Here is a 144,179-nt window from a genome sequence, read left to right as displayed (position 1 = left end):
GGCATTTAAAATTTAGACTCAATTTATAAGTCATGTAATGTACTTGATTGTCGGAAATTGTACAAGCCCCTCTACATATTTTAAGAAACTGCAATACTTAGTATTTCTGTGTTCTAAATTGATGGTTGGGTAAGCAAATGTTACTCCAGGCACTATGGACATAACATAGTACATAACAGTAATATAGCCCCAAGGCTGGAATTATTAAGGAATGGTTAATATTTCTTGCACTTTTATTTAACTAATTCATTTTTTAATAAAAATTGTCTTAGTATGTCAAATTAACATTTATTTTAAAAACATATGATCATTTATTTCAATAAACTTTAAATAAAAATGAAGTCTAACAAGATGTATCTTCTGATTGTATACCAGTCTAACAAAATAAGCTATATTTATAAATATAAATGAAATAAATGAAAGGCAATTTCTGTTTAAACTATATGTCGATCAGACACTCTGATAGATAAAAGTTTAAATTTGCTTGAATGATAAATAATTAAAAACTATCAGTATTTTACCTAAGTATGAATAATCATTAAATATAACACAAATAACACTATCACTTTACAAGTGAAAGTATGTTAATATAACCTACTTTAAATAGCTTAGCACCTAAACCGATAAATGTACAAATTGCTTAAAAAAATTGCACAAAAATATAATTGAACAATTATAATACATTTATACAAATTGATACACAAATATAATAAAAACAAGAAAAAACAACATGCATACGAAATATAAAACAGCTAAAGAGCACAATCCTTGACCACAATTTAACATGTTTTAATGAATGTTCTAAGATATTTTTACTAGTTTCATCATATGGAGTCTTTGATAATTATGCAATTCATGTGAATCATACAAGCATGTTAATGTATTTTTGATGACTTTTTAGAAAGTAAATTTTCCTTCTATCACAAATGAATGTTCACAATCAAATAAGGCATGTTCATGTTTTATTTCTAATTCTTAAGCTAATATTAATTATTATGATATACATTTTTTTAATAATAATAAATTTCTTGTTAAGATTAATTATTGAAATTTCATAATATTACAAATATTATGTAAATGTAAAATACTTAAAAAGATCTTGAAAATATTGCAAGCATTGTGCTGTATAGAAAAAACAATTATATGTGAAACAAATCAAAACATCCAAATATAATTCAATAGTAGCCATACCCCGTCTTTAATATTATACATTTATTAAGCAAATATTAATATTTTTTAAATTAACTCAAATGAGTGGATCAAATTACCTTTGTGAATGTAAGCTCCATAGTAAAATTTGTCTCACTATATTATATATTATTTAAAACATCATAAATAATAGTAAAATTAAGCAAAGACGATTTAATAGGCCATAAATAAATATTATTGCCGGAAAATGTTTCACAAGACAAATTTGACTGCAGTGAAAAAAATTGACAAGTTGAAGGTTGTTAATGTTAAATGTCAAAAACAGTTTTTGACATAATACACAGACTACATAAGAGAAAACTTTACTTTTAACTTTTTAATTACCTAAATATTATAGAATTATAGTTATTACCTAATCAATCCGAATTATTGAGTAATTTATTTATAAAATTTCTTCTTTATTCTTTTTTCCAAAAAAAATGTATGGTATGTTTTATAAACAACTAAATTTTTAACGACTCTTTACTTATTACCTTTATTGCTTTCATTTAAACAATTTAATAATTTATTATTATAAAGAACGCTATCTGATATTTAAGTTAGTGATACCATAAAACAGTTTGCCAGAAAAAAATAAATGTACCCACTGATTTGTATTCAAAAATGAAATGTTGAAATATGTAGATTAATTTTTTTCTGATTGTTATACAGGCTTAGTGGTCGTTTTGGATAAGTGTCGTGATCAAATTCTTATTAAAATGGAAGTTGATGTAGCGGTAAGAAAACTATTTAATATATTAAAACAACGCATAAGTTAGACTAGAAAATTAAATACAGAAAACTACTACTAGTAGCAAATATTATGTAGATAACTAAAACTGAAATATATTGTAAAGCATTAAAATATACTAATTAATTCTTTTAAAATAGGATAATATAAAAAGACATAACAGTTTTACAAGCCCGAATATAAGAAGAGCACCAATATCAAAGAGGGTAGGAAGGGAACGTTGTCACAGTTATAATGCACAAGATAATAAAAAACCAGGTTCTCGATTACAACCAGCAAAAGTAAGTAAGACTTCTTGGAAATAAACACTGTTTTTAAATTTTCTATTATTTTTAGCAATTACACATTTACACTTTTAAATTTTAAAACGAACGCAATCATAGTTTGTATAAGCTTGACATTTTACTCTTGCGTTCAGAAATAAGGATTTTTTTTAAACATTATTACAAACTAAATGTTTAAATTATATTATTTATATATAAAACTCCTCCATTAATGTATTTATTAATTTGTAACAGTACTTGTCTAATCCATATTGACAGATCTACCTTATCTTTAGTAATTTATAATCAGTAAATGCAGTCGCTGTAGGCATTACCAAATATGGAGTTCGCTCGTTTTCCCAACCGTCCTCCCTTCGAACCTTAGCAGCTCTCAATTTTATTTTCTATAATTCTTTGAGTTATATTCAAATGATTTCATTGCAATATTTAGTGTAAATAATATAATTTCTTCTTATATTTAAATGTGAGTTAAAATTTGTTAATCGTTATTGCTAATGTCAATATAGGTCAGACAAGAACTGGCGTATAGGTTATGTTTTAAGTGAAATTATTCGGATAAATCACAGTGTGTATAGTTCTGTTTGTAAATGCGCGTATTTTCGTTTACAGATGTCGTTTAGAGTGGTTCGTAGTTCAAAATTCCGCCACGTTTATGGGCAAGCCCTGAAAAGGGAACAGTGTTATGATAACATCAGAGTATCCAAGAGTTCGTGGGACTCTACGTTTTGTGCAGTGAACCCCAAATTCCTGGCTATCATCGTTGAATCTGCTGGTGGAGGCGCCTTCATAGTTCTACCTCACAATAAGGTAAGATTCCATAAAGAAACCAATGAATTCAAGTAATCTAAGTGATTTTGGGTACATAATTCCAAAAAAACGTATATTTCAACTAAATATAACATAAATCGTTATACTAAAAGTGAGTTATGAAAGTATTTGATTTAATGTTATCTTCAATTTTTTTTAACTTTTATCATTACCTATTAAACTATTTATTATATCTTTTATAAAAATTTATTGAAATTTTAATTGTAAGATTCTTTGTTCCCACTTCATACAGCTTACACACAAAATTTATTAAAGTCTAATTTTAAAATCTACCAGTAAGACAGAAATAGTTTTAAAGAAAAAATATAGTTAAAATGAATTATACAAAAGTGTGAAGAGATTTTTTATTTCTCTAAGAAGCTATCTTTTTTAAAATAAATAAGATGCTATAACAACAATACAAACAAAATACAATTTAAACAAATATGTTAATCAATTTTCAAACACTTATGTTCAATAAATACATAAATTTTTCCTTAATAGATATATTCTAATATTTAGTTGTAGTAGTATAGAAGAACAGAAATAGATAGGTTTTATTTCAAATAAGTAATGAATATTTTACTGACTTTCAATTAAGGTATATTACTAATAAGTTTCTTAATACCTTTAGATACTTATAAGTTATTATTTTTACGCTTACAACAATCTCTTCGAAACAATTGCTTAAATTAAAACTGCAATTTTAAAATGATGATATTTTTAAGTATGTATTCTCATTATACTTGTAAAATATTTATGGATCATTCTGCCATATATCTTGTTGTGGATTGTGTCCAAAATATCACCGAGATTAATGGGATGTGGACATAATTTTGATCTATATACAAGCATATGACTTAAATCAAAACATGACAAGAAATTACTTATAGCTAAAACAGTTGCTACATGTAAATATAAATTGCTATTATAAGAATTAAAACTTTATCTGTTCAAATGATCCAAGTATTCATGATAACACAATTTTAATTATCCGCTTCGTGTCTGTACATTTCTTAATGAAATACAATTTTTAATCACTTATATTCAGAATAACTTTTATGAAACATTAATTTTATTACAGTAAAAAATAACCTTACAGCTATGTAGGAAGAGAAACAAAATGTAAATATATTACATTTTGTTTCTCTTCTAACTAAAGTTGTAATGTAGATATCTTTGTTTAGGTTTGGTATCACCTTGCAACCAATTTGATAGGAAAATTGATATTTTTTGGGTTGTATAGGCATTACGAATTGCTATACAACGATAATTGAACTGCTTTATATTCTTACATATTTTATTTAAAATAAAATACCCTAGGATTAACTATTTGACATATATTTCAATAAAAACAATATATAAAGTGTAAATGAAACATACAATACATTATATTGTAAATAACCATATTACATAATCTCGAATATTTTAAATATATTTTCTGTTATCTAATCAGTAGCTCAGCTTGATAAATGTATTATGACATATATTTACCAACAAATGTATTGGTATTGTATGTCCAATTAAATGAGGAAATAAATAAATATAATATATCTATTATTGTCTAATAAATTACAATATATTTTATATATTGTTTATACAGTCACTTGTTGTTCAGTATTTTCAGTATTTTTTTTAGTGTTAAAACCACAATTACATACCTATATAATCTAGTACAATAAATAATCTGTACCAATTTAGTGATTCAATATAAACAAAATTTTATAATAATCATCTGTGTTATACTTAGACAAACAGGACATGGTCCAAGTATTCACAATAATTATGTAAATATTATAATCTTATCTGTACTAATTAGTAACGAATAAAATGAGAAAATATTCTACATTATAAATCTTGCTGAATTTGTAACGGTTTTATTTTTATACTGGATTAATTTTGCAGTCTCTGAACTGTATATCATTATATTCATTTCTATGAATCATATTGTTCATTTCTAAATAAAAAAAATTATTAATTAAGAATATATTTCGTCTAAAATTTCTATTCATTGCAATTACATGAGTAGCAATCAACATTCAATATTGATTTTTTGGAACAAAGGTGGTAATAAATTTGTAATTTCTAATACTGGTTTAAATATTATCCATTAGTTTTACTCTTGACACAATTATGTAAAATATTCTCATGTAATGTCTCTGTTCTAAGAAACCATGTTCATCTTAATCCATTTAGCCTTTAAGACGTAACTGAGTAAAATATTTTAAACAGACTTTGTAATAGTAATAAGATTCCATATACCCTATTTTACCAACTATATCCTTCTAATTTACAAACACTCAAAACACTTGGCTGAGTGACTCTTACATGCTGCCTAAATTATTATTATTATGAGTCATGACCCATTATTTAAAAAAAAAACTCACATCGTCGACGTTCGGAAATCAACATCGAAATGTATTTTTTCTATAATATCAGGAAAACGTAATCACGCTTTATCTTACAGGAAGCACCGAAATGCATTATCAACCGAACAATGCGGTACAGTCAACGACTAACATTTATATAATGTAATTTGATAATTATGTCGTTCGATTTTAAAAGTTATAATTAAATATTTAAGGTATACTTTAGCGTGGATCGATTATAACATTTATCATTTGAGCGTTACATTGTGCAACAGATATGGGACAATGGATGTTCAACAATAGGGAAAGATATCGATTCTGGGAATGTTTACTAACTTTTTGTGTGGATTCCTAAGAATGTGTCATAATCGCTCGTAAGTCGTAACTCGTTGTCAACGCGCTAATGTAACGATGATGAAAATTTATATTCTATAGTTTTCTCGTGAGTTGCTATTGTTTCTGTACTTAATTTTTTTTAATGTAATTTACGATGTTGTCTTTGTATTATTAGTTAAGCTTAAAGTGTCTATTAATTGGTCTATTAAGAACTAAATGTCAAATAAAAAAAGGTCTCAATTCTCTTAAAACAATGTTATGATATAATTGTATGACGTTGTTTAATTACGGAAGATTATTAGTGATGACTACACTGTATAAATATTTATAATATGACACACCTAACAAGTCGATATATACAGATAATTACGACAAAAATGGCAGCATTCGATGAAACACATTCATTTAAAATATAAATTGTTATCAAATCAAAACATTTAGACGGTTGACTGTAATGAATCGTCGTCTTCGATATATATATACGTTAAGGGGTTTTATTCACTTAATGTTTTGCTGAAATAAAATACTATATTCGTAGTAAAAAGCACTATGAGATTATTAGCAAAATTATTTTATAGACTTTTTATTAGATATTGTACTTTTGTAATTAATTTCATACCATATTACTTATGAAGAACTTTATTCAGATAATAATTATGTGTTTTACATAAAACGAATATGAAATAGACACACATTAACTTTTTTTTTTAATTTAAAGTGTGTACAATGAAAGGCGAAGGATCTCTGATGTTAAATGACATGACCACCCAAAGACCTTTACTTATTATTTAGAGATCATTCATATTATCAAGACAAAGTAATTACTTTGTCTCAATATGTTATTAAACGCTACATGAATTTCGTCACGTAACTATGATTACAAACACGTATAAACACTAATAGTACGATAGTCTTTTCAAAAGACCGAACACGGTTCATTGTGTATCTAAAAAAAAATTCTATCTATCTATCGTAAAAGTATTTTTTTTTAATGTAAAATATGCAGGAAAGCTGGCAACATTTTCCACCTGATTGTGAGTGGTCACCATTGTTTATATAAATTTGCACTGTACGCGCTATTAACCATCCCTTATATCGTTAGTACGCTATCATCCCTGGAAAATAATATCTCTTGTGCCTTTAGTCAATCCGGATCCGGTCGCTCTAAAAACCGAAATACGGCAATACTAATTATGCTGATTGCCGATTGAATATGTGATGAGGGATTGGTACCTTCTTAGATGGAAATATACAATGAATATTAGGATTATAAACGTATATTTCCTGAATATGTATTTGAAGTGAGTTTCATAAAGAAACAGTTCGAAATAATACGTCTTCACTAACATCCTTAAATGTGTAATCATCGCCACTTATGTGTGTCAAGTCCAAGCTAAACAATAAATAACAATAAAAGCAAATAACGCGTCCCACATACTTAGCACAATTCAGTGTTTATATGCGAGTTAAATAGATCTACAACCTAATTCGCAATCACAGTCAGCTCGGTATAAAAATGTTTCAATAGGAATATGTTAATGTATGTAATGTGGTCAGGCAATCAGTATTGTTTTCAATCAAACACGATTGTTACTGCAAACGTGTGCAAAGATAATATTTAAAAAAACAATATTTATACAAAGGCCCGTTTACAGTTTTAGCGCGTGAATGTATATAAGAATACTAACTGCTACGCGGGGTTTTACCCGTGTTAGATGTTTCAAATTCGCCACCGTGGACCTAACCAACTAACTAGGCTAACAAATACTAAAAGGTCATGTTGAAATATAAAACTCCCTGGAATAAAGTATTGATGTAAATCCATGTCATTTTCAGCCTTTCGTATTATGAGTGGCTTGATTCTTAATTGAAGCTGATTGACTCATATGTATACAAATACATCGATGATATCATATTCTCATCCCGTGGTATCATTTCATACATCATTTTGACAATACAATATTGAACGAAAGTAGTTTGTTAGTTTGTATATAATTGAGAAAATACTAAGCAATAGTACATAGATATAAGTGCTATTGGCTTCTATGATTTAGTTTGAAACGTAAGTGCGCTTAAGAATTTGTTTTTTTTTTTTAACTTATTCTAGTACTCATGTAAGACATTCTGCCACATGGGTATGTCCACATGGGTATAATGACCCACATGGGTAAATGTATAATACGTCATATACTCGGTACTATTATAAATGAGCTGCCCATCCCAAATTTGAACGGGTGAAACAAGAAACCAAATCTGAACCATCCAGAGACTCGCTCAAATCGAATCCCTTATCAAGATCGAGGTCCCGAAAGCTTGTAGTATTTGAGTCATCAGTCCAATAGTCGGATACCGTGCGGGATTGAAATCCCTAGGTCCAATGGTTTAGGAGTTCAGTTACATACACGCTTAGGATTTATATATATACATATATGAAACATTCCTTGCTCATTCGTTGCGCAATGCGCCACTCGTAGCGAGAAGATTTTAGTACGTTGTGCCTGTAATTATGTTGATACCCTGAAAAACAACAATAGCTATACGTGGCAATTATGTTATTTAACCAAACCTATCTAAGCCTGAAACAGAGCTTTATTATATATGTATAAGATACAAGTTGATTCAAAATATTTATTAAATCAGAAAAGATAATGTTCCAAGTTAAAAACAATATAAGGAACAGAATAATTAGACCTTCTTTCGTCTTATATTAAATTAATTTTCAGTTTGACGTAGACATAGCAAAGAGGCGATTGTTTAATTTCCAACGCTGCCCACGTATAATCATCCATGAAATCATTAATTGTATAATAATATTATATTAAACAATATGTAGCTTGGAAGGTAAGTAGAATATTATCGATTATAACAAAACCGACACTATAAATAGTTAGGAGTATCATTTACTTCACACATTGTTTGTCATTTGAGACCGACCTCAACTTAAATGATTATCATTCAAGTTCAAAGGATAATTAAAAAGTAAGAAACACCACAAGATATAATAATTAATTCCAAATTTAAATATATTTTTAAAGCACTATCTTTATGGTCGATATGCGAAGTATATTTAGAAAAGTGCGCAATTTTATTACCACTTTGCTACCGAATAATATTTTTTTACAACACGTTCATAGATTACATGTATGTAATAAGAATTAGGAGATACGCGTTTAATCTAAAACTTGATGCTATATCTTGGAAATTTGATTATTTTCTATAGGTCTGTTTATATTTCGTTTCGTGAATACTTGGTGATTCCGTTAAGGCTTTGACAAATCTATTTCAATACGAATTGAAATAATTTATGTCGTCTATGTCTCTTTCGAAGATCTTTACTCAATGAAATATGAAATTGAATGAAGTCAAACGTTACTCGTGTAGAAATTTTGCGATTATTAAAATAAACATAATTATTTACAAAACGGTTTATACAGTTATTTATACGAATGTGAGGTAATAATTCGGTAGCGGACGGAAATTGAGGGCCCGCCCACGCGCGACAAGAAAAGCGTGCGACGCGCGTGTGCAACAACGATTCTATAACGTGAAAACTGTTTATTCGAGAAGGTGAAAAATGTTCCGTAACTAATCTAAATACTTACCTTACTTGTAAAGTTTTTAGCGGGTTTATTTAAGCATTAATCCCTACCACAGAAATGTTATTATTGATTTGACATTCGAAAGAAAAGAAACGCTTTAAAAGTATTCATACGTGAATTTAGACCCATCTTTTCCAGTGGGCACTTTGGGATTCTCAGATCAAATAAAAATATCTTTATGTTTTCCAAATAAAGATTCTGACTTTTCCGAAACATCCAGACACACACAGGTGTTAATAAAATAGTAACTAGTTGCACAAATCGTTGTTTATTTATTTGAAAATTGAAGAACAATAAAAGTTTCTCACAAAATAGTGTTCTATCAAAGCCATATGCCCAGGGCCTCCAACAATTTATAGACGGCCCTGGGTAGACCCTATAAACTGTAACAAATAGTTTCCCAAAAAATTGCTCCACCATTAACCTGTTCCGTGAGTCACATGCGTCTCATTGTTATTGTTCTTTTTTTATGGATTAGGTTGGCGGACGAGCATATGGGCCACCTGATGGTAAGTGGTCACCATCAGCAATAGACAATGACTCTGTAACTATTCCCTACATCGTCCATTCGCCACCAACCTTAGGAACTAAAATTCTATGTCCCTTGTGCCTGTAGTTACACTGGCTCACTCACCCTTCAAATTGGAACACAACAATACTGCGTACTGTTGTTTAGCTTTAGAATATCTGATGAGTCGGTGGTACCTACCCAGGCCGGCTTGCAAAAAGCCCTACTACCAAGATTATTTGTTCAGCTTTTGTCTCTTTTATGGACAGGGAAGTTCTTAGGTCTTACAAAAAAACTTTCAAATAGTTCGAATGTATGTATCGGTTTAGAAACGAGCACCGCGGACCTAATACGATCAGGCGAAAGGTTATAAATATGGTGATATTTTGATACGTGTCCTTTAAATGTTAATTATTATAGTCAATCAGAAAGTGTATCATGTTCTGACATTTCACGATAATGTTCATGTTCGATGCGTTCCGAGTTTTGTTCGTGATATTTTTGGTACATTTGGGTTATACACAGTAACTAAAAGTTGTAAATGAACTCAATTTGTTATTTCATACACACAACAATAAAAGTATTACTGGCGCGCTATTCACTTGTCACCTGTGATTTATACAGCCTTATTTCTAAACGTTGTTTAGCGAGCCACACAGCGTTATGACGTTCTTGTCTTGTTGGTTAGGTGGCTACACAAAAAAACGTAAATACCTAGATGATGGGTTCAAATCCTAGGACGGCCAGCCAGTTTCTTTATTGACCAAAAAGTTACTGTTTTTGCCGTAAAATTTTCAGTAACAGAACGGAGTCAGGAAGTGTGTTGGACTTGGACCTTGGACGAAGATAAAGCTTTTGGTCCTATGCATTAACTCTATCCGGTCGTGTCGGGTTTGCGACCCTATCGGATCTGACAGAGTCACTTGGAATATTATCCATTAATAATTGATTGATTAATAGGTCCTTTTGATAGTGGATGGGTAATTTTATCTTTCTAATTCTACTAAACGCGTTAGCCTAACCGACCGTTAGCGCTTTTTTTTTTTCAAATTTCACCCTCCAGCTCCGTATAAATAGTAGTAGTTATATACTTGTACCAGAGCATTGGTTTACCAATTACCCCATAAACAGTATTTATATATATGCGATTATGAATAATCTGATGTTATAATATTCTTGACGAGCGCTTCTAATCATAGCCGAATGCTTCATCATAGTGTCATCAAATGATGAAATTAGCATCATGCATTTGTCGTTCTATTTAAGGAACTAATTTATTATACTTCTAAATTTAGACGTGACATAGCTGAATAGGTTTCAAAATTGCTAGAGCAAACTTTATTACTAAATTATTAATTCATTGGCTAATAATGACGATTTAATTCGATCGATTAATATTTAAAAATGTGTGAATGCCGTGAGTCATAGACTATATTAAACTAGTTGACACAACGGTGCGCTATGCAGTAAAGTTTTATTTGGCGAAGCGCCATTACGCCGTGCGTGTGCACATAATACGGATTAAAAGTATCTTCAGACAAGGCGGGTTAAGTTAGACGAGTAATACGATATAATGCTATAATTTGCAAAATAAGCTGTAACAAGTAAAACATTATCTATAATAGTATTATATGTGTGAAAGTAACTGTGTCCATCTGCCGCTCTTTCACGACAAAACCGCTTAATCGAATTTGATGAAATTTAGCGTAAAGCAAACTTGAACTTCAAGAAAGGACATACCACAAGGTTACTTTTTTGCCTAACACATGACAAACAACACCCTAACACGCTGGCGACTAGTAGCATTTAATAATAAGGGTTATTATCAATATATGAAAGCCTAGTGAAAGAATTTATTGGTCTAAATCAACTACAAACACAGCATAAGGTATCTTAGGTGGATCATTGTCACTTGAAATAATATTGCTCTCATACGTAGGAAATGTAAAGTTTTTACTAGTACGTATATTAGATAGGAGGCTGCATCGCACTACCGTTGGGTAAATATAAACCAGACGACAGACAGATTGGCGGCGCAGCGTGGGAACGAGTGTCTGGACGCGTCAGATCAAATGAAACTAATCTTGCTTCTCGGTACTCGACAGTCGGTAGTCTGTGCACACACTAACGCGACATTCTTATCAATTACATCTTTAGTAGTAAAGTTAAGTAAAATTGATTGTTCTCGTTCTAAAGAAAGAGTTACCTATAATCTCATATTTTGGCCTTCTCGTACACCTTAACGGCTAACGACTTATTAGCATTCACGACATAATATATAACTTAAGACAGTATCACTGCAATGGTGTGCACCATCTTACCATCACCAGCACCAAATTAAGATTATACTTATAATATTTTCAATAAACTCATTATTCATAGTAAATAAACTGTCATATAGCAAAATATGTAGTTAAAAAAATATAATTTGCACTCTTTAAACTTCGCCTTCAAAGATACCTTTTAGTCATAAATGATGCATCATCATACATACCTATACAATGAACTATTATGAGCTTCTCTTTTACTTACTTAAAATTTTACCTTTGTTTTCATTGTTTTTAAAGCTATGTTAAAGGTATATGAAACAAATATAAGTATAAATACACACCCAGCTTCTAGGAATCACTGGTAGATTTCTAAATGCCCCACGAGTCGTTGATAAATCTCAAAACAATACTTCTATTGGAAGCTTACTTGAGATAATAGTCATATATAGGAGCTCCATTAAATATTTACAAAAATTGATCCCATATATTTACAATTTTACGTAAGAGTTTATTTATTTTTTAGAAAAAAAAATCGATACTTTAAAACTATTTTAATCACAAGCAAAGTGGCTTATATAAAAATGCAATTGGACAATATAAAACGATTTCACTTGCAGCTTGTTTATTATAACACTTAATTATCAAATCAACAATTTGGCACTGTATAAAGCGATGAGCATCAAACGTAAACATTTAAAAAAGGATTTTCCGTTTTTATCGTTAAAAAAAAACAAACAAAATAAGATTTCTTAAAATCGTTGATAAGAAAGTGACTTTCAAAATCGCACAGCAAATAATTCAGTGAAAGTGGTCATTACCATCGCGTATGTGCCTTCACCACACCCGGGCTCCTGCCAAGAATTGTACCATTTATTTGGGTCATGCGCTGAATGAATCGCATTAAAAAGTTAAACAACAATCGACTGAATGTCAATCGACTATAAATTTTATTAATTGTTCTGAACAATTCAAAAAATGAAAATATTATTTACATGCAATATAATTTTACTCGCATTACTTTAACAATCAAATAAAAAATTCTAAAATAGCTTTTAATAAGATATTCATTAGAATTCATTGAAATACAAAAAAAAAACGGTGTTATTTTCTTTATAAGGCACGAATTGAATACAAAACGATTGATCTAGATTAAACTCATGACTCAAAATTAAAATTTTTGACAAAAAAAAAATTACTTCAAGTGATTTTTTGTTTTTCTTTAGACTGAGTTGACTATTTCTTTTTGTTTAGACTTTTCCAAGTTGACTTATTATTGACGGGATTATGAGGTATCAAAAAAGTAACTAAAGCTCAATTTAAATAGAATAAACTGAAATAGAAGTGCTATTTTCGTTTATATTCAAGTTAAATGTTAAATATTTGATCGTTCCGTTTAGGCAAAAACGAGTAAAATATACTAATATAAGTTCAAAGAAACTGCGCTGTAAAGATGGTTGCTAAAATAGCGCACACAAGTCTGTAAAACAGGTTTAATAGCTAATTGTTTGTCTTCAATAAAAAATTTACGTTTATTTACGTTGTACGTATCGTTCGCAATTATTAATTGCATTCTCAGTGACGTCACTCGCCAATAGAAGGCAGTTCAAAACGTCCAGCCTTATGCATCAAAGAATCGCTATAATTTTTTTTTCTAATTTAGATAAATATTTACGAAGGAAAAAAGTATTCTTCGTAAAATCAATAACAATTTTATACAAGATAACAGTTTTGGCTAGGCACATGAACAAATAGGCGTCATTATAAAACCCTCCCTATATAGTTATCTAATAAATGATGAATGTATTTTTTAATTAAAATGGCTAACTCACAAACCGAAATCCTTTACTCTTTATTATAGCTATACATAATATTTGGTTAAGTAACTGATTTGTGTTGGAGATGTATACAACAGCAGTAAAATACATAAGAATAAACAACATCGATAAGGAAAAATGTACTATGAAATGGCATCGTTATTATTCAAGCAGTTATTCTTTAAACATTATACTATTTCAACTTCCAACAATTTTTTTTTTTCATTTTCATAATATATAAGAAAATTTGAACGCTTGTATTCTTGATATGTTAATGCGACATATTGATCCATCTAACTTAGTTTAGTGATAGGACTTTGTTGAAACCTATTTATGTAGGTACCACACTCTCTCCATATATTCTACCGTCAAACTGTAATATATTTCGGTTTAGAGGTTGATTTACACAGTGTAGCTACAGGCACAAGGTACATAACATTTTAAGTACCAAAATTGGACGCATATTAAATGTGCAAGGGGTGGTTAAGAGTTGTTATGGTCCTTTGTCTATGAGCGGTAGTAAAGGCATGCAAATAGGTTGTCATTGCTCATTTGACATTCTATTTTAAATTAAAAAAAAAGGTGAACTACAGAAAAAAGCGGCGCAATTCTCTGAGCGTAATATCTTTAAGTTTTTATACGTATTTTTTTATTTAAATTCACTTACTCGGGTATAATAATATAATGTTACAAATGGTGCACTGAAAATTCTTAATGTTGGTGAAAAGAAGAGAGCAATGACCTGCTCCTGTGTATAAAAGTTTCACGAACTCATCGCGTCTTGGTTGGCTGATTTTTGGATAATAATACGGTATTGTCGAACATTCTACAAATAAAGTACTATTTTTTTAGAAACAAATTAATTTAATCTCCTTTTTAAAAACATTACTCTTACGTATATTTTACTTATATCTTAAACAATTCTAGATATTTCTTTTTGTTCCGCAGGCGTGAAATTAAGTGTATTTAATTCACTTAGGTCAATGCTACTTGACCAAAAAGTTCTCTTAAAGATAATGAGATAAATGTTTCATTAAAATAAAATAATAATTAAAATATGTGTATCTGTTTACTTCTTTTATCAGTAATAATTGAAAAATACGGTCTTACGTTATAGCCTTAACTACTATTGAAATTAATATTTAATATTTAATTATTACACATTAATAAAAAAAAAAACTAACGGCAAATAGACCAAATATATATATATATCAAGATTAGTAACTAAAAATAAATACTTAATCGTACGAGGGAGGAAACATGACAATACCAAATAAACATCAGCATTTATAAGGGTTCTAAGTATAAGATGTAGTCTTATGGATGTAAAGTAACAAATATAGCAGATAGCGGCCCGTCCCGGCTTCGCACAGGTGGATATATTTTTTTAAATATATTTTTACCTTTCATTTATTTATTTTTTGTTGCTTTTTGCGACATGTTTAATAATCGTCGTTCTATTTCAACTTATTTACACATGTGACAAAGATATATGTTGATATCTTGAATAATAATAATAGCTCTTTTAAATTTTTTAAACGAATTAACGTTTTCGTTGTTACAGGTCGGACGCATCCCCGCCGATCACCCGCTGGTGGGTGGACACAAAGGCCCCGTGCTTGACATCGCGTGGTGTCCCCACAACGATAATGTCATTGCTAGCGGCTCTGAAGACTGTGTTGTTAAGGTATGTTGGTTTAAGGTACTGATTGTTCAAAAAAAAGAATAAGTCACACACGACTCCAATATAATTATGACCTGACTGATTCTGACCGTGTTGACCATTTACAACAGAGATCATCAGAAAAATTAAGTATTAAAAAATATATATATATATATATATCAGCTTGTCTGTCTCTGCCCTAATCCGAAGGGACGGTAATCCTGTAACGTGAAGAGTTCGGGTGAAGTACATAAATAATACTTAAGATGCTTTCCAAGGTGCAGAGAAGAGTGTTAAAGCTACCAGCCCCTAATTTTTACCAGTGCCTATATTCCAGTAATAGTGAGATGGCCCAGTGGTTAAAAGTTAGAACGCGTGCATCTTAACCGATTATTGCGGGTTCAAACCCAAGCAAGCACCACTTTATATACATATGTGCTTAATTTGTGTTATAATTCATCTCGTGCTCGGCGGTGAAGGAAAAACATCGTGAGGAAACGTGCATGTGTCTAATTTCATCGAAATTCTGCCACATGTGCATTCCACCAACCCGCATTGGATCAGCGTGGTGGAATATGTTCCAAGCCTCTCCTTAATGGAAGAGGAGGCCTTATCTCAACAGTGGGAAATTTACAGGCTGTTACTTTACTTTACTCAATATTTAACACTATTAGCGAGATAGGACTTAAGCCAAGAATTATTTCTGAATTTGCAACATTATACGAAATACTTGTAAGATATACTAAGTTGACATTATCGTATTTATAGGGCTGATTAGGATACTGAAGAATCCACTACCGATTATTATTATGGGCGCCCGACTTGGGACTCAGACGTTAGTCACTATTTATTTTGTAGAATTTAGTTTTATTTCATATTTATTAGAATTTGTCAATTGACATTGTATTTTTTGAATACTTTTAAGAATACTTTCATTGAAGTTCCTCTAATCAGTATTAGCGGAACACATTGGATCATCAGTATTCAGAAATATCTATAAAAAATAGAGTTATGCGAGCGTAAGGATGCACCAGGCCTCACTATTATATGGATGTATGAATTATGCGTATTTAGTATTTTAATAATTTTAATCTGTTATTATGAACCGCTCAAATTTTTAACTAAATAAGATTGAACGATTTAACTCTTTCAATTTATTATACTTGATACTTTTTAGTTTAGATATAATTTTTACTGTTACTCATATGTAGTTAATTTCTAATGTGATAAATAAATATCAAAGATTATAATAATAATATTGTCATATATGGTCCATAGGTGTGGCAGATCCCCGATGGTGGGCTCTCCCGCACTCTGACTGAACCAGTGGTGGATCTTGTGTACCATCAGCGGCGCGTTGGCCTCGTTCTGTGGCATCCAACAGCACAGAACGTGCTACTCACAGCGGGTTCTGATAACCAGGTTAGTAAGATAAATAAGTATTTGTTGACAAAAAGAGCTATAATTAAGGATAGCATAAGTAGTAAGCTTGACTTTCCGAAATTAACAGTTTTTCCATTATATTATATTCAAATACATCCGCGTAGATATTGCATTTGTATGACTATGTATATTATATCTGTAAATAGATAGCGATATGGAACGTGGGTACTGGGGAAGTGCTGATAAGCCTGGACTGTCATCCGGACCTCATATACTCCGCCTGCTGGAATTGGACCGGTTCCAAGCTCCTTACCACCTGCCGAGACAAGAAGATCAGGTGATTACAATAATCATATTGAATAGTGCAAAGAATAAAGTTGTGTTTTCAATAAAAATTAATTACAAATTTGCAAGTTACTTTATCTGTCAGTCTGTTGTGATTTTGTGAAAGATATAGGCTTTTTATGCCTAATGCCTAGCGTCCAACTCATAAAACTAGTTATATGTTTTTGAATAATTGAATGATATAAGTAAAATTAATAATATAACTTATTTTTCAGAATAATCGATCCTCGCAAAGGTGAAGTCGAATCGGAAGCGATTGCACACGAGGGCAGTAAGGCGTCCCGCGCGATATTCCTTAAACATGGCCTTGTTTTCACTACCGGGTAAGGGCTTTGCTCAAATTCGTTGTTACTTTTCATTGTAGGTGATCAGTAGTATCAGATTCAGATTGATTTTTTAGTGTCAATTTAAAAAAGTGAAAAAGTAAAGTAACAGCCTGTACATTTCCCACTGCTGAGATAAGGCCTCCTCTTCCATTAACGAGATGGTTTGGAACATATTCCACCACGCTGTTCCAATGCGGTTTGGTGGAATGCACATGTGGCAGAATTTCGATGAAATTAGACACATGCAGGTTTCCTCACGATGTTTTCCTTCACAGCCGAATACGAGATGAATTATAAACACAAATTAAGCACATACATATAGTGGTGCTTATCTGGCTTTGAACCCGCTATCATCGGTTAAGATGCACGCGTTCTAACCACTGGACCATCTCAGCTCATTTAAAAGTCCATACTTAATTTTAAATACTACAGCCCTCATAGCATCGTACTGCAGCTGTGATACATTGATATATGTGAATATTGAATTGGTATTCGGTCGCAGGTTCAGTCGCATGTCGGAGCGCCAGTACTCGCTGCGCACGCCGGACGCGCTCAACGAGCCCATCGTCACCGTCGAGATCGACACCAGCAACGGCGTCATGTTCCCGCTCTACGACCCCGACACCAACCTCATCTACCTCTGCGGGAAGGGCGACTCGGTCATCAGGTACTTCGAGGTCAGTAACGACGAAACACACTCTAATCTGTACTATAATTCACTTTGAGAAATTTATCCGTGGATTTTTAGGGAAATAATAATATACACTTAAAAATATATACTTATATGATAGCTGACTAAGTAGAACAGAGCTATCTCATTCGCAGTCAGACATATTGTTTTTAATAAGCGCGAAGAAGGTATGATATATATAATATTGTTGTTTAATTTTTGAGGATTCCAACTGATGAGGGACTGCAACTGTAATTAAATATATTTTTGTGCACATTTAAGCCAATTACTGGATTTTGATAGGAAAATACGCGCGACTTGCTATCATCGATTTGTTTGTCAGTAGTCAATAATTAAAATAAATCTTAAACATCATTTAAACGTTAACAGTACATTGAAAATTTTGATCATTAAACAGTGGCAGAAAAGTAACTGACTAGCGAAAGTATTCCTATGGAAGATTGATGCAAGCAATTGGTCGACGACTTTATAACACATGTCAATGTGTTATATAACAAACAGATATGATACAGAGCAAACGATTTTGTAAATAAAACTTTCTAGATACTGACCATTTATTAAAATATAAAAATAATTATAATAATATTTGGATGTATTTCTGAGAGTTTTTGTCGTAGGTGACTCCGGAACCACCTTTCGTGCACTACATCAACACTTTCCAGACGCCCGATCCACAGAGAGGTAATGTTGTCTTTATTATTGCTTTTTCTACTGTTTCGTGTAATATATGTCATTAATATATATCAAGTAGTAAATTGAACCATCCAAATAAATAACCAAGTGCTGGAATAATAGTGCAATGATGTCTTGAGTATGAAAGTAGATGGATGTAGAGGAGGGGGGGGGGGTGAAAGATGATATGGCTGGAAAGTTACTGCGTCGACCCCGAGTAAGTTAGTTGGGATAAGGGCCGGAGGATGATGGAATAAATCTGCAATATGGGACTATCCTACGTTTTACGCTCGTCCTTCAATATTATGACGTAAAACGTTACAAAGTATACATTAACCCTTATTAATACACTACGTGTATGACTTTGCCGATTTGATGGAGCAGTGGAATATGTAATTGTTAACACTCACATAATACTCACACACACGGTCAAGTAAGTTATTGGACCTTAGTATGTGAAATAAAAATGTTTTATTTCCAGGAATTGGCATGATGCCGAAGCGAGGCTGCGACGTCGCCACGTGTGAGATCGCAAAGTTCTACCGCCTTAACAACTCCGGCCTGTGCCAGGTATAACTATGGAGTCTTATGAAATCTATATTCATATTTTGAATGAGAAAGTAACTTTGTCTGTCTGTCGCTTTTTAACGACAAAACCGCTGAACCGAATTTGATGATATTTGGTATGAAGCAAACTTGAACTCCAAGAAAGAACAACAACAACAACAGCCTGTAAATTCCCACTGCTGGACTAAAGGCCTCCTCTCCCTTTGAGGAGAAGGTTTGGAACATATTCCACCACGCTGTTCCAATGCGGGTTGGTGGGATACACATGTGGCAGAATTTCTATGAAATTTGTCACATACAGGTTTCCTCACGATGTTTTCCTTCACCGCTGAGCACGAGATGAATTATAAAGACAAATTAAGCACATGAATCAGCGGTGCTTGCCTGGGTTTGAACCCGCAATCATTGGTTAAGATGCACGCGTTCTAACCACTATCCATCTCCCATCTCGACTCATTGAACATTGGCTACTTTTTGCCTAACACATGACAACCAACTCCCTGTTATATTTACTGTTATTTTATATGATATTGAGTGCAATAAAGTTTTTATCTATTTATCTATCTATCAATCTATCCCTGAGCGAAGCCGCGGGATACTAATCTGCTATAAGGCAGACGTTAAAGGTTAATTTAAAAGCATTAATTATAAAGTATAATCTTAGAGTGAACACCAGTTTCCGTTTCCCCCCAATGCGTGTAGGTGATCTCGATGACGGTCCCGCGCAAGTCGGAGCTGTTCCAGGAGGACCTGTATCCCGACACGCTCAGCGACGAGGCGAGCCTCACCGCCGACGAGTGGCTCGCGGGCGAGGACGCGGAGCCCTGCACTATGTCGCTAAAGGTACCCCCCCTCCCCTCCCCCCACTACCCTACCCTCTACCTCTATCAACTCCTAAGAGCTGTCAGTAAAAAGATTGCGTCATTCGTGCTATTAGACTTTCAAAATAAAATTTTACATATTTCTTTGCTTTTAGAAATGTTTAAACCCGAGAAAAATATTTTTCCTTTTTTCTTAAATTCCGATTATCGTTAAATTATTCTCAAATACATATAATTATACTTTTTTATAAGCGTATGCTTGATGATACTTACGTGAAAAAGCCTCCCAAATAAAATGTTATTATAAAAAAGTAACCCCTATGAACATAAAATTGGTATCTACCCTTAATCTTAAGGAGACACCTTTTAAGAATGTTTAGAGATTATTGCGGATACAATGCAGTTAGGTTGATACAAATTTCTTCACGATGTTTTCCTTACCCGAGTTGTATTTTAACGCAAATTTAGAAAATTTGAAAATTGGTAATATTTGTTCGTAAACGCAAACGAGCTCTCCTAGTTACTTTCCTATGTATCCCTTTTTATTAATCCAAAGGTTTGTATTTTATGTATAGAAGAACAATTGTGGGATTTATTTTGTTTAATTTATATGATAATCTTTTTTTGAACTCAGAGATATTTGTGCATTTTTAATATTTTGGTCTTGATTTATTTATAAACATAATCTCAAATAAAATTAAAAAAAACAATGAAATTATTGTTTTTCAAATTAATGTTTATTTCGCTGATTTTTTGACGTTGTTTGCATGTATTTATTTTCAACTTATGCTGTATTCCAATGGCAAGCTGAGTAAATGAACAAATCCTACTCCATACAAATTAGCATACAATACAACATTCCACTTAAATGATTTTTTCGCAAATCCATAATGATGAAATACCACTGATTATTTTAGTTCACAATAATTGATGGTGGGAATTGTTTATTTATATTAACTGCCATTGGATTCGTCCTTAGATGATAACACCAGGTAAGTATCGCTTCATCAGTAATAGTGTTTAACATACGAAGAGCGGTATGTTGGGCTTTATAAGACTGATCAACTTTTATATAATTTACAAGGCGAATATAATTATTAAGATTTATTTATTTATTATTAGAAAAGCATTTTATGATATTAACAATAAATAAATCAAAAACAGCTAAAAATGCAATGATGTTCTAGTAAACAGATATGTTATTAACGCTCAAAAAGTGAAAACTAGAAAACGTCCTAATTGGGACGTTTGCCTTTAGTTGTTTTACGTAGAAATACGTTAAAATACATCATAATTACGTAGTAACACGTTTTGCGTAATTAAAACATCTAGTTATCCCTTTTACTTATTGTTTTTATCAAGCTATTCTTTTTACTTTTAACGAAATGTAAAAATAAACTAAAATAAACGGTCACAGGCGCGGCACACTTTTTTCTGTTGTTTAGTATGGATATAACATATCTGTTTATTAGAATATTATTGTAAAAATGTTAAAATTTTTTCTTTTCAAATTTTTAATTATATTATGGTTGTGATAATGACGAATAAAAATTATATTCGGCCTCGAAACGCGACGACCAGACGATGACGTTTTAGCATTTGTCGTGATGAATGTTTCTGTTGGCTTGTCTCTAACAATACATGAATGGTGTGTTGTGATTTGTGAAATTAATATTTACCTCCGTTACTAACTTAGATATCTTGATAATAAATAACATATCCCTCATTTATGCCTCTCTCAATAAATTATTTAATTTACAAATTGCTATTTGTCCCGTTTCAAAATTACTTTTGATGCTACTCGTACCGATCATTATTTAAAAAAATAAATATAAAGTTTCGAGTACCGCAGTACGAATTGGAGCGCCCCCCCCCCCCCACCACGAAAGCCAACAGGAACCAAAAAGACAGATGCTAAAGGCTAGGTGATACCTAACCAAACTGCAGGAGCGCGCGCTGCTTGTGCAGGGCGGGTACGTGGCCGGCCGCTCGACCACGCTCACCGTCACCAAGCGCAACGCGCTGGCCACGCCGCGCGACCGCGAGCGCGAGCCCGAGCGCTCGCCCACGCCCGCCGCGCGCGACGCGCCGCCCGCCGCCGCCACGCCGCCGCCCGCCTTCACCGCCATGGTGGTGAGTACGGTCGCCGAGGATTCCTCTTCCGCTTCCTCGTAATGCGAAAGTTCCGCAATATTTTAGGTTCCTCGACCGATACCGCATCCTCATAAATAAAAATTAAAAATTCCTCTTCCGCTATCACTTCCTCAAAATTTAAGAGCAATTTATAAGGAATCTGGAGCTGTAGTAGACACATCCTACCCCACAGCCACCGCTTCCTCGGGTAAGATTGTAGATTCAATGTTAGCCGAAATGCTAGCCAATTGCTGAACCAATTAGTGACGATGAAAATGAAAGTTTACCAATAGAAGATAGGTGTGTGGTACTAAAGTTACTATTAAATAATGACATTAAGGAAAAACGAATAAATATGCATGAACACAATCTTCTATGGTGGAAAAAATCCTAATCCGCTTTTTCTACCGCTTCCTCATCCACATCCTCTTCCTCGAAAAATATCCTCATCCTCATCCTCTAAATTTGCGAGTGAAAATTCCTCTTCCTCCTCCTCCTCCTCATAATTACTTCCTCACCAACCCTAGTGGTGAGTGCCGCCCCCCTCCCGCCCCCTCCGCACCCCGACATCCCGGTCGGTCGGCTCACGCTCGATGTGAAACGTTCGCAGGAGAAGCAGCTGTCCGACCTGGTCGAGGAGATCCGCAAGCTGAAGTCCGTGATCGTGAAGCAGGAGAACCGCATCCGCGCGCTGGAGGCGACGGTGAAGACGGGCCTGGCGCCCCCCGCGCCCTCGCCCCCCGCGCCCTCCCCGCCCTCGCCGCCCAACAACCACGACGACGCCATGGCGCCCGACGAGGTGTGAGCGACGGAATGTGAAATGTGTGCGATATAGACCAATTTTCTACAACTTCTGATTATTCTTTTTTTTTAATTTTGAGTCGAATTGTGTATAGATAATGGAATCGATGTGAATGTTTTTTTATTTATTGGCTTCTCTATTTATTATTTTCATATTTGGAATTGAGGATATTGTTTAGGAAAAAATCATTTTTCGATGAAGAAGTTAGAAGATCTAGAATGTGTATAACGATCATGTGATGTAACTCAGAGAATGAACATGTGAGATTTATTATAAATTAGTAATCTCGCTTTATAAAATATATCTTACACAATTCGCTGTCATTATGTATGGAAATTCTGGAAATTTTTTTTGGCCAAAAATAACTTTCGTTATGAAGAAATTAAACAAACGAACTTTTACATGACTAAAGAAGGGAAGACGGTTTTCTTTTCAAAGCAAGAATCTAACTACATTATTATATTGGTAACAAGTGCATGCCACATGCAAAAAATAACAGCATAATAAAAATACAAAATATTTATTGAATAATATTATTTGCATTCAATCTATGACTATCCGAGCAAAATTAAAACTACTGTTAATTATGGCATGTGGCAATGCTACGCACAACGACAATAATATATATAAATAAATATGGATAAGAATAGATTTTGTGATGTCAATATAATCCACTTAAATATATAAATTCATTTAATAATATTTATTTACTAATTACAGCTTATCTTTGAAAATCTTATAAGTAACCCTTGTCTTTACAAATCATTTATTTATTACATTGTAAATATTAAGTGAATAGTGATATCAACATTGTGCCTTATATCGACGCAGTTTTCGTCACAAAATCGGATTTATAATTATTGGTGATGTACAATTATTGCATTTAGTCATTTTCTAAGAGATTTACTCAGTATAAAGGAGTGATCTAATGTTAGTGTTTTTCAAGATGCGTGCACACTTTGAAATATTCTTAATAAATTGTTTTTATTGTTAAAAAGTGTGTCTTAACCCTCAGATAGTAATTATGACATTAAATTCCAAAAATTTGAGAATCCTATCAATTTTTCAACTAGCTTTTAATGCTGAAGCAATATGTTATAATTATTTATTTTACGTGTTTTTTTTAATGAAAATGTAGTATAACATCGTGTACAAATATGAAACAAGATGGCGCCATGAAACTTTGAATTTTTTTCTTTTCTAGTTGATTTTCTCGACATCTTGTGTCCTATTTGAGTAAAATACAGAATTATAGTACGAATCCACCCATCGCGAAGCACTGTGAGAGTCACATTTGATATTTTCACATATTTCAAAACCAATATAACATCACTCAATTAAAGAGTTAAAATTTGATTATTTTATCAAATTATATGTGAAGATCTCACGCGGTGTATTCCCTGCTTTAGGTTAGGAGTCCAGTAACGGTGCTTAGAAATGCGAAAATCGCTTTTAAAATAATTACTGACTCAGTGCATTATTTATCGTTTTAGTGCTAGTAATTTACTCTATACTAACCCTTAAAATATTTATATAGTGCTATACCCCGCTCACATTTAAAATGTTAATTATCTATACTGCTTGCGTATTAGGCCAACATTGGCTCAAATGTAGCTTGTAACTTTTTATATTCTCGACAATTTAGCCATTCATATTTCGCATTAGATTTTACGAAAACACATTGTTATGATGAAGCGAAGTGGCCCCGAACGTCCAAGATTTGTAACACAAGACCCCGTCGACCGTTGTGACCCTTGCGATCATAACTCGGTGTATTTGACAGCTAGTCACGTCACATTGAATTGACATTTGACAGGTTAAGTTATGCTGTCTCACTCTGGACAGCAAGTATTATAGTTTAAATAAATAGTATTATTATTATGACGATTCTTTTTTTCTAATTTTAAGATGGCGTAATTTTAGATGTTCTATATTTAAGATCATGACAAGGCAGTGTATGGTATTAGTTTGTATGAAATGCTTTACCTTCGAGGACTTCGTGTAAATTATTTCTTGTATTTTGTATGTGAAGCTTCGTTTTATATTACTATTATGTTTTTTTTTTCTTTTGTCTAACCGTATATTTAAACGCAGGAATAACGAGCTATTGTGTACTTATTGTAAATGTTATTCGCGACAATACTGTATTATGCCGTTGAGCTTACGTATTTTGTTCACAAATGGCAATATATAAAACATTTATACTAAATGATTAAAAATAAGTGCCAAATTACATTTAATCAATGCTCAAATTGGTAAAGTATTCAAATTATTTTAAATGATGATAGTTTTAAATATTGCCAGTTAACAAAATGATTTTGAAATATAATCGAATGAGGCCTGTCGCTTTTATACTAAATGAAAATGACCATTATTTACGTATATACAGACGAAATGTCGTGTAAATATAAGCCGTTTTTTTAAAAAAATGTGGTCATAATTGAAAATAGTAAAATATTAGCGCACAATATCGAAAAAATATTTAAAAAAATATATAATGTTGCATTAAACAGATAAAATGTATATGATTGAAACAATTATGTAATTAATATGTTGTTGACATTTAAAACATCACAAATGATATGAAACAATAAGAGATTCCTCTTTCTCTCAACTCAATAAGCAATTGTTTGCTGGAACTTCTTACTTCTCGATTTATTAGACGTTTGTCTCGCTGTGTAATAAAATCTTTCGATAATTTGTTGTTATTTGACTTGTTTTAATAAGCTTAAAGTTTTTACGAACTGGTGCTAAATGAAACGTGCTAAATATTTACATGAGTTTTTAATCCTGATTTTCGTTGACAGAGTAAAAACATCTAAACTTTTTTTTTAATAAAAGTGACATATATGTAAAAAAAGAAGTTTTGAAATGATATCAAAAAAGTTTAGTTTATATTCTGTCAATGAAGTGAATCATTACCGATATTAATGCTTCACTATGGACTATACGATTGTAATTCATATGTAGGTGTTAAGTGCCTTGTTGTGTTAGATAAATACTCAGATCAAATGTTGCAATTATGAAAGTTGAACAGAAATAAATGTCTATTTTACTATTTTCATTGCTCGTATTATTTCCCTTTATCTTAATATATTGTTTTTTTTTTTAATATTGATTTATATATTTATACTATAGTAACATTTGGTATATCAATAAAATGTTTTAGCTAAAAATATTGATAACATCGATTTTTTTGAAAAGCGTCAATTATTAATTTAGTAATATTGAATTTACATGAAGCTGAACAAATGTAATTTTTAGACCAAGGCAGATCTGTTAATATGTAGTAAAATAATAAGTAGGTATTTTGACACAAATTAGATGTAGCATCGGAAAATGCAATGAAATGAAAATAAAACCGATTACTGCCGATTTACACAACCAATAGAAATAGCTCCCCATCGCGCCATTCGACGCTATTCGTCGCTATAAATATTATTACACCGGAACCCAACCCGATCCGAGAAAGCAAGGGCATGTAAATCGAAGCGTCAAATTGACGAATATATTTGGCCACATGATATTACAAATTATTTCGTTTGTTTAAAGATCATATTCACTAAAGAAATAAATATTGATAATTTGGGATAGCGTACTTAATTGGGGTGTGATCGGTTTTTCGAATTTTGCCGATGCTACATCTAAGATGTGACGTACTATATATAAGAATAGTACGAGACCAAGTTGACCCAACGGTACATAGGAAGTTGTTACAGTTGCTTGAAATCGTATATATTAAGCATATATATTAAGCATAATGAACTTTGAAACGTTTAAACTGTGACTTCATTTATAATTTGCTATGAAATACAAATATTTTTTATTTATTTTGTTATACTTTTTATTTTGCAACCTATTAATTCATGTCATAATAATCGCCTAAAACGCCTACGTGCTTCATAATTTAATTCCATTTAGTTTAGTAGTTTGGCCGTATAAGCTTTCGCATTTATAATATTTGTACAGATTGAATATCAAAATAAATCTACATACACCACGATCAGAGAGTTTAGTGCCTTTAGTAACGAGAATGTAATCTTGTATAATCTGTATTTATGAAGAGGTATTAAAATGCTGGTTTGTACTTATGTAAAGGGGTAAACATTAAAATAAATGACCCAATTAAAAAAAGACACTGGTAATAAAATTATATAAAATCATTTTATATTAATAAATTGTCTGGAGTCGGGACAGGTCGCTATTTAAACTTAGATGATCAAGTTAATTTTAGAGGTTGGAAACAGTAAATTAAATCAAATCCGACATTTAACGTCCAATAAAGAAAAAATAAATAAATTCATAATATATTTATTTATCTACATCGAAAGCTTGATCAAACTGTTCTTTAGTGATTTTCCTCTTTTTAAGCTTTTTGATTAAAGCCACATCGGCCGCTAGTTCGTTCAATTCTTCTTGCGTCACTGCCTTCCTCTTCTTAACATTTTTACCTTCCTCTTTGTGTTTCTTTTTCAACTCTTTCCGTTTCATTCTTTTCTCTTTATTCTCGAGTTTATTTTGTTTTGCTAATTCCCATGGCTGTGTTTTCACCTGGAATTAAATTATTGTAAACCATTAATTGGCTCATAATTATTGTTATTGTTTATTTTTATGACTATAAACATTTTTAAACTACGTTAAAAAGAGTTATTTATTTACGTACAGATTAATCCTGTTTTTAAAATTGTTAACCATATAGGAATATACGTTAAAAGATAATTTCCTATACAATTAAACACAAAAACAAAACGTAAATAGCACTAATTAGGAATTTTATGACCAGCTTTAATCTGGCATGATAAGTAGGTATAAACACACAAGCATTACATACGTAAGCTAAGATATAAAGAGCGGTGATAAACGCTCCAAAATAATACGTACAAAACACAAGAGAATACCTAATATTATACCTTTTTAATTTAAATTATATCAATTACATACATTTTTAATTTAAAACAAAACATTGCTTACCATTTTCTTTTTCTTCTTCGACGGCCACGTGCCCGTATTTTTATATTCCTCTAACTTCTGCAATCGACTTGCTTCTTTCTGTTTATCTTTGTACGGTATGCTATTGTAATCTATCTTTTCTTTTGGCCCAACGAATTGTTTCTTATGCTCTTCCTTTATTTCCGGCATTATTGGCAGTTTCAATAGACCATAGCTGGTGGCTATGTGGCCTAGGGGTAGTTCTTTTAATCGTAGGAGGAGGTTACATTCGTGTTTGGAATAAGCTCGTATGTGGGAAACGAAGGCGCGTTGACCTTTGTCTAGAACCGCTCTGTCACGTTTCTGTTGTTCATGGAGTATGGACAGGACCTACAATTATTTAATAATCTCAACAACAACAACAACAGCCTGTAAATTCCCACTGCTGGGCTAAAGGCCTCCTCTCCCTTTGAGGAGAAGGTTTGGAACATATTCCACCACGCTGTTCCAATGCGGGTTGGTGGAATACACATGTGGCAGAATTTCTATGAAATTTGTCACATGCAGGTTTCCTCACGATGTTTTCCTTCACCGCTGAGCACGAGATGAATTATAAAGACAAATTAAGCACATGAATCAGCGGTGCTTGCCTGGGTTTGAACCCGCAATCATCGGTTAAGATGCACGCGTTCTAACCACTAGGCCATCTCGACTCTCAATAATCTCAGAACTCGTCAAAATATATCGTAACTAAGACCTTCGCTTTTGGCCTAAACTTCATATTTTTTAAAACAAAAACATAATATACAAAGTTCGTTCCGGATAATCGAAATGCGCTGACCTTACAGATTGCAGTTACATTATGATTTCGTTTTGAAATGCTTAGTTTTGGTAATGCTTTTACTTTTATGAAAAACTTACGTAAAAATACTTTCGTATAGCCAAAGACCGATCTTTGAAGTTATTTTTCACGTAACTATGTTATAAAGAAACTCAAAAATGAAATCCAGTAAAAAAACATAGCTACTTTATCTCTCAGTTTCTGAGTGATCTTGATCTCGTCAGTGGAGGTCCTCCAGTCCACGAGCTCCACGCGCTGGTTGGCGCGGATGAAGGGCACGTAGGCGTCCTCAGTCGGCAGCAGCGGCAGCAGCGAGCACCCGCTCGCCCCCCCGCGCGCCGTGCGCCCCGCGCGGTGCACGAGCGCCGCCGGGCTGCTGGGCGGCTCCCACTGCAACACCCACTGCACCTCGGGGATGTCGAGCCCTCTGAAGCATTCCCCGTCACTTATTTAAATATTGAACTATTCGGACAATTTTAAATTTTCCGATCTTTGGAAACACAAATGCGCTTTCCGGATAATTACTTCGATCGAATATTAAACACATCGTGGGTTAATGTTACTTCGTAAAAATTCTCATAGTATTTATATTTGCGACATCATTAGATAGATAAATATCCGAACGAGTTTTCCCATCAATATTCATTAAAGAATAATAATCATCCCATAAATTTAATTATAATGATTATGACACTTACTTAACGATCGAACTATTTATCCAATTTTATATTGTCCGTTGTTAATCTTTGGAAACACAATCGCGCTTTCCGGATAATTACTTCGATCGGATATTAAACACATCGTGGGTTTACGTTACTTCGTAAAAAATGTCATAGTATTTATATTTGCGACATCATTAGATAGATTGATATCCAAACGAGTTTTCCCATCAATACTCATTAAGAAATAATAATCATTCCATAAATCTAACAAAAGTTATGTATTAATTTAATGTAACATGCGTTATACTTAACAACCAGAATTTTGTAATTAATGTCTTAAATGTGAAATTATGATATGCAGAATTACCTCGCCATAAGGTCCGTACACAGTAAGATTGTTTTCTCAGCAGCCCTAAATTTTTCCAGTATCTTATTTCGTTTTAATTTCATTTTCCCATGAATAAAGAATATCTTCAAATCTGGTAAGAGTGCTGGAAGTACATCAGCCCAGTAATCGACGCAGGCGCAAGTTGGTAGAAAGAAAAGTCCTTTCGAAATCTCTCGGTTTCTTATAAAATTAAGAAGGAATAAAAATTTATCTTCTGGCTCTACTATTACGTAATAATTTTCTAATGCAATGGGAGTACTGATCGTCGATTTTTCCTTTACGCTAATTAAAACGGGGTTTCTTAGGCCAGCTCTGACTAGATCTTGGAGTTCTTTTGTCTGTGTTGCCGAAAAAAGACCGGTACGACGTTGACGAGGCAAGTATTGCAAGATGGTCGTGAGAGTAGCGCTGAAGCCTAAATCCAGTAGGCGATCTGCTTCATCGAGGACGAGAAAATCCTAAAAATTAAAAAAATATGTTAGCTTCTCCATTAAAATCGAAAGTGCAAAGTGTTTAAAACTTGACAAAAATACAGCAACTTTTTTAGCTTTACTTAAAAAATATTTGTCAATCACATAATCAATTTTATGGTTCATTTATAAGTAAAGCACTTAACTTTTAACATGAAATAATTTTTTTCCTTTAAATAATAGACAAACATAGCTTTGTTTCATAATTTATAAAAAAACACTTGAAGCACAATTTAAGGCATTTCTTAACTGGATGTAAATAGAGAAGTGAAATTATATTCTAATGTCTTGCATGATTCAGTACATAGTATCAAAACAAAAGCCAAAAAACATCGAAAATACACCCTTTGTTCAATTTATATAAAGTACATACAAAGGGGTTCATTTTTAGGTTTTTTTTTATTAGTGCATTTGTCAATAAAACACACCTGGAATTGAGTTATATTATATATTGATAATTGTAAGTAACAACCATCATAAAACAAAAAAATTTGATACACCATATTGTACCATTTGCTTACTTTTCTGAATCAATATTATATGTTGACTATCAAGCAGTATAATGCATTTGAACATGTGGAAAGTTAAGAAAAATGTGACAAAATTAATTGTTAATTGATTTAGATTTTAATGCCATTTGGTATAGTTAATTGCCGATCTTGTTATATTTTTAGCATGTAACTAATTTAATATTCAATTAAAAAGCTCATTTTTAAGACTTGTACTATTATCCAAATAGTAATTTCATAACTGACAGAATAAAATCTTAAATATCATTAAATTTAAAACATAGAATACCTTCAGAAGAGGTGTAAAAAAAGATAAACATATATTTAAAATTATTTTTATTAGATAGAATGTATATACCAGGTCTTTGAGTCGTCCAGGTAAATTAAGATATTTTCTCTCAGCTAATAAATCTTGGAATCTTCCAGGAGTACAAACAACGATCTGGGCACCTTTCTTCATACTCTCTGCATCTACTTCTATGGGTCTGCCTCCGACAAGGAGAGATAGTGTGAAGTGCTCTAATTCAGGTTCTTTTTGAAACTCTTCAATCACCTAGATTAAAAAAAAATATATATATGAAATAATGACACTAAATATAACAAAATTTCACGCTTCTATTAACTGAATTTTGTTAGGTAAATTTAAAGTAATAGTGCTATAGAGATGATGAGTGATTCTAACTCAAAATAAAAGTAAGGGAAATTTTGATAGGTTGAGAAATGTAATAGCATCGTAAAAACTAAAAGCAAAAATTATATGGAAAGGGAACAATACGATAAATGATACCTTAAAGATTTGCGTAGCTAATTCTCTCGTAGGTGATATTACAACAGCGTAAACAAAATCTTTACGGAGAGGTGCTTCTTTTTCTCGTTTTATTAACATCTCCAGCATAGGAACAACGAATGCTAGCGTTTTACCTGAACCGGTAACAGCTTCTGCCACAACATCTTTGCATGACAAAATAAGAGGAATAACAGCCGCTTGTATAGGTGTCATTGTCTTAAATCCCTGCTTATCAATGCAATTTAGCACAGGCGGCGATAAAGCAGGTGTAATTTTACACCATTCCTTAATAACCATTTTGTTATTTCAAGATTTACCATTTAAAAAATAATAACACTAATTTCAACTTTGAGTCCACATGAGTTTGACATTCAATAATTTAAGACATGTGATTGTTGACATTTTACTTCAACTTCATTTTGACACCACCTCATACGTTCGGAAATTATATTACATGATTGTTTTGGTGGTAAAAAAAAAGCAAATACGCTGCGGCTACATCTACTTTTAATAATTTGGCTCAATTATAAACATCATAAGCAGATGTGATATCACCTCGCACATATATCAATTTTGAGGAAAATTAAGATTAATTTATTAAAATGGTCTATTAAAAATATTTTCACTATTATTTCGCTTCATTCATTCGTCATTTATTTTACACTCTCGTGCCTACGAAATTTAGTAACGAAATACCTCGTTCTATTTTTTTTATTACGTTACTGTATATTAAATAGTCTTGCAGTAATACCATAACCATCAACCTAATTTAAAATAAAGGATGATGTTTGCAATGCCATTTAAGAGGAACATCTAAGTCTAATATACAGCGATTGATTGATGTGCGTGAAGTCATACACTGATCTTGCTCGTAAATGCTAGTGCAAACATGTGCTGTTTTTTCGTACAAGTTTCAGTACACCACATCTTTATAAGACAAACAAATGTAGTACTATTTAATTAATCTCAAAAACATTGTGTCGGTGTGGTACCACTGTATATGGAATATATTATGTCAGTTTTTATTATTGTTATAATATAAAATAACTTTTTTAAATTATTGAGTTTGCTTAAATAAAAGTATAAAGGTGAAATATTATGATCTTTCTATTAAGGATATGAGCTAAGAAATTTTAACTAAAGAGATTTGCTGACATTCTTTAGTTAAAGACATCTAATTTTATTTCTTCCACGCTGCCGTCTGTTTGAACTAATACAAGTCCTGCGTCATAAGATAAACTTAGTATAATATTAAATGGTGAGAATATTTGTTTCATTTCAACTTTTGATACATATTGTTTTTTTAAACATTAGCGTGAGTGTTGATCAAACATAATTACGACAAAATAGAATTAGCTTCGCTTATAAATATATAGTGCAAAATTAATATGATGAATATAATTACATGTGTGTTGTATTTATATTTGAATATTTTTTTTATATAAGCTAAATACCAAACCATTAAATAAAAATAAAAATTTTCGAACATAAATAATCAATAATCAATATGGCGCATGTTGATATGATAAATTGACAGCTGTGTTTTGTCTTTGTACTTAATGTACAACATTGTTATGTTTTTTATATCTCCAGCTCGTTAAAAGATAAATTTTAAAATGACAAGACCATTCGGCAACAGTGATAAACGTTTCTCAATCGACGATGCCTTCGAAGAGGAGACTGATGAAGCGATAAAAGTATACGGTGCTACGGGTGATAGGTCTCCTTTACAGAATAAATTTAAGAATGGAGGCGATTTTCTGTCTAGGTGAGTATGTAGTCATTCATAATATAATTTTCTAAGTGGTTTAAATATTAAATATAATTTGTGTAACACGTAAAACACGCCTGAAATAAACATGATGTTCGTGACCTTTGTGAGTCATATTCTTAGTGGGGCAAAGGCTTTTGAACTATAGCGAGCCGTTATTAGCGCCCCATAGACCTGGTTCGCTTAATAATTATACTAATTGCGCTAAATAATCACTAATTTGAAACAGTACATTGGCTTGTACAATGATACTACAATACTTATCTTATATCTGATAATCTTTAGTAGATACATAATGTAAGAGTAAACAAAATAAATATAAAAGTATTTCTTTTTAACCTTGATAAGTAAATACAATGTGACGCATATGAGGAAGCCTTTTAACATATAGAGAATGTTTGTTTTATAAATAGAATAATAAGGTGGAAGATATGCATGCTACATCATCAATTATTTTATTTATATTTACACAAGTATCTGTGAGTCAAATATTATCATTAGAGTTGATCAAGTAAATTATCTTATTACACTTATATAATAATACTAGTAAAATAGTAATATAAAAAAAATATATTTGAATTATAATCATAAAAAAGGAATAATTACCATACCTTAGGTAACTCAGCTATGTTATTTTTTTTTAATGTAATAAATAAACCAAATCTATAAAAAACATTTTGTTTTATGTATAATTATATTTAAAAAAAAAAACAAATACAATAATTATCATACTGAAACAAAATCTATTTATTCAAGATTAAATATTATAATATCAAATTTTTATATTATACTATTAAATAAAAAATATGTTGATGTCAGTATTTTCTTACTATTTGTCATCCAGGGCATGTTTATTTCTGGGGCAGGTTTTAGATTAAATATTTAAATCATTGTTATTAAAAACAATAAGATATTAAGTATAGAAAGAAAATGCATAGGAACTGATGATCTATATGATTCTTAACAGTAAAACATCCATTCCCAATATTACCCAGTAGATCTTAAATTATATTTGAGAGGTGAGGAGTCCTTAAATATCAGTAGGTTGTGAGCTAAAATTTTTCCACCCAAAAAAACTTATTGAAACATAATATTAATCATACATTTTATGTTTTCATTAATGAGTGGATAATAAACAGTTTATCTAATGTAACTGTATTTAAATCTGCTTGTTTGAATTCAACTATTTTGTGTACCATACTGAAGATCATATAATTATGCCATTGTTATTTTTGTTTCAGTAAAACTTATAAATGCACTGAGGATACAACATCAAGGGACTCAGATTCACTTATTCACGAATATGTAGAAGCCACACAATCCCTTTACTGCTGGAATCATCCAAAAGTGAGAGAAAACTGGAAAACCGTCTGTGCAGCTGTCATACTCCTGCTCGTTGGAGTTGGACTCCTTGGCATGGGCGCGTTTGCTGTTGCCGAACCCGAGAATGGCCTACAGGGTGCAGTCTTCTTTGTAGCTGGTTTGATATGCTTTGTGCCTGGAGCATATCATGTTGTCTACATATGGCTTGCTGCTCGAGGACAAAGAGGTTACGACTTTTATCACTTACCTCTGTTTACTTGATTCATTTTATGTGCATAAGGATCCTTTGTCTTAAGTTAAAAATTAAACTTAGGAAAATTGAATTGATAAATTAATGGAATTATTTGCTCTCTAAATTCTTAGCTGCCTGAAACTTGTAATATAAAAGTTATTCCTACTTCCACACTTACATCATATGAAAGGCATAACAAAAAAAATGATCTTAATAAATGCTAGGTAACTCTAACTAACTATAACTATAAATCAAATAAATATTGAATATATGTTGAATATAAAAACTCTAAATACAGGATACAAATAGTATCAAAATTACATAAAAAGGCAATATAATCTCTTTACATAGTAGTAAACATATATGAATTATGTTTTAAAGTAGGAAATTTCATCAATAAATGCCATTCGGGAAAATGTTGATATTCAATAAAAATAATAATAAATATATGTACTATATATAAATTATGTTTCAAAACTATCAAGTGCCTAGTTGTATTAGTAGATAAAAGAAAATAAAAAATAAATATTACTAATATTCAAAGGTGGCAAGTTTTGTGGAATTTATTTTTCTTTTGGAATCTTGCAAAAACTTGTAACTTAATTAATATGAAAACATTTCTTATTTTAAGATATAACTTAATTTGAAAAGTTAGTCTGAGAGAAATTTATCTATACACCATTTTTCAGATAATGGTAGAAAACCTGTTAATATGCGTGGGACGATTTATTCATAAATATTATTTTCTGCCATAATGCTTTTTAACACTTTTGCAATAAAAACTTAGAAGAAGGGTTAAAACTTAATTAACTCATTGTAAATTTGAAAGTGTAGCTAGTATTTAAATAATATTGTTTTAGACAACTGGCATAATAACTTATGATCCATTTGATTTGATCCAGGCACATTTTTAATCTGTGCAAATCGTCCAATATTTTACAATAGTTTTTTTTTTATTTATTTAAAGTTTTACGAGATGTCCGTTAGAAATACATAAAAATAGTTTATTGATCTCTTCTATTATTATTTTAATTCTAAGTAAGTTTAAGGTATATTTGCCGACACTTCAAATAATTATTTTTTTTTATTTTTACACACAGTAAATTGATGCCCATAACTTCAATGAACTAAAATTTAAAATTGTGGCATTTATCAGAGTAATTACTTCATAGACAAGCCAAGTGTTATTTATAATTTATTATCTTATTGATTATGAACTCATCTTTAAATTACGATAAATATTATTTTTAAATAATTGTAATGTTAAATGAAATTAAAATTATAATTAAAGTTAATTTACAAAATATCTTTATTAACATCCTAATTATCGATTGTATGATAAAATGTGAAAAAACCTTAAAAAAAATGTTTTTAAATTATGTTTTTAAAGAATCTGATAATGTTATACCATATACATTAAAAATTGTATGTACATATGAATTAAATTATTTTAAACATAAATTATAATCAGACAAAATAAAGGATTACCCTTTAATACAGATAATTAGAACATGTGCAATTTCATTCTGCCAAGAAATATACTTTGTATAGATGTGTATGAATTTCATGGCCCACTAATTATCGACAAAAGAGCCATAACTACTTTGATCAGGGCATTGACAATATAAGGATAGATTACACTTCATACATTACCTATGTCTATAGGTAGATATAATCAACAGATTATATAAAAATTATTACCTATGTAGAACATTTTTACTGCATCTTATAATGTATTGATTTTTTAAAACAAAAGAAATATACGAGAGATACATTCAAATAAGAAAATTGAAATCAGAGTAACTAAAGTATTTACTATGATTTGTATTTATGTACAAACACTTTAACTATACAACAACAAGGTACAAGAGGTTTTATGTTAACTTACAATAGGAAATAATAATGTTTTATGAACATAATATTAATGTCTTACCCTTTGCTGATGAAAGGTAATAAATTTATTAATAAAATTGTCCTCTTGACATTTGAAATTGGAACTTATTTTTTAACTTTGAATTAAATTTGTTGATTGAACAAAAGATTTATTCATACACTTATGTATAAATTTTATCATAATTTTATGTTAACATTTTACAATATCCATTATCAGCACTATTTTTTTCTATTTGTTTATAAATGCATTAATTAAATATTTTAATTCATATTATATGCTGCATAATGGTTTGTAAAAAATCTTTAACACATATTAGTAAGATTTATACAAAAGACAAACACAGACTTACCACAAAAATCTGTTGAATGAGTGAAAAAATAAATATCAAAGTCATTTGATTGGAAATGTAATCCAAACAGTCAAATAATATTCTTTATGATGTGGTAGATCTTAAATCTGCTCTCCATTAACTGTCAACAATCTGTCAACTATGCAGGTACATTTATATTTTATTATTAAATATGCTAAACTAAGATTTATTAAATTTTGATCTTTGTTTTCATTTTGTACAATATTGGTGTTTAAATGAATTGTATGTGAAACTTTTTATTTGTAACAGTAGTTTTCCTAAGTCATTAAATTAGTTTTTTTTTTATACCAATTACAGTTATAGTACCCAGTTACCCAAGCTGATCTGTTTTTGTGACTGATTTAGTGTAGAATATCCATATAATATTTCTCAATTGTTAATAATTTGTTCCTTGATTTTTCATATCTAGATTGATACTAGGATTATGTTTGTATTGATTAGTTAAAATTGTAAATATTAATGTAATAAAATAGTAAAACCTTAAAAATATCTTGTTTTAATAATGGGAATAATAATTGAGTGGTCATTGCCTGGTTTGAATTGAATTGATTGTCACTGAAAACACCACTTAACACTTACCAGCACTACTGGAGTATTATAATAAAATGGTAAATTACTTTAAAAAAAAACCTTTTGATTACGATGTTTCAAAATTAGAAATACATACAAGCAAAATATATATAATTCTTAGACATTAAATTAAAAGTTCTCACTTCTGTATAAAATATTTTATTAGCTTACTAAAAATATGTTATATAACAATTATTATAATATAGTAAATTAAACTATATAAGATGTTTTCTAGCTATCCTTTTTAATTTAAAGTTTTGCAAATATCTCAATTCACCATTCCAATTTTTTAATACTTCCATTTGCTGTGCATTCATCAAGTCCGGCATTTCAAGACCACAAGTTTCAAACTCCTCAATGTCTCTTTTCTTCGTTATGTTGATGATATCTTCCCGGCTTGCATGTTGTCGACTTTTCCTTTGACCAATTGAGTTTTTCAAAGCTATCTGCTCAAGTTCCTCGTCAAAGCGCGCCAAATATGTCTCAATCAATTTTAATGTCTGTTCCTTGTCTAAAATAATACAACCTTCAGGTATTCTCTCCTTAAACCACAAAATTTTCTCGCCGATTAAATTTTGTTTAACATGAGTGCCAATTTTGTTATTATTTTTCTTCTCATTTTTCAACATTTTTTTGGCGAGTGAAATTGTTTTCCTGCTGTTTGGGTGTTTCAGTTTCTCCAAATTTTTTATTTTAGGCATGTTTGAAATAATAATTGTAACAATATTTTATAAAAACACGTGTACACCAGTACTTGCTCAGATAAAAGTCTAAAATCTAAATGTCTTAATGACAACGTTATGTCAAATAACAAATTGTCTTGACAGTTGATAACCTTAACTTCACCGGTTTCAGCCGCTTCCACACAATGAAAAATATTATGTCGAATATTCTTGTATTCACGACTAATCTTTCGCATAAACAATAACTAAGTTTTTTGATTGTCGTCGAGTAACGTTTTGCTAGCACGTTAAACTATTATATAGGATTTGTCTTCCTGCAATGACACTTTACTTTTGAACTACTGAAAATTGAATACATTTTGTCATAAATATCCAATCAATTTATAGTTTAATTAAAATTTTCGTATTAGTCTATTTTATTTATCGCCAAGAAATGTCGTCTTAATTTTAACTTCAAAATCGCAGTTATAAATGTGACATTCAGTCAAATATGACACATTCAAAATAACCATAACCAACAAAAACAAGCACATATTTTGTTTTTATAAGTGATATTGATATATTTTTTAACAATACAATTATGATTAGACGACCTAAACCAGGTGAGGATGAAGAAGACATATTACGTATGCAGGAAGAGTTTCTTAAAGATAAAAATACTCTACCATCAGTCCAAGTTGTGAATTTAAGAAAAACAGAACAGCAGACCGCAAAACGACCTAGTCCGAGCACATCTACACGAAAACCATCAAAATATGCTCAATCTAAGGGGCTCACCAATGCCGGAAAAAGGCCGCGTACCGACACTAGCAGTGGATCTATTGTGGGAGAAATAGTAGAAAAGAATGTTTCAGAATCGCAAACAAAGCCCGAACAAGATGATGATCAAGTCTACTATCCGAAAATCATACCGTCCGTTCTAGGTAGTATTGTAGAAAAGAATTGTGACGATTTTGTTAACTTAGATTTTAAGCCAATGCCTCCTACCGGCTTCCCTTTAGTTACAAAACGTGATCCAAAGTTAAAATGTACTGAAAAATCTTTAACTGCAATACAAAATACGAAAACGAATGTGCAGGAGAGTATGGATATAGATCCATTATGCTCCAAATTCAATATGGAAAATTCAAAACCAATAAATGTTCCATTAAAAAGTTACATTATTTCAAATAATGATGCAACAGTAATTCACAGTGAAAATGTTAAAGTTTTGAAAGAAATGTCCGAGGATGAGATCTTAAAGGAACAGCAAAAGTTACTCTCTAGTCTAGACCCAAAATTGGTAAACTTTATTAAAAGCAAACGAAGGCCTACTAAAGAACATGAATCTGCTACAACTGAAGTTAAGCAGGAAGAGAAAATGGATATTGAATCTTCATTTGAAAGAGATTCCCTGTGGGAAAACGATGTTTTATCACACCCTCAAGTTAATAAATGGGTTAATTTTGAAAAGTTAGAAAAAGACAAGTTAGAATGGATGAAAGGAATAGATGAGAACAAGAAAGCTGATCCTGATCATCCATATGAAGCAAGATTTGATTTTACAGGCTATCTGCTTCCATACAGCATGGAATATACAGATAAAACTAAAACTCTGTTTCATCATGGTGAAGAACCCCATAGACCAGGGTATACACTTATGGAACTCTTTGAATTATCCAGATCCACAATCATACAGCAGAGAGTCACAGCTTTAAATACAATAGCAGGTATCCTCGAGTACCACAGCACAGGAATATACAAAGACATTATAGATATACCATTAAGCAAAATGTTTTTCATAATAAGAATTGCGATGGATGAAAACAAATTAATTATTCTAGAACCTGCACTTAAAGCAATGAGAAACTTATTATTCAATCGAATAGATGAAGCCTGTCTTGATGCATTGATAGGGTTTGAGGAAGGCAACTATCAGCCATGTCTTGAGAATGACAAATCAGAAATTGAGGAAATGGAATCAACAGAATCTGAATTAAAAGATTTTCACTTAGCTGAAATAGACCTTATAGCTGCAGTTTTAAGATCTGACATTATACAAAGGCTGTATTACATTCTAGAAAATGTCAGACCAAGTTTTAATTGTGTGCAATATTCAATACAGATTTTAATTAGATTAGCCAGGGATTCCATAGAAACATCAAATAAAATTATTGAAAGTGACCACCTAATGAAGAGCATTGTAACAAATTTTATACCTAACACAAGCATTAATTTTACATTTGATCCTAACATAATATACAATGGTAAGCCAATTTTGGCTGCTCTTAAGTTAGTGAGAATTCTCTCACTGCAGTCAAGAGAAATTGGAGAAATTCTTATATCAAAGTATGGTCTTCTAAAGCCTATATCAGAATATATAAATTCAGGGGTTGATGGGACTTATGGTTTGAGGTTACAGATTGAAGCATACAACATTGCATCAAATCTACTTAATTATGGATTAGGTGTTGAAAATACTCAATCCCTATATCCACTCATTGTTAATACATTATACAAACATGTTCAAGGAACTGATGTTTTCTTTGGTTCCTCAGTTTTATCAGCAACTCATGCAGCTGTTGTTTTACAGTATGTAAATATTTTCTTAAAGTGTAATATGTTGAATGATGATAACTATAAACATCAAATATATCTCCTTCTCAAGGATGGAGTAAAAAAATGGTTGATGCAAGCTGCACATTTTGATAACTATACATGTGGACATTTACGACTGCTCTGCTCAGCTTTGGACTGCTGTAAAACAATCAAAATCAATGAAAAGATAACCCTCAAATTCTTGAATGATACTCTAAAGGTTTTATCTGAATCAAAAGGATTTCAAATTATTATAGATAATTTAAATTCCAGCTCAAACCTTCTATCAGATATCATGGAAAAAGATTTTAATATATCCAAAAATCTTGTAAGCCTTGGAGGATCGATAATTGATTCAACTCAAAAAGTACTGCCTGTTTTGGGTATTTCGTCACCAATACCACTTTTGGTTTCATTATTTCAACTTTTGAATGTTGTTAATGATGAAGATATAGGTAAATTGTATTTGAAAAAAGTTTTGAATTATTTGGATAAGTTTTCCAAGAAAAATCCAAATTTAAACAACAACTGGTTTACCAGAATGGAAATAGAATTGATGTTTAACATCATTAAATTAGCAATACAGAGTAATGTTACTGAATCTTGCAAAGACCTTATTTACTCTGTAGCTAGTAAACTTTGTTACATACTAAGAGTTGATAAAAAAATTGAGCTAGAATATTTGTTTCATCACATCATATTCAACAAACAGTGGTTCACAGCTGAGAGATTATTGAATCTTGTATCAATTACGAAAGATGATGGTTTAAGTAAAGCTCTTACTACTGTAGAAGATATCAGAATTTGTTACAGTAAAGTTGTGAACACAATGCAACTGAACAAAGGGGGGAATATTATTTTAAAACAGTGGCAAGAGCCAGTGTTACCAAGAGACTGGATTTATTTACCTATACTATCACTATATAGTAAAAGTCAAGAGATAAGGACCACTCCTGAAGTTGTTGGAGATCATGCAAATAAATTGAAAGAACAACAAGCAATAGAAAAGGAACTTATTATAAGATGCTGCTTAGAATGGATTTTGTTCAATGAAATTTGTTTTCCTGATTTATTGGATGATATAGATGTCACAGATAGATTTTGTAGAATAATGTGTGTCTATCTTAGCGATAACTCATTATTTTTAGATGATAAAATTAATCTTCTTTTGAAGAAATGTGTACAAATTATATTTAAGAAAAGCAATAAGTTTAATTTTGACAAACAATTAATGGGTCTTAATAATTTCCAAGACCTTTATACTCAGTTCTTGGAACAATTCCAGTCAGTGAGTTATGGAGATTCTATATTTGCTGCTTGTGTTTTGGTTCCACTTGCTCAAAGACATAATGTTAAATGGCGAAAACTGTTATGGTCAGAGTATGCAGGGTGCTTAAGAGCTCTGGATTGCCCAGAAAGTTATTTATGCTATGAATTAAATGACTACCTGTATCCAGAAGAAACAGATGAATCGCTTATAAAGTCTTATTTCAGAGCACTGTCCAGTAATTTATTAAGACCTGGGACAATTGCTTACAAAATAGCCCAACATCATGTTAATAATTTTAAGAAGAAATAGTGATTAAATAATATTTATTGCAATAAATACAATTCGAGTTTTTGTTAACCATGTTGTCAACAAAATAATCCTACAATTAAAAATAAATATTAAGCCTAGCAATAAAGAACAATGTTTATTTTTTACATGTTTTACTCTTTATAATAACTACATATATAAAATAATACTATAATTTGTTTAAATTAAAATACATAAAATGAAAATAATAAAGCTTCATTCGTTTTTTATATGAGTAGATAAACATTAACACATTAAAGCTCTTAATTATTGCATAATTTTATTTAATCCTTAATCAAAATAATCTTGAGCAAAAGTAAAGTAACAGCCTGTAAATTTCCCACTGCTAGGATAAGGCCTCCTCTGTTCTCTCCGCTGTTCCAATGCGGGTTGATGGAATGCACATGTGGCAGAAATTCGATGAAATTAGACACATGCAGGTTTCCTCACGATGTTTTCCTTCACCGCCGAGCACGAGATGAATTATAAACACAAATTATGTACATATTCATATACAGTGGTGCTTGCCTGGATTTGAACCCGCAATCATCGGTTAAAATGCACGCGTTCTAACCACTGGGCCATTTCCGCTCGTTTTTTTTTCTAATATAAAATAATTCTTCGAATTAACAAAAGGAACTCATAGAGTATTCACCGAATTCTTCATTTTACTTCTTTATTACTAATGGAAATCGAACCTGTATTTTATAAAGAAATGCATTTTACTTTTTTCACTTTAAATTTGTTTTTACTTGTCAAATATATAATCTCTGATTTTAAACTGAGCTACCTTACATTGAATAAATCCTATTTGCATTAGGTATAAGAAAAATTAAATTTATTTCATGTTTCTCTTTTAACTTTCAGGGATAATTAACATAACATATGTATAAGCTGCCGTATTTACAATATTTGTAAAACTTTCAATTGAATGATGCAATTTTTGGTCAGATAATAGTACAAGAATAATAGTAATTATTATTTAACTGATTTAAAAACGAACGCAGTCAATTCTTTTGGCGGGAAAGTGATAAGAAGCAAAATTATGACAGTTTAAACTGTGAAAGGAGAAGTTTGACAATTTTCTATTGTGTTTTGTGCAGGTGTTCTCTTACAATTCATACATGAAATTATGATTTCATAGTATTTTCTTATGGTTAAACGCCAAGTCTACTTAAAATGTTTATAGAAGATATAAGAAATGACTTCTATAACGTTCTTCTGGGAAACGTAATAACAAAAACTTTTTAAACAATACTTAATTTTGGATGGGTTAATGTGTTTATAAAATAAATTAATTTCAGAGAGTGCTTCTGCTAGTTCATTACGATGTTGACGCAGTTTGCGCCTGTAAGATATTGCAAGATTTGTTCAAGTGTGATAATATTTCCTATACATTAGTCCCCGTGGGGGGTATATCGGATCTAAAAACTGCCTATGATGAAAACAATGAGGAAATTAAATATGTAGTGCTGGTGAACTGCGGTGGAACCATAGACCTGGTAGATATACTGCAGCCGGAAGAAGATGTGGTTTTCTTTGTGCTCGATTCTCATAAACCAACAGATATTTGCAATGTATATAGTGACGGACAGGTATACTATTTATTTAAATTCTTGCATTTACCTTGCATTTAAAATATATAATTATTAATTTTAAATAAGTAAACTAAGTCATGATGTTAATTCATTATAGGTGAGGCTCATCTACAAGGATGATGAAGAGAACATTCCAAACTTTGATGATATATTTAGAGATGATGAAGAGGATGAAGTGAGTAATAAGGATTTTATCATTACAGTAATTCAATATTGCCTAACTCTACTTATAGAGTAACCTAACTAAGCTCTAAATGTATAATAAGTATGTATTTTATAAAAAAAACATCAAAGGATTTGTACAGTAATAACACTACATTAACTTCATAGGAATTTGAGTCAGAAGGTCGAGAGGGTATAGAGGCTGTGGTGGAGAGGCGGCGAGCTCGAAAGGCTTGGGAAGAGAGGCGACACACACTCATGTTTAACTACACACAGTTCTCCTATTACGGCAAACCAGTATGTATAATATAATTGTTACCTTAAATAGATTAAAAATTTAAAAATTGATTATCTCACTTTATTAGCAACCAAACTTTATAATTTTTCCTAGTATTTATTGACTGTTAGATAAAAGAATTTATATATTTTTTTATTTTATCATTACAATCTATAGAAATGTTATCTATCTATATGTTAAGAATACCAATTACAAACTCATCAGTCCATCTTATACGGCTGGAAGAAATCTATTGTAGAATAAGCTATTGTAGAATAAGCTTTTCTTTCAACACATTTCTTTTCATATAAAAGTATCAAAAGAGTATTATTGATTTACAAAAACATGTATAATTATAAAACCAAATAGTTTTCTGCCGTTATATATATACATGTTGGCTTTAGCTATCTTCTAAGGGTTACATATAATTTGGTTGGAAACCAAAAAATTAAATTATTTAATCACCTGATGATTTACAAATAAATAAATGAATTAGCAGGAGAATGAATCATTTCAAATATTATTTTAAAATCTGGACAACCCACCCAAACCATGTCCCAAACCATGTTTGTTTTCCATTGGAAGATAACATGAATATGATTTGAATATATTTAATGTTTATGACAATTTTTCAGAGCGCATGCGTAGCCCTAGAAATAGCAGCGCGTGCGTCGCGCTGCACAGCGTCGACACTGTGGAGCGCAGCCGTGGCTGCAGCGGCCCACGAGGCTTTACATTACCGCTCGCCCGCTCGCTGTCTGTTGGACGCAGAACCGCTGCATCGCTATGTAGCGGCCGCTCAGAGACATGCCGCCGACGATGACGCACATCGTGTAATTTTCTTCCTAAGTTATAATTGATATAAAGATGTTGGCTGGACCTTTCAATTTTTTTATTGTTCAAGAGGTATAATCTGTAATATTATAAATGCGAAAGTGGTTTTAGGTATTTATTTATTATGCTCTCATTTCTTGACTATAACATATACATAAATACATTAAGTTATTTAAAAAAAGAAAAAAAATATTTATTTATTTAAGATTCACTAGTGAATACATCAACACATACAAAGGTATACAATTTTAATACAACTTAAAACTAAATGCATTACCTATTAAGGTGAATACCACTTGCAAAGATACAGTTATATATTATTATTAGTTAGTTATTATCATAAGGAGTGCTTGAAGAATAAAAATTGTACAATTTATCATGTTGTAGGTGGCACGTGTGATAGTCGAGAAAGACGCGTGGTTGCCGCTGTACCGCTGGTGGTCGTTAGAGGCCGCGCTGAGTCACGCGGGCGCGCTGGCGCCGCACCTGCGTCTACACGCGCGTTCGGGAGCCGTGCGCCTGCGCCAGCTTCTGGCCGACATGGGGTTAGTGCGTTACTAAAATAACCTCATACAAGAAACTTTTACATACTAGCTTTTGTGGATTTCAGGTTCGTCCCGTCTAGTCTAGTAATCGCTTAAAATCGCTTCGTAAATAAGCCATTATTTCTCGTACAAAGTAAAGGATAAAAAATGGTTATTGTGGGTTATTCCCAAGAGATAAACATATACCGTCATGGACTTTTTTGTAGACCTTTTTAAGTTGTACAATACTGTAGTACATTTTTTTGATCTATCTTGTAGGATTCAGTCAGCGTTTGCAATGTAAGCGCAAAAAATGTGTTTTTTTACGACCTCACATTAGAAACCTCAAAAATTGTAGCCTATGTGTTATTCTGATGTATAAGCTATATTGTGGTAAAGTTTCATTCAAATCCATTCAGTAGTTTTTACGTGAAAGAGTAACAAACATCCATACATACAAACTTTCGCCTTTATAATAGTAGTAGGATACCGTTCTCATCTATTACACACTATCTTTCAATCTAATATGTAGGATTATAAAAGTAAAAATTTCAATTGTTTCTGATTTGGCAGGTTTCCACTGCAACAGGCTCGTCAAGCATACCGCTCTATGGACGTAGAGCTCCGGAGATCTCTTCTCACGGCGCTGGAGTCGGCAGCTCCTAAGCACAAGCTGCCCGTACCGACGCGCGCCACTTTTCTGCTGCAGCGCCCCCACTCGCCGCCCGTCGCCGCTTTGGACACAGTCTACGCGATTATGGCGCTTATTGAACATGTTTGTACATGTCCCTATAGAAGACACTTATTCTAACTTAAATTTATTATTGTTTGATCATTAATCCAATCTGCCAATAAAACTATTTATAAAACTAAAATCTTTATATTTGAAAAATATATGCGGTTTTTTGGTAAAGTTGGCAACATTTTTTAAATTCTGATATATTATAACAGAGTAAGTGCTGCATGAGTCTAAGTAAGACATTGATTGATTTGCAATATGTAGTCAGATTTTGCTCTTTCTAGGAGACCATTCCTAGTGCAGAAGGCTTTCAACATGCTCTTGCGGCTCTTCAAGTAACTGGAGAAAATGAAGCTCTGAAGCAAGGAACGGCAGCAGCCAGGCGAGCATTGGAGGCTGTAGCCAGACTAGCTAACAGTATACTGTCTTCTAGAGGGCTCATGTTGGCTGGGCCTTTCAACTATTTTATTGTTCAAGAGGTATAATCTGTAATATTATAAATGCGAAAGTGGTTTTAGGTATTTATTTATTATGCTCTCATTTCTTGACTATAACATATACATAAATACATTAATTTATTTAAATTGGACAACAATGCAGAAAAACTGGAGGATTATAATGGATTTTAAGCAGAGGATGAACCACTAAATATAAATTTATGAGCAGCTTGATGTTTATTTCACATGATGATTTCATAGAAATAATTATAACAGTCCTTGAATATTTATTTAAAAATAATTTGAACATTATAGAACCCTTCACTGTTGGTGGATGTTAACATTATACCATTTAAAGAAATAGAATATTAATTTCTCACTCTTGGATAATCGTGCCATTATTCCACTATCAGCTGTGATCCAGTATTTCATCAATTATTACATACTATTTTAAATACATAAAGTATCAGCCTGTACATTTCCCACTGCTGGGCTAAAGGCCTCCTCTCCCTTTGAGGAGAAGGTTTGGAACATATTCCACCACGCTGTTCCAATGCGGGTTGGTGGAATACACATGTGGCAGAATTTCTATAAAATTTGTCACATGCAGGTTTCCTCACGATGTTTTCCTTCACCGCTGAGCACGAGATGAATTATAAAGACAAATTAAGCACATGAATCAGCGGTGCTTGCCTGGGTTTGAACCTGCAATCATCGATTAAGATGCACGCGTTCTAACCACTGGGCCATCTCGACTCACTCTTATATTTTAAATACATATTAATTGCGTTACAGGGCAGTCCCGAGGCGGGGTCCCTTCGCGGGCCGCTGTGGCTGCGCGAGGCGGCGCGCTGGGTGTCGCGAGCGGCGCCGGGCGCTCCCCGCGCACTGCTCGCCTCCGCGCCGCACGCAGCTGACAACTGTTTACTGCTCGGCCTACCGCCGCGCTTCGACCACGAACCGCGCAAGTCAGTGACTTTTCTTAATATATTGATATTACTATAAGACTGAATGCCTCGTTGGTACAGTTGATTGTTATAGTGACGGAATAAGGAATCTGGGGCTGCGCTCACGCTTGTTCAATCATCAATGTTAGTTAATCGCCCATGATACTTTCACTTTAGACATTCTCAAGTTTTGCATGTAAAGTTTTATTATTATTACTCTATGTGAATATAAACAAGTGTACCGAATTTTTATGATTTTCACAGTTTATTCGGTGCGGCGTTCGAACAAGCGGCCACTAAGAGCGGAGCATCAGTTTCTCTAGACCACGTGGACTCGTCCATCTTAACGCTCCCTGTAACTCAACGAGCACAATTCCTCGACGCCCTCACGGCACTACTCGCCTGACAATGGCTACAAACTAACTATATAAGTTTAAATGAAACAAGTCGTGGTTTTCAACTAAATACCGCCTATATAGCATTATGTACAGTTACGCCATTCTACCTAAAACAAAACACCTTAGACCTAAATAATAAATGTATAAATGATATTCTAATATAATTATTGGTGTATAATTTTAATTCTCACAACTTTTTTAAAGATAGATTCTTGGAAATGGGATAATTAATTTGAATAGTACAAGGCACCAATGATTTTGCCCTAAAACAATACTCCTAAATTACTCATGTACAGTCAATGCAATGTGTTAAATGATAATAAATATATATTAGCAGGAGTTTTGTTGTTTTGAGTTGAATTTGTATGTTTGTTATAAAACTTCAATAATAAATGTAAATTTACAATGCTGTGGTTATAATATTACTATTATTAATCAATTAAATTTAATGTCTATAGTAGAACTTGTAAGTTTTAATTAGTTAAGTTAGATAATCATAATTGTAATCTAATTTAATTATTAATTGAATTGACCCTCAAGTCTAAGCATATGTCATTATTTATTTTTTATTGTTTAGAAATATGAATTAAACAGTTCTAATTTTTTTTTATATTTTATTTACAAATATTAACAACAAACAAATACTTAAAAAATCATTAAAGATATCAGGAGTATTTTATAGAACTATTTTAATAACAATATATCTTAAAAAATTATCTCATAAAAATATTAAAATGGTTTGTTATGTTCAATGCTCATTTAAATTGCTACAAAACCTATGTATGTATTTATAAAAAAGTATTTTTAAAATTTATTCCTTATAAAACGTGTAATAAGGTCTAGGGCCCACTTAGGTTGATCATAAGGTACCATATGACCAGCATTTCTCACTAACACTTCTGTGATATTGCCAGCTCTTTTCATATACCCTGCTATTTCATTATCAACCTTCCAAATAGTTCTTGGTGCTTTTCTGTACTCATCCGAAGAAGAAAAATTCAATTTACGTAAGAAATTTTCAGTCAATGGATATGCCACAATAATGTCTAGCTGGCCATTGTAAAATAATACTCGGTAATGAGAAAGTAGTTCTGAAAGTAAAGGTGCAACAGATTTTAATATATCAACAGCTAAATGCATTTGAACTTTCTCTCCTGAGTGGAACGGCAGTCCACCGACATGGGCCATACGTCTTATTTCATCATTATTTAACAAATTAATATATATTTCCGTATCTGACATATTTGCTGGAACAAGAAAGTTGTAGTAGTTGTTAAAACCTGTATAATTTTTGAAATAAGAAAAGTTTGTGAGATCTCCATCCATTAATGTGTCCATCAGAATACCAGCCTCCATCCACTTTTCTTTTTGTATGTTTTTTACTATTTCAGCCTGCATTTTATTAAAAAAATTCCTCTGTCCATTGTCTATTAAACCATGTTGATAGAGATAATTTCCATAGTCCATTTGATTAATAGGATCGCAATAGGCATTCCCAAGAGCTAAACCTTTAAGATTAATTTTTGTTTCACTTTTTAAATTTTGGTTATGTATTTCCATAGCCAATGATGGAATATATTTTCCAGCATACGATTCACCAGTGATGTAAAATTCATTATTGCTTAAACTAGGAAACAACGCAAAAAATTGCTGTAAACAAGAGTACAGGCCTTTTGCGATGCACTGCTCATCTGAACAATAACCATCTTCATCAGTAAAGCTAAAGCCAGTGCCTACAGGATTATCAATATATATGAGATGGTTTTTTAAGGCCCAGTGATACTTTCGTGCAGAAAATCCTTCTTTTGTAGCTATTATTGGACCATTTTCTGCAAACAATCCAAATAAAGAGCTTCCGCCAGGACCCCCTTGCAACCACAAGACAACTGGCGCGTTTTTATTCTTATTAAATGCCGGAAAGTACCAGAAATATAAATTAGATTTATAATCCTTGTCCACTGTAATAAATCCCGAGTGGCTAATAAAGCCAATTTTTTCAGTGAATGGTACCCGAGACAAATTTTGGGCCAATTCAATCTTGCCTTCTTCAATAAAAGGGCTTAAAATTAGGGGATCGCCGGTATCTCCTTGACTCCTTGTTTTAGCTAGTAACTTCAGGCGAGGATAGACATAAGGAAAACTTAAGGAGTACACAAGAGGACAACAAATAAATAAGAAATAAAAGGTTAAACATAAATTGTAAAAAATACTCATTGTGTGGCATAAAAACTAGACGTTTAAATAACTTTTGAACTTATTTTCCGTCTGCGCATAAAATTTCGTTATGCATAGAAAATTAAAATATCCGACAACCAGTGTTGCTGTTTCTGTGATATTTATTTATTGTATTATATTTATTTTATTATATATTTAATTTCGGGAGAATTAAAAGACATTAAAATAATGCATAAATCAATCAAATTTCCACTGATATCTTTGATAAATTTGAAGCAGACAGTAATAATGACTAGAATAGTTACATTGTTTGAATTTACAAACAAAGTAAAAATAAAATGGTTTTAAAGCATAGGTAGTTTGTTAATGTGGTCACGTTAGCTGGTCATAGTTCACATATTTCATTTTGTAAAGATGATCGTTTATTTAAATTACCAAGTGCATTGCTATCGACATAACTATCGTCGTCAAAATAATCGACCGTGCGCCTACCTATCTTCGCAGGCAACATTACTAATGCCGAAAATTGAAATGTTGATTTTTCGCGAATATTTTTTGAACTTCACAAGGTTACAGGGATGTTTTAATCTTAACTTTACACTACTAATTAGTTAATTAAAATATCAGAGAATATTTGTTAAATATATAGTTTCCTTTCATTTTCCATTTAGAAATAAAAAAGTATTATTATAAGCTATTTTTGATATAATTAATTTACCTACTATGTGAAAATAACTACTTAGTAACTTCTCGTCTTTTCTCATGATGTTCTGTTTAAATTTTTAAGAGTATGAAAGATTAATTCGCTTAATAGTTACTTAAACGTAGGTACTCTATGTGATCTATAATTTCTTCAACAGATGATTAAACTATCAGTTTATCTGTATATTCTAGGTATCTAAAGTTGAGTTGACCTTTACTTACGGGTTACATGTAAAGCGATAACATTAACAATGTGCTCATTGCTTTGTATAACTACGTACGCATTTTAAAATTATTATCTGATAACGAATTTAAATGTATAGTTAACGCATTCCCAACTTACTTTTATTAGCATTTCAATAGGAAAACATGTCTCTAGTACTAGTATGGAGTTTATTAATATTTCAAATATTATCAGCCAACTGTTTTTTTCACCGGTACCCGAAAATAAATCTGGGAGAACGTGATGATGGCGATCCAGGATCTGCTCTCTTCCTCACACCGTTTATCGAGAGTGGGAATATAACGGAAGGTAGGCGTCTAGCTCGAGTTCCATTTACTGAAAGTCTACGAATCAAAAGTTACTCCGGCTTTTTTACTGTAAACAAACAATATGACTCCAATCAATTCTTTTGGTATTTTCCGGCTATGATTAGCAACAAGAAAGATGCTCCTGTGATCGTATGGTTGCAAGGTGGACCTGGCGCTACTTCCCTTTACGGACTATTTACTGAAAATGGGCCTCTCAGAGTTCGTAACAAGAGATTTGAAAGACGCAAGTATAACTGGGCTTTAAGCCATCACATTATTTATATTGATAACCCTGTTGGAACTGGCTTCAGTTTTACTAAAGATCCAAAAGGTTACTGCGTCAATCAAACACAAGTAGGAGAACAATTGTATTCTACCCTTATACAATTCTTCCAGTTGTTCCCTGAATTAAAGGCTAATAAATTCTTTATCACTGGAGAATCTTATGCTGGTAAATATGTACCTGCATTGGCTTATACAATTTACAAGAATAACCCTACAGCAAAAATAAAAATCAATCTGAAGGCATTGGCTATTGGTAATGGTCTCAGTGATCCTGAACATCAATTAATTTATAGCAAGTATTTGTATCAAATTGGTTTAATTGACTGGAATCAAGCCACTGTATTTGCTGATGCTGAGAGTAAAGCTGTTGACTTGATCAAACAGAAAGAGTGGGACAAGGCTTTTGAAGCTTTCGATAGCTTATTGAATGGAGATTTAATAAATGGAAAGAGTACATTTTATAACATGACAGGCTTCGAATTTTATTTCAATTATTTGCATACTAAAGACTACAACAAATTCGAGGACTTTGGTCCCATGCTACAGAGCAGCTTTGTAAGAAAATCTATCCATGTTGGAAATTTAACTTTCAATGATGGCAAAGATGTAGAGCAACACCTTAAACAGGATGTAATGAAGTCTGTAGCCCCATGGATAAGTGAATTGTTAGACCATTACTATATTGTTGTTTACAGCGGTCAACTAGACATAATTGTTGCATATCCATTAACTCTAAATTACTTGAGAAACCTTAATTTCACTGGATCAGATGAATATAAGTCTGCCAAGAGATATCAGTGGTATGTCGACGGAGAATTGGCAGGGTATGTGAAGCAGGGTGGGAAGTTAGTAGAAATTATGGTAAGGAATGCTGGACACATGGTTCCAGGAGATCAGCCAAAGTGGGCTCTTGATATGATTACAAGACTGACTCATGAAAAAACTTACACTCAGGAATAAATTTTGAAGCATGCTCATAGGGATTTATGTTTTAACTGTTGAAACATTTATACTTATTAATTTTTAATATGTAAAAGTTTAAACTCATTATTGTTATTATGATTAAATATATAAAAAGTAAATAATGTTTTTTTCATTTCACCTTATTATTTCTTTACAACTACATTAAATTTGATGGGAGGAGCAAAGAAAACAGTATATTCACAATATCAAATGTCACTTTAATCACATCTTAAGTCTAGTAATTAATTTTTTGCCACAGTTTTATATCTTTATTTTCACTTAGTTACAAACAAAAGATCTACAAGAAATTGTAGAATAATTCAAATATGAACTTCAAATGGTGACAATTCAAACATCAATTATATCAAACTAAGTGCTTATTTTATGATAACCAATACAAGTTAGTAAAATTAGGAATGAAAAATATTGTTTGTAGTTTTATCGTCCTTCAATGTAAGTTGACAATTCAATTTCCTCGGGCAGCTCTGTTATGTTGACATCAAAGCGATCTTGAACTTCGTTAAGTATCTTTGCATCATTTTCATCTGACACCATGGTTATGGCTAATCCTTTGGTACCGAATCTACCGGCTCTAGCAACTCTGTGCAGGTATGTATCAGAATCTTCAGGCATGTCATAGTTGAAGACAATGTTTACTCTTTCAATGTCCATTCCTCTTCCAAACAAATTTGTGGCGACTAATATCCTCTTCTGGAAGTCCTTAAACTGCTGGTAACGGGAAAGACGTTCATCTTGTGTCATGTTTCGGTGAATTCCAATAGCTGGGAAATTCTGGTCAGTCAGGAGTTGAGCGAGTGCTATGCATCTTTGAACAGACTTAACAAATATAACCACTTGATTAAATTCTAATACATCCAAGAGCTCAAACAACTTTTTGTTTTTCTCATTTTCTTTAAGCTTAACATAATGTTGTTGCAGACCGTGCAATGTTAGTTTTGCTTCGTCATCAACATATACTTCCATAGGATCCTGCATGAATTTCTTACAAACTGGCCTGATTTCCTTACTTAATGTGGCAGAAAACATCATAACTTGTTTTCCGTGAGGAGTGTTGCGGAATATCTCTTGGACGTCACGTCGCATGTCAAGGGATTCCAGCATCTTGTCACACTCATCCAGGATAAAATGCTTCAAGTGTTTCAGATTTAATTTCTTACTGTTAACTAATGCTAAAATTCGACCTGGAGTTCCGACGACGATGTGGGGACATGCTGTTTTTAACACATCTTCATCTTTCTGAATCGGCATCCCTCCGAAGAATACTGACACTCTGACACCGGACATGTACTTCGAGAAGCGTTCATATTCTTTGCTGATCTGGAACGCCAATTCTCTTGTGTGGCACATAACGAGTACGTAGACATGATTATCCGAAGGCTCCAGTTGCTGCAGCGTTGCTAAAACAAAGACCGCGGTTTTCCCCATACCGGATTTGGCTTGACATAATATGTCCATACCAAGTACTGCCTGCGGAATGCACTCATGTTGTACTTCCGATGGATGCTCGAAACCACAATCGACAATGGCTCTCAAAATTTCAGGTTTTAGAAGAAAATCTCTGAAGCCTGAACTGTGAATCGATACATAGGATCCCTTAACCTCTTTTTTTGGCGCCGCTTCGGTCGCTCCATCGGCAATCTGCTGATCTGCCTGCTCTTCATCTTCGTAGTCGAGAAGATCGTCGTTGTCTGCCATGATTTATAAGTAGGATATATTATAATCTATTGGAAAATAGTTATAATAGGTTTAAGCACGTGAAATATTTCTTTAAAATTATATTTCACAATAATGGCGTCGGTTGGCTTAAAACCTAAACGACAAAATTACCACAGATAAGAAATGTTGACTGTTATTTGTTTATGGGCAAGCATAAATAGCACAGATTATGATTTTGTAAATACGGACTGATTAATATAGATAAAGATACAGATTGAACATATTATATAAGGTAATAATTTATTTTTGACAATTATTATATTTATTAATATAAAGTTAAAATCGAAGTAAAAGCTAAGTTATCATTAAAGGTCTTGCTTGTCTTAACCTTAAAATGTTTATTAACCAATAAATCAAGAGTTTATTATTATTTCATTGATTCTATTAATATTATAATAGCGTTCATTGAATATAAATATTCTATTTTCAACATTAACATATATTTGACGAAAAAGGAGAAAGATGAACCAAACATTTTGTTCAATAAATTTTATAACATAATGAAAGTTCAATCTATCAATTTTCATTATGTCGTATAATCAAACTATTAAAACATCAGCTTTAGATCGCTTGTAGAGAGTCTTTTTTTACAACAAAGACGTTGAAAACGCGGAAATTTCGTGGCTTTTCGTCCAACACTTTGACAGATTTTATGATGTCGAATTGTTTTAATCTCTTATTCATATTACAAATAATCTACGTAGCTACGTATAATCAACAAATATTTTTCCATGCATGATTATTGTTTTCAGGTTCAAAATTTTATTCTTGTTTTCCAATTATAAACCGCATGCGCCCATACTGTATGAATGAGTAAGCCTGATGTGGCTATGTCAGATGAACAGTCTGCAACTCTGCAGTTCAGTTCAGTTTTGTCGAGTGTCGAACAGAGTAATTGTTCGATGATTTTTAGTATTTATTTAAAACAGACTTCAAACGTATTAACGTTCCAACCAGGTTAAAACATAAAATATTTATACTATCTTCACATATTTACTTCCTTTCCTTTGATAATATAATAAACAATGCGACAATTGCATACAATTGCGAACTTCTTATTGGAATACTAAATTAAGCTTAAATTAAAGTTATAATTGATTGAAATGTCACAATTACTTTCGGATGTTATTCGCGTGATAACAACTACTAAACAGCACGTATTAAGAGCCGCAAAATGTTTGTTTTTTATTTTTTAATCCTCTTAAGTTTTCATGTAAAAATCTCACCGTAACAATACCTTAACACTCTTTTGGAGAAAGGACATTCGTGGCTTTTGCCATCCACAGGCAGGTTCCAATGCGAATGTTTAGGTTCCATACAAATACAGCTAGTAGTCGTTTTTTAAGGGTCAACTTTTGCTAGCCAGTTCTATCATAATACAACTCTTTGAACTATATTGGTAGACACAAATGAATTGTATTTTACTAACAATTCATCTCGTAAATTATGATTTAAACAGGCCAATTAAATAATACGCAAACACTTTTTGACAATACTTTATTAAAATGCATAAAATGTATTTTTTTATTAAACAAACTGATCACAGATACAAAAGTAAAAATGTAAAACGGCTACTCATTTGTAAGAAAACTACTATTTCATCGATGTAGAACTCTAACCATCATCATACATGATCTATTTGAATAACCAATCGTCATTCGTCTTTGCTAAAATCAATTTCATTACAACTTGTTAAAAAAATAAACAAAATGTCAGATAAATACCAATGTATAAAATAATAATTAAACAACCTAAATCTTTTCTATTAAGTTTAATTTTGTAAGTAATTAGTTTTATTTGTACAATTTGTAATAAAATCGATCGTACTCTCATAAACTCTAATGACTATAAAGTTATAATTATAATACTATGCTTTAGCCACACTTGTGATTCGTTCAGCCAAAAATGTGGCCGTCGCATTACATAATTATTAATTATGTTAACTGGAGTACAGGTTATAAATAGTTGTACGAGTTCTAAAACAATTAAACAATACATATAATTTGTATAACCCGTGTCAATAAAATATTTATAAATTGTGTAAAATAATTATCGTACACTATTTGCATTTGCATATATATTGTACCCTTTACAGTTAGAAAAGTTTGCGATCACGATCATTAAAACTTAAAAGGTTTGACTTTAAATATTTACTCGAAGTAAACATTATAAATTAGTTACGGCATATAGGTAGGCAAATTAATTTATTTAACAGAATGCATATACTTTTAGCCATTTTTATGTTATAATAATACTCTCCGCCATTCATAAATGTTCTAAATTGACACGCGTTACAAGCGTTGTATGAAGAATTGACTGACATTTAATGATTTACTATAGAATACTCACTAAGGCCATTAAGGTCCTATAACTACAGAGTTACTGAATTCAATCAAGTAATCTAATAAATTATTCTATGTCTACTCCTTTTTATCACTACATTAAATAGATTAAAAAACTGCATCGATAAATTTTCTACACTTTTTAATTTGGGTAATATTTTCTGTACGGTACTTTTTTGTCAAAAAATGTCTTATACATTAAAAGGAATTGAGATACAATATTTATTGTTTTTCAATGTTGTTAAAAACAGATTATTGATTAACTGATATTTACTTTGACATTCGTATTTAAATTTCGAATACGCCCAAACCAGTAATAGATAATAAAGATTTTTGTAAAAAGTCGTGTAATGTAAAATTAAAACCAATAGTTTGGTTTTCCTTAGAATTAAAGGATTGTGATGTATATAAACATGTGAATATCCAATTAATACCATTTGAGTTTGTTTTGGTGTTTAAAAAAAAAGAAATGTCTTAGAATATACGTCGATATTCATACATTACTTATAAGACATATTGGACAATCCTACCTCCCGTCACCCTATTCATACGGAAATATACGGGCGGAAATTAATTATTTCATCAATAAAGAAGTCACTACAGTCAAATATTTTTCTACAATTATTAACTTAAATTTAATGTCGTTAATTGAGAATTTTATTTTTTACAAACTTGGTTACATTTTGTGAAATATCTTTGCTATCACTAATTTGTAATAAATTGATAACTCAATTAAGATGGCCAAGTTGCCTTTTGCCTATTCCAATAACATATCGTAGGCAATGATATTCTAATAAACAGATATGTTATATCCATACTAAACAACAGAAAAAAGTGTGCCGCGCCGGGGACCGTTTATTTTAGTTTATTTTTACATTTCGTTAAAAGTAAAAAGGATAGCTTGATAAAAACAATAAGTAAAAGGGATAACTAGATGTTTTAATTACGCAAAACGTATTACTACGTAATTATTATGTATTATAATGTATTACTACGTAAAACGATTAGAGGCAAACGTCCCAATTAGGACGTTTTCTAGTTTTCACTTTAATGACATATCTGTTTACTAAAACATCATTGATCGCAGGACAAAAGAAAAAGAAACAACTTTGACAGTATATTGACATATTATCATTGGTCGAGCGAGATCTTGAATAGTAATTTATGGCATTTTTCCTGGATTATTGGATGAAATTCCATTTTTAACCTCGACGAAATTGTTATCGAAACTTTGAAAGTAAAACTATGGTATTTGTATAAGTGTTTGAAATATTAAAAATAAATATAAAATAAACAAAAATCGTTTTAGTGCATAATAAAGCAGGGATTTTAGCAAATTGCGTGGAATATATATGTCGCCGTAAGATTACAAAATTCGTTACATTACAATCTGACGAGGCAGACTGTAAATTGTCGGAATATTGTGAACTGTGAAATATGATTGCAATTTATCGTACTATTTTTCAGATTCTTCCTCTTTTGATTTCAATAATGTGTTCTTTGATTTCAATGCGGGTTGGCGGAATACGTGGTGGAATGTGTTCCAAACCTTCTCCTCAAAGGGAGAGGAGGCCTTTAGCCCAGCAGTGGTAATTTAAAGGCTGTTGTTGTTGTTATTGTTGTTCTTTGAATAGGCTGTAGCGACTTTTGACTTGCTGATGACGTTTGCAGGTTCGAATATGTATAATATGTAATTGTTTCCGGAATATTTGTTTAATTAATGCACTGCTGTGAATTTTCAATGTAGCCGAGTGGATCGAATTTAAATTTCATTTCAATATGTTTGGTGTGTTATGTATGTTTGTAAATATCAACGGGATATAAATGAATTTGTTCAACACTTTTCACTGTAAGGCTTTAAAGGTTTAAAATCAGCGTTTCCACTTAGAAAAGCGTCGACGAAATTCTGCACGGAATCTGTTGTAATTTCTTCGCCATTTTTCATAGTGACCATACGTTGTTTCGGGAAATCTATAGCAGTGAGGAGAGGCACCGCGTCATCTAGGCCTATGTGTTCTCTGATCATGTCAGCGCTATCCGTTCCATCAATGCCGATGTAGAACATGACGTGTTTGAAGGATTTCTTCTTTCTGGTGGATGATTTGGTGGTGCTGTAGTCGAAGTCCATTGTCTCATCGTCCGACGAGTTTTGGTAGGGGCAAAATCCTGGGTACTGGATGCTGCACTCCTCGTAGTAGGATTCGGCGGAAGGTGTTAGGACCGACTCGGAAAATTCTATTTCGGAATCTTCATCGTCTGGAAGACAAAAAAATACAAAGTTTATAACTACTAAAAATTGGAACTATAATTGAATAAATTATATTTACTTGTATGTAATAATTATATTGCTGATATTTAAAAAAAAACGTCGTATTAAAGCTAATTCATTGAATTCGATTATGGGATCTAAATTAATTAATTAAAATACATGTTCATAAAATTTAAAGATTACATAAAGTAAAGAGTAAAAAGTAAAGTAACAGCCTGGTAAATTTACCACTGCTGGGCTAAGACCTCCTCTCCCATTAAGGAGAGGGTTTGGAACATATTCCACCACGCTGTTCCAATGCGGGTTGGTGGAATGCACATGTGGCAGAATTTCGATGAAATTAGACACATGCAGGTTTCCTCACGATGTTTTCATTCACCGCCGAGCACGAGATGAATTATAAACACAAATTAAGCACATATATATAGTGGTGCTTGCCTGGGTTTGAACCCGAAATCACCGGTTAAGATGCACGCGTTCTAACCACTGGACCATCTCAGTTCTTAAAGCTTACATATTTAAATAAAATTGAAATGGGTACATACCTATAAAGAGTACAACAGCGGGGTGACGCGCCATCTTTAGCAGTGCCTGTTCAGTCAACACGGAGACGGGGCGCGGAGCCCAAGGGAAGTTCTGTAAATAAAGTTATCATCATTATCAGTAAATTACAATATTCTATATAAACTAATTATTTTAATTACCAAGCCGCTTTCGGAGAAGAAACAATGGCTTTACGTGGTTTTTAGGAGAGACACTTGTGTTAACTCTACCAATTTTTCATTTTCGGTTTACTATTGAGTCTTTATTGCGAGAAAGAAATCAAAAGCCTAATTGCTCGACTCGGAGATAGAACCCAGGACTTCATAATTTAATTTTATAAGTTATCCTTCCAAACCAAAAGAGCAGAACAAATGTTATTAATGTTTTAGTAAATTGAATATAACTTGACTTACCAATCCCATAGGATCAGCTGCTAGGTTTTGTCTTCCATTTGATGTAAGCACTTTGCCAGTGCCATCCGTGATAACCAGTGCCGGGATGCCTGCTACTCCGAGGGCCGCTGGCAGCGCAAGTCGAGCTTCGCTGGCTGACCATGGTATAGCCAGCGCGTTTCCAGAGGACAGAGAGGCCACAGTACGTGCGTATGACTGCTCGGATCTGGTGATTAAAAACACAAAATTATAATATTTTCTGCTTAAGTATCATATATCTATGAAATAAATGTCACAAAGATTTTAAAAAATCAATATTCTAGCTTTTATTATATATGTAGAGTACAAAAGCAGGGCAAATACAACTGATTAGAATTAACTATATCCTAATAAAATAGGCAATTTTTTTAGTGAGGGTAGTCCGATGGTGTAAGGACAAAGATGATAAGTTGTTATTACCACTGTTAAAATTACGGCATGTCGCTAATGCACACCCAACGAACACAATGAAAAACACACGAAGTATTTAACTGTTTGGAGGAAGAATATCTGTCCGAGAGTGGTATTTACCCAGACAGCTTTGCACCAAGTATTGTATATTACCTTTTTTTAATTAAATAGTTTTTAATGAATTGTTTTGTAGTAACTAGTTACCCGTTCCGGTGAAGTAGCTGCTAATGCCGACTTCGTAAATCATAAGGGTAATATCTAAACTCTTTCCCTTTCTCTCTTAAATAGAATTTTCCAATCCTTTTAGGCGGATGATAACTTTGCTTTCATAACACGTTATTATTAGAGATTGCGGATTGAAAGTCAGTTTACTTATGCCTTTATTCATTATGGTAGTATGAACTAGCTAACCCGTAGTATCAAGTGTCTCACTATGATGATGACGATAATAATATAAGTTTTTAGTGAATAGTCTCGCGTTTAATTTCACTGTTATTATTATATCGATTCAAAAACTTTTGTAGTCAGTTTTTTATTTTAAGTTTAGTTTGTTAGTAGCTGTTGAAATTAGTTAAATGTTAAGTAAATGAGTAAGCATCGTAAAAGGAAAATGAAAGCCCATTTATTCGCGGAGTGCGGCCGAAGTTGTTGAAATAGGCTTATAGCGAGAACTTTTTATGATAAGGGCTGGCCATTGTTAAAATATTTTACCCTAAAGATTTGAAATCGTAAAGAGTAATAAAAAATTCGAAATATAAAATTCTGAAAATAAAAAAAAGAAACTGATGGAATGAAAATATTTATTCTTTTTTCATTCAGTTATTTAATGAAATGTTTTTGTTATTGCAGGGTGCGTTCATAAAGGACATAATTTTAGTCCGTAAACAAACTAAACGAATACCATTTTATCGTAAATCCATAATGATATCAATATATTATTTAAGCTTCCGACCAATGATATCGCTTCAATTCGATATTACCTACTGTTCATTTGACTTTTGAAATCTTGTGGTTGGAATAGATTATGGGTACCTTCCGAACTACCTTCAGATCATTTATATATATACAAAACAAAATTTATGTGCATCGTAGAATGTGTCATCCATAATTCGGCTAAAACCAAAAAGATACGAGTCTGTAAGGAGGATTTATTAGTTTTACAATTAAAGTTTAAAACTTTCCAATTTACTATACGTTCATACTTTGGTGTATTATATAGCGTATGAAGAAGATTTCTCCTTTGATTTACATATTTTTGAGAGAACAATGAAAGCGTCGATAAAAAATAGACGCTTACCTTAGGACTATAGAAGTACCCTTGGTGGAGGCATTTTAATTTGTATTACTTTCTTTTATTTTTTAATTGCCCGGATTGTATGGTAGCATGAAGGAGGGGATAACCTTTTTTCAGCCTTTTGCCGTCCATTGCTGGACGAAAGTCTTCCCCAATAGAACGCCAACCTTTGCTTAGGGAAATTTATTTTGACTAAAGTTTTAATCGAAAACCGAACTCTTAAATTTATTTTCTAACAAGTGATTAACGTAGCTAATCTGTAGCAAATGCGACTATGGACTTATGATTAAGCATCAGCAGTGAAATAATGGCATTAATAAACTAATCCACTTTAATAGTAATCCAATATTCCACATCGCTCATTCACTGCTAGTTGGTGGATTCACATAAGGCAGAGTTTCATCCAACACATCTCGACATTTTCACATCGTTTACTGTCATCGTTTGAGCACGAGATGAATTTTATTAAACATAAATTAAGCATATTAAAAAATATTAGCGCTTGTCTGCATGTTGCTTAAATGTATGCCGATGTTGTTGTGCTGAACAATTTCAACGCTTATATTATGATTAATAATTATATGTACTTATATGCCTAATTTCTTGAGTCTTTTTACGAGACAAAACTGAATATCACCAAGGAAAATGTATTTCTTTCTTCCTAGTTGAAAATATGTTGTTACCAAATCAGTGAAAAAGTAAAAGAAGGTTACAAATCTATTTAGTTTACTGATTACAAAAAGCAACAACATATAAACGAAGATTAATTTTATATTGTTACCAAAGAAACGACAACAGAAAATAGAGCGAACGAAGCCAAGAGTTACTTAATTTATACCGTGATGTTATCGCATAGTTTAGCTCTCCCGGGTGCAGGGCGCCGGGCAAATAAGGTCATAAAACCTGGAAGGGTGATAGGCATCCCAGTAATCCGGGTAAGGTTGTATAATAAACGGAGCGTAGGCGGTTTATTGAAACGATAAATCTTTTGAATTCCGCTGTTTGCTTATTTAGATTAAAGCTGTGTTGATTTTGAGGATGTTTGTTATTTAAGCTTTTATTCATATGTATACTGTGTTTTACTATATAACCATATAAATATATTTAAAAACATTATTTAAATAATGAAATCACCAGTTAATAGATATTAGAATACGAACAGTTATAGTAAAATTTTAACAGAACTCCTTATTTAAATATCTGAAAAAGTATATAATATGCTTTTACAATTCATTATTATAATCAAGAACATAATATAAATGTCAATATTCGAAGACGGAAATCCCGTAGTGTTAATGGATTTGCACCAGAAAATTATGTGCTTAGACTAATGACGGTTCCTATATTCGGATATCGATTTCTTCCTTGCTGAGTAGGGTAATGGACTGTGGTCAGCTAATAATGAGAACCCTTACTTGTTACTATATAACAAAGAGGTCTTATATATAATGTTAATATATAGTTTGCTGTTCGACAAAATGTAATAAATAGTTAGCAATAGGCAACAAAAAGTGGACACCGCCTAAATATATAAGTACCGAAATGTTAAAGCATAACAGAATTAAGATGAGTATGTACATATAATTATGTACATATAGAAAGACAATTCAATACCGTTTCTTCTGTTTGTATTTGGATAAAAGAGTTCCCCCAGTTTTACATAGTGATTTGATTCGAATTTCGACCACAATTCGAACACTAGCAATGTTAATTATACCCATATAATTTTATATATTTGATAGAACAAGATTTTATAAAGTCCAGCTACGTACTCTATCTAATATTAGCAGTTAATTAAGGCAGGAATTGTATGCATTTAATTACCTTTGCAATTTTAACTAAGGATTGTTCCAGCGGAAGAAATTCCATCCCATTGATCTCGTGTTTCATCTAATTCGAAGATTCATCGAGACGTGAAATGTTTCTTGAAATGCATTTAAGTTATTATAGACCAGTTTCGTGTAGAAAATGTATATTATAAGGCTATTCAGAGTAAGTACCATGATTAACATATACATAACTTATACGTGTCAAAAATACTAGTAACATAACGCTTATATATTTTAAATAAATTGTTTAAAATTTATTTAACTCACTGATGTTCAAGAACTTATCGAGGAGATTACATTGTTTACATACTCCGATATTAATGAATATAATTCTGTATATGTAGTGATAGTATCGAATAAGTTTTTCGTTTTCAAAAATTTCATTTCAATTTCGTACAATCTATCTGAGCCGGCTCTGTTCGAATTGTTTTCCGATTGAACTCAACAAAAAATGTAAGAAGATCTCGGACGTCGAAGAGACTATACGATTTCGTGCTATTTATACCAACTAGACTCCAGCTTGGCATATTTTTTGCAATGAAAGGTTCATGATCCTGATTGCAGACGACGACGCCAGCACGCTTTGGACTTTGATGTCTATTAATTGCAACCCGTGTAGGGGGGCTTTATTTGCAAGTTTCAATGGGCATCTTGTAGACTTGGCTTGAGGGGTGACGATTTACGATTTGCTGTACTTTTGTTACAGGCGCTTGTGTAATTATTATAGCTGGTTTTGTTGATAATATATAGTGACACGAAAATTAAATATCACTATTTTTTATACATAGGTATATAAAATTGATGTTATCTGTTTGAGATAAATAGCTTTCGATACCGTTTCACCGATCAACATGACGATTGCTACAAATCACAGAACCATTTTGCCGGAATGATTTATCAATGGACTATAACTATAATTTAATTAGTTATATATTTAATGCAACAAGGGACTTTTCGTTACTTCGTATATTAATACCATTAAAATATAATTGTGAATTATGTATTGGCATTAATTTCGCGTTTTACGTAAATAACAAGGAACATATTTAAATAACGAGTTGAGTTAATTATGTTTTGTTAGATATAGTAGGTATATTCGTAACAAACGTGATTACTGCGATAAATCAGACTACGAAGTCATTTCGTGTAAAATTTCACGTTAAGCAGCCATAATATGTAGCTCCAATATCAAACTCGCTTCTAATTCCGAGAGAAAGTTTACAAAGCTTCGCGTTCACAGTTCACTGCCAAACGGCAGAGCGGCGCCGCAGACGAGATCCTTTCTCCGCTCCTATGCTTTGTGCGTTTCTTTTTTTTTTCGGCTACAGCCTAACTTTGTGCGAAAAAACTGAGCCTATGTCGAAATAGGTGATTACTTAACATTTCAAAAGCAACGCCTAGAAAACAACGCTTTTTAGAGTATATTGGCAAAACGTGACATGGTTTTCGTTCTCTACAAAATTCTTGTAACTATTCCATTTGGAAAATGCTATTGCAATACAAAAAATCATACTATGGTGGTGGTAGGACTTTCTGCCAGCCCGTCTGGTTAGGTACCACCCACTCATCAGTTATTCTACCGCCAAATAACAGTACTCAGTATTGTTGTGTTCCGGTTTGAAGGGTGAGTGAGCCAGTGTAACTACAGGCACAAGGGACATAACATCTTAGTTCCCAAGTTTGGTGGCACATTGACGATGTAAGGAATAGTTAATATTTCTTACAGCGTCATTGTCTATGGGTAATGGTGTTACCATCAAGTGGCCCATATGCTCGTCCGCCAATCTATACCATAAAAAAATACTGTGCTGCTAGCAATAATGTGCAGGCACATTGTAAATCATGTAGAGAACGGAACGTATTGTACGTTTACGGAAAAATAATAATACTTAAAAATCATTACTTGGTGCATACATACATATATTTTAGCGAACGAAAGAGTTTTGATGCTGAACACAAAAGTAAGTCCCTACACATTTATCAGTATGGTTGTCCAAAAGATTTATATATATATATATATATTGTACCTATAAATAATCCAGTATAGAAAAAAAGGCTCTTTTGTTTCAGTTTCTATCCATGAATCCACGACTATAACATTTCATAAGCCTTTTGAAGACTAATTAACAATATATACCCAATATCATATTTCGTGATATAATCCGATTCTAAGTGATTATATAATTACTATTGCGATCAATTCAGTCGTTCGAACTTGACCGAATAGCAACTTATGTGAGTCTGATTCAAACATATTGAACTTCGAAATCAAAAGGTTCTATAGAGAGTCGCTGTTCAATTAAATATAGTCAACAAAATACATAGCTACTACAATATAGACGTGCTCGATACAGTCGCGTGACGTCACTAGACAGTCGCGACAGGTACTCGCAGGGGTGCATACTACTATCCAAAGTAAATAACCCATATCAACTCAACCAAGTATAAATATTCCAATGCATTATACAGTGGGATGATATGAACCTTTCATTTCAGAACTTTTTAATATACTTTGGATTGGAAATATGTTGAACTGTCTTTATGGTTTCTGTCTAGCTTGGCTTTGGTATTAATACATTTACTAATTGGATTTAAATGTATTGTGTTCCTGGATTTTACTTGGAACTTTACGGTACATGTTATCTTAAGCAGAAATCGTCAATTTAAGTGTAAGAAATATCAGTGGATTTCAAAAACGCTCTATTCAATTTTAAAATAATTACTTGCTTTATGTTTAATAGGGAAAATATTTAATTAAAGCAAAAGCAAGAAAAAGATTCGGAGAAAAAATAAAGTTTGCAGAAACCGTAATCATTTGTTTGTGTCTTTACTACATAAGTGACAATTAAAAAAAAAAAAGTAAGATGTATTGGTAAATTCGCATAACGTCGTATATATTACGGCTACATTACATTTCCCTGGAGAACTACAAATGTAAACATACGAATTTATGCTTCGGAGGTTTCGATTTAATGTTCAATCAACATGCAATAGAGCGTTACGTCCTATAATCTTCTCCATTACTGAAGGTAATAGAAAATTCATTGTCTAATCTAGTGTAATCATCACGTTCAATTTGGAACAAAGTTATTTATTTCAATAGACAAATATTATACTTGGTCACGTAAACAACAATGTAAGGGATCTGCGCAATTTATTAATAAACATATTAATTTTCTATGTAAGCCTACACGCCCACACTACCAAGGTACTACATAGGATGAGTAGGATCTATGTCAGTAGTTACCTTTATGCTATTAAATATATTAAAAGAAATTTAAAATATAAAATAAAGACTAGAGGCTTAGCAACTTACTTATACAAAACAGAATAGAAAAAAATACCGAGAATAAAAACGTTTGAAAAAACTGCAGTCATGTGTTTGTGTCTTCACCATATAAGTGGCAATTAGTTTAAACAATGTACAATATGAACTCGAGTGAAATGCTGTTGACTATTTCAGGGAAGACTTTAGATGTTTTACGCTCCACTGAGCTTGGAGCTGAAACAATGGACATAGACGTATTGTTTGTTTTCGGTACAGGAAAAACTGTTCTGGTTGGCTTCCCTTATCTGCTATTTAGCGGAGAATGCTTAGTATATGAATGGTACGTTTTTCATTTTAGTATTTTATTTTAATAATGTATTTTTTGGTGCAATTATTTTGCAATAAGTCGTTCATCGTTTTATAGTATTTTTATAATAGTGGTAAATTTGGATCAGCCTTAAAAAGTCGTAATAAATATAATGAAATGAATAGTTTTGAAAATATATTTGCACCAAAAATAAAACAGGTACGAATGACTGAATTTGTTTTGTCACAAAAGAACATACGACTACGTACGATGGAGATAACGAATACAAAAAGTCGGAAATGAAAAAAAATAAACTTCGAAACCATTTCCAACGTTAACGAAAATATTGGCCACAGGCTGAAGGACAAACAAACTTCTAAACTTTATGTAAACTCGTATAGCTGTGGTATATCGATTTTTCCGACCGTCTGCTCAATTCCGAATGAAAAGCAAGCTGTTACAATATTTCTTAACGACGTCCTCAGCGTTACAATGAATTTTTCAAATTTGTCTCCCCTCATTTAAATCGTTTGCAAAATTTTAACTGTTTAAATAATTTAAGCTTTCCAAATGAATAATAAACGACTTTATCTATAAACTTTGTATAATGGATTAGTTTAACAACAGTGTTTTACTAAAAACATTTAAAAGTAAATCTGGTTTTTTGATTACAATTAATCGGAGTTAAAATAGCGTAAGAAAATTTGTAATAAAAAGTAAAGTTATAGAGGTACTATTTGATATAGATATTTATTGATATTCAATAATAAAAAGTTTATGGGTCAAGTTCTGATTGTTTCTAAGAAACAATCAATGGTCTGTATATGTATTTCTTCGTATTTTATGATATGGAAAAAAATTAATACTAGTAACTTATTACACGAACTATCTTACTCAAGATTTTTTTTTAATTATCAACTGAACGAACTTAAGACTGTCAATATATATGCATATAGAGTAACTCTAGTCATAGCTTCCGTGGTAGAGCAACTTGGGCGTCTAAGTTCTATGTACAATTTTGTTTGTACCGTATAAGTACTTTCGTGAGGTAATATTAATATGTATAATAAATAGATGATAATTAAGTACAATTTTAGAATGAGAAATTATTTTTATTAGAATGTATTTGAAATTTGCATCATATTAAATAAAATATATTGATAAAGTCGTGTACTTAAAAATGTGTAGCTACAAGCAATGTTAAAAACAAGGAATATCTAGGAATGACTTTAATTCGTGGGGAGTGTAACTAAATTACAAGCATAAGGACGTGGGGTAAACTATGGAGTGTTGCCGCTACGGCGATATTTTACGCCATCGCGCCGCGCTCTTTTCACTATCACTCAAACGGAAATACAATTAAGCACTTTTTAATTTAAAGCCTAATATAATATTGAGTTAACGAAGTAAGTTATCATTTAATTAAGAAAGATAAATACCACTTTTTTAAAACTTCTATGATGTACATATAAATTTAGTTTTGTTTTTTTTCTAGTATGGGTAGTTCTACAAACTAAGGAATTTTTGGAGGTGATGTTACTAATCTAAGTGAGTTCTGTGGAGTTATTCAAAATCGCTGCCCTGGTGTGACACTTTATATCGTTACTAAAAGTGAAATTGAAGATATGGAATATGTTATTCTTGTGGCTCGATTTTTTTTCAATGGCCATAAATCAAAAAGTATTAAATATTTTGACTGTTCCCTTTATAAAAAGCTAAAAGATACTGTACTTTAATTATTAGACTGAATTTCACCACCAGAATATATAAAAAATGTCACACCGAAATCAGACTCGAATTTGTCCATAATTTGTAGAACTATCCGTATTACTTTATAAGATAATTGAATAAGTTACTTTTTCCGTCTATGCATGTTCTTATCGCCCGTTTTCATATGTTTTCCTGATGTTTTGGATCGTCCTCAATTAGATTGAAATGACTTTACTTAAGACATGTTATCTCTACAGAAGATCTTGAATCTCGATTAATATAACTCCAAAAACATAACATCCTATACATATATAAACATAGTATTTAACCTATATCCATTTTGACACTGTTATATGTGTCGTTTATTGTAAAAGTGAATTATCTCCATATTCATTAGTATTGAGATAATTAGCCTTTTGCAAATTAATGTATAGGAAAATAAATAAAAGTATTTAGGTAGTTTTTTCTATTTTTAATTGTTCATTACAAAGTAAAGCTTATAATAATTTTAGTAATTTAGAAAACAATACAATAACTAACTTAATAAATGCACTTAAATTTATTTTTTTGGACTTACTTCACTATTATACTGACATTTTTCTATTAGTCGTAAGTAATTTCGTCGTCGGATGAACGCTCATCGGCACTTCGTGTGCTTGAACGAGTTGGCATATCCACGGGAAGGTTTTTATAGTAATGGTGGTAAATTGGTGGAATATACGGCAAAAGATCAAGCATGTCTTTCTTCTTTGCGTTGGTCACTGGTCTTCGTGATGTATAAAGTGGGTCTTGTCGAATATTGTACAAGTAGGGCTGTCGTCCTTGTTTATTTTTATGCAAATTCACTTTATAAAAGGGGATGTCGGGATTCAATGTTTCTTTAAATTGAAACTCTAAAGGATTATTTTTTTCAAATCTTAGCCATCTAATATTAAGCCAGTTGAACTTGTAGCCACAAGTTGTTTTTTTTTTATTAGTAATAGCTTTTTCTAGGGCAGCAGTGCTTAAAAATCCAGGATTTTTCATTTCTGTAACAACAAAGTAAGGTTCCTTGCGTTTTGCTGTTTTTATTATTTCGATCCACTGGTTTGGGCCATAAATTTGTCCATAACGGCGGCTAGCACTTTCTATTATTCCAAATTCTCCGTCATTGGGAAGGTATGAATGTCCTGAAACCAAAAACTTGTGGTCTATCGTGTCAATATTAGTATCAGAATCTTGTACAAGTTTTAAAAGAGAAAGGGTTGTCTTGATGTTCCTATTTTGTCCTGTACAAGAATCTGAATACATTATAACGTGCTTATGTAGTGCCGCATGACTTTTTAAATGTTTAGTCAGACATACAGCAATATCTTGAGAACCTCTCCCACCTTCAACTTCATCCCAGACATTCATGTATGCTGTATTATTATTAAAACAATGTATTCCAAAATTGTATAAATAAAGATTTCTTTTATAGTATGCTACTGAGGTACTTAATTTCGGGTAGGCTAAAGCTTTCTGTAGATCAAAAGTAAGAATGTATGCTTCATCAACTTTTTTAGAATCTATCTGAAGGTTTTCTCTAGCTGATTCTGCTTTTCGTTGATGAAGTTCTATTTGAACCATAAACTGGTTCTTAATATTTTCATCATCGGTTCCTTGTATTTTCAAATTTAAGTCGTCACAAGTCTTGCATGTGTCTTGTCGCGGTGTTTTAAAATGGAGATTAAACTTGGTGTTAAATATTTTCATATAATATTTTAATTTCTTAGGTTCAATCATTTCAGTCTGACATTTTTCTTTATAAAGATCATACATCTTACGTATAGTTAGTCCAGGATTTAAATATTTTCTGTTGGGATTATTTTTTCGTGTATAATGGCTTTGATAAGCAGGAAAACTTTGAATATGGGCAACGATATCGGAATCATCAAGTTTTCGCGAACTAGTTGTACCACGCTTATCCTTACATTGGGAGACATCATCTTTCGAAATACAGCGATACAACCTCCCATCACTAATTTGAAACGTTTTTAGGAAATATTTCTTACACACTAACTGTGTTTTGTTACTAGACTTTAAAAAATACTGTAAGGTCACATTTTTCCCTGCACGTGATTGATCTTTTGGGCGTTTTCTGTTTACTGTAGTTTTCTGAATCAATGCATATAGATATGAATTTTGCAAAGTAAAATCTTTTAAATTCCAAAATGATTCAAATATACTTTGCCTTTCATTTACGGTAAACAGTGTAGAACATTTTTTAGGACACCCGCATTCAACATTTTCGAACTTCTTTTCATTTATTCTTACACCGGTTTTTGTCAAATAATGTTTTCCACTGTTACGTAGCATCTTTCTTTTATTAACTGCCCAATTTTCTATGTTAAGTGACCTTTTCCTAGATCTAGATGGCCCAGGTTCAAGTTGAAGATTTGGTTGGGTTTTTTCTTCATTAAAATTATCATTATTGTCTATATGTGTATCTAAAACAAGTGTGAAATACAAAAGTTTAGTTTAGACATGTCACGCAATACACTAATAAAATCAGAAAACAAAATAGTGGAACAGGAAAAAAGAAATTAAAGTCAACAATTTTTTGTGGGTAGAAAAACAATGAATTAAACTTACCAGATTCACTTTCTTCGGAATTGGGCTGATATTCAGACCCAGAATCATCAAAATCATTTGTTTTCATCATGATAAGCAACCAAAACAATTTTTTTGAATATTTTTTCGATATAACGTGTTACAGTAGAAGTGAATCAACGTACTTACTTCACTATTAAAGTGACATGTGATTTACTTCACTTTTATAATGAATATTTTGCCGCCATTGTTCCCTATAAAAACAAGTAGCGCCATCTATTGCACTATGGTAGATACTATGGAGTTGTTTGACTTTTATAGTGACAGGTATTAATAAATGTGATTTAATCCAACAAAAAAATACATTTTTTTTAAATCTGGAGTTACACCACTTTTACAATGAGTGACATATATGATAGTTCATTATACTCAACTGTAGTTGGTTATAAATCATATTATAGATTATATATGGATGGATTAGTACGGTTCACTCTCAAACGAGTCCTTCACGTTCAATTATTATAGAATATTATTTATATGATATTTATTTCCTATTTTATTGTTATCTGTTTGCTTGTGCAAGTCGCTTCACGCACACTAAGACATCTTGTAAGCATAAACTTTACTCATACTATATATAATAAGCATTAAATAAACGCGGAGGGGCGCGCCTTATGATAATAAACAAAAGCTACCTATATGCAATATTGTTAGAAAAACTCGTTTCGGTTTATTGTAATCTTACAATTTGAACAGTCTTGTTCGTCTATACAGGTATGTCAAAAGTTGCAAGGACAATCCAGACCCCTTGGCGCTATTGTTGTCTATGAATAGAAGGTAAGTAATACAAGCCGTATTGGAATACAACTTGTATTAGTATGCTTAATTGGAAGGTGAAATAATAATCTTAAAAATTATTAAAACGTTCTATTATTTAAATATTGTATATAAACACAATATGTTTTCGTATAGTCCTGTTATAATTATGTCCTTAAATTTTGAAAATCGAACATAAAATTTTTATATCACATAATATTAATATAAAAGCTGTCTCCAATTGCGGATTCATAGACTTGTCATTAGGGTAAAATTTTCAGCCTCTTGACATTTCTCTTATTTTTCAGTATAAAAAGACTTATATTTGTGCAGGATGATTGTGTTATTCAAATTTCATCTTTGGTTTCAATTAATTCAGTGTTTATTGAATAAAACATGGAGATGAAATATTTTTTTAAAATAAAAAGTTGTCGATTAATAATGACGATTAACTACGCCTTTATAAAAAGATAATTGTTATCGTTCAGTGTTTCCTGATTTCACTTCAAACTTCAAGACTTCAAATTTGGTGACAAAAGATTCTATTATTAGTTTAATTAGTCAACACAAATCAAATCAACATAAATACTGGTGACTTTCTGAATAATTTCAAATTGTTGCATATACAAAAATTACCAACTATTACAGTTTAAAGGCGCAGATAATTCTAATTAATATTTTCCAAGTAAAACCTATTACGATTTGATAACAACATTTTAAAAAATATTGTTTTGAAAAATAATTGGTGACCATATCTTATATATACTCGTATGTATTTATTTGAATGTAATTGACATATTTAATTGTATAATAATTAATAACGAATTGGAGAAAAATGCTTAGCAAGTTTAGTTTTTGGAACGAAGTTCTTTTATGCGGCTTACGGTACAATGAACTGGCAGAAATCGTCACGCCAGGAAAAAGCGTAATGTACTTTTTAGGCGTCCTTCTCCTTTTTTTTGATTTCTATTGCTGTTTCATTTAACATTATTAAGTTATTTTTTGTTAATGTTTTAACACATGATAGACACGTTATCCGGACTTTTCTAGAGGCCTTTGTAAGACCTACAATTTCATACTATATTATTTTAATGCATCTCCTAAGGTTTAGCTAGCTTTAGCCATGTAATCGTTCAAAAACAGTCCTTTGCATAAAAGACCGTCACCGGCCGTTTTGTACAAAGTATCTACAAATACATACGAAAACCGTATCAAAATCAGTAAAGTAATTTAAAAGAAAGCGGGTATAGAGATAGAAACTTACTTTTTTTAATTGCGTACGTTTTTATAAATTACGTTTATTAAAGACGCATAGAAATAAATTGGGTTGATCCGCGGCATTGCGCATATGTGTTGTGTCAAAAATCCGTTGAGAATTTGCATTCAACCCTTGATCTTTAACCCCTTGAAGGGTGACAAAATAGCCTATGACCGAACTTGGGGATCAAACTTGCTTCAAAATTGGTTCAGTGGTTTAGCCGTAACAAACTGACAGAAATACTCTAGTAGGTATTTATATTTTATTAATAACAAATCGAGAAATTTTTGGGTACTATATTTTTCTTTTTTTACACGTTCGACTATTACATATTGTATTCTTACAGTGTTATGTTATTATTTTACCAAAATATTATGGGAAGGACGTGTGTACATATATAGCTCTTGTAAGTTAAATTCAGTGATTGTTTTGAAATGTATATGTATGTATAAATATTTACCTAGTCCACCGATAAACAACTCCTATTAATTGTTGGAAACTCGGCTTAAGAACGATATAGGTATATATTCTAAAGCTGAAATAGTATATCTCCACCGTTATCTTTCAGACCGTAAAACTGACTTATTTACTTATTTCCCTATTTAAAATAAGAAGTATTTTAAATAGGAAGCAGGAAAGCGAGATTTTCAGAGTGTCTCTCCTTTCATGGCGGCACTTCACGCGGTCGGTTCGTATCAACACTTGACGCTAGTCTTTGAAAGCATGACAACCTCGACCAATAACCCATTATAATACTTATTCCAAAGAAATAGAAGCTACTTTGCTACGTGTTTCTAGGTGTGTACAATCCGTACCACTTTATCCCCAAGCGTTTCAGATTACCTCTCAACCCTAGTATTGTGTTTTGCGAGGGTAGCCTGTAATTATTTTCGAAGGGAACGAACGGTACAGGAATGGATTTTGTATGAAAACGGTGTAAGATATTTCAACATTTTGTTAAATAGAGTCTGGTGTGTGACTTCGGCGGTGTATAATGACGCGATTCCGTAACAATCCGTGTAGTGAAATCCAAAGCTATTTTTGTCAAGCGCATCTATTGAATCCATTGACCTTTAAAATGCCCAAATTACATACATATCGGGTCAGAAAACTGATAAGCATAACAAGTAATTCCAAGGGTTATTATCAGGCTAGCTGTCGGTCATGCAAATCTACTTCATGCAGAGCTAGAAACACAGCACCGATTTTTTTGCAACAATGATGATGATCGTGTTTGCTCTGTGTCCCATTTGCTCCATAATTTCTCTCATGATGGCATATTGTTACGAAGTTATGTTTCCTAGCGACAGGCCTAAAGCTATTAAAGCGGTTATGACTAGTTAAATGTATAAACATAAAATTAAATGTTTCATATTAAAACTTGCACATTTAAACATTGAAACGGTATCTAACTTTTGCCCAATACCCAATGAACTTTGTACAATCATTTTAAAACATTGTTACACTTTTTTTGTCTTGCTTGTTATTATATAAATCAATGAATGTTGATATATATGTTTAAAATTAATAGACTTCATCACTGTTTGCAGCATGAAAAAACACATATTCTTATGTATTTATTATCAAGATCGCTCTAGATCGCATATAAAAGTTATAAATGTGACAAAAAATATATTTAAAACATTTATTTAATTAATGACGAATGTAACGCATTTCTTTGAAAGCAGGTTTGATTTGATTTCTATATTACGATGATATTATTGGGTTAGTAGTATTAAACAATGACTGTACAAAATTTAGAGTCACTCATAGAGTAGATTACGATGAATGATGGATGGTATGGATTAATACGACACATACGAATAAACCTTCACTTTAATTTTACACTAGCATATTTATTTATTTACAACATCAAATCAGGAACTTCTAAAATTGCGTTTCTTTACTATATTGTCCATGTATTAATATACAAAAACCTTCCTCTCGAATCACTCTATCTATTAAATAAAACCGTATCAAAATCCGTTGCGTAATTCTATAGATCTAAGCATACATAGGGACAAACAGCGGTAAGCGACTTTGTTTTATACTATGGCTCAAATTAATTAATGATTTATTTGAAAGGTTACAAAGTCGGAAATAAATCATTATAATATGAAAAATAGTGAAAATATTTTTCAATGGAAAATCTCTTTTATATATTTTCACGTGAATAATTCCGAGAACTTAGAAACAATGGTGATAACACAATGCTAATACAACAATGTGTTCATCAAGAGAATAGAAAAGTATATGTTATTGTTAGTGAATGGGAATTTTATTTTTCTTTTAAATATAATTATTTGTTAAGTAAATAAAATGTATATGATGTCTATTCAATAAACAGACCTGTGCAGTAAAGATATTTTAAATAAAAAAATGTTTCATCCATAAAATGTTTTTTGGGACGTCATTGTACAATATGGTTATATTATTAAATTAATTATTTATATGTAGGTACCGATACAGAATGAAGATTATATCATAAACAATCGAAAACAAACAAAGTGGTTATCTATATTTATCACTAACTTATAGGTGAAAAATATATATGTTAACTGAGTACTATTCAGTTATATTATTGAATGTAAAAAACAAGTAGTTAATGTCCCACTGTTAAGCTGAGTGTTTCTCTCCGTTTAGCAGAATATATTATGTGTCAGGTCATCCAACACGTGCAGGTTTCCTTACGGTTCCCTGTACTTTTTTTTTGTTTATGACATAGGTGGCAAACGAGCAGGAGGCTCACCTGATAGAAAGTGACTACCACCGCCCATGGACATCTGCAACACCGGGGGGATTGCAGATGCGTTGCCAGCTTTTAAGGAGTACGCTCTTTTCTTGAAGGTTCTCATGTCGTATCGGTTTGGAAAAACCGCCGGTGAAAGCTGGTTCCACAAAGTGGTTGTGCGAGGCAGAAAGTGTCTAAGGAATAGCGTTGTATTTTTGATTTTCGGACATCAAGGTAAACTTGAGTTTTAGTATAACCAGATGAATTATAAAACCAAAATTCAACACATGAAAATTTCACTAAAGCTGCAAAATCAACCATCATCTATGTTTTCTTTATTTATTGATGTTTATCATTTCATTTTTTAAAATTAATATACATATATGGGTACGTAGTCTGACCTCTCGTTGCAATGTTAAAAAAGTACGTCCCTATATAATTCTAGCTAGCTCGTCCGCTTCGCTGAGTGCAGGTCTAATATATCTTCATTATAAAATAACCGTGTAAAATTTATAAGAATCAAGTACTAAATCACAAAGATAATAATTATTAAGTTTTTTGTTTTTAAACCTTGCGAAGCTAGCTTAACTAATTACTAATAAGTAAGAATAAATAATCAGTGCTCAAGTATAATGGCAACATTTATTAACGGAAAGAAAAAGTTTCACGTCTGTTGATATATGTTAAAACCATTTTGTAGGTTTATTGATTTTTTTTTAATTTTTTTTTTTATTTTATGTTCATAGGTCTACAAAACAAAATGACAATCAAAAAATTGAATTAATTACATTTCTCTTGATGTAGACACGACATGCGTTTTTGATTAAGTGCAAACAAAAAAGTCTAGTCTATGACAGCAACAAATATCTAAACTTATAATTTTTTCAATTGCAAAAAAATTTTAATAAAATAGTATTATCACACGGACTTTGATTTTATATTTTTCTTTATACATACCTCGAGATACACATATTCGTTCAAATATACGATATACATTTTTTACATTACATTAACAGCCCGTAAATTTCCCACAGCTGGGCTGAGGATTCCTCTGCCTTTGTTCCCACTGTTGGTTTAAGATCTCCTCTCCCTTTGAGGAAAAGGTTTGGAACATATTCCACCACGCTGCTCCTATGCTGAATGGTGGATACACATGTGGCAGAATTTCGTTGAAATTAGTCACTTGTAGGTTTTCCTAACCGCCGAGCACTAGATGAATTATTAACACATATGAAGCACATGAAAATTCAGTGGTGCTTGCCTGGGTTTGGGCCTGCAAACATCGGTTAAGAAGCACGCGTTCTAACCACTGGGCCATCTGGATATACATATGCATACGATATACATACATACATTAAAATACGCAATTTGATTACCATTTTGGTTAAGCCTTTCAACAGATACAATCCCAAACCGTTCAGTCGTTTTAATGTAAAAGAGAAATTACAGAGTTATCCCAAATAAATTTATTTAAAATTACGCAGTGAACAAATTAAGATTCTTTCATATTCAATTTTATCATTACTCATTTACCCATTTATGCTTAAAGTGCTAATTACGATTACGATAAGTAATTATCTCACCGAGTCCTGTCATTTCACTGAGATAAAAAGTATTCTGTAAAAAGAAACTCGAATAGACAGAACACAGGACACAAGCGTGAAATGTGAGTATGTGGTTTTTTGATAATAAGTATACTAATTGTAAGGATACTAGCTATTACCCGCGACTTCGCTGCGGAGTTGGTTGTCATGTGTTAGGCAAACAAAGTAGCAAATGCCCTTGTTTGGAGTTCAAGTTTACTTCACACTAAATTTCATTAAATTCGGTTCATTGGTTCGGTCGTAAAAGAGCCACAGACAGACAGAGTAACATTCATAATATTGATATAGATTTAGCAGTTAGTTTACTGACACGGGTAACTAGTTACTACAAAACAATTGTTCATTAAAAATAATTCAATTACAAAAAGGTAATATACAATATGTACTTAGTGGTGGAGATTTGTGATAACCCCATGGGTAGGTCAGCCATTCCTCAGATACTCTACCGCTAAACAGTAATACCTAGTGTTCTGGTTTGAACGGTGAGTAAGCCAGTTCAATAACAAGCTCGAGGGATATGATTTGAGTTTCAAGGCTTGGGGCAAAATGGCTATGTAAGGCATTCCTTACGTTGGTTAATATTTTTTTACAGCGCCATTTTCTATGGGCGGTGATGACCACTTACCATTTGGTCACCCATTTGCTTGTTCACATATCATAAAAATCTACACACTACTGTATCCTACGTCTCTTCTCTGTAATCTTACGTCGTTTGTCAAAATTTTACGATTGAGAAGAATAATCTCGGAGCTTTGTTAAATTGAAACAAAGTACGTTTTTGCACGATGCATTATAATAATTAAATTTGGGATTATTTAACTAATAAATTGAATTATTTCGACAGGAACGTTTTCTGTTGAAAATAAAACCTTTTGTCATGAAATGATAAAATATTTTTTTTTATTCCTGGTTCTATAAAAATATTACACTATTCAAAATACTCATTCATATTCAACTCGCATAAAATCACAATTCGGAGCGAAGTGAACGAAAGAAATGAACGATTTATTTCGTCTTTTATACGCCGAATTGAATTTTCGATGAATAAAGTTTCGGCAAATTTAATTTTCATTGCGTATTATTTAAGTAACAACTGAAAACGCATTAAAATATTCTAAGAAAGTTTTCAAATTCGCATTCAAACGCACCTGCAAATTGGTAACGTGATGGTAAGTGGTGACCACCGCCAATAGATATAAGTGCTGTAAGATATATCAAATAGTTAATATATCTTACCTAACATTGCTAATTTTAAGTCATAACAATTATAAAAAAAATCTTTAACGGTAAAATAAGGTTTCATTGAAGCGCTAAATAAAAACCTAAAATCTCATTTAAGAAACTTGAAAGACATATTCATAATCCTACCAGCATAATTACCAGTTCTTGATAAAAGTACATACAGCAAAATAGTTATTACTATATTTTATAAATCATATTGTGTTCATTAACAAACCTGTCACTGGAAACCAGTATGAGCTGCGTGTTGGCATATTTTGATCGGCGCTTGCGCACCGCTGATAGAGCTGCGCAAAGACTCGGGGCAAACGACCGGCATGGTGGGCACTGGTGGAAGAAATATACTTATATTTGTGCTTTACACTTTAGACCTAATATTATAAACTATTGAAGTCATAAATACTATCTAATTTATGATATTTAAAATAAAAAAATCTAAATGTAATTCGAAATGTCGCATCTTAAATAAAGCTATGCGAAATACTAGAAGATTTATTTCTTTAGAATATAACTATTATTGTATTATAACATAATATATGGTGAAGTGAAAGCTAGGATGTCACGGAATTTTCTTTAAATCTTTGTCTAGACTGATTGGAGATAATATACTTTAACTACATAGAAAATTGACAGCCGCTTAATGGCACATGTGTGGTGGCAGCTTTATGTACCTATTATATTCGCTTTTGGGGAACTTAGCACATGTTTTCTGTCATTTATACCTTTATTATAATAGGTTGGGGAAAAAGTTTCTTCGTATTTTATATGAAAATTCAATATTTTATAGTTTATTTACATTTGACTAAAGTATTTAGGTACCATTTTGTTCCATAACTTTTTGCCATCTTGTTGGTAGTGACATGATCCCATTGCTGTAAAAATTTTGGGGCTTCTGATCGAAAAACTGCGACAAGTGGTTTTGGCAGTCCTCTCGTGATGTTAACCTGACACTTCCTAAGGAATTCTGCAGAGACCGAAACAGATGAAAATCTGAAGGTGCAAGGTCAGGACTATACGGCGGATGCATTAATACCTCCCAGCCAAACTCTCGTAATTTTTGTTGAGTGGCTAAAGATGTGTGAGGTCTGCGTTGTCATGGTGAAAAACCACACCCCTTCTGTTGATCAATTCTGGCCGCTTTCTCTCAATTTCTTGCTTCAATCTCATCAATTGTTCGCAATACAGTTCTGAATCGATGGTCCTGCCGGGCGGTAACAGCTCATAATGAATGATGCCCTTCCAATCCCACCATACACACAGCATTACCTTGTTGCGAGTTAATCCGGGTTTTGCCACAGTCTGTGAAGCTTGACCGGTCTTTGACCACGATCTTTTTCGCACGTTCTTGTCGTATGTGATCCACTTTTCATCACCAGTTATCAGCTTCTTCAAAAATGGTTCGGTTTCATTACGTCGTAATAAAGAATCACAAATGAGTACACGGTTCATTAGGTTTCTTTCAGTGAGTTCATGAGGCACCCATATATCGAGCTTTTTTGTGTGCCCAGCTTTATTCAAATGAGTCAAAACCGTTTTGTGGTCAATTGCCAGTTCTTCAGCTACATCGTAACTACTAATATGCCGATCTTGCTCCACTTTTTCAAAAATGGCATCAATTTTGTCCGTAACAGGGCGACCAGAGCGAGATGCATCTTTGATATCAAAATTTCCGGCTTGAAAACGCTTAAACCAAACTTGCGCTACTCTCACAGATACTGCATTAGGTCCATAAACATCACAAATTTTTTTAGCGGCTTGAGTTGCATTTGAGTGCACCTTTTTTATAGTAAAATTTTAAAATGTATCGAATTTCTTCTTTAGATTCACTCATTTTAACAACAACAAAAACAAATGAAAATCACACAAATTCCTAATTTGAATTTGGAAGTGCCTTCTTTAAAATTAAAACTTTTTAATGATACCATAACCAGCCAGATACAAATGGTATAGCCAAAGAGATTTTATTACAAGTTCATACATACTATATGCGAAAAGACTTTTTCCCCAACCTAATATTATCGTTAAATGGCTACTTAAGTCGTACAAGAAAAACCACTTTGCTAAAAATATACGATTAATTAATTCGTATGTATCTTACCCAGTGTGCAGCGAAGTAGAACACTCTAACAGCATCAAGGGGCAACTGCTCGTAGAGTATCTTATTTTCTCCATCCAGCTCCACTCCTCTGAGGACCTCATCTAGAGGTGGTGCAGGCCAAGGAAATCGTTCACCAGAAGGATCACTGAGCAATGCATCTCTGACCGCGCGTCCCCTGATCACGAGGGTCGGGATGCCTACTGCTATACTGTATTTTTGTGTGAGACGTCGCTGAAAAGGAAAATACTGAATTTATATAAAATAACAAGTCATGAATGTCGCACTGTGTAGCAAGGATGGAAGGTGGAAGGTGTGGCTTATGACATCACCGTAATTCGAATACATGTTGGTGTTATGAAAAATATAACCGTGACATGTATTTTATTTCATTTATTGGTAACTAGCGGATCACCCCGGCTTCGCGCGGATACTTGATATGTATCATTGTATTATGACCAAATCACAAACATATATTCATATAATCGATATAAATTGTAGCCTACGTGTTATTCTGATGTTTAACCTATGTTACTGTAGTTTTTTTCGTGAAAGAATAAAAAACAAACATAAATCCATCGTAACAAACAAAACACCAACAAAATACTTAAACTAAGTACTAAAACTAAGTGGTAATCTATATAATATAATATCTGAGATCAAACAGGCAACAATCAAATCAAAACATTAAGTTATGTTATCTATGCAGAGAGAAAAGAAAATGGGTATTAAGTTAATGTAAGTTCCAACATTCAACGCGATGTTTCCTTTTACGGTTTAGCACGAGATGAATTATAAACACAAATTATCTATTGAAAGCCGTGACTTGATATGTTTTATCCATTAGTTAGGCTTTCACGGCTCGTAGACTTAATATAACAAAATTACATATATTATACACACATGATACACACATACAGTGGTAGACTTGGAAACGGCATCGCATTTATAATATATTAACTATATTAAGCGTCGTTTCATTGTAATAGTATATATTGCCTTATTATATATTTTTTGTTTGCGTAAATATGTATGGTTTTACATATTTTTAAACCAAGCAATTACGTTAACTGCGGCTCCGCACGGACGGACTCATTGTCTCTAGAGACTTAACTATATAGATTAAAAAAATTGTATTAATTAAATACCTAACTATTGACATGCGTATAATATTTTCTATACGTACAGTCAGAGCAAGAAAATCTTCGTCAGTTTTCAAATAAACTCCTTTATCGAATTTTAAACTCTTATTACCTTTTCAATGTAAACATCAAATCATTGCGTCGCAATATGTCACTCTCGATCGGTAAAGCAGATTATCGCTCATACTGAGTATACGAAAATAGATCTTAAGGTAACCAACCTTTTCTTACCCCGACTATACATAATATAGACGAGCGATCCGACCTAATCTCGCACAGGAGCTAATTCTAAATAAATAAATATTTATTTAATTGTATATTAATTTTATAACGTTTATTTAATAGCTTATAATTCCTAATACCTCTGTCATAAATGAATAGTATGAATACTATAAAAAACGATTTGCGTTAATAACAAAAGTAATAAATCAAAATTTGTCCACGGCTTAATGACAATTTAAACTTTCAAGTTCAAAATTTATTGTCACAGCCAGTTTATCTTACCACTTGTTTCGCATCGGTTCGTTTTGGTTATAATTTGGACATGTAGGTATAATTTTAAAGTATTTATTTAGTTAAAGACAATAGTTAAAGACAATTGCATGGGTCATGATGAAACAACAGAGCGCGTCATGATTTATGAAAAAATTAGGCTCATATTTCATACTCTTGTTAGTTCACAGAATCAAGTTTGCATAACGTTGTAAAGATTTTTTAAAGTAGATCAATTCTGTTCCGTTTAATAAAAGTAATATATCGTTTGTGATACAAACGTAGCTATAAAATAAACCAAAAAGTTTCCCTTCAATTAAGCGTGAAAAATAAATACATCGAAAGTTCCGAATTAAAACATCAAATACTTTATTGTAAATTATTTTCTGTAATTATTTTTGTGAAATATTATAAGTATATCTCATGTTACTTCAGAAGAATGTAGCTCATCGTAGATAAAACAATTATTATAATCGTTTAAGTTTTATTTTAATTTATTCATTACAAAAAATCAAATCATTCCTCATAATAATATTAGTATAGATATGAATACACATAACATAATCATTCCTTTTTACTTCCTGTCAGTTTATCTGAATTTATAAACAAGGCATAAATCGCACCTGACATAATGATGTTTCATACAATACGTACAATGCCGCAGCATCCACAAATCTGTCGCACGTTACTGTCTCGTTGCAGACGTACTGCTACATAACTCAATCTCGCATAATAAACGGATATAGTAGGCAGTGTTGATTTTAGGTTGGATGGTCAGCTTACAAATGATTACAAAACATATCTCAACAATATATTTGCTTGTGTTTAGATACTGTACCTACTTAAGTAAATAGTTGTTACTATAATCTTAGCTCTGCTGTTTGTCTCATGTAAATATTTCTTACTATAATCTTGGTTTTGCTAAGTCTGTTGTATATGTAACCATTGTTTACACTTTTTTGTCTATTGGATAAATTCTAGAATTTTCATAATAAAATTTTTTGTTCGTTAACGTTAAAATGTCCAATATTCATCAATATAAAACTAAAACTACAGTATCAGCTAAAATAGTTTTACGTACGTGTACGTGTACGTGATTTTATACCACATTTTTTACTAACAATAACATACTAAAATAATAGATTATTATACTCTGTCTGCCTCTCTGTTACTCTATCACTATCAAACCACGCAATCGAATTTGAGGACAAATGATATAAAGCAAATTTGAACTCCAAGGACATAGGTTACTTTTTTACCTAACACATGACAACCAAGTTTTGAAACGCGAGCGGAGCCGTGGGCAAGAACTAGTAACCACTAAAAGTTACAAAAACTCACAAATAGTCGAAATAAATCCAAAAAAGGCACATCTGTAGTAGAGTTTTACAATTGAAAGCGTATTATCTATGTTGGTCACGTATAATATCTGGCCAACGAGCCAGAAGTGACCGACTAACATTAGGTAGCCAATTTCACAGTCTGCCTTCTTGATATTTTCAAAGAATATAAAACTCATTTAGGAATATTGTATTCCTTGCAACAGTCGTGTTCAACGATTAGGCTAAAACGATCCTGCTCAAATCCAAAAGAGTACCGGCTACTGCACGTTATTACAGTCGCAGACATGGCTAAATCAATACGGTATACTAAGTAGTAATACGATTCGTTACTTGCAATATGAGAATTGAATGGGTATAAATAATAATGGCATTCTATTTATTCAACTTCCCTTGTATTCGTAGACTATTGTAATTGTTTGGGTTTTTAGACTTATTTGACCAAAGGTTTAGCAGTAGTTTAAGTAATTACTTTTATTTTTAAAAGTTTTATTTTTAATAGTACCTTTTTTCTGGATAAAATTATTATTAATATAAAATACATACATGTAGTTGTTTTTTGACCACTTTAGAAAGACAATTAAAATAAAACGTGGACATCGTTTTGACATTTTAATAGAAAAATCGTTTTTTTTTTAATATCTATTTTTTTCAATACTGGCAATAAAATCTCCGTCAAACATTTTGTATATATACCAAATCTATCAGTTCAATGATTCCTGCAAATATGTGAAAAAAAAATAACTCAAGTCCTTTTTAATCCCCGATTAAAAGTGATAAATCGAGTATCGATTTTAAATTATTACTACCGGCGGCGAAATGACAAACAGCTTAATAATTAGTTACCGGTATAAATAACCGCCTGGTACACAGACGGTACCGGAAACGAGGGATATATTTGGAATTGTCCCAACGTTTGATCTCAACCAGTCAACATAAACTGACCTACTACAACACCAAATACAACGGATTTTCATATGACAAAGTTCTTCGCACAAGATTTTTTTGATTGTATTTGTGTGAATAACCTGTTTTTAATATCATAAATGACATTGGCATTCATGTACAAATTATTATATTTGTTATAAAACTTTGTCCAATACGATTCGTGGACCCCTAATTAATGCGCCATGGAAATACTTTATAAATGCGCTATCTGTGAAATGTTTCAGCGTTCAGGTATATAATAACAAAAAATAATCATAATTGTTTACATAGTCGTGTAAAGTTGTGCGTACTTAGGTTAATTAATTTGTCTATTCTCGTAAATGCTACGTAGATAATTACACAAGTAATTTTAAGTATAATTATTTTCTAGATGAATTAACCTAAAAGAAAGGCAGATAAAATGTAATTTTAACACAATCAAACTGTTACATAATGATTTACAGTTTTAATGTGGTACCTTTACCTTAAAACCTTATTTGTTTTGGTTTCTTATCTTAAATACCTTGACTAGACCAATATGTATAATAATAATAAAATTATCGTATGACGAACCATACATATTTTTTAAAAAGTACTTTAAAACGAGACATGCTCATACATAATTAAACAGAAACTGAAGCTCCATAAAACTGTAATCATATTTACCCGAGCACATAACACTTAAGCACATCTACAATATTATTTTTAAAATGGGGAATGTTTTGCTGTATTTAAACTAAAACATTTTACAACGTGAAATATAATATCTGCATTATAATATCTGCACATAATCGCGCTTGCTGTGTTGAAGATGAGTTGCGACATCGGGCTTTTAGCTGATTACTCCAGTATTTTACTGCGACCCACAAACGAGAGTGCTCCTAAAATTAAAAAGCTACGTCATATATACTTTATTTTTACTATTAAGTAATATCAAAATTGGATATTTTTTGTATTATTGGTGATATAATATTTATATAGTAATAACAAACCCCTCGGGCCGTGTTCACGAAAATTAAAGAACGAATTAAAAAAGTCTAAATTTTGAAGAGAATACATGAGATGTTATAAGACCCGTTAAATTATAAATAGATTTTGTAAATACACTTTTTTATGGTATAAATTATAAATTTTCTATAGGTTGGCGGACGATCATATGGGCCACGTGATGGTAAGTGGTCACCATCACCCATAGACAATGACGCTGTAAGAAATATTAACTATTCCTTACATCGTCAATGCCACCAACCTTGGGAACTAAGATTTTATGTCCCTTGTGCTTGTAGTTACACTAGCTTACTCACCCTTCAAAGCGGAACACACCAATACTGTGTACTGTTATTCGGCGGTAGAATAACTGATGAGTGGGTGGTACCTACCCAGACGGGCTTGCACAAAGCCCTACCACCAAGTGCGTTAAATAAATAATGAATAAAGGCATTGAAACTAATATGGAAATACGTAAATCAAATTAAAAGCAATTATTATATGAAATATATTTCAGAAATGAAACGAACGGATCAGTTTTAGGCACTTGTAAGTTGTATTTTAAACTAATACGGTGCAAGAGCGATTACTCTGTGAATTTATGATAATCAACTGTGTTATGTTGCTTTGAATGATATATTTATGGAAATTATTTAATCTTTCTGACATTAATAAATTCGGACACGAGAAATTCTCTGTGAAAAAGTTGAAAGTCCTTTCACAGTAAGAAAGACTAATTAAAAAAAAATGGTAGAAAAAATATACTGTAAAGAAAAACACATAAAGTGATTACTACGAAAAGTAATCTTATCTTAATTTAATCTACTGTCATTTATATTTATCTTTGAGATCTTTTTCGAAGCAAACGACCCTTATATGAGAATAGGATTTTTTTTAATGTCATATAAAAATCTCTGTCTGGATACCTTGTAGCGTATTTTTTCTGTCTATTATATCTATTTAATTATGAAGCACAAAAAACGTTACCCTCTTCTATTTAGGGAATAATAAAACAAAATATACGATTTAAATTAAAAAATAAATAAAATTTTAACAAAAAGAAAAACCGACTTCAAACAAGACACTATTTTGAAACAAATAAAAATGCACTAAAAAGTAATAAAAACAATTGCATATTTAACATATTTTTTAGAGTCCTCCTAAGTAAAATGAAATGAAAAATATTAGACTACTTAAAAGCCGATTTACGATTATATAACGTAGTTATAGTAATTGTTATATTTGGAGCCGGTGTCTTATCCGGTGTTTATAATAAAAAAAGAATCATCAAAATTGTGCCAACCAATTTTGAGTTATTTATCTATTTATCGCGCACATACATAATGCAAATTTAAGACTTATGTCGTTTTCATAGGGATACCATCGTTGGAACATGATAAAATTAAAATGGGACCCCACGGGAAGCACCTTTTAAACAAAAAAAAAAAAATATGAAAATCGGTCCTCCCAGTGAAATGTTATGAGGTAACAAACATAAAAAAAATACAGACGAATTGATAACCACCTCCTTTTTGAAGTCGGTTGAAAAATATAAGTACATATATTTATTTCTCTTCAGACAAGTCTGCACAAATAAAAAAACTTTTCCTTTACTTTGTAATGTTATAGTTGTATTCGTTCAATTTTATTACTTGTATCTTTTGCAAAGGTTTGCTTGTAATATCCACCTCATTTCCGAGAAGAGAAAGTGCGGCGCCAGACAAGGCCCACATAAGGGGTGACGCTGACGCTTCGAGGGGTGATATAAAAAATTCACTCCGCTAATTTAAGCACGGAAGAATTTTAAGCACAAATTAAGAGTCTTTCGTTACTGACTTCGCTAAATTGGATGTATTTGATTCTTAAACAATCTATTTTTCCTGAGCTATTAATACTCTAATGTCAAGAATTACCTTATCCTGCTTTCTTTTTTTTTAATTATTGCCAGTTACTAATTTGAAATAATACTTCTTTTTTTGTTTTTACAGATATACTAAATTAAATTATATATTTTCTATTGATGTATTATAAATTTTACTAAATTAAGCTAAAAGGAAAATTGCCTAGATGACTTTAACGTCAATATGAGATAGTCACATATCTTTTAAATCAGAAAATACCTATATCCGGCTGCTACTTATTTTCGATAACTTCCTCATTGGGCTCATGACTTAACGGTTGTATTCCTAAGCCCAGGACTTAAAGTGTTCTTAAATTCTCGTATGGAAGTTCGCAATGGGTATATTGTCATGTCTCAGAAAGCGCGTTGTCGGTGGCCCTGCACCTGAAATCCTTTAAGTTATATTGCCAACCCATCTTCTTAAAAGAGCAAAGGAATTAAGTCTAAAATTTCGTTTGAGCTCACACTTTACGTATTCTAATTGGATGGCTTATCTTCATTGAAAATGGCGCCATGGCCAGACATAAAGCATAATTATTGTTTTGTTTTTATAAGTAAATATTAAGCGTTCCACATACATAATATATCCATATATTATATGTATATAAAATAATCAATGTGTAATGTTACTAGTTGTATTTCAAGCAATCAAGATTAAGAGCCAGGCTAAGTGGCGATCAGAGTGGAAGCGACCGTTTCCCTTTTATTGTCCCCGTTCCACTTGCTTGCTCACCCCACTGAATTACTATTGCAACAACCCTATCTCCGCTCACTGGATTACTGTAAATCATCCCGAGTCCTTAGCGATATAAACTTCGTACTATATTTCGGACGATCTTGTTATTTACGTTTATTTGCAAATCTGTGCCTTGCGTTGTGGTGTCATGTGGATTTTTAAAATAAACCATGAAATATGTATAATGAGCCATAAGATGCAGAATATCAAAATTACAAGAGCGCAAAATATAAAACCTTATAAAGAAAGAAATTTTGAGAGGTTATTAGGCCGTTTCCTTTACGTCTTATAACTTTTAGAAGCACTAACTGCAGAAAATACGTCCTTTAAAGAGGTGAACCTCATTTAGCGGGTTGCATTCGAGGTTTAATTATATGGCGTATAAAAAGCATGTTTAGCATGAAAGCGGTGTAAACGAGCTGCCTCGAGAGGTCGAGGTTGAAGGGTGCTTGTGAAGACGTCAACCTAGCGGGTTTTAAGTATTTTTGCATAAAACATTGACGAGTGAAATTTTATTTTAAAACTTTTCGTAGTTCTGTAGCCATTTTGGCGGATCTTGGTGATACTTCTATTTGTTTCGTTGGCTAATGCGTTATGTTGCGTAGTGGTTTGGTGTAATTGCATTAGTGTTTTAATTATGTCAGTAATCTATATTTATATTATAAATGTGAAAGTTACTCTGTCTGTTTGTCGCTCTTTTATGACTAAACCGCTGAACCGAATTTGATGATTTTTTGTATGAAGCAAAATTGAACTCCAAGAAAGTTTTTTTGCCTGACCCATGACAATCGACACCCTAAAATGCAAGCGAAGCTGCGGGCGACTACTAGTTAATGATATAGGCGAAAACTTCATCCATTAAGTACGTTGTTTTGGGTAGTTCTATCTCCGTACGGCTATTAATTATCATTAATATTAGATTAAATTTAAGCTTGTAAAGCGTCTTACTGAACGCCCTTCTGAAACTAGCTTACATAGATTTTCTCCAGAGCAGAAATCATTTTGTATTCATGCTGTTCTTATGCTTCATATTGTTATGGATGTAAGATTAAGGTAAGCTCGATCGAATCAACTTATGAAATAAAAAGCCCTGAAATAAAAGGTATTATTAATTAAGGAATTCTAGGTTCATTCGGAAGAGATCGTCCTCTAAATCATCACTGTATTGATATATTTTTTATTTATAGAGAAACTTTTTATTTATAATGGCTCCAAGTCTTTGAGATCTTGGAGTTCAGTCCACTGCCTGTAGTAAAATGAAATGTATAAAGTTTTTTCAGTGAGATAGAATGCAATAAGTGCAGTATGTATCCTTTGAATAATATTCGATCAGATAGCTTCTTATTTTACTTAGTTACTTTGAACGTTATTATTTATAATGATTTTTTATGAATATTTACAATTCGTAGATATATTATACTTAATTATTATTACGAACGTCGTAAATTGACATCGAGTTGATTGTAACCAGATAATCCCATTTCTAATTATTTATAAAAACATTTGAAGGCATTATGCGTTGCCCGTATTGCTCTTTGGGCTTAAGTAACTAATAATAGTAAACAATTAATATATTGAATATATTTAAATATGTAATATTTTTCAATTAATAGTAAGTAAAGTAACAGCACGTAATTTTCCTTTTGAGGAGAGGGTTTTGGAACATATTCCACCACGCTGTTCGGGTTGGTGGAATGCACATTTGGCAGAATTTCGGTGAAATTAGACACATGCAGGTTTCCTCACAATATTTTCCTTCACAGCCGAGCACGAGATGAATTATAAACACAATTAAGCACACATATATGGTGGTGCTTGCCTGGGTTTGAACCCGAAATCATCGGTTAAGATGCACGCGTTCTAACCGCTGGGCCATCTCAGCTCTCGATTAATAGTGATGAGTTAAAAATTTGTGGTCCAACTTTCTTGTAACTATCAATTTATGACCTCCGTGGTCGAGTGATATGTTCACCAGTTTTCATAGGTACTCCGAGGTCCCGGGTTCGATTCCCGGCCGAATCGATGTAGAAAAATTTGATTAGTTTTCTATGTTGTCTTGGGTCTGGGTCTTTGTGGTACCGTTGTTACTTCTGATTATCCATAACACAAATGCTTGAGCTACTTAAATTGGAATCAGTGTAATTATATTGTCCAAAACTTATTAAAAACATTATGGATTTGTGGACCGGATTTTTTCAGTACAGCAATTATTTACCTTCAGTTCGAATCACATTTTTTAACGCAAATATATATAAAATATTGATATCGAATATTAGGAATTCCTCTTTTTAAGGGTACAATTACTTATATTCCTATTTACCCCCCTAATTAAGCTTAAAGCTTGTGCTAGGTATGGGGACGACAGTAGCATAAGGGATCGGCTACCTTCTTTTTGGTGGCTTTTAAATTATTGAGCTATCGACGATTTATGAATTAACTATCTGAATTTGTGATTTTTTATACCTAATGTTTAACAATAACCATAGTTATTGTCATATATACCTCAAATAGATATTATGACTTTAAAAGTATTTATAAAGGGTATATATATCGGCGCTGCTGAGTCAGACGACCGTAACTATGCTACACACTTTACATTTTGTCATTGCACAACACTATCACAGGTAGTAGTTAGTGTATCTTGAAAATTACTCGTGACTGCGACGAGAGTGTGTGTCAATTAATCTGAATGTATCGGGATCACACTACGATGGCTATACGTGTATGTTACGACGCGTGTGATAGCTTTTCGCAATTAGTATTACGTTTTCAATAACGGTATATTTTTAATAAATAAAAATCTGTTTGTTTATATTTCGATAGTGTTTATTTTAATTAAAAATGTAGTTGCTTTCGAAAACAGAAGATTAAAATGTTCGCTATTTTAGTTTTATTACAATACTGTAGCTATTGTTACAATATTTTTATTAACAGCGCTGCAGTTCAACTTAAAATACATCTTTTATAAAGCACGCAGGTATGAGCACAGTTAAGAAAATTTTAATCTTAGAGGATAACAGTAAACTACTAAACTAAATAGCTTTAGGTACATTTTTAATGATTAAATTTACCTGTGTCTAAACTTTTACAAGGAATAAAATTAAAACATTATTCATTTATTTTTACTAAATTGTTATCTTGAAAATTTCAATAATAAAAAGCGGCTTTTGGAACGTGGATTCTTCCGTGGAAATAATATAAATTAAATTAGTAATCATTGAAAAAGACTATCACATTTTAAACTATCAAATGTATAAATTGAGGGAGATGTTTCTTTGATTATAGTACGATAGTCATCTGGTGTTCGAGAAAGAAGCTTTAATATGCAACATTCATCATAACTTATCTCTTCGTTGCGGAGTTCTTGGCAGCCTCCTTGCATTGTTCCTGTGACGTCAGCCCATTGTGTGAACATCTCGGATCTGACTCGCATATTATGATAAGATGCTCTGAGTCATAACAGAGGTTCTTTAAAAGCTATATTTAGTTTCTTACTAATGTTACGTCAGAATTTATTCGTTTCTTTGGTATACCATATACATGTATCCACATATAGTTATTTTTTAAATCTTTATCCAATTTATAAGTATATTAAAATTATTCGTAATGGAAATTACGTTTGTGCTAGACTTATTAGCCCTATTCTATACAAAGGTCATAATATTATTTAATCAAGTTTTTTTGTGCTTGTCAGTAGTACACAGGAAAAAAATTCTGATTCGCTGTACTTAACACGTATTTTGTCAAAGTTAAAGGTGTTGTTTTCAAATACATATTTTTAAATAAAAGCATTGATTCTTAGATTTGGTGACGTCGTAAATAAGATAATATTAGCCATGGTAAATGTTTCTAACCAATGGTAACTAACCCATGAATGCTTGCTTTCATCTTATGTAGGATTTTTGGAGTTTTTAACATGCTGGTCTTTGCTTTGTGAATGCACACGTGGCGAATTTCATTTGACAGAGGCAAGTCTCCTCACGATGCTTACACTAAGCCAGTAATTATATATAAATTTAAAAACATAAAAACCCATGGCAACGCGACATCCGGCTTACAGTCTACGTGTTCCGCCCAACAGGTCATGTCGGCTCTAAACTGCGAATACTTCTTTAATGTTATATTGTTGGACTTTATCTCTGGTAATAATTTTATATGACTACAGATTTGGATGAATACACACACATAAAGAAAAATAAATGGGATGAGATTAAGCAAAAGATGATATCGCGTTTGGAACGTTCGTCTGTACTGTTATTTTAGGAACATTTACAATATTACAGTTATGGACAGAAACAGAAAGCTTATGAAATATACTTTTTTATAACATGTATATTTTACAAGATTTTGCAAGGTTTCAAGGTAAGTTCCCACTTATCACATAGTCTATCGCCAAACAGTAATATAATTAGTACTGTTGTTACAGTTTCAAGAGTGAGTGAGCCAGTGTAATTATAAGCACAAGGAATATAACCTCTTAGTTTCCAAAGTGTGAACACTTATTATCAGGTGACTCAGTCTGATTAACTATTTTTATACATAAAAAGTTATATTATATATCAAAAAGGAAATTGTTTAATAAAATAATCTTAATCTTAAAAGGTCTCACACTCACACGGTCACAGACTCTGAATAATTTAATCTAATAAGTTTGTAGTTTTAAAAAAAAAAACATTCTAATTCAATTGAGATATTACTACATTTTCTATTGTATATTTATGTTTATATGTCTGTATGTTATGTTATATTTTAAAATAAACGGCATTGTAACGTTTAAATTAGATACAAATAAATGACTCATAATTATATATCCGCTTATACGTCGTGTTAATTCTTTTTACTGAAGGCCCCACACGTTTTGTCTTTTATGTTCTGAACCATCATACAACAATAGAAAGCCTCCACGTATAAATACAAAATAAGCTACTGTAAAAAACATTGATAAATAAGGCCTATTACTCAAGAAAAGATTACATTAAAGGTAAGCACAAACTTAGCATTTTTTGATTTCTAGGCAGGATACATAAAAACTTAATCGTACTTCACTGTATACTATGTTGTAAATAAAATGAGATAAAAGGTCTTCTAGTCGGTGGACTTTACTATGTCCTGACGATTTAAAACTTGTTTTATGACCCTGCTTGAATAAAGATTTTTTTGATCCAAAAATGTTATACCTCTATATTTTTAACGTATTATACATACTTTATCTGAGTACTGTCGAAATAAAATTGTAACCATTACTACTAATTCCAGAGACGGCAGGTAATAATTAAATAATTTCATAGTTTCCTTTAAATTTCAGAATCAATTCAATTAAATTAATGTATGCAAATAATAATAAGTCGAACTAAACCATTATAAAATCGAGTCGATTGTAATTAGTTCTGATTTAACGTTTGCAGACGAGAAGTATCTACTTAAAGTAATTGCTCTATAAAAAGACAATTTTGTTAGATCGAAAGGAGATGAAAGAACGCCGATTGGCCCGATCCATTTGGGGTTTCAGCCAAGAGGGAGACAGTTAGTATCTATATAATTCAGTAGAGAAATGACCAAAACATATTTAGCAATTTATAAATTGAAGGAATATTTTTATTTAGGAAGTATACTTATTAACTTAAATATATTACATAGTATAATAAGTGCCATACAGGCTTTGTTATTTTCGATATGTAGCTTACTTTTTCTTTCAAGCATTACAGTAAGATATCTTGTAGTTACATTATGTGTAAAGGCATAGGTTATATATATACTATTCTTGTTTATATTTATTGACAAAAGCATTATGACACAGGATAAATATTAAGTTATAAGCGAGCTAAGGCCGTCTTATCACTATGGAGATCTCTACCAGGCAACCTTTGCGATGGAAACTTACCAATTAATAAGAATAGAAATAAAAAAGTTACTTAAACGATTGAATAAAAACTAATTCACAAGCATAAATGTACACTGATATGTACATAAAATAACTATCTATTATAATTGAGTATGGTTATTAGCCTGTGAGGATTTTAGTGTTATCATGGAAGCGGAAATGAATCCGGGGGTCAGAGAAAACCAGGATACGAAAACAGTATTTCTTAACTCAATATATATCAAAACTTTATACAGAAGACCTTTAGACCATTTATAGTTTACATTATAAGTTATATTATTTATACTGGAAATGAATAACTACTAAGCTGACGGTTCTTCACGGTAGAATCTACTTTAAATTTAATTCAACTGTATAACATAGTTTCAAACGTGCTTTTGATTTTTTTATGGCATTATACATACCTATTTTTTTGTAAATGAATATATATAATTAATTCAATAGAGTGACTCCAAAAAAGGTATATTTTTCTTAAAATAGTATGGGGACTCCCCAATTTTACAGGCTAAATAATGATATATAAATGTTTAAGAAACCTTTTTTATATGTGTGAGGTCAAGTAGCGGTTGGCAGGTATCTTATTTTTTGATAGTGCTATTTTTTACAGTACCACGAGCTTTACCTTACCTATTTTAATCAAGATAAAAACTCTTTTGTATATGTTACGCCCTCTTCGTTTTCGTCTTCGTTTTAAACCATACGTTCAGTAAAACTCAAATCAATGTGGAGTCGAGCCGTGAATACATAAATAAACAAACTTTAACATTCATACATTATAATGAAATTGTAACAAGATGTTGGCCGTGTGTATCAAACAATATCTCAATAGATATGAAAAACATTTTCTATTAAAAGCAATTTAATTTCCATTTGTGACTATTATGTATGAGGTTATAATTATTTTCCCCAGTTTTCTCAACATTTCATTGATATTCCACTCCTATCCGGCGATAAACCTAAATATTTTTTCAAATCTGACCAATAGTACTGAGAGAGAAAAACAAACTCTTCAGCTTTATAATATTTTATTGTCTCAATATAATCGTGATAACAGTTTCCCAATAAATATGAGTTACTTTTAAGAGTAATTTAATGCTACTACTTAGATTAGAGCACCACTATTTACAACATTATTTCACAAATACAATCACGACTGGGAATCTTTATTTCCTCCTTCCTTTCACTAGAAGGTTCAATATCTTTCGATCTGTATAATATATAGATATTACTCAATTAATTTGAAGCGTTATATAGAAATAGAAAACCATATAAAACGAATGGTTGGCTACAGAACAAATTATTCAACTTAGCTTACGACGGCAGACGTATATAAAAAATAAAAAGATACAAACATCTGCGATACTCAAGTTGAACCGTCGTCCTTTCGTTAGTTATTTTAAGTTCAGTAATAAGTAAAAATAATTTTCTCCACCTTAAATTTAATGCAAGGATAAATGTACCAAGTGGAGGGCAAAGACCTCCAATGAAAGCGTTTAGAATAATGAACGGATCCTTGACTGCTAGCCGGTAGCGCTGTTATTAATTTCTTACGCTAGGTCTAAATGGGAGCATAAAAATTTCAACGAGTTATAAAAATATGTTCTTTATGTAACAGCGTTATATTTCAGATTTATATGATCTGAGTATTATTCATTTAAACACTCAAACTCAAACTTTTAGAAGCACTTTTAAATCGTCAATTAACTACTACCTATATTATGTGAAGCTACCACCAACTCAGTAGTTACTCTTTATCAACATTTTACAAAAGTGCTTGTAAAAACCTCACTCATATAGAATCACGAATATATTTTTTATTTATTTATGTGAAAAAATAAACGTAATGACTGAAATATCAAACTCTTTTTTATAAATTTTCAACGTTTTCATATAAATAATTCCAAACAGCATTTTCCCACACTGCTCTGTTATCAATACCTAGTATATTTTAGTAAAAACATACCCTAATCCTGGAGCCATCGTGAATTCGACCGTTAATAATTATTGTTATCAAACGAAAACGATTCGAATGTGGTAGTAATAAGGTTGAAATTTCGGTAAAGATATTTCGATGTAACGTTTTGGAGGGTAGTCAAAAATGCGTCAGTCATCGGTTCATGTCTGGCGCGCACAGGAAGTTATTGTTCTACCGAGTGCACTCTATTGACTAACGGACAATGTACTTGTTTTAAAACGACTGTGAAATTTTAACTTGAATAAGTACGTTTTAGTATATGACTTAAAAATTATTCTTTTTTTAAATGAATTAACTTATCAAATAATATTTTTATGAATAAGATTTACGAATCCGGAATCTCTTTGGTAGATGGATGAAACATATAACATGCATTGCCCAGCGGTACATGAAATTTAACTGAAGATTGTGGGCTCAAACTCGGGCAAGTCTTACTAAATTTTTCTTGATTTGACTTTCAGCAGCGTTGTGGAATACCCTTCAAAGCTTCTCCACACTTGAATGGAAGGCCCATAAGCAAGACGTTGACAATAATAGCATATGGGATTCATCGCCATTCGAAATCAAAATAGTTGACAAAAATCTTTACTCCGTACTCCGTACTCAGTACTCCGCTAAAATATATCTGATCATAATAAACAGGAAGAATGAATCAACCAAGTCCATGTATTATAAACAAAAACTTTCTTCTCGAATCACTTTATTTTTTAAAAAACATCAAACCGCATCAAAATCCTTTGAATAGTTTTAAAGATTTAAGCATACATAGAGACAGAGAAACCGACTTAGTACAGATATTGCTATGTACTGATAGTGATACGTATAGTAACAAACTATGCAAAAACACCATGAATGAAATCTCAAACCACTTACGAATGCTGGCCTTTTGTCATGGAAAGCCAGCAATGTCGATAGGACATTCAAATCATAATCTGAAGCCTCAGGCTTACAGACCTCGCATAATACACGAGTCTGTAAGATCTCAGATATTTCAAATGCGCAGTTAGCAAACATACTAACAATGCTCTAGTTTCATACCAAGCGAGCCATCATTCTCATTCATCTAGTGCATTAAGCGAATGACCTGAGATCACTAACAAAGAGCGGGAAAAGAATGAACTGGCAGTATTGCGAGTGTAGCCTCTGGATAAGGAAGCCTTTCCAATGAATAATAAGCGCTACTGCTCAACTACCGCAGGTACATATTCCTACATTACTATCAGGTAAACATGAAAATTTACAATAAATATAACAATAATTGTTTTACTCAAAAACTGCATTATACTGAATGCAGATGTGTATTATTTTCATTATCTATTTTCAGACAATTTGAGCGTTGATTTTAATTATGTATTAAGTAAGAAGTTATCTAATAAGTAGGTGGTATATGAAACCGTTTAAATACTATGTTTAAATATTACGAATTGATACCAGATTTGCACGGATACCTAAGTGCTACTACAATAGTAAGATGTCTATTTTCTATAAAAATAACGTAATGTCTCAAAAAGTATATAATGCATAAAGTTAAAGCATCTTTAAGTTTATTTAAATTTCTAGTTGCTCCCGGGCGGGTCATCCCCTTTAAACATTACTTTTCCTCCCCATGGTCGTAGCGTAATTCTATACATTCAAGGTATTTCTCAATAAATGGTTGTATATAATTCTAAAAGGTTATTTCAGTTTTGATAATTACTTAATATTAATTTAAATAATTGTATTAACTAACATGACTGTATTTTTTTTAAATGTTGTAAAAGAGTAACTACTGAGTTTCTTGCCGGTTCTTCTTGGTAGAATCTACTTTCCGAACCGGTGGTAGCTTCACTTAATTGTTATATGACGATTCAAAAGTGCTTGTAAAAGCCCACTTGAATAAAGTATATTTTGATTTTGATTTTTCAGTGCGTTCAAACCAAGAAGCAAACTTGATATATTGTTTTAGTTTTATATATACTGTATGTTTGGATAAACCTAACACAGATGCGAAAACACTTAATTAGCAGCTTCCGATTTCGCTGTGAGTACAAAGTGTGACTTAATCAGTTTAAATTAGGGTTTGCCATGTAAAGGCCTTTAGGAAATACTCATTCTCTCTTACGGTACAATATAACTCTCTCCACAAACTATAATACTAAACAATATTTTTCTATGTTGTCAATAGCCTTTATTACCTATATTAATTTTGGTACCAGTACGTAGCAATTTAGATCGAATTATTTGCATTGCATTGGATGTGTTTATGTATAAAGGTTATGTACCGGCAAACTAAGTCACAAAATACACAATGATTATTATTTTTAGTATGTTGGTCACTTCTGCTAAGGACTTTGGCGCTGTAAAAAATATTAATCATTCCTTACGCCGCCACCGCACTAAAGATGACCTAGAGCTCTGTAGAATAGAAAGTCAAATATCTTTCAGTCGTAAACGGTATTTCCTTAGCACACAAAAAGGTTTTATTGCGAAAATCGCAACTAAGCTTTACTGTATTTTCAGTGGAGGATCAGACTGAGATTGATAGCTGTTGATGTTCAGAAACAATGGCTAAAGTACAATGCAAGCGGAAGCAGAAAATATGTACCGTGTAAAGGTAAGCTATCGGTCGGGTGATTTTAAATGACTTCGCTGTTCACTGAACACGATGCAAAGGGTCGGTGATAGAGTTTTATTACGTCAAGATTACATTTATTTATACGAGATATCCTCGTTTGTTTTTTATATCATATGAGCCTATTTCACTTGATACAGAATACAATCAAACATTCTACACAACAACAACAACAGTCTGTAAATTCCCACTGCTGGGCTAAAGGCCTCCTCTCCCTTTAAGAACATATTCCACCACGCCTTTCCAATGCGGGTGGGTGGAATACACATGTGGCAGAATTTCTATGAAATTTGTCACATGCAGGTTTCCTTACGATGTTTTCCTTCACCGCTGAGTTCAAGATGAATTATAAAGACAAATTAAGAACCCGCAATCATCGGTTAAGATGCACGCGTTCTAACCACTGGGCCATCTCGACTCTCATGCTACACAAGAATTCTATAATATAATACAAACAAACACGGTGTATTTATATTTTATTCTTTATCATGAATTTACTTATCATTAATTATCTTACACAATAACTATTTAAGGCTGTTCATTTTATAAAATATTTGAGAAAAATTAATGATGGAAACATTTTTTTTTAATTCTGTGTCTGCATTCTTAAGATGTTGCTCATTTGCTGGATTTTACAGAACTCGTTTTGCTGTTGGGTTTATTTTAAATCTATGTTAATCCAATATTATTTGTACGAATATACTATTTTGTACTAATATAATATAATATTTAATAATGTAGGCAAAATTGCTTTGTTGTATCTACTTAGTAGGTGAACTCCGAAACTAATGATTCAATTCCAAAAACAAAATGAAACATCATCGACAGAAAGCTGCCTTATTCCTAAGTGCTATAGATTGAATTTATATCATATGATTTTTTATTGATATATTGCACTCGAGCGATTTCAGGGCGGGTCGCTTGTATACTATAATAATAGATTATAGGTAGAATAATTCTCATTTCGAAAATGCGCTTGCAAATTTTGCTATGTAAATTTTTAAACGTACTCGCAAATATAACAGAAACAAAGGGTGGAACAGTTTGTATGAATTTTAGACATTAATCAAATATAACGAATGTATCCACTTAATTATTTTAGTATTTCAAACAAGCTATCTCGGTGTGTTTATTTTAACTATTTGCTTATGTTTAATAGCGGTTAACATTTGAAATTCTATGCATAATATACACCTAACTAACAAGAGAAAACAAACTGAACGTACATTCATTGAAATAGCTTTTAAATGTAACACAACCCACCCGTTTCGCACCGAGGTACTTTACAATATTTATCAATATTTAAACTTGTAAAAAGTTTAAGTTTTTAATACAACTTTTCCATAAAAATATGTTAACAAGTAGCACATAGACGCCAGCTTCTGTAGCGTATAATAACTACTCACAATGATATTCTTCGTGGTGATTTATTACAACAACAACAACAACAACAGCCTGTAAATTCCCACTGCTGGGCTAAAGGCCTCCTCTCCCTTTGAGAAGGTTTGGAATATATTCCACCACGCTGTTCCAATGCGGGTTGGTGGAATACACATGTGGCAGAATTTCTATGAAATTTCTACAAGATGAATTATAAAAACAAATTAAACACATGAATCAGCGGTGCTTGCCTGGGTTTGAACCCGCAATCATCGGTTAAGATGCACGCGTTCTAACCACTGGGCCATCTCGACTCTAGTGATTGGTGATTTATTAACCTGTATATAATTCATTATTAAAAATTTTGATAAGCATCATAGTATTAAATGACATTGTAAACAATAATTTAATTTTAATAGTTGCTGGGACTAGCCAAAAGAGCGCATTCGCTTTTTAAATAATTATTATGTCTGAATTTTATAAATTGAGTGTATTAATTATTCGACTTTTGTTTATTTCTTTACCCAATGTTAACATATGATACAACTTTTGTCGTTCGTATTAAGTAAATAATGAATTTTATAAGTGAATTAAATATGCGTTTGAATTAAGAACTTTTCATTTATAGTAATCAATTCAACCGAGGAGCATCAATTATAAATTACATTTGATGTAACTTTTTTTCGATTTACAAAGTGCTATAATGATTTATATTCAGACAGCCTCTCAATAAAAGTTTAAAATTACTATTTTCTTTGACGTAACGGATTTCAATTGGACTATTAATCTTCTCTTAAGCATTGTATTTGCTGTGTATGTAAGCCTATGTCTTCTTTTAGTTTTATATGTTAACGTTATCATAATTGAGCAGGAATGTTTTGCATTTGTCTTTTATTTCAGTGTTAAAGTAAAGGATAAATGAGCTCGATAAATTTTAGACACAATTTTATCAATAAGTGTGATCGCTTCTGCAGCGGTGTTGTAAGCAGGTGTGACCGTTGTCCCTGTGGTATTATCGAATGACTTATTATTTCCATTTAGTTATATTTATCAAGGAAAGCAATATATGAGACTCTTGTTGTTAAGTCACCTTCGCCGATATAGGTTCGATTTAACATGTAACATTTTGCTTAACTTATTCCACTTAAACCTTCAAAAATCTTTTAAAACTTCAGTGAATAAAAATTAATGTTGTCATTTTCTTATTATGACTGCATTGTTGTTTCAATGTACATGCAAATTATTCATGATACCAACTTGCTTTATTAGCTAAGTAAGTCTTTTCAGACTTATTTCCATCGTTGCATATTTTGCACACGTGCAGCGAGGCATCGCCCCAGCCAGCGGCGTGTAAAATTTTAATCGTTATTGGCGTATGCGTTGGTCAGTCTCACTTTATATGTATCTATAGTAGAGTCACGGTTCTTTATTTTGTTTGAGGTATTTATCTTCAATGCAGCGACAGCAAATTCGATCGCCTCTTATTTGTTTTTATTTGTTGTTGTCAAAAGCTAATGACCAAATAGGTCAGCTGCTTATATGTAAGTTTCTTCTGACCTTTGATACCGTAATAAGCGTGAACTGAAGTAAAAAAATGCACCATTATCAGATCATTTTATGATATTTTATCTGAAATGTACCGTTTTGACGATAAGCCTTAAAACTTGAGACACTTTTTTAATTTTAATTGTCGATAATTCAAGTATATTGTACGTTTAATTTCGACTTAAATCATAAAATGTCGATAAAATAACCGTTTGAATAAGTTCCAAGACCATAATACATTTTTAAAATATTTATGCCTCGTTTTTAAATCCACTAGGTCGTAATAGACGTCTGTATTCTTTTGTTTCACTTAAAACATGTTTGTAAGCACTTTGCACATATTAAATAAAAGCTGACTTAGCGACAACAAAATACGACACAGCGAAGGGTAACGCACTTAAACAAGAACCTGTGTCTAGACTAGTCTAGAGGTGTCGTTAGATTCCAAGCAGAGCTCCGAGTGTCACTCAATTAAGTAACCGGAAATCAAGTCAAAAGGAAGGTATTCGTGTAGTAAAACTTACCTAGAGTTTGTTTATTTACGTTATATTAAAATTAAATATTAAAATTTGAGTCAAAAAATTGTATATTATAGTTTTTCGGTTATTTTGATATACTTATCTCTTTATAATTATTTTCGACTCTACAGTCAGTAGTAGTGTTATAGTAAATTATTATATAATTTTTGAACGATATCAATCAATACACTCTCCTTGATAATATTTTTTATAATTATTTAATAAGTTCATTAACAATTTTGACTTTATTATAAGTCTCTACTTAAATCGTAATCTACTTACGGATCACTGTTCACTAATTATTTCCGAATATGTTTTCTCATTTGAATATTTTTTATTAATAAAAAGAAATACAATTTTCATTGGACTATTGTATGTAATAAATAATGTGCCGTGTGGCATCGGCGGAGGAGAATAGTGCCACCCTCAAGTACCAGGTGTCGTAAGAGGCGACTGCGGTACTGGATGTTGGCCGTATTTTGCAGTTTTTTTTTTTTTTTAAAAAAAAGGAACGTGCAAAAGCCATCATCAGAGAAGGAAAACTCGAAATAAGCCCGGATTGGAATCTCCGTTAGGCACGAGCTAGTTCCTGCAACCAAACCAGCTCCACACGTAGTGACTTCTCACTCCTGTGGGCTTAGCTGGCGAGGTCGAGAGGGAAATGCAGGAAGGTGGGAAAACCTACATTTCCTAAATAGTATCCCAGGCTTGACAGTGAACATCTGTGGAGAGGACACTCCGCCATCGCAGTCCAACAGCGGTGAAACTAACGCGAAGAATGGCAGTTACCAGTTATAAGTCTACGTTAATAGGCGTAAGCGTGGGCGCTAGGGGTCATTCTTGACAGTGGGAGGGCCCATCGTAGGTCCATTGACCAATTACCGCCCGCTTTAGCTGGGCAGCCCCCGGCCAATAAGGTATTGGTCCGTCTCAGCATTGACCTATTTCCAATGGGTGTAGGAAATACTAGCTAAAACCTAGATAGTCTATGCTGTAAATTATTCACCTGCAAAAAAACAGAAGAAAGATATAACCCATAAAAAACAAACACACTTCTCCATGCGCTTAGCAACATGGAATGTCCGCACAATGAGGACAGGCCTTCCGGATACCTGCGGAGGCACAGGCTGTGCACAAGATCTGCGCAAAACTTCTGTAATTGATGCTGAATTGGCGAGACTCAACATCTCAATTTCGGCCCTGCAAGAAACGAGGCTTCCTCAAAACGGATTTATAAAAGAAAACCATTATACTTTTTTCTGGGTAGGCAAGGATCAGCAAGAACACCGCGAGAATGGCGTGGGTTTTGCTGTGCGCAACGACTTACTCTCATCGATACAAACACCACAAGGAATATCAGAGCGCATAATGGTTCTTCGCCTCTTGAGTAACTGTGGCTTCGTTACCTTGATCTGCGCATATGCACCAACTTTAAGCACAACATCGGAAGTCAAAGATCGGTTTTATGATCAACTCACACAAACCATTGTTGCGGTGCCTGCTAGTGATCACCTTTACATCCTGGGAGACTTTAATGCCAGAGTCGGTCAAGATAACGTCGCTTGGCCAGATTGCCTTGGTAACCATGGTGTCGGTAAAATGAACGAGAATGGGCAGCGATTGCTGGAGTTTTGTTTAAATCACAAAATATGTGTTACCAACACATACTTCAAAGGCAAATTTATGCATAAAGTTTCATGGAAGCATCCACGTTCGGGTCACTGGCATCAACTGGATCTGATCCTAACGCGAAGGAAAGACATTCGCTTTGTCCTTCATACACGAACATATCAGAGCGCTGACTGTGACACAGACCACTCTCTTGTAGTGTCAAAAACAGCAATGGTTCGCAAAAGAATCTTTTCGTCTAGAACTCCTGGAAACAAGAAAATTGATTTAACTCAGATCAGGATTGGCAAAAAAGTTGAATCCTTTAAGGAGTTGGTATGCTCAAAGACCTTGTCTTGGGACCAGAACGCACCACTGCAGGAGGAATGGGATCGTGTCAAAGAAATTCTTACGGAGTCTGCAGGCAAAGCTTTCGGGTATCGAAGAACGAATACTGAGGACTGGTTTTCACAAAATATTGAGCACCTAGAACCATTGCTCGAGTCAAAACGACTTGCTGCCCTTAACCACCGCTTGGACCCGTCTTCATCCACTCTTAAAGTACTTACAGAGGCCAAGTCAGTACTACAGCGCAGCTCACGCTTCTATGCGAACAGATACTGGCGCGATCTCTCTTCATTTATTCAGCGATGTGCAGACTCAGGTGATTTCAGCGGTGTTTACGGTGGAATTAAAAAAGCACTCGGTCCTGTTCCTAAAAAGATTGCTCCACTAAAAGAACTTGATGGTACTGTCATCAGTGACAGTAATCGACAAATGCAAAGATGGGTCGAACATTACACTGGACTCTACTCGCAGCCAACTAGTATTGAGCCACAAATTAAATTTTTAATTCCAAAACTACCCACCTGGTACGAGCTAGACGATGACCCTACAGTAGAGCAGTTTCAAACCGCCATGAAACAACTAAAATGTGGCAAAAGTCCTGGACGAGATTACATCTACCCTGAGCTGCTTAAATTAGATTTTATTGCTCCGCTTATGTATACTCTCTTAATAAAGTGCTGGGCCGAGGGGACGGTACCTCAGGATATGCGTGACGCTAATATCATCACCCTTTACAAAGGGAAAGGTGACCGCGGTGATTGCAACTCATATCGCGGCATATCCCTTCTGAGCGTCGTTGGTAAACTGATAGGTCGAGTGATTCTTAGTAAACTACAATGTCTTGCCAATCGCGTTTATCCTGAGGCTCAATGTGGGTTCCGGGCCGGGCGATCAACCACCGATATGATTTTTACATTACGTCAGATCCAGGAGAAGTGCAGGGAGCAGCAGACGCCGCTCATCATAGCCTTTGTAGACTTAAATAAGGCTTTCGATACCGTGAGCAGAGAGGGACTGTTTGAGTTGAAATAGTTGGGTGTCCTCCAAAGCTGCTCAAACTCATTAGATCATTCCACGAAGAAACGAAAGGATCTGCCGTTTTTGACGGAAAAATGTCGGAACCATTTGATATGCGCAGAGGCGTGCGACAGGGTTGCGTACTGGCACCTACTCTGTTTGGCATTTTCTTTTCATTGCTTTTAAAAGTAGCCTTTGGTGACAAACAGCAGGGTGTGCATCTGCACACACGAATTGATGGGAAACTCTTCAATATTGCTCTCTTAAAGTCAAAGCGCAATCGAGTAGATATGTTCGCGGATAGTCTTCTTTTTGCCGATGATGCCGCCTTCATTGCCACGTCTTCTTATGAACTTCAAACCATGATGGATAAATTCTCTCATGCGTGCAATCTATTTTCAATGTCCATCAATGCGAAGAAGACTCTTATATTCGCCCAAGGATTTGCTGAAAAACCAGTCATACTGCTGCATGGCATTCCCTTGGACGTAGTGAGTAAGTTTTGCTACCTCGGTTCGACCGTAACGAGCAATCTGTCGCTTAGTGCGGAGATCGATATACGCATCGGTAAAGCGGCGACCATGTTTGGGAAGCTTAGAACAAGAGTATGGGACAACAACCACCTTACTGTCCGAACTAAAATTCTCGTGTACCAAGCGTGTATCTTGAGCATACTCTTGTACGGAGCAGATACCTGGACATCGTATGCAAAACAAGAGTACAGGCTTAATGCTTTTCACATGCGTTGTGTGCGCAATATCTTGGGAGTTACGTGGAAGGACAGGATCACAAATAAAGCAATCCTAACGAAAGCACAACTTCCTAGTCTCAGCGCCCTCCTCAAACAACGTCGTTTGCGCTGGGTGGGACATGTGCACCGTATGGATGCTTCTAGACTACCTAGAAAGGTCTTGCTGGGCGCTGTAGCGAATGCCAAGAGAAATGTAGGACGTCCGTTGCTACGCTTTAAAGATTGTGTCAAGCGAGATCTCACTTCCTTTGGTATCGAGCATAGGGAATGGGAGAAACTCGCGGAAGACAGGGATCGATGGAAGCTTCGGATTGCACAAGGGGTCCAGCTACACGAAACAGCGTGGTTCGAAAAACTCGCCACCAAAAGAGCCAAATAGCAGGACAGCGATAACATGCCAGCAGGCGCATCCGCCGCGTTATACGCCTGTTCCAGATGCGGCCGGTCTTGCCGTTCCAGAATCGGTCTGCATAGCCACCAACGAAAGTGTCCACTATAATCACGCACTGTCTTAAATCATCTGTAATAGATGAAAAGGCCAATGAAAAGGCCAATGATGATTGTATGTAAAAGGTTTATATGCTGAAATTATATATTCGATTATAACATAAAATATTAAATTTGCTATTTTAAAATTCTGAGTATTACATTAAAAAAAATCTATATGTATAACGTATGTATAATTTACAAATAAATATGTGTATAAAAAGTATTAAAATATGCTAAGACAAGTCTGCAGCAGGAAGATGTGATTTTCTACGTTTTCTTTCGCAAAGTACCCCCTATAATACCGTCTAAGGTGGGGTTGGCGCATATCGCGCTAAATCACTCCCTCCCCGTAGGGGTGGTATTTTACGGCTACTTTAGAGCGCAGCCATAAAAATGTCATAAGCTTGGCACATTTGCGGCATGCGCGATTAAGATAATGCGTTGTATTTATAATTAAAATGTTTATTTATTTTTACCAAAAATATACGGGATACATATAGGCGCAAGGATAAAACAACGCTGAAATAAATTGTAAACAAAATAGTAATTTATGAAGATTAATTTCTACATTTTAAACGTATCGAGGTTTCAAGGGGTAATACATGGTTTCCTTTTCAATGTGAATTCGAATCAAAAAGGACTATTTTAAAATGCTCTCTTATTTAATGTCTGTGCTGTAACAGGAACTTATTAAAAGTAAATATATCTAACTAAAAGCAAGCTCTATTCAGTATTTTAGTTAAACGGACAGACATAACAAATTACAGTTTTTGTAATTATTAAATTTGTCTTAAGAAGACTGCTGGTTTCTTTCACAGAGTTAGATGCACTGAATGCGTTTGAAAACAAAAGGGATGTCAAAAAGATTTCTTTTTTATTTAAGTCATTTGAATAACTAAAGATGCTTGAAAAGAATATTATAAAAATCTGATGTGTTATATTCATATTTATGAAAGCACTAAAGAATTCCCAATCACATCATAGTGATGGAACATTTTTAAATTAATTAAAAAATCTGTATACTGCTTTAACATTTCATTCATAATAAATTGTACTACCTGTAAAAAATATTTTATATAAAAAAACATAACAATTTTAAAATGTGTTCGGATGGCAAAACTTGCAAATAAAATTAGCATTTTTTCCACGTATACCGATCGAAAAAGGACCAAAAACAAATATAATACTTTGATTTGGAATTGACATGTTATAATTGGTCGAGATCTTGAAAATCTATATTAAGTAAGTAATACGTAGTATGGAATAGCATAGTATTTAACAAATATAAATTTAAACTAAGAACTGTTATTTCGAATCGAAATTGCGACTCAACGCGGAAATGCTGTTAGCATTCTTGCCATTCCACGCGGTCATGATTTATAGGTATAGTAACTGTTTTTAATTTATATTTGTACGGATATAATTAAGGCCTTAATGTAAATACTTCTTATGCAAATAAATTCTACTATTAGAACTCTTTGTGGTGCATAATATAGCCCAAGTATTAGCAAATTACATGGGTATGTAATATGTTAAACTGAAGACTATATAATTTAAGTCTATATAAGTAAATCTTTGTTCCTTCTTCTATTGAAATAGTGCTTTGGATTCATAAAATTTATAATAAAGAGGCTGTGAATTTTTTATTCGTCATATAGATTTTTTTTTGAAAATTTTCCCAATGTATATTTAAGTATCTGTTTGGTAAAAATAATTCAGCCTTACCCAATTTTCGTGTTAAGTTCACATAAGCAAAGTAAGTCGTACGTGCGTTATGAACAGAGGTTTTAAATGTAATAGCGATTTTATAGTTCAACGTTGCGTAACCTAACACACATTTAATTAATCCAAAACACGTATTTTGCAGCTGACGTCTCTCTCTCCGCATTAATATTATTATTCGTTATGTTGGCAAGTAATGTAATTAATTTTGTTCATGCTCTTCATGAGGACGATCGCGATATTTTATGAATGAAAATTTCTTGTTTTTGTTATTATCACTATTGATTTTATCAACTAAAGTAAAAATGGAAAACTACTTACTTAGTATTTAATCTAATTACTATGATTTATTAAAGAAATCTTTAGTTCCTTAAATTACTTCAATATGTAGTAATAATATATCGTAATCCAAATATATACTAATAATATAAATGCGAAATTATCTGTCTGTACAACTGTACTCTGCTAAACTATTGAACCATATTTGGTACTTTTATATGTAACATCTGACAGCTAACCCCTAAAACGCGTGTGTAGCTGCGGGCGACATCTATTAGTAAATTATGTTATTTGTATTTTATATATATTTTTAAGGCTACCCCGGGCAAACAGTCCGGGGGACGCAAGTAAAAATAGTGGTTGATTTGGTAAATGCACTAAGAATGTATGTAATGTATTTTTTACTAACAATCATAATATATACTCACGAGTATATTTTATACTCTCTTGTGCCGCTAACCATGAATTAAATTTTATATCCCATAAGCTTCTAATTACACTGGCTTAGTCACCCTTGAAACCGAAACGCAGCAATACAACCTATCACTGTTTGCGGTAGAATAAATGATGAGTAGAGGGTGGAATCTACATAGACGATACTTGCTTAAGCTTTAAGATTTACCAGTCAAATAAAGAAATGTATATCTATGTTAATAATATAAATGTGATAGTAACTTTGTCTGTCTTTCTTTCTTTCATGACCAAACCAATGAACCGAATTTGATGAAATTAGTTGTGAAGCAAACTTCAAATTCCAAAGAAGAAAACTGCTTTTTTCGCCTATAACATGACAACCAATCCCTAAAGCGAATCAAGCGAAGCCGCGGGCAACAACTAGTCTTTAATAATTTGAAAGATTTTTTTTTAAATTGAACCACCAATTGGAAGAAGGGAATAAATCCAAAAAATAGGAATAGAGATAATAAAAAAGAACTTCATAACTTTTTGCTTTCAACTTATAAACTCATAGGACATCAATGATTATTAAGAAAATATCAATCCTGATTTATTCACCGACTGACCTGCCTTAAATGTATAATATTTAGCCCTACGTCTAAAAAATGTAAGAGTGTATAAAGTGGATATGTCGAAAAGCGGCGTTTATTCCCTTCTTCCAATTGGTGGTTCAATTGACTTATACATACATATTATATGTTTTAATAAGTAAACGGACTACACTTGCATTCTAATGGTTGGTTACAACTACCGCCTATATTAGCGCTGTAAGAAATATTTACAATGTCTTATTGCTAATGTGTTATCAGCCTTGGGAACTAAGATGTTTCTTATGCCTCACACTGGCTCACTCAAGCTTCAACCTAGTACAACGGTAATAAACTGTTGCGGTTTGTTGGTGATGAGTGGGTGGTTTCTACTCAGAAGTACTAATCTTATGTGTTAGACTAACGGAAACGAAACTTGGTCAGAATGTTTCTGTATCACGTATATTTCGGCTATATAACAACTGGGAAATATTTAACTCTGGACATCTATTACAAAAAAGCGTAATGAGGTGCTCACTTCATAAAATTAAGTAGCTTTTGGTGTTTACTTATTTATTAAACATTTCTTTATAATTTTTCTCTATGTGCGGTGATGACCACTTACCATCAGTTGGCCCATTAGCCAGCCGTTACCCATATCAAAAAAAACTGTTGGAGAACGAAATAAATCTATAAATAGTTATATAAATACTTATACCAAAGTAGACTTTCAGTTATTGGTAACATATAAATTACGAGAATTGACCGATTGATATTCTATAACTATAAAAACAAACATTGCAAAAAATAAATGTGTATTTCAATACATAATGAGCGGAGAGAACAAAGGAACTTAACCACGTGCAAATTGTATTTTTAATTAACGAAATGCGATGAGGTGCTGTCTTACATGTGGTTTAATTCGATTCAACATTGTTTTTAAACATTGCGCATAAATCTATATTGGAAAAAATATATAAAAAAATGTAAAGTAACAGCCTGTAAATTTCCCACAGCTGGGCTAATGGCCTCCTCTCCCATTAAGGAGAGGGTTTGGAACATATTCCACCACGCTGTTCCAATGCGGGTTGTTGGAATGCACATGTGGCACAATTTTAATGAAATAAGACACATGCAGGTTTCCTCACGATGTTTTCCTTCACCGCCGAGCACGAGATGAATTATAAACACAATTAAGCACACATATATAGTGGTGCTTGCCTGGGTTTGAACCCGAAATCATCGGTTAAGATGCACGAGTTCTTACCACTGGGCCATCTGAGCTCGAAAAACATATGTCACGAAAAATTTAATAAAAAAGTAACATTTATATTTGTTTAAATTTTACATTGCCTAAAAGCGTCTCCCTAATTAGTTACACACATAAAGTAATGTAATGTTTTCCAGTGTCAAATTATGTACCCATGTGTGTTTCTTCATTCCACGATAACTTTCACGTACCTAAACAGATTTGGACGTATAGCTAAAATATTTACATAAACAAAGCTTACTATTTATATTTTAGCCATGTCATGTATATTTGAGATTTATATGAACTGTATATATTGAATCTGAAATGAAGATAATTCAATAACAAAGCTTTGTCAAAACGTTAGCTATGTTTCAATGGCCGAGGCAGTCCAAGCTAAGAACAGCTCGTTAATTAGATGAGAGGTCAGCTGAACAGCCGAACCAAATAAAATAACTGGAAGAAGCGAGACATAATAATACAAGAGACATTCTTACATAATTAAGTTACCATTGTCGGATTGTATTCTTTGGACAACACTTGCCTTTAAATAAATATTTTTCATATTTATGAAAGCACTAAAGAATTCCCAATCACATCATAGTGATGGAACATTTTTAAATTAATTAAAAAATCTGTATACTGCTTTAACATTTCATTCATAATAAATTGTACTACCTGTAAAAAATATTTTATATAAAAAAACATAACAATTTTAAAATGTGTTCGGATGGCAAAACTTGCAAATAAAATTAGCATTTTTTCCACGTATACCGATCGAAAAAGGACCAAAAACAAATATAATACTTTGATTTGGAATTGACATGTTATAATTGGTCGAGATCTTGAAAATCTATATTAAGTAAGTAATACGTAGTATGGAATAGCATAGTATTTAACAAATATAAATTTAAACTAAGAACTGTTATTTCGAATCGAAATTGCGACTCAACGCGGAAATGCTGTTAGCATTCTTGCCATTCCACGCGGTCATGATTTATAGGTATAGTAACTGTTTTTAATTTATATTTGTACGGATATAATTAAGGCCTTAATGTAAATACTTCTTATGCAAATAAATTCTACTATTAGAACTCTTTGTGGTGCATAATATAGCCCAAGTATTAGCAAATTACATGGGTATGTAATATGTTAAACTGAAGACTATATAATTTAAGTCTATATAAGTAAATCTTTGTTCCTTCTTCTATTGAAATAGTGCTTTGGATTCATAAAATTTATAATAAAGAGGCTGTGAATTTTTTATTCGTCATATAGATTTTTTTTTGAAAATTTTCCCAATGTATATTTAAGTATCTGTTTGGTAAAAATAATTCAGCCTTACCCAATTTTCGTGTTAAGTTCACATAAGCAAAGTAAGTCGTACGTGCGTTATGAACAGAGGTTTTAAATGTAATAGCGATTTTATAGTTCAACGTTGCGTAACCTAACACACATTTAATTAATCCAAAACACGTATTTTGCAGCTGACGTCTCTCTCTCCGCATTAATATTATTATTCGTTATGTTGGCAAGTAATGTAATTAATTTTGTTCATGCTCTTCATGAGGACGATCGCGATATTTTATGAATGAAATATTTCTTGTTTTTGTTATTATCACTGTTGATTTTATTAACTACAAAGTAAAAATGGAAAACTACTTACTTAGTATTTAATCTAATTACTATGATTTATAAAAGAAATCTTTAGTTCCTTGAATTACTTCAATACATACTAATAATATAACATAATCCAAATATATACTAATAATATAAATGCGAAATTATCTGTCTGTACAACCGTACTCTGCAAAACTATTGAACCATATTTGGTACTTTTTTATATATAACCTCTGACAGCCAACCCCTAAAACGTGTATGTAGCGGCAGACGACAACTACTAGTAAATTATGTTTTTTGTATTTTTATATACATTTTTAAGGCTACCCCGGGCAAACAGTCCGGGGGACGCAAGTAAAAATAAAGATTGATTTGGTAAATGCCAGAAGTACCAATTTTTTTAACAATCATAATATATACTCACGAGTATATTTTATACCCTCTTTTGCCGTTAACCATGAATTAAATGTTATATCCCATAAGCTTCTAATTACACTGGCTTAGTCACCCTTGAAACCGAAACGCAGCAATACAACCTATCACTGTTTGCGGTAGAATAACTGATGAGTAGAGGGTGACATCTACATAGACGAGACTTGCTTAGGCTTTAAGATCTACCAGTCAAATAAAGAAATGTAAATCTATACTGATATTAGAAATGTGAAAGTAAATCTGTCTCTATGTCTGTCTGACGCTCTTTCATGACCAAACCAATGAACCGAATTTGATGAAATTTGTTGTAAAGCAAACTTGAACTTATAGGAAGGACATAGGATATTCTTTTGCCTATCGCACGAAAAACAACCCCTACAAAGCAAGCGAAGCCGCTGGCAAGAACTAGTGAAATATAATAATTTAAATTAACATTTTAAATGAATGGCTAGTGACAACCACCTATATTAGAATTGTAAAAAATATTTACAATGTCTTACATTGCTAATGCGTTATCAGCCTTGGGAACTAAGATGTCTCAAAATCACTCAACCTTCAACCTGGTACAACGGTAATAAACTGTTGCGGTTTGTTGGTGATGAGTGGGTGGTTTCTATTCAGAAGGACTAATCATATGTTTTACACTCTAACGGAAACAAAACTTGGTCAGAATGTTTCTATATCACGTATATTTCGGCAATATACCTAACAACTGGAAAATATTCAACTCTGGACAGTGGTTGCGACACGCTTTCATCTATTATAAAAAAGCGTAATGAATGCTCAGTTTATAAAATTAAGTAGCTTTTGGTGTTTACTTATTTATTAAACATTTCTTTATAATTTTTCTCTTTGTGCGGTGATGACCACTTACCATCAATTGGCTCATTAGCCAGCCGTTACCCATGTCATAAAAAACTGTTGGAGAACGAAATAAATCTATAAATAGTAATATAAATACTTATACCAAAGTAGACTTTCAGTTATTGGTAACATGTACGTTACGAGCATTGACCAATTGATTCTCTATAATTACAAAAACAAAATTGCAAAAAATAAATGAGTATTTCAATACATAATGATCGGAGAGAACAAAGGAACTTAACCACCTGCGAATTGTATTTTTAATTAACGAAATGCGATGAGGTGCTGTCTTACATGTGGTTTAATTCGATTCAACATTGTTTTTACACATTGTGTATAAATCTTTATCGGAAAAACATAGTAAAAAAAAGTAAAGTAACAACCTGTAAATTTCCCACTGCTGGACTAATGGCCTCCTCTCCCATTAAGGAGAGGGTTTGGAACATATTCTACCGCGCTGTTCCAATGCGGGTTGTTGGAATGCACATGTGGCAAATTTTCGATGAAATAAGACACATGCAGGTTTCCTCACGATGTTTTCCATCACCGCCGAGGACGCGATGAATTATAAACACAATTAAGCACACATATATAGTGGTGCTTGCCTGAGTTTGAACCCGAAATCATCGGTTAAGATGCACGTGTTGTAACCATTGGGCCATCTCGGCTTAAAACATATATTACGAGAAATTTAATAAAAAAGTAACATATACATTTGTTTAAATTTTAAATTGTCTAAAAAGCGTCTTCCTAATTAATTACACACATAAAGTAACGTAATGTTTTCCAGTGTCAAAATATGTACCCATGTCAGTTTCTTTATTCCACGATAACTTTCACGCACCTAAACAGATTTGGACGTATAGTTAAAATCTTTGAATAAAAAATGCTTTCTATTTATATTTTTAGCCATGTCATGTGTATTTGTGATTTTTAAGAACTGTATATATTAAATCTGTAATGAAGATAATTCAATAACAAAGCTTTGTCAAAACGTTAGCTATGTTTCAATGGCCGAGGCAGTCCAAGCTAAGAACAGCTCGTTAATTAGATGAGAGGTCAGCTGAACAGCCGAACCAAATAAAATAACTGGAAGAAGCGAGACATAATAATACAAGAGACATTCTTACATAATTAAGTTACCATTGTCGGATTGTATTCTATGGACAACACTTGCCTTTAAATAAATATTTTTTCAGTCTTGTATCCCTTAAAATTTATTACACCAGAAATATACGAATGCTAACTATACAGTAATCTTTAAACGTAAAAACTACATGGTATTTTTCAGTTTAGGAAGTACTTTTTAAATATTTTTCTACAAAGTAGTTCAACGAGGCACATAATTTGTAATGCTAACCATATCACATATTATGCAGCTTTAGTCAGGAAAGCAACACGCTATTAGGTTTAGAGTCAGCACAAAAACAAAAACTTAAATTGCATTAATATGTGGACTATAGTTACGTTACAAAATGAATTATCGTTATGAAGTTGTTAAATAACTGGAAAAAGTCATACAAAAGACCCTAATGAATTAAATTAATGAATATCCGGCTTCAAATTGAATTATGGCCAAGGGGTTGATGGTTTTGTTGACGTTATTTACGCAATTATTTTGTAAGTGCTTCATTAAACCGTAGGCAGCAAGACTTCGTGCGTTTATTACGGAATAATAAAGATTTTATATGTAATATCACGATTTGCTTTATAACAACGGATAAAAATAACAACGGATCCCGCGTCTTCACCTCATAAAATTCAGCTTGTCAAATAAATCCACTGCCATATTGATATTTTAACGCTTTGATTAATTTACTTGTTTGTAGGGCTTTTTACAAGTTTCTTCTGGGTAGCAACCAACCACTCATCAGATATTCTACAGACAAATAGCCGTACTCAGTGTTGTTGTGTTAACGTTCGATGGATGTGTGAGCCAGTGTAACTACAGTTACCAGGGACATTACTTCTTAATTTCTAGGTTATCGTATTGGCGATGTAAGAAATGGTTAATATTTCTTAAATTGTCTTTGGGCTGTGGTAACGAATTACCATGAGGTGGCCCATTTGTTCGTCAGCCTATCTAATTCATAAAAAAATCTAATAAAAATGCATATTAGAAAAACAAAAAAATTAATCGTTTATCTAGTGTAGAGACTTTTATGTCAACCAGCACTTGACTAGCATGGTGGACGAAGGTCTCACTTTTCTAATTCTAAGAATTCATAACATACTAAGAAGGTTCGTGCCCAACCTTGCTAATTGGTATATTTGAATATTATAATTTGTTAAAATAAATCATTTAAAAACATATCATGGTTTCGTTCTGTTTATAAAAAAGAAGGAGAACATACCAAGTGACATATCCATTATTAGTAATTTCATTATTCTATTATTAAAATAGTTTCAAAGCAAAGTAACATTATAATTACGTTATTTGCAATACATACTGAGATACTTTGGTATATTCAATGAATTTTGCACTTTAAAAGTTAAGATGTCATCCCCTCCCTATTTAACGGCCCTTAAGGGCCTATTTCTGAAAATCTTGTTATCTCTGCTTGTTAGTTTTACCGTTAAACAAAAATATTAGTGTTTATTTTGACAAATATGGTAACATTATTTGAGGCCTTAGTTTTATATTTGATCTCTTATACTACGATTTTGTACTTTTTAAATGGGCATATATGTACATACACTAGAAAGATCAATTAAAAAAAGCCTATATTGAAACAGATAATACTTTAATTTATTAGTTTTGCTTTTAGATTTATTATAATATAAAATGTGCAAAATTATACAGTGTGCTAGTTTTTTTTTGTACTTACATAAAAACATAAATAGTGGAGTATACTATAATATAGTGTGATAATCATCTCTCATTCTTAAGAACGATCATATTCTTAACCGACTTTAAAGAAGATGGTTGTTATCATTCTGTATTTTGAGGGCATTTGGTCAACCTGTTTGTGAGTATGATATGAGACGATTTAAGGTATAAAAATTGATATAAGTCATTTATAATAAACATGAGAACATGTATATTATATATATCTCAGAATATGAAACAATAGACAAAACTACAAAAGCAAATGAAAATTCCCGGTAATGCGAATCGACACGTCTTTTTGTTAATACATCATCAAGCAAGCTACCGAGAATGTTCGCTCGTTTTTTATGATTTACATATTAGATTTCATGCTTTACAAGAAAAATTCGCACGTTTCTGCGTTTTTTTTTATATATATTATAAGGTATATAATAAAACTAATTAAACCTGCGGCTTTCGCGCGAAATTTACAAAACACAAACCAACAAACACGACTAACTATTTTGGTTCGGAGTTTCGTCAAATCCATTATTAGCGGAAGTCTACATCCTATAAGGAACCCGCCAAATTTCAAGATTGTGATATTTTGTGATTAATCTGTGAGTGGTGCTGCGTTTTTATATACATAGATTATAGAATACAATTTATAAAGCTTTTACGGGGTATGTTTTGCTAGTAATAAGAAAATACATCAAACAAATCTTTACGTTGCGTGGGCTAAAATTAGTTTAATGCAAAATACGAGGGTACGAGTAGTATAAGGGTAGCGACTCAGAAAGGGGGAGAAACAGCGTATTATGGTAATATAATTCCTTACTAATCTAATTGATTTATTTTATTCATATAATTTTATATCTAATGCTTAGATTAAGCGGTATTTACTTTTATTGCTAGTAGGCGCTGATTTTTTTAATTTTTTTTTTAAGTATTGGCATGAATGTGGTTAGACCTTTGTCAGCTAATTTTAAAAAGTTAGGATTATCAATAAAAAAAGGTATCAAATATGTGCCTAATTTAGATTTTTTGCAAGTACTACCGTACTTACGTAGAGGCTATAGTGTGCACATATCAAATCTATATTTACCATAGTAAATATTTAAATAATACGTAAAATAAAATTGTTTAATATGATCAATCAGACTGCTACTAAAAAAATTCTTACCTTTGTATCAACATCATGAAAAGGCACAGCAAACCATGGTTTCCCAGTCAAGCTTCGTCGAAAGCCCGCTTCTCTTTCAACTGGACCCTCGGGAGTACCGACATGAGCCCACAGCACTACTTCCACGACCTTCAATCTAGGGAACACTCTCTTGTACACCTCTTCCAGGCGAACCCCGAAATCGTCACTAGTGTCACTAATGTTTGCAAACGAAAAATAAATACCGCACACAGCACCCTCCCCATCCTCGACACAGTCGGATAATGCTTCTAAAGTCGCCACATTTTCAAATTTGCCGTTTTTCGTGCCCGGCGAATCGCACTTGACGAGAAAGCGACCAAAAAGTTTTTCGCGCCAATCCATCTCTGTAATTTTTTTTATATTCTTTTTTTTTTAATTACTAAAGCGTCTCACATTTTTAACGTACGGATTCTGATTGTTTATTTTTCTGGGTATGCGTTCGAATATCTTGACGCGACTGGTTTCGATGTTAAGTATTTATTTAAAACATGTCTAATAATAATACAATTTGTAAAAACTCAATCGTAAAATGATGAAATAATACAATGAATCATCGATTTTTTTAAGTATCGCGGAATGTTATGTAAAGGAACAGGATACGTGTACGCGTTAAATAAGTTTTATTTTTAAAATTCGAGAAGCGTGCCCGGCACATGCACGCGGAGCAACGGCCGAACGCCCTCGTAAACAAAGACGAACTGGAGGTGGAGGGAAAATGAGGGAACCCTCCGTCATAGAACAACGACATGTATTTACCTTTTGCTCTTCAAAAGAAATAAATAATTATTATATTTTGTTAATATTATTATTATTATATTTATAAATTATTACATTTTTGGTATTAATTAAATTATTCAATATTAGTGATTCCTAATACCTAAGCAACATTTTAATTTATTCATAAAAAATATAATCGAGTATTAACATTGTCATTCTAGCTCTATGTCCTTTTTTAACCATGAGATTAGCTGTAAGTAAATATTAAATTATGTTTTTACTTTCTTTTCAATATTATTTTTATTTATTTATTTCGAGTATATATATTATACGTATTTTAATAAAATTCTTTACTGCCATTGTAGTTTTTATCCCGTGTAGGTATTAACCGAATCGAAAGTACATGATTATTCTTTGACCGTCTCTCATATCTCACGTAGAGTTCAGATTGCAAAAGGTTTGAATTAATTCAGCCAGGTTTGAAACAATCCCTGGCTAAGGGCAACGCAAGGGCAAAAAGTCTTATGTTTCTTTTTCATACCCCTCCTGTACCTTCCAACTTTGATTATAATAATAAGAAACATAATTTTAAATGATAACCAATCGAACTTCTTTATACTTTTTTAATATAAACACCATTAAAGTTCTACCCTATACGTGTTTTGTTATTTGTTTATTTTTAATGAAATATTGCATTTATATAAAAAAATATATTTTCAAAAATTAATTTTAATCTTATTAAATAACAAAAAGAGGTATAATAAACAAAGGTTTCAAATGAAAAAATAGAATAAAAGATATGCCTCTTTTTGTGTACCTAACTATGTTTCGCTGTTAGAAACGAAAGTACTTGTAAGAGGTCAATGGTTACTGTACTGCCAAGGAGACTGGAGACGTGCCTGAAATGTGAACATGATTTATGTGACGGATTTATGTGAAATCAATAGTAGCGTGCGGGTTTTGTAGTCCGTTCTCATTCCTTTGTATTATTAAAATACATATTTACTTTAATTAAAATCGTTAAATAATTAATTAACAATTGCAAATAAAATTTTTTCGGGTATTGACGAATTCAATTATTTTTAGCAGTCATTTTGTTAAGACTTCTTAGTATCCACTTCAAAGGGCAGTTTTGAGAAGGTTTATTTTTAGTATTATATATTAACGTACTAATAAGGCTGATCTTTTTGTACAGCTGTTTTATAGAATTAATTTTTATTCAGCTACTTTTTTACATTATGCCTATAATAATTATTATTAAGTTATCATGTTCATGTAAGCGGTATCTAACTCAGTGCATATGTTATGCACATTTTTAATGAATCTAAATTAATTCAATACAAAATTTATTGCGTTATAATGATCTTTTTTCGTATATCTTATTTGACAGTAAATAAAACTTTTTTGGTTAATTTGTTTGAATAATAAAAGTATGTTAACAAATAATATATATGTACAATCTATTATCTATACTGTGTAAATACCGATAATAAGCAAACCTTAGATGTCATGTGATTTGTTTATAATATTTTAGATATTATAATGCACAATTATTTTATTTCCGAAGTTCCGAAAACGACTTAGGTATGCCCTTTAAAAATAAATTCAGGACGCAATTTTTTCGCATTTCAATATTTTTCGTAGTTTCAATATCTCGACTAAGTGTATTATTGCGTCTTCTTTTGTGGTTGGAAGATAGTAAAAATATTGTTTATTTGTGTTAAGTTTTCAGGCGATAGCCACACTTTTCTTCAGCTGTCATTTATCACTGTCAGTCAATAATTGTAAACATTAAACAAAACTCAAAAGTCAACATAAATTTAATAAATAACCGATTTCTAGCGCTAATATTTAAAATTTATAATTAAAATAAAAAACAAAATATAGACTGAGTATATAATGGATATAGATACAATTGATTTATCTTGTGAAGACACAGAACCAGTGTATTGGTCGCCGACAGTGCCTTCAACGGTAATAGATTTAGAAGGTAAAATTTAGACGTTATATTTATTAATACTACTACTAGAAACCGGTTTACAAAATCAATCTAATAATACAATATGTTATTATATGGTTTTATTTATGAATAATGATTTACAGAGGAGGTAGAACCATATTTTTCCGCAAGTGGAATTAGCGATGACTCCGAAAAAATTAGTAAAAAGTCAGGTAAGTACTATTAACTACAACTCCAACTTTATCTCCTTTATTGTTTATGATATAGAGTAAAAAGGTTTAAATAAGTAAATCACAATAAAAATCATAACTTATATATTTATATTACTAAGTATATTACTTGTGTTTGTGATATTTCTTCTCTTTAATAAATCTCTCAATTACAAAACTATTTCATGTTGCTAATCTTATATTTCAAACTATTATTTTTGTTTATTATTCTAGGGACAGACATTGAACAATCTGTATCATCAAGTGGTGTTAGTTGTAGCTCTAACAAAAAGCGGGGAAGAAAAAATGGTAAGAAATATATTTTTAAACAAATGTATGCATAGATTAAGTAATTTATATTGCAAGTGTACTGTGTTCTGAGACAAAATTATCCTATATTATATTCCAGACTGAGTATTTCTATGCCAAATTTAAAGATTCAAGAATATTTATATTTATATTTTTACAGACTGTGTTGACCGTGAAGTTAAGAAAACCACAGCAAAAGAAAGGCATGCTTTAAAGAAACAGTTGGCTGAAGAAAGAAAAGCAGCCCAAAATGCTAATAAAATATTTAAACCTGGAGAGTGCATTAAGGTTAGATAATTAAATATAAATAATATTGATATGTAAGTTAGTGGATCCACTTTTATATGTCAAGTAATATATACACTATAGTATTGTATTAAATGAACTCTTCTAATCTTATGGCTTCTTGACAAAGGCTAACATTAAGCAATTTTATGTTTTAAGCAAAGAATGTTACAACTAAAACTTGAACTATGAACTAAAAGAATATGAAAATACTATTTTTACAATTTCAATTACTTTTTATGAAGCAGGGTAAAATAAAAATCAAATCAAATCAAAATAAACATAATTCAAGTAGGCTTTTACAAGCACTTTTGAATCGCCATTTTACAATTAAGTTAAGCTAATAATAAACTAAACTAGTCTCATTAGACTTAATAAATTAGATATTAATTAATTGTTATATTTATTAAATATTTCTAGCACATGACTGTAGAAATTCATCCAGTACTGCTCGAGACCTGGTTTTGTGCAGACATACAACGAGAGGTGAGTGCATGTGGAGCACGGCTGAAGACTTCCTCCACACTGTGTGATACTGCACTTGTGCTGTGGAACAGAACAGTACCACCAACATTGACGAGCAACGATGGAGTGGTAAGATATGATATGAAGTATAATGGTATACAGGAAATGATAGCTAGGTTCCAATTACAAAATCCCTATACAACTTAGTTTACCTTTTCTTTTGACCTTGTGTATCGGACTTTGATACTGGTTACTTAAGTGGGTATCCAAGGTTTGGTGTTCCATGCCGAGCAGTAATTTGGAAATGTTCGAAGTAGTCTTTTTGCCAGCACCTGCCTAGGCCCTAATTAGTTTAACTCAGTTGGTTACAGTAATACATTAATAAAAGGAAAAAAGTAAGGAAAATAGATTTCTATGTAAATACTTGTAAATCACAAGTCATAGAAATCATCAGAAAAGAGTAACTGTTTTTTCTCGGTGCTTCTTGATACCTAACATACTGGGCACTCCTCTAGCTCAGAGCTGTACTCTTATTACAAGCTGTATTTGTTGAGTAATGCAAACTTTTTTGTATTTCTAGGTACAACTGACACCCTCCAAGCAGAGATGTTCTCACGGTCTCTACATACAAACGGCTGTAGATGTGGAGAGTCTGGTCGCATCGCACACTCTCGCAGATAATGTGCGTAGAGTCAAGGAGTTGGCGGGTTGCGAACTTACCCTAGTACTGTTTGGTGTTAAGGAATATTTCAAGTAAATAGTTACGAAATGTTAAGACTATATCATATAAGTATTTTTTAAGCTGTAATCCTTGTGTTCAGTATAAATTAAGCTTATAATATTGTATGAATTAATTAAAAGTAGTTCACTTAAAAGGTTTACTTTATATAACTAAAATGTGGATATAAGTGAAATAGTTTTCATTGAGTTACATTAATTTGCTATTTATAGTAGTCATGAAAAACTTAAAAAAAAAATATATTAACATATGTCATTCCTTTTACTTATTTTTTGCTTATTATTTTTGCAGAACGTCTGGTCGTAAGACAGCAAACAGCAGGCAGAAACTTATAACCGAAATTGATCTGGAGAAAGCTATAACAGGTGTGATTGTTTTGCTTTGATTAGTAAAAAGACATAACTGAAAATTGACTACTTTATATTTTAAAGAGATTAAAATACATTGTTGAATTATATCTTTCTTATAGTAAGTTGAGAAGGTTGTCATAATGATGCCATATGTAATATGAATCTCTGATATGAATAATTTAAATAAGAATGGCTTTCATTTGATAAAGATCTTGATTTATATGATTTACTAAGGGGGTATGTATGCTCGTGCCTTGTACTTGCCCAGCTCGCCTACACATAACTTAACAAGCTCTTTGACGTTATTACTCAATTTCAGATCTGTTAGTGAGTGCGAATTGCGACACAATAATAGTGAACACTCCAAATGAAGTGGCTCTTACCATCGCTCAGTTCACAAAGGCTATTGCTGAGGAACCCTATAAGTATATATTTTTGAAACATTTTTATTTTATCTTAATGAGAAACATTTAAAGTACAAACTTCATATATTAAGTTTAGTTTAGGTTCTCTGATTACTCTCATTGGGCCATCACAGATTTTGTGTTAGGCATCTTGTATATATAATAAATTGGGCGTGACATTTAGGTAATAGAGGTAACTGATGTGCTGACTTCGGATGTACTAATGCTTTCTTTAGTAGTTGTTATTGCCACATTATCATTTCTATTATATAATGATAATATAAGGTATATAGCTTTGTGCCAGTGAAAAGATTGAGTGAGCCAGTTTAATTATCTATAGGTCTATATGTATTATATGATAATTTTGATTTTCATGGTACCAGTGCATTGAAAATTTATGAAATGGGTACTATATTCCTAATATTATAAATGCGAAAGCCTTTTTAACTTACTGAAGTTTGGTACAGAGACAGATTGAAGTTATACCTATTGTCAGCAATACCTCAGCTGCCTGAAAGTCTACTAGAACGTCTATTTCCTTTTACGTATGTCCATAATATGTGTCATTATATGTAGCACTTTGTTATATAAATGTTTTTTTTTTTCAGAAAATCGAAACGAGCATTAGACGAACAGGCAGATTTTTACATGAGAGGCGACAATAAGAAATGTGTGGCGGTAGACAAAGATGGTAAAAAATCGTTGCAATATGTAGAAAGTCAAGACATATTTCATAATGTTATTATCTAAAAATTAGCTCTATTGTTGTCCATGACATTATAAAATGTTGTTTAACATGTAATGTATGAACAAAAACATCAATAATTTTGTTGTTGTTCAACGGCAAAGTGAAAGTATGGCTAATATCAAAATTCACCAACTTACTAAGATCTAAAAAATAATAGTATAAGGTGACTCAAATAAGTAATAACAAGTAATTACTTGTTTGATACCTATTCTGTGGCTTATTATTTTTGTCTATATAATTACAATCATAGAAACATCTTTTTTTGATTTGAGAAAAAAAAATAAAAAAAAATACCTACACCTTTTAAATTTCAGGCAATGGTCTCAGCAGATTATGGCAACAGATGATTGCTATTCTACCATTGTCCAGTCTGGAAACATCTAGAGCATTATGTGCACAGTACAAAACACCACTAGCATTATATGAGGTATTTTTAATCTGGCAACTATTATTTACTTTATAGATATTTGTCATTTACTGACTCTTTTTTAAATTATTGTTTTAGTGTATTTCTTTATCCACTTATTTCAAGTCTTTCGGAGAAGGCACCGAATCACCACTCCCACTCATGATATTATCTTCCACTGCAAAACGGCAATCTTAGTATTATTGTGTTTCGGTTTGAAGGGATGATTTAATATTGCTAACGGTGCAAAGCAAAAAAAATGTGAAAAACTGTTTTAATTATAATACTGTGCTGAATAAATCTCAAAAAATGTTTTTCAGAGTCTCCAAACACCAACTGGCGTAACAGAATTAGCCAATGTTGGAGTTGCGAGAGCAGGCGTCCCTGGTTCTAAGGCACGACGTATCGGCCCTGAGTTTGCCAGAAAATTGCATACTTTGTTTACCGCTGAAGATGGAAACACTTTATTAGACTGATTTATATTTAAATGACTGAATAAACTTATTTTCATTAAAATCCTCACATTTTATTACTGAATATTATAGGACTATAAAAATTAGACTGCGCTTCAGTTCAGTGTTTGATCTCTTGCGTCAACTCAAATGAAATGAAAAGAGTTTAAGAATTCATTTTATTTATTAACACTACACTTCGAAGTTACATGTACCAAAAAACAGTGAATCGAATACAATAGGTATTATAAAAATTAAAACATATATTATAATATGTACAAATAAACTGTTATTTTTAATTCAAAAGAATAATAATAATTTATTAGTTTATTCCTCATTATATATATATACATTTAATACCCAAACACCATCACCCCACTCCTTACTTCTATGCATGGAATAATGTAAATCTAAGCTTTAAGCCCATTACGCAATGAAAAAAATAAGGTATAAGAGATAAGGAATAAGGAATAGCGGAATCCAACGATGGCAGCACCTTTAATCAATTCATAATTCAAAAATAATAAATAAGAATAAAATTTCCGTCGCGGTGGGAATTTGTTTCTTATTTCTTAATTTTGTCACTGTGCAATGGCCTTTATTCATCTTTATTCCTTTTTCGAATGGAATTACCTCAAGATATTTAATTTGTAAATCATCAATCATCAATCAATCATCTTTTTTAAATTAAATTAGTCCTAACAAATGAAAATAGAAATTTAATTTGTGTACGAGATGCAGAATATTAAACAACATCTCACATTATTGATTATTTTATTTCGATGTTAGTAATTAGACCTTTAAATAATATTACCGTGTTGTCACTAATAATTATAATAAACAGCTGGCCTGACTCCTAAAAGACTCGAATCTAGATCCGATAAATTATTAAAAAAAAAAATACTGTCACTTGGAGTCAAAATAAAAATATTTGATATTATCTAAGCGTAACCTCAAATGTGACTATTTTCTGTAATAATATATTAAATAATACACTTAATTGAATCATTAGAACCAGTATGACTGTATTTATATCAAGAATAGTGTCGAGGTCCTTGCGTCAAGTGTCTAAAACAATTGTACCATGTGTATCTGAATGTTTACCGGCAAGAACTTATTCATTTCAGAAAAAAAATGATTTATTTCGCAATGGACAGCCGTTTTGTAGAAAATACTCAAATGATAATATTATACCAACGACTATGGCAATGGACAACACATGTTTACCATTGAAAAAGAAAACAGTTCACAAAAAACTCGAACTTGAAGATTTAACTAAGAAAGAAGGCCATTTCTTAACTTTAGCTTATGCCACAGCATATTCGTATGATCTTAAGGCTTTAAGGGAGGGATTGCTGCAACAGAAGCTCTACGAACCGGGAACGTAAGGCTTTATACTTAATATTTCATTTGTATAATATGATGTAACCTTATGAAACGCTAATCAAGCATTATCTATATGTAATTCAATAACATCATTAACATTGACCTTGCTGGAATTATTGTGGACTGAAATAAAATCCATTAAGATGGAAAATAAGACCTCCATTATTAAATATATATTAAGTACACACACATTTTATTAATGAAGACAATAATGTGTGTTAATTATTTTAAAAAAACATAATATGCGCTATTTTTTCCTTTTTATCTTAATGTTTTAACAAATATTCGTTTATCAATTTCTTTCTTAAAGATTAAAAGCTCAAGAAATAGGGGATGTGGTGGTAGCTAATGCAGTTTATGCAATTGGTGATGAACCACGGGAGATCATATTTTTCCGAGAAGGAGCGGTTGTTTTTTGGAATTGCACAGAATTAGAAGCTAATAATGTACTGGAGTTTGTGAAACCGTAAGTATACATGTTAACATGTGTATATACATATAAGTACTGTAGATAATACAAAAAAAAAAAACATTTAATTAAAACGGTATTTCCTATGGTCCATCTCTTTGTCACAGATTGTCATTCCATTAGTCTATAAGAATGAGGAAATAACTCTTGTGTCTTATTATAATATCTTTTGTTTGATAGGTTTGTTATTATTATAGAGTTATAGTGGTATAAAGTATTTCTGTTTTCTGTTAAAAATGGGAGTGCCATAGGGATAATTTGTAGGCCCTTTTTTATTTTTGTTATATGTTCATTATGCTATAAAAGTGGTATTAGTGTTTGTGATATTGTATTTGTGTATTATGTCACTGAAAATTATGAATTGTTATTGTATAATTATACAAAGAAGCAAAATCTTTTCAGATTTTAATAAAAGAATGATATTTTTAAAATAGCATTTCAGCATAATATTAAAGAAATTGATTTGTTACTACCTTTTCTCAGATTTATTATTATTTAATTTTCAATCCTTCTTTATTTCAGATATGAAGAAGAAAGCTATCCAACAGATGTTGTGAAAAAGGAAAGGGAGGTGATGTCATACCAATACCAGCCTACAGCGTAAGACATTAATGCTTTTTTTTAAGATAATGAGTTCCCATGCATAACTATTAACTATTACTGTAAATTGTTTGTTCATATACTCTTGATTTATTATGTCCTAGTTAATTTACAATATTTGACCACAATAATAAATATTTGTATATATTTTACAGAAAGAGATGTTATCTTCAAGAATCATGTTTCGTTTTGGTGCCAAATAATGACAATTCGCTGGAGAGGTATTCATTCAGGTAATACATTCTCAAAAATTTTAATGTAGCTATATCTCAAGTTACTTTATTTTACTATATTATGGTATTTGTTCACTTCATATATCTATCTATCTACTGTCAAAAGAGTATTCATTGAAATTACATTACTGGAAAAATTTATGTATGATCCTTTCGAACTGAGTAGTGGAGTTTGAATTTGGAATGGAAAGTGTGTAGTTCCCTATTGGCTCGTTGTGTCCGCAGCCACGCCATGGCGCAGTCGGCGCGGCTGGGCGCGTGGGAGGCGCGGCTGGCGGCGCTGGCGGCCGATGTGCGCGCGCACGCCGCAGTCATGCAGCGCGACGGCGCCGCACACGTCGAGAAGAAGGAGGTCGCCACTCGTATTGCATATATATATTACTATTTTTATTTTATTGACGACCTCCGTGGTCAAGTGGCGTGTACACCGGTTTTCATGGGTACCCCACTCCGAGGTCCCGGGTTCGATTCCCGGCCGAGTCGATGTAGATTATCATTAGTTTTCTATGTTGTCTTGGGTCTGGGTGTTTGTGGTACCGTCGTTACTTCTGATTTCCATAACACAAGTGCTTCAACTACTTACATTGGGATCAGAGTAATGTATGTGATGTTGTCTCATATTTATTTATTTATTATTTATTTATTACTACTACTACTATTATTATAAATTTGAAAGTAATTTTATCTGTTGCTCTTTCACTACCAAACCAATGAACCGAATTTGATGAAATTTGTTGTGAAGCAAACATGAACTCTAAGAAAGGACATAGTCTACCTTTTTATCTAAAATATACCAAACCAATAACCAACCCCTAAAACGCCGGCGAAACGCCGGCGGGCGAAAACTAGTATAAAATATGATAGTAACCGTAAGATAAAAGTAATACTTATGTTACGCAAACAATGTAGCCTTCCTTTTTTTAATTAATTACACCAAATTTAATGAAATTCGGTTCAGTGGTTGGAAAGAGCAACAGACAGACAGTCAGAGTTAGTTACATATTTATAATATTAATATATAATGTTTCAAAATAAGTTTTTTGTACCAGACAAGTTATTATCTGTATAGTTTATTAAAAGAGTTCATTTAATTCCAGGTTGTCCGTAAGTTGGGCGAGCTGTTCTCCCTCCGGCATCGACTGAACGTGGAGTCCGACCTTCTGGACACACCCGACTTCTACTGGGAGGAGGAGAGGCTGGAGCGACTGTACTCCAACACGGTCGCATACTTCACCATACCGAGGCGCACCAGGGTAAGTCGTATTAATAATTCATTTATTACAGGTGTTCATTAGTATAAATTCTCATATTCTACCGATTTATCGGTGTGCAAAATATTAAACATGCAATAAATAATAATTTATATAACATTAACAAAAGCAAGACTACCATAAATTCAATCACATTAAAATAAAGTTAAGGAATAAATAATATAGATTACAAAAAATAAGGATTACATAATAATACAAATAGTTTCAATATTTTCATCAATTTTTGTCACATAAAAATAATAAAATAAAATTAAGGAATAAATAATATAGATTACAAAAAATAAGGATTACATAATAATACAAATAGTTTCAATATTTTCATCAATTTTTGTCACATAAATATTCTTTAACGTTATAGTACAATTTATTCAAAAGCAAATCAAATACCTTTTTTTTAAACATAGTAAATGGTAAATCCTTTAAGTAGTCGGGAATATTGTTATATATGCATAATACAAAAACCAATATAATTTTCCCTTTAAATTTGTGAGTCAGGTTTCTCCATATACGATTACGAATCCCGCTGCATCGGATATTAAACTATCTTTTCAATGTTTAAAGTCCATAATTGCATAGCACTGTATTCTTGTATTCAAATACGAACTAAATATTGTGTAGACACACTGTACTTATTTTTCATACAATATAATCTATAAATATATAAAAATTTGAGCATCTGCTTGTAATAATAAAATAAACGCCTATTACTAAATGTCTGTGTGTGTGTATGTGGTCTGTATGTACAGTACAAATACAAAGAAAAATTAAAATTTTTTGTCTGTATGTCTATCTGTTTGTTCCGGCTTATCTCTGGAACGGCTGGACCGATTGTAACGGGACTTTCACTGTCAGTAAGCTGATGTAATAAGGGGTAACTTAGGCTACAACAATAACGTTTTGATAAATTCAAACACGTATGAAATCGTGGGCACAGTTGTATAATAAAGAAATTACATGATCCGTGTATGTGTCATGTAAATGATTCATGTCCGCCAGGTGTTGAACGAGCGTCTGTCGCACTGCGTGGAGTTGTTAGAGCTGCTGTCGTCGTGGGCGGCGGACCGTCACCACGTGCGCCTCGAGTGGATGGTCATCGCCCTCATCCTGGCTGAGGTCTGCTTCGAGCTGCTGCACTGCTGCGAGCGCTACTTGTTCGACTCGCATCAGCGGTAGTCTTGAACACCCATAACGTTTTAATATGGATCTAAATTATTAGAGTATCTTAATTCTTGTCAGTGGCGGATTTACCAATAGGCTAAGGAGCCTAGGGCGGCAGGTTTAGAGGAGCGGCAAATTTAGCCTAAATATGTTATTATCTTACAGAAATTTGAAAAAAGCTTATAATTATATGTATGCACATTACGTCCGTAATCCGTATACGAGTATGTCACTACATAGCGGGCTGGAAAACTAATCTAGTAACCGACTGAAATATCACCTATATTTATCATCATTCTAATAACGGGATAAAACTGATGTAATGAGGACGATAGAACACAAATCATAAATGTTGCAAAAAAAGTAGGGGCGGCAAAAATTGAATAGCCTACTAGCCTACTAGCGGCAGATTTGTAAATCCGCCACTGATTCTTGTATATTCAGCCATTCTGACCAAACTATTAATTTGGTTTTACTATGAACCGAGATCTTTCGGCTGTTAGAAAGGAATCGATTATCGATTGTTTATTTGATTTTAAATAATCTCGTTTTTAAAAATGGAACTGCTCTTGTTAAGGTATATTATTATAGTATATAGCTTTTTGTGGTAACTTGCCAATTGTTTTTCACCACAAATTTTGGTGTTTATGGTTGAGCTGCTTTCCAATTCTGTAAGTTTTTTTTTGAATATTCACTTGTCACTCTAATTGGTTCGACATCCAGAGTAATTTTTCGAAATTATCTGTCATTTTTGAGTGATAAATGTAATCAATACAAATAATATTTTAAATTGTCGTTTAAAATACGATACGTTTTACTTCGATTACAATATGTAAGCTATTACTATCTAGGAAAAAATACTTTATAGCGCCCTCTGTCAGGAAGGAGGAAAACTATTCCAGATAAATTAGTTAGGTGATATGTTATTGATTTCGATTAAAAAGTTCGTTTATATATGGGCATGTAGTGAATAAGACTCACTGGCCAATATTATCATTACTTATAATGCTTTAGACCTGTAGGTTGAAGTGAAATAGTTGGGTCATTTTTAATATGATTCAAGCTACTAAAAGCTTGAGCAGCTTATTATATATCATTAGTTATTTAAATAGAAATTTGACTGTTATTTTTAATGAATTATAAAAAGCGTTACAAACCAAAGTTTTAAATTAATTCTTTTGGAAATATTGTTATACTTAAGATTGGATATAATAGACTGTAGTTGGTGCCATTTATGAGAGAAACCAAAAACTAAGGATTTTGTTTTGGCCGCGTATTTTACGTCCTTCGTCTAACTAGCCAGTATCACCCTTTAAACTTGACTGTACCGCCGCCATTTTTAGTTAAATGTCAAATCATTTCTCAGTAATTAGCCTAACGCATAATGTTGTCTTAAATTTTCGCAATTACACATTGAAATAAAACTAGTTATAACGGATTTGAATCGCGTATATTAATTATTTATGGCATCCCGACGTTTACGGGTAGTCAGTCTACCCGTGACACGAACGCTGTAAAGTGCTCGAAACGTCGGGATGTCAAAAATAATTAATATACGCGATTCAAATCCGTTAGAACTAGTTTTATAGCCTAACGCATGAAGCTTTTTTAAATTGAACTGATATAAGTTGAGGTCAGCTCATTTAAACAACACTCCACGCTTTATATATGAGTGTGAATCTTATCTCGATAACTGAATGTCATATAAAAACAATAACAAATAGCATTTAATGTTTAACTGTTAATGAAGGAAACGTTACAAATATATAGTATATATTAGTTTATAAGTTGTTAATAAACATTTGAATTGAATAATGTTTTTCATTTTCCTAATTTTACTTACAATTTATTATCATTATAAAATGTTATAAATATATTAATCATAAGGTGTATATTTATATATAAAATTGGCAAAGTGCGACTCCGATTCGCCTACGAAGGGTTCCGTACCATTATCTATAAGAATGGCAAAAAATTACGTCTGTTGCTTGGGGTTGTACAAACGGACGGGCGGCGGAATTTTAGTAATAGAGTAAAAGCCTTTTAAGCAAATTACTAATGTTATTTATCTTCTCTATATCTTAGTGGTAGGGCTTTGTGATATTTAGATATTCTACCACCAAACAACAATATTGTTGTGTTCCGGTTTTAAGGGTGAACCAAGGGTGAGCGAACCAGTGTAGTGTAACTACAGGCACAAGGGACATAACATCTTAGTTTCCAAGGTTGGTGGCGTATAGGCGATGTAAGAAATGATTAATATGTCTTACAGCGCCGTTGTCTATGGGTGTAGATGACCACTTACCATCAGGTGGTCCATATGCTCAACCGCCAATCTATATTATAAAAATATCTATGTTCACAGATAATTAATAATATATTTGGATTTATGTATGAGGACCTACAAAGATAATAAATACTTTAAGGTCGGAGTACACGTGTCACTTTGACTGTCACCTTCATTAATTGTCCGATCGCCGTAATTAAACAATGATCCAATCAAACTTAACGAGCAAAAAGTGTATCTTACACTTACAACAAACGGCCATCGGCAACTTACCGAACTCAAATAATATTAATTGATGGTTTTAAGGTGGCTAGAAATTTTGAATATGCAGGATTAATCTGGAATTAAGAATGTCATTCCCTTTTATAAATTATTATGTATTTATCTATGAAGGCACGCTACATAACGACAATATGCAGTACTTGTCAACTTTTTATATAATTCAATTCTTAGTTTAATGGCTTTTAGATGTGCCGGCGGGGCACAGATTATTTCGCCAATGTCACGTAGGATGGAGAAGACACGAATGAGATTGATCGGTACGGTTCAGACACTAAACTCAGTTGAATTTTAAAGCCAAGAATAGTAGTATTAATTTCCTTGTTAATCCTTAACCTAGAACAACACAAACATTAAGAGTTAATAATAGGATAATTAAAAATAGTTGTTAGTATTCTAAACTAAGTATATATATGTAATAAAATATGAAGAATTGGACTATTCAACTTTTTATATATGTGTTTATCGTAAAATATGGCACTAAATCGCTTCGAAAGAATGCTTAGTCACTTTCGATACTTAGACATTTCAATAATATATTTTTTTAATTTCCTTCACTTGCCTCTTTGTTAGGTCGGCAATTCTTTCAGAGTTTTACGGTAGCAGACGCAAGCGATCCCGTGATGCCCCCCAGAGAAGAAGGAGGGTTTCGCTGGTTTTTAGAAAGTATTCCGGCGCCTTCATCGCTGACGAGCCTAATATACACGATACGCGTTTTTTTATTCAGCGAGAAAAAAAGGTCGACAGTTGTTGGGTATAATAAAGCCTATGTCCTTACTAGAATTCCATAAAATTCGGTTCAGCGGTTTGGCCGAAATTCGAAGTTTCACCCGTACCACCTTGATGTCCGAAAATCCATAACAGCTCGATTTCTAAGAAAATTTCTGCCTCGTACAACCACTTTTTGGAACCAGCTTTCGCCGGCGGTTTTTTCGAACCGATACGACATGGACACCTTCAAGAAAAGAGCGTACTCCTTCCTCAAAGGCATAGCACCTGTTAGTCCCCTGGTGCTGCAAATGTCCATGGGCGGTGGTAGTCACTTTCCATCAGGTGCATCCTGCTCGTTTGCCACCTATCACATAAAAAAGAGAAAAAAAACAAGTGACTTATAAGTCAATATATGCCTTTTTATATTTAATATAAATATTTGTCCTAAAAACTATGGAAGTGTGTGTAAACTGTTGTGATGTTACTATCGGAGATGTAATCGCGAGATGAAGGCGATAAGGCGGGCGGCTATTTAAAGATTAATTACGTACAATTGTTCATTAACGATCGTTACTTTTAATTAAATCGGGCTGTATTGCTTCGACGCGTTCACGGTGAACTATGTAATGTACATTTTTTGTTCTGACGCGTAACCTATATTTGAGTAGTTATTACCAAAAGTTTACTTAATTTCGAAAATATTTTTGTTAAAATTGTCTTTTTTGTAAACGATGTTAAAAATCTTGATATTGCTTTAAGATAACTGAAAATTCTAATAGAATCCTGTATTTAAACAAAAAATAATTGTTCATTTCTTATCATCAGAATTAGGATAGTTCATGATAAGTATAAATATAAAGGTAAAGTAATATAATGGAAATTTCCCACTGCTGGGCTAAGGCCTTCTCTTCCATTAAGGAGAAGGCTTGGAACATATTCCACCACGCTGTTCCTGTGGAATGCATGTGGCAGAATTTCGATGAAATTAGACACAGGTTTCCTCACGATGTTTTCTTCACCGTCAAGCATGAGATGAATTATAAACACAAATTAAGCACATATATACATTGGTGCTTACCTGGGTTTGAACCCGAAATCATCGGTTAAGATGCACGTGTTCTAACCACTGGGCCATCTCGGCTAATATACCTATGTAATAATATCACACTGACACAAGACACCCTTCTTGACAGCACAGGACTAGGACAGAAGGATAATATAATCGCAAGCAAATATAGTTAAAATACTTACATTTTAATTATTAATATCTCAGTTTACCGAGAGGAATCTCTTAGTAGTGTCTATGTAGGCATGTGTATTTTGATTTCTTGATCCATCCAACTATTCTTTAAAATATAAACTTTATCATAATATTAAGTCTTATTTGAAAAGTTCTACTCAGTGGTGCATCAATTATCACTAATGAGTTGTGGGCTCGCAGTCTTGTCACTATTGTTAGCGTTTGAATTAAAAGATTCTTATTAAAATTAGTACTTACAAAACCCACGTGTTTCATTCTTTGAAACAAAATGTATTATTTGTTCGATAAAGCTTATGTTTTTTTAACGGCAGGCGGCTTCATTTGTGTGAATTATTTATCATGTGCATGTTACGAACCGTGCACGTGTTAATAAATCATTTATTAAAATGATTAAATTTTAATATATTTAATCACTTTTTGAAATACATATACAGAAATAAAAACTAGGCTTCTCGACATTTTACGTTGTATGTTACCATATATCATATTGTATGATAAAACCGAAGGTAATCGAAATTTAAAATATTGTTCCTAATATTATGAACGCGTGTTTTTTATTTATTTGTTTGTTACTCATTCGCGTCTTTACTTCACAAACGATTGCTATGAAATTTAAAAACCGGAAAAGATGTTCATAAAAAGCGGAAATTAGTACATGATCGTGCAAAGAAAAATTAATGTAAATAATGTTCTTTACATCAATGTGGACCAAGATTGTTTTTTTTTAATACATATTTTTTACAAATACATATTACGTGCACGTGTTTATGAAATTCTGCTAAATGTATAACTAACTCGTTAAGAAGCAACGTTTTTAAATTTAAAAAATCTTTGAGTGAAAACCTTTGTCGCAGCAAAAGTAAAAACGTAAAGTGATTTAAAAGTGTTTTTACTATAACAATATATTTATTTGGCTTATAAAAAATTGTATTTAAATTAAGAAACTAAAAATTGAGTTGTTCTTTTTGTATTGCTTTTCTTATTTACAGTTATTATTGTCATATGATTGGTTTAACAGCTTTATAAATAGACACGAAACAAAGGACCAGAGACAATACGAAAGTACCTACTATTGTCTATGCTTGAACGGCTGACATGTTACCGTCGTGACGGTAGTGTCACGAGGTTATCATATCAACCTAACTTAATCTTTATAACTATAAATGTAAGGAATAAATTTGTGTGGCGAAAATTAAAGTGTAGTCGTGTGTGGCGCCGGAAGTTGTATGTAGTGCTTTTGTTTTTATTACCGTTTGAAGTTGTTTTAGATTTGATATAAGATAGATATATCGGAGGTGATAAGTTCGATGTTATGTAAAGATAAGCATATTACTTGATGAGCTTAGGTTTCATATATTATTGTATGTTTTTACATAATATTAAGTAACCGAATCACGGCCGGCGACATGGTTCATAGTAATTAATATCTCTACAAAAGTCTTCGTCACAATTACAAGTATTTATAAGTGATTTTGGTCAAAGTAGTTTTGAACAGAAAAGAGGTTTTACTGTAATGTGTAAAGTAATGAAGTTAATACATACATGGGTATTATATTTTTTTGTGACTGATGGCTGGCAGACGACTGGCTTAACTATAATATATAGTCTATGATTAAAAATTAAAATAACTCGTTGTTGTGTTGTTAAGCGGCGAACTTACACCGTACCGCCCCAGTCTTGCAGTCATTATTTCGTTTGAATAATAAATTTTGGGGTTAAACGTGATACGTGACAAACAAACACGTGGATAGACTGTGTGTAGGACGACAGGCTTATGATAGGAGTGTACTAACTACTAGTAGAGATAGGATAATGAGTTAGGAAAGAAAATGATGTCTAAGATTTGTTCGATATTGACGATTTAATTAATAAATTTGCTACAAAATAAATATGACAAATAGATGAACACATATATTATATAAATAGAACGGATTAAAATGTACTTGTTATACGTATTTTCTAAACAAAAAAAGTTATGTAAAATAAACTACAAATAACAAAAAAATTTGTTAAGCAATAGTAGTACATAAGGTTTTCCATTCAGTTGTAAAAACTGTTCTAATAGTTGAAACGAACATTAAGGTAACGAACATTAATATTCATAGAATGACTTTAAAATGTTATCGAAATTAGCAAAAATAATAATGTATCATCAACTCGCTTAGGAGCAGCGTAGTGAAGTTAGCTCCAAAAAGTTTGAAATCTTCTCAAAGGAAAGATGCCTTTGATGCAAAGGAAGGAAGCATTTGCCCAGTTGTGGGACGTGGCTGTAACTTCGTAAATAAAATTATATTTACTGAAATTACAAGAATTACATATTCAGAAAAATATATTTTAGAATGAACTGCTTATAAGAAATATTTTCCCATATAAAATACATATTTTTTATAAATTATATCAAATCAATATTTTTTAAGTTTTAATCTAAGCACATTAAATTTCTTACTACTACTTAGCGTAATCGGCCATTAATCTTACCCGCATTAGAAGAACTTGAATATATCTATCTTATTTTCAGCCCCTATTCCTACGAGCAGCGATAGACCTACCGCGACGTATCAGAGCGCATGCGCGGGAACCTCTGCATTTTTTTTCAACAGTCAGCTGTCAAACGTCGAGGGTGGTCTGACGCGTGAATATTTCCAATCTTTATTTTTTTTCTCAATAAACCCAAAAAGGTTTTATATTAAATTGCAATATGTCACAATATTTGTTTGTGTTGTAACTTGTAATTAATGAAGTGTAGATGCAATCAATACTGATTCAGACCACGTTGTGATTATATTATATCTTGTATCAATTACATATCGATAGTGTTTTGTTTATCTTTATGTGAATTGGCGTTACGATACAATTGGATTTTGGAAATAGGTAAGTAAAGTATAAAAGTTTGTTTAAATTTTAACCAAAATATAAATAAAATTTCATATAAACTAATTAATCAATTGTCTGGGAAATATTAATTGTTTAATCGAATAAATAAATAGTAAAAATGATAATGTATACACCGTAAACATAAAAACAATATAACGTTACCGAAAAATAATATTCGACGATGTTCTGTTTTTAATTTAAATTTGATACTTAAATGTGTTTCGGTTAATTTTAGCGTTTATAAATAAATCCTTTAATAAAATGATTAAATTAACAGAAATAAAAACTGGTCTTCTCTCGACATTTTACGTTGTATGTTACCATATCTCTAAAAGTATCGTATGATAAAATCGAAGGTAATCGTAATTTAAAATATTGTTCCTAATATTATGGATGCGTGTTTTTTGTTTATTTGTTTGATGCTCCTTCACATCTTTACTTCTCAAACGGTTGCTATGAAATTTAAAAACCGGAAAAGATGTTCATAAAAATCGGAAATTAGTACATGATAGTGCAATGAAAAATTTGCATGTAAATAATGTTCTTTACATCAATATGAGAACCGAGATTGTTTTTTTTAATACATTTTTTTTTACAAATATGTATTAAGAAAAAAAATCTAGGTATAGCACCAAATTAAAATCCGAAATATCCTTATTGAAGTAGACATAATCTTATACTGTCAAACAGAACGCTGTTTGATCGACACCGGAATCGAAATAGCATCGGAATGGAAATAACAGCAACTTACAGTAGTTGATTTTATCATACTGTATGCAAAGCTTTTGCATTTTAATCTGTATGAAAATATCAAGTTCTTATTCAAATATCATTTTGGCCATTTGTCTTAACATATCTCCTAAAGTAATTGACTGGTTTCATTGTTACTTGGACGGGCGTCGGCAACGTATACGTGTTAACGATAATTATTCCAACTGGTGTGTACTAAATGCTGGCGTCCCCCAAGGTGGCGTGTTGTCCCCTCTTTTATTTTCAATATTTATTAACTCCATAACTAAACATCTATCTTCTCTCTACCACTTGTATGCTGATGATCTTCAGCTATACCTAACGTCGCATGTAAATGACTTACCAAACTCAATAAGCATAATCAACAATGACTTAGCACACATTTCTCATTGGAGTAAAACTCATGGTCTAACAGTTAATCCAACTAAGTCGCAGGCCATTATAATTGGTAGTCAAAAGTTATTACCGAAAATTGATTGGACTAATCTACCACCTGTGAAATTTGATGGAGTTCTTATTCCTTTTGAAGACAAGGTCAAAAACTTGGGCATAATCTTTGATAAAACGTTATCATGGATTCCGCAGGTTACCGAAGTGAGTAGAAAGATGTTTTCGGCGATTGGTTCTCTGCGTAGGTTACAATACTTTTTGCCCATACCTACCAAAATTACGTTAGCACAAACTCTCCTATTACCAATCTTAGATTATGCCGACGTATGTTATCTCGATTTAAACGAGGAGCAACTAAATAAACTTGAGCGCATTCAAAATCTCTGTATACGGTTCATATTTGGGCTTCGCAAATATGACCATGTTTCTGAATTTCGCAAAAAGCTCAAGTGGCTTCCAGTCCGCCTTCGCAGGAATACTCGTATTCTATCATTTCTTTACTGTATCCTATTCAATCCAAAAGTTCCTCTTTATTTAAAAGAGAGATTTAAGTTCCTTGGCGCTTCTCATTGTCGCTCTCTGCGCTCCGAGGATAATTTAATTTTGAGTATCCCTTCTCACTCTTCAACTTGTTACTCAAAATCTTTTACAATTAACGCAGCACGCTTATGGAACTCCTTGCCCTTAGCGGTACGTCGAGCTAAATCCCTTGAAATATTTAAACGTCGCATTTTCGAATATTATATTGATACTTGAAATCGTATTTTCATCCCTTACCTTTCTCCTCCTCCAATCCTCATTTATTTTAAAATTGTGTGTATGTTTTTCTTACTAGTTATGTGTGTATTTTCTCATTATATATGTATGTATTATTTTTACTACTTTATTATGTTTGTATTATAGTACACCTCCACCCTAAATTTATTTATTTATTATAATGTCCTATGTCAACCGGTTGCCTGGAAGAGATCGCTCTTCTAGCGATAAGGCCGCCGATTGTATACTGTATAACATTGTTTTTTTTTTCTGTTTTAAAATTTTATGTACTTTGCTTGGTGTACAATAAAGTATATTTCATTCATTCATTCATTCATCATTCATTACCGCTTAGCTATTATGTGTGAGCTACTAAGTGCTCAAGTTTCTGTAAATATAGGAGCACGTTTTTCCCTTATAATAATCAAATAGACAATCCAACAATCCATAGGATAGAGACAGTTAAAGCTACAAGACAAGAATTAATGTTAGAAACTTCGGGCTGCTAATAAGGGTTTCTGGACGGAAAACACCAATAACTTATTATTGGGCCGATTTGTGGTTTGAATACAGGAGTATCCCGATTTTCCGAATCTGCAATAAGTGAGCTGATTTGCAAACTACTACGAGTAGGTTATATTCCATGAATCATTGATGACTCATTCAAACTTTATTCAGGGAGAAATGAAGTAACGAGACTGCCGCGTAATTTTTAATTGAAAATATAAAGATTTTTTTTTAAGTTTGAGAAAAATATATCTAAAATATTATTTTGAAAATATTCTTAGAAGCTTTGTACAAACATTAAAAAAATATATATCATGTTGTATCATGTGCGATATTTTCAGTTATAAACGTAAGTTCTTAATTTAAAGAAAATAAGAAGTAGGGGACTAAGTCCCCTTTTAATGATTCTAAGCGAAATAATTGTAGATTTTCCCCAACTTTACGTTAAGGGGCGATTTGATAAGGGTCATTTTAGTGCTTAAAGAGATAACCGGCCTTAATTATATCACGTATAAGGGTCAGTTTGCGAGACAGTATATATAAGTAAAAGTTTCGAATTTGGTTGAGTTAACTCCATTTTAAAGGATTTGTGAGCAATGAGTAAACCTGTTTTGATAATTGCAAACAATCTAAGCCGTTGTGTCATACGTATTTCTAGATTTTATCTGTGGTGATAGTTGGACAACAGATAATTAAATGGTCAGTGCTAAGACGCACTTCATTCACCGATAATTTTGACAAATGTTGACATTGTCGAATAATCAATGTCAATTCGCAAGTGGCATTGGCGAAATAATCTGTGCCTTTTTTGCATAAATAAACGTCAAACAAAAAAAAGTAATTGACAGTAACAATTAAAAGCAATTATTAAACTTTAAGACATTAATAATCTTATGTTTTAAAGTAGCTTTTTGTAATTGCGATTTTAGTAATAAGCTAATTTAAGTTTTTCGATTATAATTAAAAATTATAAGAAAATTAACAGGCATTACCGTTTCGAATATCTTTACAGCAGTTTATATGTAGTTTTTCCTTGTATATGAAATCTAAGAACATGTAGTTAGTAGTAGAAAGTATTTTTTTTATAGACGAGCCTTATTATTCCTTAAAACTATAGGGATAAAATTAGTGATTCAACTTTTTTAAAACCTTGTTATATTAATTCGGTTTCAATTATTTCTTTTTACAATTTTACCTTGAATATAAAAAAATAATGTTTCTAAAAATATATCTAAATATAAAAGAAAAATATGAACGCGACCCTGCCAGGATTCGAACCTGGAATCTTCTGATCCGTAGTCAGACGCGTTATCCGTTGCGCCACAGGGCCGATGAAGAAATGTGTGAATTTGTTAGAGAGATTCTAATCTTAAACGTCGAGTCAACCGAAGGTTATAAAAATAGTAAAAAAGTATTTTTAGAATATCACTATGAATACATTATACCTATACTATATGTGTTACGTAATATTTTAATAAAAAATAATTAAAAGCTTTTGAAATTATTTTGTAGTCTTCGTAGGATTTACTTACAAGATTAAAATCTCTTTATGTGTTTTTATATTATTTTTATCGCTATTTTTATTGAAATGAATACGTTTCGCCTGCTTTTCTTAATTATTATTTATTTTGAGATATAAAGGAGAAATATACGTATCTTATTATAAAGTTTGGCAACATTTGTTTGGACAAATTAGGTTAAGCTAATTTATAGATTGTAAATAAAAATTAAAAAAGGAAAGTCTGTCTAGTATATAAAATATCGCATTAAATAAACTAATTGTACTTACAAAGTTTTTTTTTATTTATTTGGTGTTTATAATTATTGTTGTTTACAATTTAACTATGTATTGTTTTTCCTTTTAATTTATTTAATGCTTAAAATTAATATGTTATTATGTTCTGTATATGATAACTATTTAACGATACCACGACATAGATAACGTATCGTTTACAAATTAATTGTGTTAATCATTACACAGTATATAACAAAGTCGCTTATCGCTGTCTTTCCCTATGTATGCTTAGATCTTTAAAATTACGCAGCGGATTTTAATGCGGTCGTTTTTAAAAGTGATTGGAGAGAAATGCATGGACGATGTAGTAAAGAAATACTGATAATTTTTGTTCTATGTAATATTGTTTGTAATGTAAAAAATAATAAACAAAATCTGTAGTACATTTAGTATCAGTATTCAGTATTGCATCTATGCAAATCCGGGGCGGATCGCTTGTCTTATTATATAATTAAATTCTGAAGATATATCAAAACGTTTATAATTTTCGCGTCTCTGTTAGTCTCGGTAGCGTTAATTGGGAAAATCATTGAACCGACAATTTTCTCTGCGATTACGTTGATATAATATACTATATCTTTAGAGGATGTATGCTTAATCATTATATGAGATTGTTTATACTTATGTCCATTTTATAGAATTACATAGAGCCGACTACAAGCCGGTGTATTTCGGGTTTTAGGGGTTAATTAAATAAGGATAATTTGTTTTTGGAAATGGAAGGAGTTTTTTTGGTTCAATTTTATTATATCCTTACGAACTCAAAACAGCATTATATGATTAGAAAATTGTTCGTTTCCATTCTGAAACTGTGAAGAATCATAAAAGTTACCATTATAAACAATTGAATCCGTATTACTCGCGTGATTATCAGTTTGAACTAGTAATTTTTTCGCGAAATGAAATTGTAATAATGTCGTACAGTTCTTTTGTAATGGTGTATAATTTTATTTCTATTTTGTAATGCGTGCAAAGTAAGAAATAATTGCAAAGGGAGACACGAGGGAGCTTTAGGGGCACCATGAATTTGCGTGCTATTCTGCAATAAAAGCTGATCCAGTAATATTGGATTAATGACTTCGACCCTATATAACAACTTACCTCTTTTGTTGCCAAAATAAATAAATTGAAAAAAAAATAAATGAATTGAAGTAATTTCAGTTAAGAAATACAAAAACAAATATCACCCATAATTGCTTATACATATCTGTCATATTTGTATTATACCTATATATACACGGTTTTTTAAAATAAGAAAAACTATAATAGTATTGTTGTATATAATATGACAACTCAAAGAAATGCTACTTAATAATACCAGTGGTGTTTTATTGTATAGAGATTTAATTTGCTTATAAATTGCTTAGTATGGCTGAAATCTTTATACTCATGGAATATAATATCTATAAAACGAAGAGTAATCGAGAAGAGAGTGAGATAATTGTAGTCCTTTCCTTTCACTTTAAAATATACAATTTCCCAATATCTCAGCATTAGTCAAGGGTTTTTCCCAAAGAAAGACAATGATTAATTAACAAACCGTACTATATCGAGTGGCTCATACTAGTCCAGCCTGGTCACCCCATGCACGCGACCGTCTGTCTGGCAGTAACGATTTCTGCTTATTCAATACGAATGTGACGCAGTTATTTCAATTTAAA

The 144,179-nt window shown here is 32.1% G+C and overlaps 13 protein-coding genes and 1 non-coding gene across 15 annotated transcripts in view; 7 read left to right on the top strand and 7 right to left on the bottom strand.

The window, feature by feature from the left end:
* Positions 1 to 1,456, bottom strand: part of LOC124532788 (ceramide synthase) — a 16,625-nt gene extending 15,169 nt beyond the window's left edge. The window contains exon 1 of the mRNA XM_047107862.1: positions 1,269 to 1,456. Coding sequence (XP_046963818.1) covers positions 1,269 to 1,289 — 21 coding nt within the window. The 5' untranslated portion in view covers positions 1,290 to 1,456. The remainder of the gene's footprint in view (positions 1 to 1,268) is intronic.
* A 948-nt stretch (positions 1,457 to 2,404) lies between these two features.
* Positions 2,405 to 26,393, top strand: LOC124532711 (coronin-6). 2 transcript variants are annotated; one of them, XM_047107746.1, is made up of 12 exons: positions 2,405 to 2,686; positions 2,833 to 3,030; positions 15,491 to 15,613; positions 16,868 to 17,011; positions 17,179 to 17,309; positions 17,533 to 17,640; positions 18,146 to 18,320; positions 18,952 to 19,015; positions 19,488 to 19,576; positions 20,276 to 20,416; positions 22,363 to 22,527; positions 23,138 to 26,393. In XM_047107746.1, exons 2-12 carry the CDS (start codon positions 2,833 to 2,835, stop codon positions 23,330 to 23,332), a joined length of 1,533 nt encoding a protein of 510 aa, XP_046963702.1. In that variant the 5' UTR covers positions 2,405 to 2,686; the 3' UTR covers positions 23,333 to 26,393. The 2 variants fall into 2 exon arrangements, with proteins under 2 accessions (XP_046963702.1, XP_046963701.1); XM_047107745.1 differs by having other exon boundaries at positions 22,342 to 22,527.
* Positions 26,394 to 27,624: 1,231 nt separating this feature from the next.
* Positions 27,625 to 32,309, bottom strand: LOC124533151 (probable ATP-dependent RNA helicase DDX55 homolog). Its single transcript, XM_047108315.1, has 6 exons — positions 31,916 to 32,309; positions 31,487 to 31,681; positions 30,129 to 30,607; positions 29,286 to 29,526; positions 28,301 to 28,648; positions 27,625 to 27,880 (listed from the first exon to the last, which is right to left on the bottom strand). The coding sequence occupies exons 1-6, from the start codon at positions 32,210 to 32,212 to the stop codon at positions 27,641 to 27,643; spliced, it is 1,800 nt and encodes a 599-aa protein (XP_046964271.1). The 5' UTR covers positions 32,213 to 32,309; the 3' UTR covers positions 27,625 to 27,640.
* Positions 32,310 to 33,422: 1,113 nt separating this feature from the next.
* LOC124532893 (transmembrane protein 134) lies at positions 33,423 to 36,991 on the top strand. Its single transcript, XM_047108010.1, has 2 exons — positions 33,423 to 33,683; positions 34,928 to 36,991. The coding sequence occupies exons 1-2, from the start codon at positions 33,532 to 33,534 to the stop codon at positions 35,268 to 35,270; spliced, it is 495 nt and encodes a 164-aa protein (XP_046963966.1). The 5' UTR covers positions 33,423 to 33,531; the 3' UTR covers positions 35,271 to 36,991.
* Positions 36,992 to 38,266: 1,275 nt separating this feature from the next.
* Positions 38,267 to 38,801, bottom strand: LOC124532791 (translation machinery-associated protein 16 homolog). Its single transcript, XM_047107866.1, has one exon. The coding sequence runs from the start codon at positions 38,774 to 38,776 to the stop codon at positions 38,291 to 38,293; it is 486 nt and encodes a 161-aa protein (XP_046963822.1). The 5' UTR covers positions 38,777 to 38,801; the 3' UTR covers positions 38,267 to 38,290.
* A 369-nt stretch (positions 38,802 to 39,170) lies between these two features.
* LOC124532790 (RNA polymerase II-associated protein 1) lies at positions 39,171 to 42,948 on the top strand. The gene has a single exon (XM_047107864.1). It carries the CDS (start codon positions 39,339 to 39,341, stop codon positions 42,912 to 42,914), a length of 3,576 nt encoding a protein of 1,191 aa, XP_046963820.1. The 5' UTR covers positions 39,171 to 39,338; the 3' UTR covers positions 42,915 to 42,948.
* A 1,006-nt stretch (positions 42,949 to 43,954) lies between these two features.
* LOC124533197 (cell division control protein 45 homolog) lies at positions 43,955 to 49,352 on the top strand. Its single transcript, XM_047108382.1, has 10 exons — positions 43,955 to 44,141; positions 44,216 to 44,506; positions 44,607 to 44,684; positions 44,840 to 44,968; positions 45,584 to 45,781; positions 46,170 to 46,327; positions 46,880 to 47,081; positions 47,330 to 47,524; positions 48,278 to 48,450; positions 48,694 to 49,352. Exons 1-10 carry the CDS (start codon positions 44,091 to 44,093, stop codon positions 48,833 to 48,835), a joined length of 1,617 nt encoding a protein of 538 aa, XP_046964338.1. The 5' UTR covers positions 43,955 to 44,090; the 3' UTR covers positions 48,836 to 49,352.
* A 134-nt stretch (positions 49,353 to 49,486) lies between these two features.
* LOC124533218 (venom serine carboxypeptidase-like) lies at positions 49,487 to 51,143 on the bottom strand. Its single transcript, XM_047108419.1, has one exon. The coding sequence runs from the start codon at positions 51,039 to 51,041 to the stop codon at positions 49,632 to 49,634; it is 1,410 nt and encodes a 469-aa protein (XP_046964375.1). The 5' UTR covers positions 51,042 to 51,143; the 3' UTR covers positions 49,487 to 49,631.
* Positions 51,144 to 51,895: 752 nt separating this feature from the next.
* On the top strand, positions 51,896 to 53,605 carry LOC124532776 (venom serine carboxypeptidase). Its single transcript, XM_047107842.1, has one exon. It carries the CDS (start codon positions 52,074 to 52,076, stop codon positions 53,478 to 53,480), a length of 1,407 nt encoding a protein of 468 aa, XP_046963798.1. The 5' UTR covers positions 51,896 to 52,073; the 3' UTR covers positions 53,481 to 53,605.
* A 75-nt stretch (positions 53,606 to 53,680) lies between these two features.
* On the bottom strand, positions 53,681 to 55,350 carry LOC124532775 (ATP-dependent RNA helicase WM6). The gene has a single exon (XM_047107841.1). The coding sequence runs from the start codon at positions 55,197 to 55,199 to the stop codon at positions 53,922 to 53,924; it is 1,278 nt and encodes a 425-aa protein (XP_046963797.1). The 5' UTR covers positions 55,200 to 55,350; the 3' UTR covers positions 53,681 to 53,921.
* A 3,821-nt stretch (positions 55,351 to 59,171) lies between these two features.
* Positions 59,172 to 119,428, bottom strand: LOC124533153 (nucleoredoxin-like). The gene is made up of 6 exons (XM_047108318.1): positions 118,727 to 119,428; positions 81,942 to 82,172; positions 80,061 to 80,170; positions 60,788 to 60,992; positions 60,377 to 60,467; positions 59,172 to 59,818 (listed from the first exon to the last, which is right to left on the bottom strand). Exons 1-6 carry the CDS (start codon positions 119,087 to 119,089, stop codon positions 59,397 to 59,399), a joined length of 1,422 nt encoding a protein of 473 aa, XP_046964274.1. The 5' UTR covers positions 119,090 to 119,428; the 3' UTR covers positions 59,172 to 59,396.
* Positions 119,429 to 121,262: 1,834 nt separating this feature from the next.
* LOC124532907 (crossover junction endonuclease EME1) lies at positions 121,263 to 125,855 on the top strand. The gene is made up of 11 exons (XM_047108023.1): positions 121,263 to 121,454; positions 121,568 to 121,636; positions 121,868 to 121,942; positions 122,103 to 122,230; positions 122,648 to 122,821; positions 123,273 to 123,445; positions 123,723 to 123,796; positions 124,101 to 124,206; positions 124,794 to 124,876; positions 125,248 to 125,360; positions 125,660 to 125,855. Exons 1-11 carry the CDS (start codon positions 121,364 to 121,366, stop codon positions 125,813 to 125,815), a joined length of 1,242 nt encoding a protein of 413 aa, XP_046963979.1. The 5' UTR covers positions 121,263 to 121,363; the 3' UTR covers positions 125,816 to 125,855.
* Positions 125,856 to 126,696: 841 nt separating this feature from the next.
* On the top strand, positions 126,697 to 132,720 carry LOC124533069 (required for meiotic nuclear division protein 1 homolog). Its single transcript, XM_047108234.1, has 7 exons — positions 126,697 to 127,175; positions 127,488 to 127,643; positions 128,169 to 128,246; positions 128,402 to 128,479; positions 128,705 to 128,831; positions 129,577 to 129,732; positions 130,747 to 132,720. The coding sequence occupies exons 1-7, from the start codon at positions 126,811 to 126,813 to the stop codon at positions 130,921 to 130,923; spliced, it is 1,137 nt and encodes a 378-aa protein (XP_046964190.1). The 5' UTR covers positions 126,697 to 126,810; the 3' UTR covers positions 130,924 to 132,720.
* Positions 132,721 to 141,980: 9,260 nt separating this feature from the next.
* Trnar-acg lies at positions 141,981 to 142,053 on the bottom strand. The gene has a single exon. It is a non-coding gene; the product is annotated as a tRNA-Arg (tRNA).
* Positions 142,054 to 144,179: the final 2,126 nt, after the last annotated feature.

Source organism: Vanessa cardui, chromosome 10 (genome assembly GCF_905220365.1).
Source record: "Vanessa cardui chromosome 10, ilVanCard2.1, whole genome shotgun sequence".
NCBI classification, from domain to species: domain Eukaryota; kingdom Metazoa; phylum Arthropoda; class Insecta; order Lepidoptera; family Nymphalidae; genus Vanessa; species Vanessa cardui.
This window is presented reverse-complemented; position numbering and strand designations above follow the sequence as displayed.

Coding starts and splice junctions, on each gene's coding strand:
- LOC124532711 (XM_047107745.1), top strand. CDS start 2,833: ATGTCGTTTAGAGTGGTTCGTAGTTCAAAATTCCGCCACGTTTATGGG. Junction 15,614..16,867: donor CTGAAGACTGTGTTGTTAAG/GTATGTTGGTTT, acceptor TATGGTCCATAG/GTGTGGCAGATCCCCGATGG. Junction 19,016..19,487: donor GACGCCCGATCCACAGAGAG/GTAATGTTGTCT, acceptor TTTTATTTCCAG/GAATTGGCATGATGCCGAAG.
- LOC124533151 (XM_047108315.1), bottom strand. CDS start 32,212: ATGGTTATTAAGGAATGGTGTAAAATTACACCTGCTTTATCGCCGCCT. Junction 31,682..31,915: donor TAGCTACGCAAATCTTTAAG/GTATCATTTATC, acceptor TTTTTAATCTAG/GTGATTGAAGAGTTTCAAAA. Junction 27,881..28,300: donor CGAAGAAGAAAAAGAAAATG/GTAAGCAATGTT, acceptor ATTTAATTCCAG/GTGAAAACACAGCCATGGGA.
- LOC124532893 (XM_047108010.1), top strand. CDS start 33,532: ATGACAAGACCATTCGGCAACAGTGATAAACGTTTCTCAATCGACGAT. Junction 33,684..34,927: donor GGAGGCGATTTTCTGTCTAG/GTGAGTATGTAG, acceptor TTTTTGTTTCAG/TAAAACTTATAAATGCACTG.
- LOC124532791 (XM_047107866.1), bottom strand. CDS start 38,776: ATGCCTAAAATAAAAAATTTGGAGAAACTGAAACACCCAAACAGCAGG.
- LOC124532790 (XM_047107864.1), top strand. CDS start 39,339: ATGATTAGACGACCTAAACCAGGTGAGGATGAAGAAGACATATTACGT.
- LOC124533197 (XM_047108382.1), top strand. CDS start 44,091: ATGTTTATAGAAGATATAAGAAATGACTTCTATAACGTTCTTCTGGGA. Junction 44,507..44,606: donor ATGTATATAGTGACGGACAG/GTATACTATTTA, acceptor AATTCATTATAG/GTGAGGCTCATCTACAAGGA. Junction 45,782..46,169: donor CCGACGATGACGCACATCGT/GTAATTTTCTTC, acceptor ATCATGTTGTAG/GTGGCACGTGTGATAGTCGA.
- LOC124533218 (XM_047108419.1), bottom strand. CDS start 51,041: ATGAGTATTTTTTACAATTTATGTTTAACCTTTTATTTCTTATTTATT.
- LOC124532776 (XM_047107842.1), top strand. CDS start 52,074: ATGTCTCTAGTACTAGTATGGAGTTTATTAATATTTCAAATATTATCA.
- LOC124532775 (XM_047107841.1), bottom strand. CDS start 55,199: ATGGCAGACAACGACGATCTTCTCGACTACGAAGATGAAGAGCAGGCA.
- LOC124533153 (XM_047108318.1), bottom strand. CDS start 119,089: ATGGATTGGCGCGAAAAACTTTTTGGTCGCTTTCTCGTCAAGTGCGAT. Junction 60,993..80,060: donor ATACTGGTTTCCAGTGACAG/GTTTGTTAATGA, acceptor TTTAATCACCAG/ATCCGAGCAGTCATACGCAC. Junction 60,468..60,787: donor CAGCTGATCCTATGGGATTG/GTAAGTCAAGTT, acceptor CTTTATTTACAG/AACTTCCCTTGGGCTCCGCG.
- LOC124532907 (XM_047108023.1), top strand. CDS start 121,364: ATGGATATAGATACAATTGATTTATCTTGTGAAGACACAGAACCAGTG. Junction 121,455..121,567: donor AACGGTAATAGATTTAGAAG/GTAAAATTTAGA, acceptor AATGATTTACAG/AGGAGGTAGAACCATATTTT. Junction 125,361..125,659: donor CACCACTAGCATTATATGAG/GTATTTTTAATC, acceptor AATGTTTTTCAG/AGTCTCCAAACACCAACTGG.
- LOC124533069 (XM_047108234.1), top strand. CDS start 126,811: ATGACTGTATTTATATCAAGAATAGTGTCGAGGTCCTTGCGTCAAGTG. Junction 127,644..128,168: donor GTACTGGAGTTTGTGAAACC/GTAAGTATACAT, acceptor TCTTTATTTCAG/ATATGAAGAAGAAAGCTATC. Junction 128,832..129,576: donor CACACGTCGAGAAGAAGGAG/GTCGCCACTCGT, acceptor ATTTAATTCCAG/GTTGTCCGTAAGTTGGGCGA.